At 52.7% G+C, this 104817-nt stretch overlaps 5 protein-coding genes across 14 annotated transcripts; 3 read left to right on the top strand and 2 right to left on the bottom strand.

Moving 5' to 3' along the window:
* Positions 1-20380: 20380 nt before the first annotated feature.
* Positions 20381-47705, bottom strand: MAPKAPK3 (MAPK activated protein kinase 3). 2 transcript variants are annotated; one of them, XM_042929495.1, is made up of 11 exons: positions 47596-47705; positions 47048-47324; positions 27895-28034; positions 26646-26710; positions 26098-26177; positions 24186-24309; positions 22937-23012; positions 22465-22589; positions 21954-22039; positions 21600-21680; positions 20381-20911 (listed from the first exon to the last, which is right to left on the bottom strand). In XM_042929495.1, the coding sequence occupies exons 2-11, from the start codon at positions 47270-47272 to the stop codon at positions 20759-20761; spliced, it is 1155 nt and encodes a 384-aa protein (XP_042785429.1). In that variant the 5' UTR covers positions 47273-47324; positions 47596-47705; the 3' UTR covers positions 20381-20758. The 2 variants fall into 2 exon arrangements, with proteins under 2 accessions (XP_042785429.1, XP_042785430.1); XM_042929496.1 differs by having other exon boundaries at positions 47626-47696.
* LOC122214395 (ubiquitin-conjugating enzyme E2 L3-like) lies at positions 34199-35501 on the top strand. The gene is given in 2 exon segments (XM_042929497.1): positions 34199-35165; positions 35168-35501. Coding segments are annotated over 2 exon segments (672 nt in total). The 5' UTR covers positions 34199-34771; the 3' UTR covers positions 35446-35501.
* Positions 47706-52063: 4358 nt separating the features above from the next.
* On the top strand, positions 52064-57425 carry CISH (cytokine inducible SH2 containing protein). Of its 3 annotated transcripts, none has more exons than XM_042929494.1 (4): positions 52064-52220; positions 53286-53387; positions 55297-55517; positions 55774-57425. In XM_042929494.1, exons 3-4 carry the CDS (start codon positions 55376-55378, stop codon positions 56304-56306), a joined length of 675 nt encoding a protein of 224 aa, XP_042785428.1. In that variant the 5' UTR covers positions 52064-52220; positions 53286-53387; positions 55297-55375; the 3' UTR covers positions 56307-57425. The 3 variants fall into 3 exon arrangements, with proteins under 3 accessions (XP_042785428.1, XP_042785427.1, XP_042785426.1); XM_042929493.1 differs by lacking the exon at positions 53286-53387 and adding an exon at positions 52684-52841; XM_042929492.1 differs by lacking the exon at positions 53286-53387.
* Positions 57426-79757: 22332 nt separating this feature from the next.
* HEMK1 (HemK methyltransferase family member 1) lies at positions 79758-90076 on the bottom strand. Of its 3 annotated transcripts, XM_042929489.1 has the most exons (11): positions 89998-90076; positions 88600-88979; positions 88210-88301; positions 87804-87897; positions 83645-83779; positions 83251-83315; positions 82927-82976; positions 81896-82004; positions 80956-81051; positions 80691-80804; positions 79758-80527 (listed from the first exon to the last, which is right to left on the bottom strand). In XM_042929489.1, exons 2-11 carry the CDS (start codon positions 88825-88827, stop codon positions 80467-80469), a joined length of 1044 nt encoding a protein of 347 aa, XP_042785423.1. In that variant the 5' UTR covers positions 88828-88979; positions 89998-90076; the 3' UTR covers positions 79758-80466. The 3 variants fall into 3 exon arrangements, with proteins under 3 accessions (XP_042785423.1, XP_042785424.1, XP_042785425.1); XM_042929490.1 differs by lacking the exon at positions 80956-81051; XM_042929491.1 differs by lacking the exon at positions 89998-90076 and having other exon boundaries at positions 79759-80527; positions 87804-87935; positions 88638-88726.
* A 158-nt stretch (positions 90077-90234) lies between these two features.
* CA2H3orf18 (chromosome A2 C3orf18 homolog) lies at positions 90235-99925 on the top strand. 5 transcript variants are annotated; one of them, XM_042929485.1, is made up of 6 exons: positions 90235-90429; positions 92861-92977; positions 93333-93721; positions 96399-96424; positions 96954-97101; positions 98347-99925. In XM_042929485.1, exons 3-6 carry the CDS (start codon positions 93488-93490, stop codon positions 98425-98427), a joined length of 489 nt encoding a protein of 162 aa, XP_042785419.1. In that variant the 5' UTR covers positions 90235-90429; positions 92861-92977; positions 93333-93487; the 3' UTR covers positions 98428-99925. The 5 variants fall into 5 exon arrangements, 4 of the variants coding, with proteins under 4 accessions (XP_042785419.1, XP_042785421.1, XP_042785420.1 ...); XR_006199850.1 differs by lacking the exon at positions 90235-90429 and having other exon boundaries at positions 90642-92977; positions 98347-99325; positions 99550-99925; XM_042929486.1 differs by lacking the exon at positions 90235-90429 and adding an exon at positions 90642-91756.
* The last annotated feature ends 4892 nt before the right edge of the window (positions 99926-104817 follow it).

The raw sequence follows: 104817 nt of genomic DNA, 5'->3' as shown, positions 1-104817 counted from the left end.
GAGTAGGTTAACACAGAACTGGCTGACAAAGTTGGGGTCCTTTCAGGAAAGAGACCTAAGTGACTAAGACGATATTATTAGTATTTTGCTTTAAATTTTTCTACATCTGAATATGTTCACGGTGGGGAAGGGATAGGGAAGAGTGTGAAAAAGACAGATTAAGCAGTGCAATATTTCATTATTTTCCCTAAAATGACAAACTTTAACCATCTGTTCCTATTTTATCAACCCATTCAAAATATTATTAAAATGCAGTTTCCCTGTGATTAACCAAGATTTTCAAATGAAAAATGCCCAAAACCTCCCTGATTTCAACCACTGGGACTGATGTGGTGCTCGTGGATGGGCTGTGTCTATCAAGCTCTACCGTGAGAAGTACCCCCAGATATGTCACAGGCTCTTCAGGACTCCCTGCCCACTCAAGACTTCGAGCTACCCCAAGACAGTGCCATGCTATATTATTTTTGGTGTTCTTAATGCCTAGCACACAGGATTTGACACACAGTAGGTGCTCAGTAAATATTGCTTGAATGAATACATTAGCAAATGAGTGTTTTTATTTTCCCAGAAATGTATATCATTGTTCCAAAATGGGTTTTGTTTGTTTGTTGTTTGTTTCTGGCCAGGAAAAGGGGAGGAGAAGGCATGAAAAACAAATACCCCACAGGAAGGAAGGGCAAGTAGATAGAAACTTGGCATTACTTAGTTCTCCTTTCCCTTCGGGGGAAATAACTGTGCCCTTGAAGTTCTACACTCAGTCACCAAGGAGGAATTGAAATTAAAAACCTTGGAGAGTAATTAGCAACAAAACGTTCTAATGTCAAGAAGTGAATTTTATGGGACCATATTTGTAATATTAATTGGGCCTCTGCGTAGCCAAATGGTGAAATTATTGCTCCAATATAAATAGGCCCAAAAGAGAAAAACAGCCCAAAATAGCATAGATATTGCAAATCAGGACAGAGGTAATTTCTCTACACATAAAAAGCAACCAATTGCAATGTCTTCATTAATTCACTTGAGTTAAGTGCAAAACGAAGCCTGTTTGTTTGGTGTAGCACCACCTACTTTATCTCTGAATTGCTATGTGGCCAGAGCTAGAAAGGGAACCTTCATTCCCACCAGTTCCTTATACTTTTCACCTTGAGGTGTGGAAAATCTTAATCACTTACCAAATATTTATTGAATACCTGTTATGGACCAGGTCCAGAACAGAAGTTGTTGATAGTTTTTCCATTACAGAGTTTGCCATCTTGTTGGGGAGTAGAAGAAGTGAATCAATTATTCACACAAGTGAATCTCTAATTAGAGACATAAGTACTAGGACAGAAGAGTACAGTGTACAAAGGGAGCATCCGCCAAGGGGCCTAACCTAGTTTGGTAAATCAGGGAAGACTTCCTGGAGGAAGTGGTGTTTAAACTGGAAACTGACAATGCAGACAAATCAGCCAAGTAAAGAAGGAAAGTGTTCTAGGCAGAGAGAGCAGCATTTAGGGAGGGAGGTCTGGTGAAGAAGGAGCTTGATTTATCTGAGGAATGGAAAGGCAGATGTGACCAGGATGTGATAAGTGCAAGCAAGAGGAGAATGGGGAGAGATGTGGCTGGTGTGGGAAGCAGGCCAGATTCTGGGGCCTTGCTGGGTCCCATGATATTGGGAGTACCAACAATTACCAGGCCTTGGATCAGAAGCAGAGATGAGAGACATGAGTAAGACCAAGCCCTAAGATCAGGCTCCTCAAGGAGATCCTGGTCTTATTGGGAGAACAACCAAGGCAAAGGCCCATCCCCTTAAGTGCTGGGCTCAAAGGCACACTCCCCAATTCTTGGATCACCCAACAGAGGCTATGGAGAACTACTCTTCACCCAGGACCACGCTGGGCTTCCTTCTCTCCTGGTCAAGCCAATCCTTCCTTGATTCTCATGATGGCACAACCAAACCTAGCTTCAGCCCTCATTTCTAGGCTCAGAGAGGAAAAGCAACTTGCCTCCTGTCAGAGCCAACCCTCCAAAGTCCAGGAGGGTCTCTGCCCCCCTTCTTCAATTTTGATCTCAACACCTTGCTCGTCACCCCCAGCCCTGCCCATGCTAAAGTTTTTTAGAGAAAGAATATCACCAAGCATCCCAAGAAACAACTGGCCCTAAATCTAATCAGGGGCCATTGCTAATCTCTTCCTCCAGGAACATGTATATAGTAGAGGATGAAAAAAAAAAAAAATGCTTGAGGAACTGTCTCCAGAGAATACACCTTGGATGTGTACTTGGAACATGCAGGACCCTGACCTGTAGGACCAGCACTCTCTCTGTTGCCACTGAGGAAGAGCAACTCTAAGAAATGGAGACTATTTTCTTCTCCAGTTAGCAATGAGGTTGATGGATCAGAGTTTATAAAATGCAGTCATGAATTATGGAAAGATAAGGATAATGATCACAACCCAGAAACCTGCCATGCCAGGATCCATGGCAATGTTCCATGAGAACTCGTCACCATGTGGCCCTACTGAAACCACAACACACTCAGCCTGCCCCAACCCCAACCTGTCATTCTTGGGCTTTTTCAAGTTTAAATGACCTAGTAACAGCAAATAGAACTTGAAGTCTCTGCGTTCACATCCAGCTCCAGACATTTCCCAACTGGGTGATCCCAGGCAAGTAGCTTCATCTCTCTGACCCCAGTTTCTTCCTCTGTCAAATGGGAATAATAACAGCTTATGTGTCAGGATGATTAGGAGGATAATGCCTATGAAGCTCTCAATACAGAGTCTAGCACAGGGCAAGTGTTTGCTCAACATTGGAACCTCACTCCCCGCCCCATCAGCTCCAATTGCTGCCCAGAAACACTGGGTCTCCTTGCCTTTGTGGAATCTGCTTCTCCTTAGAGCCAGCCTGTGATTCAGTCACCCCCATCCAGCTGGGCTGGCCTCCCGCGTCCGCCTCTCACCAGCCAGCACTTAGCTCAGCACCACCTTCTCTCTATCTAACACCAAAAGGTATTGATTTCCCTGATCTATTTCCATGATGCAACACCTTTAAAAGCCACATATTCCCCTCACTTTTCCTCCATGATCATCCCATCCCCTGCTCATAGCCAGTTTCCCTAGAGCCACAGGGTCTTCAGCTGCCAAGGCTTAGATCGATTTCATTTTGTACTGGTTTAAAGGTCAAACATGAATTTTTCCCCATTATTGTACTGTGTCTTGTCACACAGACTCTCTCTGTTTCATGCATTAGTCACAGTCTTTCTATCAAATTAAATATTCCTCGGTGGTTATTTTTAGAGAAATCTTTTTCTAACTCTACGTGGTGCAATGATGTGTGTGCACCCACAGCTCTGGGATCCAGGCATTACCAGGTGGGCTCCAAATTGTGTGAGGGCTCAGATTCCTCTAGAAAGCAGCAGCCAGCAGAGCAGTGGAGTTTGTGACCTGGCTCTGTCCATGGATCCCCTGCCCAGCCGAAAATAATTAATCCCCTAGGCCTTGGATGATCCAATCATTCATCAGTCTGGTAAAGGCCCAAAGTAGGCTCTTAGCACAATTGTGGGTTGAGCAAAGCATGTATGTAGCACCCCAACTGCTTATTTATTTCTCTTCTCACTCCTAGTAAAGGGCACCGGGAGTAATTGTATCCCCACACCCTGCACCCTCATGGAAGCCTGCTCTGAGGAAAGGCAGCTTGAGTGAATGGCAGTGGTTACATCCCTGCCTACACGTATAGGACTTCCATCTACTCATGCCAGCATCAATGGAGAAATGAAGCCCTCAGAACAGAACTGCAGACCTCACAGGGGTGGGTGTGCATGAAGAAGGAGGGGCTTTCTGAGAGCCAGTTCTCTTTCCCCACTTGAAGGCACTGTGAGGATCAGAAGCTGTGCACACTTCGCCTTAAGGAGCTCACAGTGGAGTAGAAGCAACCAGACCCACAGAAAGTGACTAAATAATAATTCAAGACAGAATTTAGTACTTCTCCCTGAGGTATGGACTGTGGGGAAAGGGGTAGATTTCTCGTTCCTGATGCTCCTTTCCTGATGCTGGTCTCCACTGGCTGTGACCCCTGGGCCTCACTCGCCAGAGCAGTGATGCTAGAGGGATGGGAGGAGGGAGGAGGTTGGCTGAATCTTGGGCTCAGTTCACAGGTCCAACTGGTCTCACAGTAAGCTGCTTCCTGCCCCCTTCCACCAGCTTTCATCAATGAAGAAGGTGATGCTTTACCCTCCATCTTGGTTTTATTTCTCAACTCCTTCAGAAGTGGGATGGGGGAAAGGGGACTACTTATTGTAATCTACAGAGAGCCCATGTAGATTACAAGTGCTACAGATGTTCAAAGGCAGGGAGGCCAAGTAGACTGGAAAAATCCAGGAAGACTTGGCTGAGGAGGCAAGGTCTTCAAGGATGAGTCTAGTTGAACATGGCTCAGGAGTAAAGAGGCACTCTTGCTGGAGGTCTTATGAACTAAGGCAGAGAGAGAAGCAGTAGTAAAGATGTGGGGGAAGCAGCAACGAAGCCAGTGTGACCAGAGTCTGAGATTTCGTTGGGAGAGGTGGCAGGTGGATGGAGGCAGATGACAGAGAATTCCTAGCAGTCAGTAGAGACTAGATTGGTCAGTCGGTCAAGGCATGTTGCCCAAAGGCTCTGCCAGATCCAGGGGAAGTGGCTGGGGGCAGAGTTGAGGATGGCTTAGAGGAGAAAGTACAGGGCAGACTGAAAGGCTGCAGTGACTATTCCACGGTTCCCTGATATTAGGATGTGGGTCTAACCTGGAGAATTGGCACTGAAAACTGGGCAGCCAGGGCCTCATGAGGACTTCAGGAGAAAGAATGTGACCACAAAAACTGGCTGGTGAGTGAGGGGGAGACAGTCTGAACAGACAGACACAAAACTTTGTGTCTACAAAATTTTGACCTTAGATCACTACAGTGGGTGAGGAAAGCCCTGGCAGGGCCTGTTGAGCCACTGGGAAAGCCACACTGGGTCACTTTGATAGGATCTCCTCTCCAATGAGGGAAAATAGAACAAATGGAAATTGAGTAAATGAATAAATGGAAAAATGAGCATCCTCTCTAACCATCAAAGAAAGACAGATTGAAGCTACAAGGCCCCTTCTTTGGTCCATCAAATAACAAGAAAAAAAATTAAATGACAGTGTGCAGGCAGTCAGGTATGTGATAGCAGTCTGCCTCATGTAGTATTTCCCACTCGGGTGGCTCTAGTTGACCCCCCAATAAGGCAAGTGAGTATCACAAACCCACAAATATTAATTCTGTGAAAATGGATCAAGGAAAAGCTTCATCCACATAGATATTCACTGCAATACTGTCTGTATATTGGAAGCAACCCAAATGACCACAAGTAGGGCATGAATTTACTGAGCATGGGGCATTACCCCCTTGCAGTTTTATGCAACCATTAACAACAATGAAAGCCATATATCCACGTGGAGAATATCTATTACGTAACATTCAGTGAAAAATAATCAGGCCCCAAATTCTGTTCATAGCATAGTTATAATTATGCAAGAACAAGTGCATGTAGAAACAAACCAGAGTAAAATATACCCAGGAGTAAACCTTTCCCTCTTTTCTGCAATTTCCCAAAGAGTATATGTTGCTCTCAGGACAAACTTACCTGTACAAAGCAGTGCAGCTTTCTCAGAAAACAAAACACAGATGCGGCACATGGAACTGGGCCACACTGCTGCCCTGCACCCCAGGGTCCACTTTCCACCCTCCTTAGAGCTCATCCCTCCTGGTGATGAGCATGGAGGAGTTCTTGAAGCTGGGCTTTCAAGACAGAGAGCCAGGGACAGCACTGAGCATAGATTCCTATGCTTCATCCTCTCTTCCCTCCCCAGGGTGTCTTGTCTACTCATCTACACTGGCTGGCCCGGCCCCTGACTTCCAGAGCACAGAGCCCATTTTTCTTTTTCCCCCTGGCCAGTGAGGCTTTGGTCTCTTAGCAGACACCTAGAGCCCTGCAATCCTCCTTACTGACTGCTTGGACAAGGCTGCCACCCCCCTTCACTGCACTCACTGCCTCCTTTTCCCCTATCTACAGCCCCCACCTCTCCAGCTGGGCTTCAAGCTATATCACCCCACTGAGGTGCCCATGTGAAGGCCACCAAAGATGTCCGTGGTGGAAACTGTGATGTTCTCTCTCTGTCCTTGTCCCACTTTTCCTGCTTAGGAGCATTCAACACAGTAACCATTCCTTTCTTGGAACACTTGCTTCAAGAGAATTCCAAAAACCTTACTCTTGGTTTGCCTCCTACCTTACTGCTTTCCCAGCTCTTTCAAGTTTCCTGGGCCTCTGCCCCAGGATTAAGTCTCCTTTTCATCCTCCTCCACAATCTCCCCTTTCTTGTCTGGTCTTGTGGCTTTGGATCCAATCTAAGTCTAATGTCTCCCAAAATCTGTGCCCCCTAGCTCCATCACTTGGGCAGACCTCCTGACACCTTGGATGTCTTAATAGTACCTTGAAATGACAGTGGCCAAAGCTGCACACCCAATGTCTCCTCCTCTCAAGAGGCAGCAGATCCATCACCCCAACAGCTCACAATAATGCTAGCTGCCATCCTTGGTGCCCCTTTCCTTCCCCCACGTCCATTGAGTGGTCTCACGTCCAATGACTCTAACTCCAAATATATCTCAGATCTCCCATCGCAGACCAAACCACACCCTTTCTCACTCAGAATTCTACAGCCTTTTGTTGGTCTCCCTGCTTTCACTTTGCTCCTACAATTCTTCCCAGGCAGCCAGAGGATTTTTTTTTAAGTGTAAATCACAGCATGTCATTCCTCCAGTCTAAAGAATGGCCTCCAGAGAAACAAAGCCTCTACTCTGTTCTCGCTACTGCTATTCTACATTGTATTAGAAGTCCCAGACAGTGTACAGGCAAGAAATATAAAGGCATAAAGATTGGAAAGGAATAAGTAAAGCTGTCTTTATTCACAGATAACATTATTGTAAATGTAGAAACCTACTAGAGCTAATATGTAAATTTAGCAATGCCACAGAATATAACATTAATACATAAAAAATCAATTGTGTTTTCATAAACTAGTAACTAACTATTGGGAAATTTAAAAATTTCTTTAATTCTACTTATAATAACATCCAAAAACTGAAAATACTAGCAGTTAATGTAATGCAAGATGTGCAAGACTATAAAATATTGCTGAGAAAAAAAGTGTAAAATACCTAAATAGAAAGATACGCCATGTTCATGGATTGAATGTAATCAAGACAATATGGTATTGGCAGATATGTAGACAATCAGGTGATCGACAGAAGATATTTGAGTCCAGAACTACACCCACACATATATAGTCAAGTGGCTTTTGATGAGTGCCATAGCAATTTGACAGGGAAAGAAATGCTTATTTTTCTTCAAGAAAAATATAAACCTCAATTCTAAGCTCCTACCACATTCAAAAATCAATAACAGGTGGATCATGGCCCCAAATGTAAAAGCTAAAATTATACAGATTAAGGAGGGGAGAAAAACATAAAAGGATGTTCATGACCTTGGAGTAAGTGAAGATTTCTTAGAGAGGACATAAAAAGCACTAATCATAAAAGAAAAAAATGGTATCTTGAACTTCAAAAGAACTAAAAGTTCCCACTCATCAAAAGCACCCATTGGGGTGCCTGGGTGGCTCAGTCGGTTAAGTAACCAACTTCAGCTTAGGTCATGATCCCATGGTCTGCAAGTTCGAGCCTCACATCTGGCTCTGTGCTGACAGCTCAGAGTCTGGAGCCTACTTCGGATTCTGTGTCTCCCTTTCTCTCTGCCCCTCCCCCTCTCGCACTCTGTCTCTCTATATCTGAAAAAATATATAAATATTTTTTTAAAAAAAATTTTAAGCACCCATTAAGAAAATGAGTAGATAGGGGTGCCTGGGTGGCTCGGTCAGTTAAGCATCCAACTTTGACTCAGTTCATGATCTCATGGTACATGTGTTCGAGCCCTGCGTTGGGCTCTGTGCTGGCAGCTCAGAGACTGGAGCCTGCTCCCAATTCTGTGCCTCCCTCACTCTCTGCACCCCCCTCAAAAATAAATAAACATTTTTTTAAAAAAGGAAAATGAGTAGCTAAGCCAGGATTAGATAAGCCAAAACACTTCCAACATCTATATATGACAATGGATGTGTATCCAGAATATATAAAGAACTACTGTAACTCAATAATAAAAAAGCAAACAACCCAGTGTTTGAGAATAGGGTAAATACTTGAACAGATTTACAACTGGCCAATAATCACATGAAAACATCATTAATCATTAGAGAAATGCAAACAACAAAAAACCACAATGAAATACTATGCATCCATCAGAATAGCTACAATAAAAAGGACTGATACCACCAAATGTTGACGAGGTTGTGGAGCCATCAGAAGTCTCATAAATTGCTGGGGGAACATAAAAGGATACAACCACTTTTGAAATCTGGCATTTCTTAAAAAGTTAAATATATACTTAATGTATGTCGAGAAATTTCACTTCTAGTTATTTACTAGCCATTTCAGTCCTAAATATTTACCCAAAACTGAAGTGCCTGGGTGGCTCAGTTGGTTAAGTGCCTGACTTCGACTCAGGTTATGATCTCACGGTTCATGGTGTTTGAGCCCCGTGTACGGCTCTGTGCTGACAGCTCAGAGCCTGGAGCCTGCTTCAGATTTTGTGTCTCCCTCTCTCTCTGCCCCTCCCCTGCTCGCTCTCTGTCTCTCTCTCATAAATAAATAAACATTTAAATAAATAAATAAATAAATAAATAAATAAATAAATAAATATCTACCCAAAAGAAATGAAAGCAGATGTCCATATAAAGATGTATATGTGAATGTTCATAGCAGCTTTTTTTCATAATAACCAAAAACTGGAACAGCCCAATAACCATCAAATTGTGGTATATTCATAAAAGTGATATTACTCAACAATAAAAAGCAAAGAACTACTAATGCAACAACACAGATAAATCTTGAAAAGAAGCAGAAGATGCCAGACACGAAAAACTACATACTCGCATACTTGTGTAATCCCACTTAAATGAACTTCTAGAATAGGCAAAACTTACCTATGGTGATAGAAATCAGATCAGCATCTGTGATGGGGGACTGTTAGGCACTTTCTGAAGTGATGGAAATGTTCTACATTCTGACTAGAACCCTGGTTACATGAGTATATGCATTAGTTTAAAATAATCTAAGTTAGCAGGCTCAGACCCACAAATACAGAAAACAAACTGATGGTTGCCAGAAGGAAGAGGATACGGGGCAGGCAAAATGGGTGAAGGGGAGTGGGAGATACAGGCTTCCAGTTATGGAATGAGTAAGTCACGAGAATAAAAGTCACATCATAGAGAATATAGTCGATGGTACCATACTAGCATGTCTGGTGACATAGTGTAACTATGCTAGTGGTGAGCATAGCATAATGTATACCGAAGTTGAATAACTATGTTGTACATCTGAAACTAATGTGACATTGTACGTCACAAAACTATATTCAAATGTTTAAAAATTATTTTTAAAAAGTTAAACCTCTTGGGGGTGTGTGGGTGGCTCATCAGGTTAAGCATCCAACTCTTGATTTCAGCTCAGGTCATGATCTCACAGTTGGTGAGATCGAGCCCCACTTCAGGCTCCATGCCAACAGCAAAGAGCCAGCTGGAGATTCTCTCTTCCTCTCTCTCTACCCCTCCCTGCCCCCCTCCCCCTCAAAATAAACAAACACTTAAAAAAGTAAACCTCTTAAAAAAATAGAAAAAAAATGTGTATGTCTTCAAAATAGTATTAAAATATAATAAATATTTCAATAAATAAATATTTTAAAAATAAAATACGACTTAGATTTACACTTAAGATTTCACTTTATATAAACTATAATGCAGAAACACACTTTGGAAGCTACTTGCTTGACCAGAACAGTGGCCAAATGACAAACCTACAGACTGTTCTTAGAGCCCATCACAGACCCAGTGCTACTCCTTGTGTGGACGTTTCCATAGCTCCATCTCGGACATGCTCTGAAAGGTTAGATAAATCAGGCCTGGGAGCATATAGCATGTATTTGACCTGCTTCATTCATCAGATCAAGGCCAGGCCTTAACTTCTGGGCTCAGAAATCTGGCCTTAGAGAGCAGGAGTGGGTATGGATCTATGCTTGGGGAGCTGGACCAAGACTGCCAGGGAATGGACTGGAGCAGGGGGATGAATGCTTTCCCTCCTTGGGCCTAGAACCAGGTGGTAACCTCAGGGTTTGTCTTGTGCTTGGGAGGTAGTCCTTGGCCCTCACCAGTATGAAGCTCTCTCATCCCTGCCAACTGGTCCTGTGGGCAGGAGGTGGGAGAATGCAACACCCAGCACCTGAGGGAAGACTTAAGTTCATGTGTAGCCTTTGGAGAAGAGAAATCCATCTCCTGCTCCCTCCCTCTACTCTCTCCTTCTTTCAGGCTGGTTCCCAACACTATTTTCCCCTGGCTCCCTGAGCCCCAAGCTTTGACTCTTAGAAATCCTTGGGAGTAAATGGCACACCACCCTCAGTGTCAGAGGCCTTGGCAAAGCATGGGAGCCTCTGGATTCCTAACTTCCCTTCTCAGAGCAGATGCCTCAGAGCAGGTCCTCTTCTCAGAGCAGATGCCACCTTCCCTCCAGACCCTTCTCCTCTCCCCACACTAGAAATAGTCCAGAGCCCCCCACTCCCTCCAGTTGAGCTAGACTATCTCAACTCTTGGGGCAGCAGACTCCCTGGTTATGGTGTTTTCTCTTATGTTCTCACATTGAATCCTCTCAAGAACCTTGTGAGCATCCTTGTGGCTGCTTTATGGGCAAGGAAACTAAGATTCCAAATCAGGGAAGAGCCTTGTCCAAGATCACAGGCAGCAGCCAGCCCCAGAGTTCCAGGTGTTTCCTGACACTAAAACCCCTTCTCTATACCAGGAAAGAGCAGTGACCAGTCTTCCAGGGGCTGGCCTTGAACCTACTGTAGAACCTGGAATAGGCAGTGCTGGACCAAGCACTGTGACATCCATGGGGAGAAGACTGGAGGCTGTGGAAGATACTCTGGGGGAGAGGGCAGGAGGGGGGGCTTTCCCCTCTCCCACCTCCATCCAGGTCAAGGATGTGGCCCACATCTTGTCTAGATGCAGAGAGAACCCCAAGAAGGGAGAATGATAGTGGCCCTTGGCATTGGCAACCATTGGCCAGTGAGAGAGCACTAGGCGTGGCCAGCTGAGGCTAAGATCCCCAAACCAAGCTGAGTAGTGGTATCACTCAAGGAGCTGGTAGTAAATGTAGGTGCCAGCCAGGCTGAGGCAGCTTCTCTTCTCTGGAGCTCCCACCTTGAAGGAGGCTACAGGGAGCAGTCATGCCTTCAGCTGGAGAGCAAGGACTCCAGATCAAATAGGCGTGTCTTCCAAAATTTCCACAGCTGCAGCCCTCTCTGTCCTCAAGGCACAACCAGGAAATCCCTTATATGTCCAGCCTTCCGGCAGTCCTAGTCCTGGTTGTGGCAGAGAGAGGGACATCAGCAGCCAGCCCAGGAGCTGGAAGTCTCAGACTCAAAGAAGCCCCCTGCATAGGGAAGCCCCACCCTTCAGGCCTCCAGGCTTAGGCCGCTGCCTCCCAGCGTGCCTAGGACCAGCCTTCCTGCACACCTGCCCTTCTCTGCATGCCCCCGGCAGAGCCCCTTACCTCTTGCTCCCAGTGCTGAGCACTGATACTCCTCTCACGTGAAGGCCTATGGAAATGAAGACTAAATGAGAGTCATGGCAACTTGCTGACAAGGTCCCATTTAAGAGCAAGCAAAAAGAGAAAACAGCTTTGCAGAGGAAGGTGGGCACTAGGAGGACCTGAGAGAGAACTCTGAGGCCAGAGAAGGGAAGCTGGCAAACCAGAGGACAGGGAGGCTGCACATGTGGGAGCAGGCAGTCTAAGTTAAGAGGCTGGCTTGTGAGCCTCAACTTTCTCATTTATAAAATGGGAATGAAATACAATAAGGCACTTTCCAGCCCTGACCTTCTCAGATCCTATCTAGAACTGCTCCCAATGCTGTGTCTGAACGACACGTGTATGGACTTTCACTGTTCCTGGATCCACTCCCATCCTTGGAGGGTGGCTAGGTTTGGCCAATCCAGGAGGGCACACATGGAGATGAGAAAGTACAGGGCCCCAAGAGACACCACTTGCCCTCCAGGTAATAGGACTCTGAGGAGAAAACATCAGAAGCCCTGAACCCACAAGCTCTTCTAGGTCCCCCCCATCCTGATGCCCTCCTCCCCACTCCCAACTTTATGGCCATCTCCAGGGAGCCTTCCTTTGTCCACAGCTCTACTACTAACCTTCTGTGTGGCATTGCATGAGTCAGCTGACCTCTGACCTCCTTCCTCCCAGAGGACAGAACCTGGCCTCCTGTCTTTCTCCTAAACCTCCTCCCACCCACTGCATCTTTGCCTGCTCCAGGCAGCCCTCCCTGCTTCATTTGGGCAGGATTTATTCCACAGAATTAGCTGAGAAAACCCACCTGACTTCAAGAGCCACAGAAAGAAGAAAATCTTCCAGGGTTAGGCATAGGAGATGGGGTACCTGTCCTGAGAAGAATACCTTGGGGTCCCCTCATCCCTTGGCAGTGTTCCCAGCCCAGGCTGGAGGCCTGCATTGACTCAGGAGCTGGAGAGAGGAGGGCCTTCTCTTCTCCTGGTTGAGATTATGGTGTGTGACTGTTGCTGAGAATCTCTGCAAACCCCTCACCCCAGGATCTGACACCTGAGCAGTCACATAACTCTAATAAGAGTGAACCCCGGTTACAGGAGCTCACTGATTGGAAGCGAGCTCCTCTCTCCTGGGCCCAGAGGGCAGCACCCTATCTCTACAGAATCTGCCTCCAGAGTTAAGTGCTGTCTTACTGCTTCTTATCTTTAAAGAAACAGACACGGGCACTGACTTTGCTGATGTTAACAACACCAGAAAGCTTTATGTCCACAGTTTAGTGGATCCAAATGATTGCCAACAGTTAGATATTACCTCTGTCTCAGGAGCTCATATTCTATTTGTAGAGTCAAAGGCAAGGTGAGGGCTGATTCACATCTTTCTGAGCTGTCTTGAGCCAGATCCTATTCTTGATGGTCAGTGGGCAGAGCCTAGAGAAAGACACCTCCAAAATTCCAATTTCCTGGTGTTCCATAAGGCTGCCCACACACTCACTTCTGTACAAGGGAAGCTGACCTAGAATAGTACTCTCCAGGCACATTATGCTAATTTTTCCTCCTCAGATACTTGAAGATCTTTTCAGCCCCAGGGCCTTTGCACTTGCTAGTCTCCCTTTTTGGGATGCCTTTCCTCCTGCTCTTTTTTTTTTAATTTTTTTTGTTTATTTTTGAGAGAGACAGAGCACAAGAGGGGGAGGGGCAGAGAGAGAGGGAGACACAGAATCTGAAGCAGGCTCCAGGCTCTCAGCTGTCAGCACAGAGCCCAACACAGGGCTTGAACTCACAAACTATGAGATCGTGACCTGAGCCAAAGTTGGTTGTTTAACCAACCGAGTCATCCAGGTGCCCCTCCTCCTGCTCTTCTCATAGCCAACTTCTTGTATTCCTCCTTAGCTGAGTGTGCCCTTCTCAAAGACCTTCCCTGACTCCCCTATCCCTGTCACCCCACTTTGGCTGTGAGCTCTGTCATTAAAGAAGGAGTTCCATCTGCTTAGCTTGCTCCTGCCAATAGTCCAGAGAGGCTTGCCCACATTAGGCACTCTCGGTTAGCTCATCCCCTCATCTGGCTGGTGCGGAGACCAGACTTGTGCCGAGACCAGACTTGTGCCCCCACAGGACTCCTTAATGACCCTGTGAGAAGGCGTTCTCTGGACCTGCCTGGTTGCCATTGCACAAAGCCTCCTCTACCTCATGTGTCTCCCCCCCTCCCTCCCCAGCCCTGGCCAGCCCCTCTGCACAACCCATTAGGCTCTGGCCTGGCAGGAATGTTCAGAGACAGAAAGATGTCCCGAGGATAGGTGGGCAGCTCAATCAGACAGGAGCTCTGACTGCAGCGTTTCCCAGGAAGACAGCCTCCTTTCTAAAGGCTTTTAGCTTGAGACTCAATACTTTCCTGTACACCATCATACCCCACAGTCTCTTGTGTGAGGTGACATTTTTCAGGACCTATAGCATGCTGAGAGCTCTACAGGGCTCTGTGCCTTCCCTTTTGCAGTCTCATAGGCTAGGGGACAAGTGTCACTTGTCCACATGGGTTCAGGGAAGTTAAGACAGTTGTCCAAGGTCACAGAGCAGAGCTGGGAGGATACCCCAGGCTGCACAACCTGGCCCAACTTCAATCTCATCCTCAGGAAAGTGCCCTGACCTTAAGCCACCCTGAGAGGGGATTGGCACTCCCTTCCCAGGTTCAGAGGTTAGAGGGCATGGGAAGTGATCCTCAAGAGCCCTTCCTCTGGCAGCCAGGGCACAGAAGACCAGCAGAAGGAAAGGGCAGGCTTGTGACACCTCAGCCAGGCCAGGTCAGGGAAGGAATCAGCCAGGGTTGGGACTCTTTGGGCAAGGACAGATTTCCTCTTAGGGAGGGGATTATAGAGCCCCATATTTCCAGGTTCTGACCTGGCCCTGCCACATACCACATATGGGAAGCTGGTACTCCTCAAACTTCAGTGACTTTGCCTGCAAGATGAGCATAACCTCTGCCTAAGAGGGCTAATGGAGAGACAGAAATTAAAGGAGATCTTATATGAGACATTCCGGGCACATTCTAGGTGCTCAAAACATGGGCTGAAAGTGGGATTGGAAAGCTAGGCCCAGAGCTGGGAAGCCCAGCCCCCTCACTCACTTGGCCTTTCCATGGCAGGCTCTGAGACCTTCCATGCACCCCCAACAGCCCAGGTTGGGAGACATGGCCCATGAACCAAGATCTCATCAGCTGGAAGTGAAGGTGTACTGGGGAGTGTCTTGACACTGGGGAGCCGTTCCAGGGGGTGGCTGAAGGATTCACCAGGTTCCTGCACAGAGAATCACGGCCAGGTCTGAGGGCTGATCAGTTTGCTGTAAACACAGATGAAGCCTGGGGGTGGGGATGGGGGTGTAATCTGCTTTATCCACACTGTCCCTGCAGCAGAAGCAGGTTTTTTGGGATAAGGAAGGCTCCCCAATGCCACCTCATCCCCATTACCTCTTCTTTGTCCTAACTTTCTCTGAACTTCCCACAAGAAAGAGGAAAGTAAGCCTGCCTATAAGAGCCGTGATCACAAGTCACCACTGCTTCCCCCTTAGCACTTGGCTGGAGCCCACCAGACAGTGCAGGTAGCTGCTTCCTGCTTGTCCTCACGGAGTCTGGCCTCTATGAGGACAGGGATAGTGGAGCAAGGACCATCTTGAAGATAGTTTGCCATTTCAGAGCCCAGTCGTGGACTTTGGCAAGCCACTTAGCCACTCTGAGCCTTGGTTTCCCATCTGTAAAATGGGATTGCAATGCCTATCTGCAGGATTTGAGATACATTTTATTTGTCTCTGGTTCAGTGGTCAATAAAAATGTTTTAACCATGTAAACTCTTGTTCAAATTACATCTCAGGAGAAACTCCAGTACACAAATCAGCTCTGTTGGAAGCAGGGGTGGAGGGCCCTAGGACCCCTCTACCACATCCTGAAGACCCAGAGAGCCAGGTGTCAAAAGATCTGGCCCCTGACAAGCAACACAGGAGCCACCTGAAAATGCCACAGCAGAAAGAGGAGGTGGACAGGTTGTTTGATAAACTAGCATCAAAAGCTGTGCGTATCTCTAGGGGAAGCACATGCGGATGTGGGGAGGGGAGAATACATGAGATTGCTCTGGGCGTGCTAAGAGGGGGAAGCTGCTACCAGGTGCCCACTGCCTCATCCCTGAGGCCCCCACTCTGCCTTCCTGTAGGAGATGGGGTTTAAAAAAATGAAAGATCTCCTTGCCACGGTTGCCTCTCACCCACTAAACCTACTTGTTCTCCATCCTTCACACAAGCACATCCCATTCCTGCCTCCTCACCTTGCCTCCCCCTCTACCTGCCAGCTGGAATGCCCTTTTCCAAAATCTTTGTCTCTCCAAATTCACATGTCACCACATCTGGGAATCCTTCCATGTTTGTCCCCAGCCAAAAGTAGTATTCCTTCCTCTGACCTTCTCCAGTATGAAGAGCAGTGACTAAGAGCTTGGGGCTCAGTTTTTCCATCTGTAAGATGGGAATGTGAGGACTTAGATGGTCCATGTAAAGTCCCAGCACTGTGTGCCTGGCACACAATAGGCACTCAATAAACAGCAGCTGTTCACTGTGATGTTGTAGCCTCCCCCTCCACCAGGGCAGGACCACAGCTCCTTCAGGCTCTGGCACACAGTAGGCATCTACTGAATGCTCACTCAGGTGACCAGCAGGTGGCTCCACACCCCAATTAACCTGCCCTGATCAACTACTCTGAGCCTCAGCAAACTGGTTCCCTGAGTTTCCAACTTTCTGACTCTCTAGCTGCTTTCTCCTGGTGATGGGAAACAGAAAAAGGGCAGAACTGGCAGAATCCTGGCACCTTGACATGTCACCTAGCAGACACTTGGGCAACATTGGTGACCAAGGCCTTTGGACTTGGCTGTCCCTCTCCCCTTTTCCACCACACAATGCCCACCCTTGTGAGGATTACTCCCATTTAAAAGATAAGAAAACTGAGACCCAGCAAAGTGTGTGATCTGCCATCAACTGGTGGCAGCATGTGTGCCAAGGGTACAGAAAGGATCTGGCCCTGCTTAATCAATGTCTCATTTTACTGATGAGGTTGAGGAACCTCAAAAAGTGGAACAGCCTTGCCCAAGGCCTCATGTAAACCAAAACTCAGGTGTCCTGGCTCTAAACTAAATAACCCAACCCCACCCTAACCCACTCGAAGGGAAGGAAGTGAACTTCCCAGACCCTTCCCTGGCTGCCGGCCTCAATTCCAAGGGGTGAACATGCTGAGTGCCCAGTGGGACAAAGGGAAGAATTTTACCCTGCTGGGTTTGAGGGCAGCTGTGAGGACCCACTAGAGATGCAAAGGCTCAGCCCAAGGCAGTCAGGTCTGGAGACAGCTACCCAGGGCCTATGCTTCCTTCTCATGCCTGCCAGAGAGAGTTTCAAGCAGGCCTGGGAGCATTGAGCCCCCTGCAGAGGTTGCGGCTGGCTGCATTTGAGGCTCAATTCTGACGCTGCACTGGAGGGGCTGAATCGAGGGTGGAGAGGGGCTGGTGTGGAATAGCAATGAACCAGCCTCCTGGAAGCCAGCCAGCACCAGGTTTGCAAGACAGAGAACTCTGCTGTCAGCTGGGTCAGGGGAAGCATCACTGGGAAGCAATCTCTCTCTCTCTCTCAACCTCTCTCTCTCTCTCTCTCTCTCTCTCTCTCACACACACACACACATGCATTCATTCATGCACACATGTGAGTACACCTCTATGGATTCTTTATTGAAAGCTCCCAGGAAAACCACCACGCAGGCCAAGCAAATGCCTGTATCTGAACAGGCTGATGAGAACATGTGGCCACTTGGCTTTTTAGTTCACCTAATTCTACCTGATTGTTAGACATTTGCTCCCATTTCACAGATAGCCACACTGAGGCCCAAAGAGTATGACTTAGCCAGGCATCCAGCCTCCTAGCCCTGGCTTTTGAGAGCTATACCTAATACCAGAGATCAAGGAACCATGCTTCTCTTGGGCTCTTGAAAGTGGCCAAGTAGACATGGACAATCATTCCACCCTCTCCTTTGCTAACTACCTCTGCTGCACCCCCCTGACCTAGTCACCCCCCGCCACTTCCCCACAACAGTGATGGGTGACATATGGCCAATAAAAATCCTTCCCTGGGTCTGGAGTGTAGGCACCTGGCAGATGCCTCCCCTCTGGGACTGCTAAAACCACGGTCTTAGCTGCCAAGAAGGCTATGCAGGCAGAAGATCAAGGCCAGCCCCAGGGAGAAGCACAGACAAGCAGAGCTGAGGGACACAGAGTCCCTCTGTCCCCAAGACCCTGGTCCCTGCAATTCTGACTTCAATCCTATAAATTAATCAGGCACCCTCCTTAGCCACTGGTGTGCATTAATCTCTTTGGCTTAAAAGGCCCTATGACACCTCCTTCTCAAGCCACATCCTTTCTTCACAGATCATACTGAGCCTGTGATTCGGCACATATGTGTGATAGCTTATCCTTCTTCCTGATGAGTATAAATCTCCTGAGAGCCCTGTGTGCAGCTTTCACTGCTGCTTTCCTTGCACCCAGCATGGGGGCTCAGGCACAGTGCATACTCAGCAACCGAGCAAAGGAGTCCGTCTGCAGCTCTTAAGCTTTGTGACTAGAAAGACTATCTGCCTTTGCATCTGGCCAGCATTTCACTGGGCAGAGTACACAAGGAGGGTTGGTCTGAACCACAGGTTCCGTGAGGCCCCTAGAATTCATCTGGGGAGCCCAGGAGCCCTTCAAAAGGGTGGGCCACCCTTCTTGAAGCCCAGGACTGGAACTGTGATTCAGAAAGCCCATATGATCCTGCTCTGGAGAGCAGGCTCTTGGAAATGAAACCCCATGGGTAGCAAAAGCCTGATTTTCTGGGCGGGAAGTCCCAGAGGTAGATTTGGGGCTGGGTTCCTTATCCCTCTGGCAACTTCAAGTATTTCTCTCCTTCCTGATGGCTAAGTATGCTAGGGTAGCACATGAGTGCTGGGCACTAGCCATGCACCAGGCAGCTCACTAAGCACTTCACACACAGCATCGGCCCGGAGCCCCCAGATGACTCCCCAGGGTGGGCACTACCTCCTCACTGCAGTTGAGGAAATGAGGCAGGAGAGCTTGGGGACTTGTCCAAGGTCGCCAAGCTAGGAAGGAGTCTATATCTCAGGAGTGCTGGCTTCTCCCTGCCTTCTACCATCTTCCCCCCCCTCCATACCCTGAGGGGACGGGAGGTGGAGGAGGGAGAGCTGCAGGTGCCAGATGAGCTCTTGGAAAACTGGGAGGTTTCAAGATAGGAGCTGAGGGAATATGCCAGAGTCAGGGCCCCCCCGCCCAGGCTGCCCGCAAGGGCTCCCGAGGGCAGAGGGTGCTCTGCTGCCGGAATAGTCAAAAGACAGTCTCCAGCGTCCCGCCCCCTTCCCTCCCCGACATTCTCGCTGCCAAATGAAATCTGGCAGCTTCTGAAAATAGCTCAGTGCTGCAGCAGGCTCTCTGCCCGCCCTTCAGCAGGCTGGCATGCAGCTGGGGGTGGCCACTGTGGGCAGACACTGGTGCACGCGGGGCCTGGGGGTGGGTGTCACACACACAGTGCACTGGGCACCCCAGAGCTGGTGGCATGAGACAGCTGCCATTCCTCCACTCCTCTGACCTTTCCACGCCTGGCAAGGCCACAGTGGCCCTGGAGTCAGCCTGGCATGTTTACCAAGCCTGAAGGGGGTGCAGTCACTAGTAGGTGTGAGCAACTGCCCTTGGGCCACTTTTGTCCACTCATGTAGACAGAGAAACCTAGGAACCAGGAGAAAATGCCAAAATGGTGTTTATTAATATCTAGATGTAAACCCCAGTGGTGTTTTCCTATCTGATGTGGTCTAGGGCTTCCCAGCCAGAGAGAGGGGTCAGGAACCAGGATGTGTATCAGGCACTTGTCAGGTCCATATCTGGCACTGAGAACCCTGAGGCTACTCTGGGCAGTGTGGGCCTGGGTAAACCTGGACCAGCAAGGAAGGTCCTCTCTTGTCCCACTCAGGCTGAAGCCAGGACCCAGAACCAGACCTTCTAAGCATTGCTCAGCAACCCTCTACTGCCTCAGGTCTGACCTGGAGTGTAGAAAGAGACCCCTGATTAACGGGAAGCCTCTTGGTCCTGTCCTCAGCCATCCACCCTCAAAAAAGTACACCAAGAGACAGTCCCTGCCATCAACCAGGACAAGGTGGAGGATGAACTGTTACAGGAGAAGCTTTCCTGCCTGGGATCCGGTGAGTGGGTGGGGGCAGGAGAACTGTGCTGGCTTTTGTCACAGTGACAGTTTCCAAAGTAGAAAAGGGTTAAAAATACCTCCCACCCTCCCCTGAGATGAGAAGCCACTCTTTGGGTAAGGGGTAGTAACAGGATCACTAGGCCCAGGGACTCTGCAGAGAGAGAGCTCCAAGGGGCCTGTGGGATGGGGTTGCAGCAAGATAGGGCTGGACCCCCCAGCGAGGCAGGCAGACTGACCCTGGTGCCTCGAGGAGACCAAAGGGAGGAATCCTGAGAGGGGCAAGTAGTGTGAGGGAGACAAACCTCTCCAAGGAGACAGAGGTGGACCCTCCATTGGCCCTTCTCCCTCCCTTACTCTCTTACTCAGCATTCAGAGACAGCAACTCGGTCCCTGGTCACCATAGCAACCAATGGCCAGATGCCTTTCCCAAGGCCAGGCCCATCTGCCTACCCTACAGAGGGGGTATCTCCATGGGAGGAGGGAAGTCTGCCACAACCCCTAGTGGCCTAGAAGTCTAAGGCCATGTCCCAGCGCAGAACAGACCTATGTCTCACTGGGGCCACTCTGGCCAAAGTCTCTGCAGCTGAGGCAGGTGGCTCCCTAACTCCCAGGCTCTGGGCCCTTTCTAATGAGGTTTGGAGTCAAGGTCTCCCATCCTGATGTTCCAAGTGACAAATTAAAACACAACAAAAAACGATCCTTTTGTTACAAATAATGACCTCAGGCCCTCTGGGTCAGGGCCACAGCATACTCGGATCTATACGCCACACCAAGAGGCCCAGCTCATCCAAGGCCCCATGAGCTACTGGTTGTTGCAGCCCTGTGAGGCTGAGGAGCTGCCTGCCTGCTTCTTTCTCCGCTTGTTGAGCAGTCGATTGTTAGAGGTCTTCAGGTCCTTGATCTGCACCTGGTCATAGTCCACACGCATGGTTGCCAGGGCACTGGTCATCTCCTCCTGCGAACAGATACCCACGGAGGTCAGGACACACTGGCCTCAAGAACCATCACCCTCCTGCCTCTAGCCCCTTACTAATGTCAATGAGGGCAGTGACAGCCTTTATTGCCCAAGCGCCCAGCACTGGGCCATCCCCTTGTGTCACATAATCCTCACTACAGTCCTTTCTGGTGGACCCTGAGCTTATCCACTAAGGCACAGAAAGTATAGTGACTCCCTGGGACCACACTAGTGTAAGTAGGAGAGGGACCTTGGCTAATGTCACCTGCTAAGAACCATAGGCCTGCAGGGGACATCATCTTGAAAGGCACCCAGGACATGAAGCTTGAAGATTGTGTCCAGGGTATCCTGGGGCTCTGAGCTGCTGTCCCATGTGCTCAAACCTGGCTTCCGCTAAGTCTAAAACCAGGCTGACCACTCTCCAAAATAGAAACTGTAGGGGGGTTATGGCCAAAGCCCCTTCACTAAGCCCCTGGCCCAAAGTCCCTGTGAGCCAGGAGCACCATCCTGAATGCAATAGCACAGCCCAGTGCTCTGAGTGCCACAGTTGGACACCAGTGCAGTCAGGTGTCCTGTGTCTAGGCATGGGGGAGGGGCTGATGATGCAGGATCTTGGTAGCCACCACCCTGGAGTCCCTTTTTCCAAACCTCAGGAAGCTGTAAGGAGACTGAGGCAGCATCCACCTACCTTGACCTCATCCCAGTGGTCTCTATCCTCCTGAAGCACTCGGGCCGTGTGGAGTGGGGTCTGTGGCACCACCATCGATTGCTGGAATGAGCCCCAAGCCCATGGATTAGAACCTGCAGGCACCTGGGACAGCACTGGCTCCCCACCCCACCCCCTTTCTTCCTGTCTTAGATGGGACATCCAAGGCTCAGGGAGGCAAAGGAGCCTGACTGAAGCAGTGGCAAAGTCAGGCTGTCGGTGGGGTCCTATCACACATCTGTGGCCTGCCCCAGGACCTCCAGAGACATCACCCTCCTGCCTACGGCCCCACTCCAGCTTGCCATTCTGCCCACCAAAGGGCACAGAGGCACTCACATTGATCCAGGGATGGTTCATGAACTGTGTGATGGTCAGCCTCTCTGTGGGGTCTGTCTTCAGCAGGAGGCGGATCAGCTGCTTGGCTAGAGGAAGAATGGGGAGTGGGGAAGTTACAGAGTCCCTCAGAGTCAGTCCCCCACCCCGCTCTACATGTGCCCCTAGATTCCTAACCCATAGAAACAGTGAGCTAATAACTGTTTCTTGTTTTAAGCTACTAAGTGCTGGGAAGAGCTCATTAAATAGCCATAGAGAATGGATATAGGGTCCTCAAAGGGAAAATCTTAATAAGGGACAGGAGTTAGAGGAAACTTTGAGGAGGTGAGTTTTGAACCCATTTGGTAGATATAGAAACTGAGGTTCAGAAAGTTTGGGTAACCTTCCTAGGGCCACACAGCTGGGATATGGGATATGAGATGTCACACACACAAGATCTGAACGTAGGTTGCTTTGACACCAAAGTGGTATCTCCCAGAATGAAGGCTGATGGGGTCCAGTGGAGCAAGCTCACCATCCTCAGAAACCTCCGACCACTCAGGATTGGGGAAGCCATACTGTCCCAGGCGGATCCTCCTCTTCATCCCTGGGGAGATGGCCTGACCCGTGTTGGAGTAGAAGGGTGGGAAGCCACACAGGCTGCAGGAGAGTGGAGGTCATTCAGCACAGGTGTGAGGGCAGCACCAGGGTGGACCCATTCCCCTCCCCAAATCCCTGACTGAGAAGACAGGCAGCCACTATGGCAGCCACCTTGGCAAGAATACCAGCCCTCTGGACTCTGGGGTCATGCTAGGAATGCCATCTGCCCTTGGCAAGGAGAGACCTTCAGGCAGCCTGAAGGAGGGGTGTCCCCTGACCAGAAGGGAAGGGCAGCCTGCATGAAGAATGACCCACTCAAGGTTCACCAAAGGTTTGAGGGGGGGCAGAGCAGAAGTGGTTCTGAGGATATGAGGAGGTAGTATAGGGGTGAAGGTGGTGGTACTCACAGGATGTACATGATGACGCCCAGGGACCACATGTCACACGACTTGTCATACTTCTCTGGACCCAAGACTTCAGGAGCTAGCAGGGCAGAGGGCACAGGAGGGCTCTCAGACCAAAGGTCTTGGAGCCCAGATAGGAGCCTGAAGCCTGAGAAAGGTGGGGAGCAGGTGCCTGGGCTGGGGGGTGGGGCAGAGCAGACTGGTGTCTGGCACCTTCTGGGAAGGCAGCATGTGTGTGAAGTTGGGGGAGGAAAAACGGCTCCCAGAAAAAATAAACCCGCTTTTAGGCTGGGCTGTAAAGAATGATAGCTTCCTAGCTTCTTCGGGCCAATATCAGCCTTGGTGAGGGAGGAGAGGGAGAGAAGGTCAGTCTGGGATTTGGTGGAGTCCAGCCACAGGTGAAGGGCCTCAGCCCACCAGCTGCTCTGTGTCCCTTGTCTCCCTAAATGTACAGCCTAGATCACGGGCAAGGAGGGGCCAAGGGTAGGGCTCTGGTTTCCACTTTCAGCTTGGCTACCATCCCATGGGGCCTTGTTCTTCCCACCTGTGCAATGATGGGCAAGCCAGAAGATTTCCAAGCCAAAATACTGCAAAACACATCCTGGTAAACAGGATACCGTTTCAGCTGTCTCAAGGGTTCCCCACCCCTTCAGCAGCTCTCTTGGAAGGCCTCCCTGAGAGAAAAGAGCCCTCTGTAAATAGAGTCATCACCCCTCTCTCACAGTAGGGACACTTTCCAGATCTGGGCTTCCCACTCACAAGGGAGCAGGGAGCTTCTCTGGAAGCATGAGTATGTGACACCCCCAAATCCCGTCCATGCCCTGGTCTAAGGGACCCTCTCCCTCAAGACAAGTGGCTGGTGCCCTGTATCTTTCTAATGTAATAGGGGAGGACTGCCTACTTTGTGAATATGAATCCCAGGAAGATAAAAACTGGAGAAAAACAACCTCGGTTGGGCTCCGTCCCGAGCTGATGGCAGCCTTTTATCACGTATATATTTAGAGCTGCTGTGATGTCATTCAGCTCACAGGCCACAGCCAGAATTTTCCTGGATCTATTTTCAAAAGCAGAAGCTGAAGTTTGGGAGAATATTTTTGCAGCCTCCGGCCCCCCACGTCACCGCCTCCATAGAATCCTTTCCTCCCTCCTTACTGGGCTTTAACCCTTTGGCTTCTGCAACCCATAGGCTGCCCCACACCACAGCAGGGTCCAGTGGGAGTAGGGACATACAAACCATATCCCAAGGACTCACCCACATAATAGGGAGTGTAGCAGGGTGTCTGCAGGGCATTTTGGGTGGTCTCCTTGGCAAAGCCAAAGTCAGTGAGCTTGAGTACTGCATCTTTCTCCTTGGACGTGTAGAGCAGATTTTCAGGCTGGGCCAGGAAGATAAAACATTGGTCTGGAGTTAGGCACCAAGCAGGGGCAGAGTCCCAAAATGATCTTCAGGCAGACTTCCTTCACCCCAATCCATTCAGGAGGAACCAGCTCCATCTCACTAAAAAGACCGGGGCCCTGGTTACCAACAATGTGGGCCAAATATGGAGAAGACCAAGGTGGCTGGGAGGTAACGCCTCCTTTCGCAGAAGGGAAACAGAGGCAGGTGTTCAGCCAAAGCTGTGAAAAGCCAAGTGCCACACAGAGCCCAGGGGCAGGAACTTTGGAGCCTGTGTTGGTAATGCTGCCATGAAATACCAAAATGAAGGTTCTGGGGCAAGGTAGGTTGTCATGTTGCCAAGCCCATGTCCTGTGCCCAACCTGGAACAAGCGAGCAGGGCAGCCCTGCCCGAGGTTGCTCAGGAAGAAAGCCCCCACCACTTAGGCCCCAGGAGCTGCACAGAGGCTGTTCTTCCTGGTTGCAAAGCACAGAGAGCCTGAGGAAAAGAGAAGCGGGGAGGTCTGCATGGAGGAGGCAGTCCTGAAGCTGGTTTTTAATGAATAGGTAGGACCTAGGGCTCTGGAGGAAAGGAGAGACCCTCAAGCAGAGCTGGGGTAAAAGGACATGGTATTGGATGGAGTTCCAGTTTGGAGCCAGTGAAAGCTTTTTCTCCAGTTCTATTTGAGATGATCTGATCTTGGATTGGGATGAAAGCAGGAAAGCATGTTTAGTTTATTCAAGGGAGTCACCTCTAAAGAAGGTTTTTCTCTCCTTGGGAAAAAAAGGAAGCCAGGGCCAAAATAAAGCAAGGGTTCAGAAGGTGAGTCTGTCCTGGCTCCATGTGTATCCAGAATCAAAAGATAAATGGACTGGCAGTACTCAGCCAGAGGAGGAGCCTGATATTGTAGCTGGGCCCTCCACTCCTCTCTGCCCAGTCTCAGGAGGAAGTAAGCCTCAGGGTGATGCTCTAAGCCTGAGGTAGAGGGCTCAGGACTCACAGATTCTGCTCTGATGGTGGTTGGCACGTGTATACATATGTGTGTGGGACTGCCTCATGTGGTTTGCATTTTATGCATCCAATCCTGATGACCTATAGGACCCAGTCCTCCCTAGATAGGACATTTGGAGAGCTGAGCCTCTAGAAAGTGTCTGAATCCCATCCACTGAAAGGGAAAACAGACCCAGGAGCTGGGACTACTTCAACTGGTTCCTCCTTGCCTCCCAGCAAATGGCTTCTTTCCCTTAAAATGCTGGCGTTAGAGGACCTAATCTACGAAAACTATGGCTGTTACTTCACAGAAGCCACAACAGTGTCAGGCAGTCCCTGTCTGAGACCTGGTACATTGCATGTTCATAAAAGTCCTTGCTGAAAGAAAGAATGAATGAATCCCAGTGTGGCATCTGTGCAGGCTTAGGCAAGGTACAATCTCTCTCTGAGACCTGTCTTCCTCATCTGTAAAATGGGTAATGGCTCCTATCTCACAGGGTTATATGAGAATTAAACAAGATGCTTGTCAGTGTCTACTGGCTTGAGGCAAGCACTCATTTCTGCTTAAGCCTACTGGGATTACACAGTGTTTAAAAGAAACAAGGAGACCCATCTAGCTAGAGCAGAAGGAATATGCTGAAACCATGGGAGAAGTGGCTGAGAAGAGCAGTCTGGGCCAGGGGGCAGAGGCTTTGAATGCTGATCAAGGAAACTTGCCTCCATCTAGTGGGTACTGGGAGCCATTGAGGCTTGTGTACTCCCTTCCCTGGTCCCCCAACCTGGGTCCTAGAGCCTCACCTTGACGTCTCGGTGGGCGATGTTCCGGCTGTGCAGGAACTGGATGGCAGTGCCAATATCCCGCATGATTCCTGCAGCTTCTGCAGACATAGAGGAGGGGGCAGTGATGCCAGTCAAAAGTCGAGCAGCCTGGGGCCCCCACCCTATCACCCCCCTGGAATAGCACAAGATGGTGATAGCAGTCCTGCCACCCAGGACACCCATCCTATACCCTCACCCCCATTCTCTTAATTTCCTCTGGAGGTAGAAAGCACAGTCCCCCTCTACCTCCTTCCTCAGGCCTGGGCTACCTCTTCCCAGCTGAGATGCTCATTGGCACCAAGAGGCTTTGAGGCCTCCATCCCAAAGCCATGAAGAGTCCATCTCTGACAAGGTATTTTGAACTCATGGAAGTCCTTGGGAGGATGAACACTCTATCCCACCATCTCTTATTCAGCTGCATAGACTGAGGCACAGAGAGGAGCAGGGCCTTGCCCAGCATCACACAGCAACTTTTTGTGACTCATCTCAGTTGGAACACCCCCTCTGGTCCAGCTGCATGCACATACCTCTCTCAGTGAAAGCCTGGTCGCCACGCTCCTGAATCCGGCTGAATAGCTCACCACCTTCCATGCTAGAAGAGAAAAGTGACTGTAAGCAGGGAGCGGGCTAATCAAGTGTCAGCCTGCCCCTGCTCTGAATCACAGGCCCAGACCTCAGGCCCTGCCGCTCTGCCCCTGGAAACAGTCAGCATCAGCCTCCTCGTGCCTTGAAGAACTTGGTGCGTAGTGGGCCATCAGCTTGGGTGGGTTTAACTGGACTCTTAGAAATAGGGTGGGCTCCCCAGGGATCCTCACCAGGATCACTGCCCCCATCTGGTTGAGGCTTGGGCAGCCCAACCCTCCATCCAAGCCTCAGCTTCTTCATATAAGGGAGGAGATGTCAATTGTCATCATCATGACAACAGCTTTCTGAACACCTACAGGGTGTTGTACCCTGGGCAAACCCTTCACGTGCACTGCTATGTGACCCAGGGCTGGTCCCTTTACCTCTCTGTGCCTCAGCTTCCTCTTTTGTAAAATGGGATTTATAGCACCAGTGTCACAGAGTTGCACAGATTGAATAAGCAATATACATGGAGCATTTAGAATGGAGTCAGGTACAGGGTGAATACTACATTTAGATCTTCCTCCACATTTTACATGGCAGTTACAAAAATTCAGAGAGGTTAAGGGCTATCTAAAATCACACAGCCAGTGGGTGGTAGAGCCAGGATCTGAACCCCAAATCTGACTCAAGAGCTGCTAACCTATAGGATAAGGGAGGACTTAAAGGTAGGTGGGGAGGAGCTTGAGGTGTAGACACGAGGCCCAGGGTCTGAGGAAGGCTAGGGTTGAGCCACAGTGCTATTGGGAGAAGCTCAAGGTAGAAGAGGCCACTGGCTCCCAGTATCTGGAGGGACCACAGGAGTACAAATCGAGGAGGTGACTGTGTGTGTCCTGCTTCCCCCACAAATCTCCCCTGACCCACAATCAGGACTTGGCAGCTTTCTCTGACAACTCTTCCAGCCCCTCTTCCCAAAGTGAAATCACACTCAGGGAAGCCAAATTGGAGCCCCCATGGTTCCCTTCCCATCCTTGTGGGAACGGCCTTGTGGCTAGCAGCTGCACAGCTCTATGGGCAATGCCTGAAGCTGCCCCTCCATTACTCCTCAAGGGCTGGAGTGCCTCCCATAGCTGCTATCTGAAGAGCAGAGAGGGCCCCTAGAAGAATGGTGGGAGCCTGGGGGCCACAGGACTACCAATGAGGCCAGCATACCATTCCATGATGATGAGCAGACAGCGCTTGCTGTGATGCATGTTCTCATACACGTCCAGGATGCGCACGATGTGGGGGCCTCCTGAGGCCTGCCAGTGGTGGTCCACCTCCTGCCGGGCCTTGGGGCTGTCATACAGGAGCTGAGGGCAGGTAGGCACAGAAAGTGTCAGGCTCACAGCCCACTTCTCCAGCAGCCACCCAGATAGTGCCACTGCCCTCACTTTGCAGACAAGAATACATAAGCTCAGAGAGGCCTGTGACCTGCCCAAAGTCACCCATCTTATAAAGGGCAGAATGAGGATTTGAATCTAGGTTTCTCTGATTTGTGGTCCCATGGCCACAGGAAGCCCATGGGGGTAGCTGACAGCTTAGAAAGACTCAGAGGCTAGAGAAGCCCTGCATGCCTTCTCCAGGGCAGCCAGGGAAGTGGGAGTTGAGTGGGCTTTGTAAGCAAATCACACATCAGGTATGAGACCCCAGGTCAGGGGCCACACATCCCTCGAGCTGCACTTTTGCAATGTTATGGCATAAGAGTTGTAGACCCATAGGTAGTGTCTGGGGGCAGGGGGCACCCTAGTTGAGGGAGGTAACATCCTGGTCAGGTGAGGCCTGAGTTTGGGGCTGAATTCTCCCAGTGACTCAGTGTGACCTCAGGCAAACATTCACAGCTCCAAGCCAAAGCCCACAACTCAGTAAAATGGAGTAATAACAGAGTCATCCCTACAGGATGCATCACAGCAAGGCAGGTGGCGGGTGGGCGGGCATCAGGATCCTCATTCAGGTTAACTCAGCCCTAGGCTATGGCTGCCAACCATAATGCCAGTTGCTGGAAATGAGCAAGGCCCCCCGGAGTGGTCCTGCTCAGAGGAGGTATAGGGGAGGAGGAGAAGTCAGCCTGCGGGGTGAGGTGGTCCAGAATGTGGAGAACAGGGACAAACCATCTCCCCACAGGGCTGCTCACCTGAGACCCAGCCCCATTTGTTTCCTAGTTGATCAGGGTTGAGGACCAGGGTCAGAATTCAAGCCTACAGCTCAGAGCAGTTTCATCTTGCTCAGTACCTGCAGGACACTGTACCATCCCTGGCCTTGCCTTCTCCTCTGCAGGGCACTGTGAAGAACAGCTCTGGGACCTAGCTCTCTAGGCTAAGGTAGACAGGAGCACAGAGGAAGGCAGTAGGCTCTCATGCCTGCTGCCCCATAGCTGTTCCCCCATTTCTGCAGCAGCTAACCACGACCTAGCCTGGGGGTGCAGGGAGCTGGGCAAGCCCCTCCACCAGTTTTGGGGTCCTTGCTCCATTAACCAGTCCAGGGTGGGGGTGTGCATGGAGGCTGCTGTAGGCAGACTCCCAGCCTGGAAACCATGGGTCCTTTGCTCACGCTGCCTTTGCCTCCCAGAACATCCCTCAGTTCTCTGCCCACACAGCTCCTGAGTACCAGACTCTTGCTTGCAGTGCTGAAGGCAGGGGCTCAGTCACTCCCACTCACCACACTAGCTGAGGTGGCTGTAGCCAGGGGTACCCCAGTTTTAGCCACAGGACCCAAGATGTACCATCCTCCATCCCTGCTCTGTTCCCTCTACACCTCTTTTCTGTGTGGCCTCCTTACACTTCTCCCTGCCCCTTGCTATCTCTTGCCCAGTCTGGTCTGACTTGATTGTGTCCTGGAGGGGTCTTCAGACTGGCTCCAGGACCCCCTCTTCACACTGCCCTGCTACTAGCATCTCACTCCTACACCAGAGTCCTCTCTCTTCTCTCATAAAATCTCAAGTGCACAGCTGGAACACTCCTAGTGAGGTCCTCGGCCCTACCTATCCTTGCCCCCACCCCTTAAATCCCCTCCCCCATGGCTCCAAATAATAGCCACCACCTCCCCTGCCATTCAGGGCTTGTCTTCCTCTCATTGCCTGCTACCTTTGGCTCCCAACCCTTCCTGTTCTGGTCAGAATAATGTACTTACCAGGCCCAAACAGCCTTACTCTATGCCTATGCCACATGCACCATTGCCCCTCTCCTTCCCCATTGGGCCAACTCCCTCTTTTTGAGGAAACTTCTGGGCTCAGCTCAAATGTCTCCTTGTCTGCAAAGACCTCCCAGCACCTCCCCCTGTGGTTTTTGCCTCTGTACCTCCAATCAGGCTGAAAGCAGTTTTAGAGAAGAGGCAGGGCAGGTCCAGCTGCAGGTCCCTGGCTGGGGCCAACAGAAAACACTGAGCTCCTGAACAAACAAAAGACGGGCAGGTGCGCACAGTGCTAGAAGGGAGGTGTGGGAGAGAGGGGGGGGAAGGGAGTGGATGGCCAAGGAGGGCCAGAGGGCCTGATGGCCTAAGACTGTACCCTGTGCTTTGCTGAGGTGGAGGAGCAGGTGGAGCTGCCCTGAGTTGGAGCCTCTGAATGGCTCCCACCCTACTCAGTCCATATTTAGGAACCCATTTCCCACACGGATTAAAATAGTCCTTTTCTGAGTGCCAAGGCCCTGAGAACAGGCACAGGGGTGGAGATATGGCTGCCCCCAGAAGACACAATAAATGCCTCCACTGACTTCTCTGCAGGGAAGATCACAGGGGCCAGAGCCGTGGACCTGGTCCCACCCAGGCCCAGCTACCAAGAAATCTCCTGGGCTGTCACTCTTAATCCCTTGGGTTGGCTTTGAGTGTGGCCCCAAACCTCTTAGAGCCTCAGTTTCCTCATCTTTCTTCTCCATAGCCAGAGCCTTCTCCTCTTCCAGGAGTCCCCCCAATGTCACCTCTTCTCAGAAGCCCTCCCTGACCACCCCGACTAAAGAGGACCTCAAGAGTTCCGCATTCTCCCTTCACCCTTTTTCTTTTTTTATACATGTGTTTTGCTCATTAAGGTATACTTCACATACAGTAAAATGCACAGGCCTCAAGAGCCCAGCTCAATGAGTTTTGACAGCTGCACACCCCCGTGACCCACACCCCCATCAAGATAGAAACACTTCCAGCTCCCCAGCAAGCTCCCACGTCATCACCCTTTTTACCTCCCTCCTGTGCAGCACTGGCTCACAACCTACAATTAGCTTGTTCCTTTGATAACTCTTTAAACAAACACACACATATAGATATTGCACTTTCAATGTGGCTGGCTCTGTTCTGAGCACTTTATAAATGTTAGGAGCAAGGGGTTTTGTTATCACCATTCTTTAGCTGAGAAATGGAGGCACAGAGAGGGAAAGTAACTGGTCCCAGGCCACACGGCTGATTCCCCAGCCAGGCTGCACCATGCTGCCTCCCTCATGAGACTGTGGGCCCACAAGAGCATGGCCAATCTGCCTGGTCACCTGTGGGTCCCTGTTTCTGGGCCTGGCACAGAGCACTGGCTCAGATAATACTTGTATATTTATTGAACAAGTAAACCTAGAAAGTAGAGCTAAGAGGATGAAACCCTCACAACTCACCATGAGGACAGAATAAGATTAAATTGAGGAGGACCCAGGAAAGCTCAACAAATGGTGAACCAGATTTTACCACCTCTTCCAAGGAGCCCATCCTGACTGCTCCAGCCCACAGGCTATTGCTATAAACTGGCTTCAGTCATGCAGGTACATGAGTCCATACAATCCTTCATAAAAGATGTCTCCAAGCAAGAGCCCCTTTTTCCCAGGCATAGAAATGAGCACAGGGGTAAGATATAGGAGGCTCAGGTTCTACTCTTACTCTCAGTGTGACCTTGGGTGGTTCCTTTGCGTCTCTGGGCCTCAGTTTCTCACAGAGGGAAACTATGGGGTTTGGGCTAGATTGGGAGAAGGGAACCTCTCAGAGGTTCAGAGATGCAAAGGTCAGAAGCTCCTTGCAAAGTAACTACCATAGCCCCACTCCTACATCACTGCCTTCATGGAGCGGCCCCTGAGTCTCCACGGACACCTATCCAAATACCTGAACCTCATGGGGGCCACCTGGTCCCTAGTCACAACCAGGAAGAAAAGAAGGGGGGTAGTCACCTCAGCAGATCCCCCACCCTTGCCTCACTCCCATCCCATGTCCCCTGGACCTCCCAGCGGTCCACCAAAACTAAGTGTCAGTGATGGTTCCTGGGCAGCTCCAGCTATGCCCAGCAGGCACCCACATACCTGTGAGACGGAACCCTGGCTTTCTCCTAAGGGTGGGCTCCTGGCTGTACTTGAGGTGAGGGCCCCCACCACAGGTAGATGAGCATCAAATCTGAGATGACATATCCTTGAACAAATGACACCGCTCTAGACTCAGGCTTTGATGAAGCTGTTTCCACCTCTCCCTTCTCCCTCACTCTCCATTGCCAAATTGTCCCCAGACCCTACAGCCAAATGGCCAAGATCCCTGCCAACCCCAGCAGACAGTAGACCCTGACAAAGGTTGAGGCAGCGGGGCCCATGCCCCTCCAGCGGCACCAGGTGGAATGGGGGCCTTGGGACTGGCCAGGCTCCCTCTCTCCCTCCCTGCTGTGTTCCGTCCCAGCCAAGGACAGGCTTCACGTGTAGATGGAGGAGGTCCTGAGTTCAGGAGCTGGGAAAGCAATAGCAACATTTGACTGTTTGGAAAACAATTTGTAGTTGACAAAACGCTCTCTTTTCCCTTATCTCATGGGAATGCTGGTGCCGCCCTATGAGGCAAGCAGGGCGGGACCAGCAACCCCAATTTATAGACTGAGGAAAGAGAGGTTCAGGAAGATGAAGTCACTGCCCTGGGGCCACCAAGCTGGAGTGTGGCAAGGCTGAACAGGGAGGAGAAGGGACTTTTGAGAGAGTGTCCAGACAACCCCTCCCCTAGGGGAAATGGGAGGAGGGGGTGACACCAAGTTGAAGAGGCACTAGCCAAAACTACTGCTTACAAGACTCGGGAAACTTGTTCTGAAATAAACGTGTGCATAGGTGTGTGCGAGAGCAGGGGTGTGTGTAGGGATGTGCACGGGAACATGGGTACATGCATGTATAGGGGTGTGTCCCTGAGGGTGTATGGGTATAGGGAGCATGGGGGGTGGGGGAAGTGTGCAAGTGAGGGGCTGTGGGTATGCATGTGTCTCCATTCCCTGCAATAGTGACTCTGAACCCCCAGAGATGGGAACCACCCATCTGTCCATCTATTCATCCAACATTTTCTATCTCTCTGAAGTGCCTCTACCAGAGTACTGGACACAGAGAGGTGCCCAAGAAAAACTGGAGGTCTTGCTACCACAACTCAACCTGTGACAGCCTTGCCCAAGCAGGTGACCAAGCCCAGACCCCTCTGCTCAGACCTCCTCTCTCACTGAGGCCCCATCTTCTGCATCAGCTCACGTTGCCCAGAGCTGTAAAAGCACTCTGTCTGCTTTCCTAGGGCATCAAACAGAGCTGGGATGTCTGCAGTGGCTCTGTGAAGACGCAGTTTTGTTTTGGGACAAGCCCCAACACCCTACTACCGCCACCTCCCAGCCCCAGAAAGTCCATCCACCCAGGCCCACATGCTCATCCACATATCTAGTGTCCACATCCAGCTAACCCCAGGGCTGGGCTCTTCTCAGGTAAAAGTGTTCACACTATCTCCATCTGTCTCACACACAGGAAGTCCCAAGGCCACCAGCCTGGACAGGCAGCCTCCCCCACCCCACCCCACCCCAACCCCCACACTCCCAGCCAGTTAACCTGAAGCCTGGGCCAACCTGCTGTGTGGCCTCTAGGGGAACACCCACTCCTTCCGGGGAAAGAGAGCTGGCTTGCAATCTCTCCCATCAGTGAGGCACTAACAAATTAAGAAATATTAACTCTGGAGTTCTTGACAACCCACGGCTTGAGAGACATCATTCTTACAGCAAAGGGAATCTCCTGGAAGCCAGGTATCCAGTTGTTCTCACTGTCCAGTGAGCCACTAGAAGTCTATTATTTCCACTCCTCTATTCATTGACAACATGATTTCAGGCATTTTATAATCCTAAAGCATGACAAATAAAACAAAAAACATCAGATTCTCTTTAGAATGAAGAGAAAAATTAAATATACCAGACACCCATGTAACTAACTCATAACTACAACTGAACATACAATTTAATTCTGAGCTTCCTGGGAGTTTTGGCAAAGAAGAAAACCAGATAGGTTCTGCTGCTTTTATCACCCCATGAAGAGAAGCACAGACATTCTTTGAACTTTTTTCAAGACGAAATTCTTTTTCTTTTTTAAGATCTTTATTTTTTATTTTTTCAATGTTTATTTTTTTGAGAGAGACAGAGACAGAGCAAGAGCGGTGGAGGGGCAAAGAGAGAGGGAGACACAGAATCCAAAGCAAGCTCCAGGCTCTGAGCTGTCAGCACAGAGCCCAATGTGGGGCTTGAACTCACAAATAGTGAGATCATGACCTGAGCCAAAGTCAGATGCATAACCAACTGAGTCACCCAGGCACCCCTCCAAGACCAAATTCTTAAAGGGATTCTGCATCAGACCTTACATGAGGGAAAAGTGTGACATTCTGAAAACGCCTTTGACAATAATTTTCCAAGATACAGAAAGATTCGCATGAAACTATCTGATAATAAACTCCCTGCTAAAGACTAAGGCCAGCACATGGCATTGTAGCCTGGCACATCCACCAGGAGGCTGAGATAACATCACCAGACCCTTTATTTTCTGGGGAATCTCAGCTTTGTTCTGTGCCAGAGTATGGAAAAGAGAGAGGTAGAAGGACTGGTATGTCCCTAACCCCTATCACATCTTCTCCCACTTGGGGGTCTAGTCCCAGCCTCAGGCAAGGGCAGACCAGAATGCTGAAGAGCTGCATTCCTGGGCTATTGATTACATCATGTTCAACACCCAACACTCGGGCAGCAGAACTGGACAGAATGTTATAGGAAAATACAGGTTTTAAAATCACATTTTGTTCACTGTGGGGAAACCTCTATTCTCTACAGAGAGAGGCTATGGATAAGAAAAAGCACTTTGAAGCAGCACCAGAATCCAAGATGGCGGCCAGCAGGAGGCTGATGAAAGAGCTTGAAGAAATCCGCAAATGTGGAATGAAAAGCTTCCGGAACATCCAGGTTGATGAAGCTAATTTATTGACTTGGCAAGGGCTTATTGTTCCTGACAACCCTCCATATGATGAGGGGGTCTTTGGAATCGAAATAAACTTTCCAGCAGAGTACCCATTCAAACCGCCGAAGATCATATTTAAAACAAAGATCTATCACCCAGACATCAATGAAAAGGGACAGGTCTGTCTGCTGGTAATTAGTGCTGAAAACTGGAAGCCAGCAACCAAAACCGACCAAGTAATCCAGTCCCTCAGAGCACTGGTGAATGACCCCCAGCCCATGTACCACTTCGGGCTGATCTAGCTGAAGAATACTCTAAGGACCGTAAAAAATTCTGTAAGAACACTGAAGAGTTTACAAATAAATACGGGGAGAAGCGACCTGTGGACTTAACTCTGCCGCAACTGACTCCAGCGAATGTGAGTGGAGACCCTGAGCAGCACATTCAGACACCCCGCAAAGCAGGACTCTGTGGAAAATTGACACGTGCCACCGCCTGGCATTTGCTGTGGTACTTACTAACTTTCTACAGTTTTCTTAATCAAAAATGGTCTAGGTAACCTGTAAAGAAAGGATTAAAAATTTAAGACATTCATAAATAAATAAATAAATAAATAAATAAATAAATAAATAAATAAAAACACTTTGAACTTACCACATTCCCTTTGACAAGAATGTTCAACTCAGCCATATCTAAGATCCCTTCTGGCTCCCAGTCTGATTATTTGGTATTATTTTTTTCCCATGGTGACAGATCTCTAATTTTATGAGAAACACATGCCACTGGAATGGCAAGATTCATTTTATAGCCAGCTGTTGAGACCACTCCTGCCTTGTGCTGCTAATACCAATGAGGGCCACCCCTGGCTAGCCCCTGACCCTTGCAAGCTGCTCTGTCCACTCAGAATGGTAGCCATAGCCTCAGAGATGGGATGGTATGGATTGACCTCAAGTTCAGGATTCAGAAGCAGGAATTTCCTTCTTAAGGCCTCAGTATCTTCTTATAAAGCCAGAGCCATGCCCCTCTTCCCCTCACTCACTGCCTCCACTCCCCCACTCCCATCCCCATCCAAGGATACTAGTGCTGTTTGGAGAGGTGCCGGCAGTGTCAAATCTAACTTTTTAGCCACAGCTTCAAATTAGAGCATCAGACGTGTGCCATTATTCTCTCACACACTAATTTCCCCAGCTTTTGTAGCTCATTAAAGGAGCTAATGGAACCAATTCTGCAGCTATGCATTAGTTGGCTTCATGTCAGATCAGACCTCGCTTCATTAAGTTCTGACCATATCTTGTCCTCCACTTGCCCTGTCCATTTACCTCTCCTCCTCAGAGGCTAAGTTCCGGGGAGGTCAGCTTGCACGACACCACAGACCCCAAATGCCCAGGCCCCAGCTGGATGCTCGGGGACTGATAGAATCAGATCAGTTTTAGCAACCCCTTCATGACAACTGTCTCCCTGGTGCTCGGCCAGCAGTGTGTTGGCCACAGCATTTGGTCATAGACATCACCTCATTCAGTGCTCACCATATCATGAGAAGAACCAGTATCATCCTTTTAACTGTGGGGAAATGGTGATTCTGAGAGGTTAGGTGACTTGCCCAAAGTCACACAGCTGGGCAGTGACAGTCAGAACTTGAACCTGCCTGTTGGTATCTAGGCAGTGGGGACCATGCAGATAGCTGTTTTGCTCCTTTCATATGTGGGGTTTGGCCCCATACCCTGGGGTCTAGACTAGGCTCTGCCACTTGGTGGTTATTGTAACAGCAGCTGAGGAGACTCAGGCTCAGGGAGGTTTTGGGGCTTCTCGGGGTCTCATGGCTTACATATGTAAGCCACCTCTGGCATCCAGGAGTCTTTTGGGAACCAAGATTCAACCCTCATGCTCAGGGAGGCCTGCCTATTTTACAAATCCCTTCCCTACTTCTGCAAATATTTACTGGCCCTGCCTGAGGGCTAGGCCCAGAGCTAGGGCTGAGAATGCATCCACAGGCAGTCTGTCCTCAAGGATTTTGGGGTTTATTGATGAGTTTGCAAATTAGGGTACTTGGTGAGGATATAAGCCCTAGGGAACTAGTCCTGGCTCCTTCTCTCCCGTTTCTTTTCTTTCTAGATCCAGAACCTGGCAGAGCAGGCAAGGTGGGGAAGTCTAGCCAAGGGAGCCTAGGAATAAGGGGAGACCCCAAATAACCCCCTTCTAGGCCAAGGCCAGAGCACCTGATCACAGGGAGTGAAGTGAGGGGACGAGGGTAGGACAGCTGATAAGCTGGGAGCTTCCCTGACCATCTCCCTAGGATGGGAGAGGGTGGCTGAGGCTCCAATCTGGATGTCTTCCCAGGAACCTCTGTGGACAGGAGATCCGACACACATTTGGAAATTGTCGAGTTAGGAACGCAAGACTCCTTCAATTTGCTAAATTTTGATGGCCTCAGTTTATCTGTTTCCCACCAGCTACAGACAACCTGGAAACAAAGGCAGAAGTGCCAGGTCTGGGGAGAGGTGGAGATGGGTGGGAGAGGGGAAGAATGCTTCCAGAAAGAGAGAACTGAGCTGGGCTCCACGGCAGGGAGGAACAGAGACAGCAGTAACATAAGTGTGGGCTGGGCAAGCCCAGAGATCCCAGTACCCTAGGCTGGGAGCCATGTAGTATGAAAGACTAGCTATGGGCATGGGACTCCAGGTCAGACAGACCCGGATGCCAGAAGCAGAGGTCGCTTCCATCCTCCACTTGCCTATAAGCTTTGGGCAGGCCATTCAACCTCTCTGAACCTCACTGGTCCAATCTGGAAAATGGGAACAGTGACAGTATGCAAGTTCCCAGATGGCCATGAAGATGGAATGAGAATACACAGAGGGCTTAGATTAGCACAGTACCAAGTGCATACTGAGTGGATATGGGCTTCAAGGTTTGCTTGGCTTCAGGATTCCCCTGGGTCTGCCCTCAGGTGGCCCCACACTCTTCATGTCCCTGTTCTTCAAAACTTGGGGAAATCCAGATACAGCCTCTGGCACCCAGAGGGATCCCAGCCTCTGGAATCCAGCAGGTCACAGAAAATGGTCTCAAATCCTGAGAGGGGCAGGATTAGACCTGGCTTTGCAAAAATTAATGAAAAATCAAGAGTCTATGGATTCTGTTTTGCTGTGAAAAGCTCAGTGAGGAGGGGAAAGACCCTTCCTGGTGGTGAGAGGATGAGAAGGCTAATCTCAGGGGAGAGACCCTGGGGGCAGGTGGGGAAGCAAGGTGGAGAGCTGGGGACCCAAGTCAGGGAACTCACCCAGCTCTCAGCTTGGCAGACTAGAGGAGAGGCATATCTTCACTCCCTCAAGTGGAATCCACCTTTATACCCTCAAGTCCTCCATGCATCCTTTTTAGCAAAGTCCCCTTCTGCAAAATGTGCAGTGACCTTGGGGCTTATTCCTTAATTTCTCTGAGCCCCAGTTCCCCATCTGTGGTGTGCAGGCTCCTCACACGTGGCAATGGGGACAGGAGGACAGGCTGGTCTGGGACTACCAACATCTACTTCACAGGTGGAAATAGGGGCCCAGAGAGAGCTACAACCTTCACACAAACACACCCCGCTCAGAGATCACACATGAAGTGGCAGGACAAGAACTCCCTTTGCCCCAGGCAGGTATCAGATCCCAGCATTCTGCCCACAGCCTTCTGACAGTGGGGGGTTTGGGGGGAGGAGCTGAGGTGCCTTGTGAGGTCCCTGAGTACATACTCAGAGGGTACAGGTTCTATTATCCTCCTTTAACTTCTTAGAGGAAAAAAGCATTTTTCTGTCAAAATCAGCTACATAATTAGTGAAACATTACCCTGGTTCTATTTCTCCTATGACAGTGTAAAAATGAGACATTTTCACCCTAAGACTGGAAGATTTCAGCAAATACAAATGTTTTATTCTAACCTCAGAAGCAATGTTCCTTCAATGGTCCCTCCTCACGAAGACTCCCACCTCAGCCAGTGTGTGTCCCACATTGTGCCACAGTGATGCCTACATAGCTGCTGGGGCTACAGAGGGCAGTGGCCACCTTCCCTAAGCAAAGGTGACCAAGGCAAGTGAGGATATGACCAGGGCACCCAGCAGGCCATGCCCCTGGCCAGCCCTAGAGATAGGAGATTCAGCACCCCTGAGATTCTGTCCCCCTGGAGATGTCACAAAGATAACAAAGGAATAAATGTGTGTGGGAGACAGGAGGGGGGACATATTGGACTACTCCAAGAGGCACAGTGCAAAGACCCTAGGGAAACTTCTAACTCCATCCCCCAGACCTGCTCTTCCTGAAGCCAACAGCCAACACTGTATCTGCTGGCATTGCTCTCAATTCACTTGGCTTCATCCATGTCCCTGCAGCTCCCCACACAGGCTTGGGTGAGCACAGGCATCCATTACCTTACTCAGTCTTCTCCCAGGAGAGGCAGAGGCAAGTGGCTTCCAATCTCCATTGGTGCCCCCCAGCACCACCACCCCCCACCCCCGGCCCCTCTCTCTCTTCTGCTCCTGTTCAGCTAGAGGGCTCTGAGGGTTCCCACACCCAGCCAGCTTCTGGGAAATTTTCCTGGTCTCTGATCATGCCATGGAGCCATAGCCATGAGGAAGGGGAAGTCCTCTGAGAGACCAGGGTAGTAACCTGGCAGCACTGAGGGACACTCCTGTCATAGGAATGGGCAAACAGTGACTCATCCCCATTCTCTCAGGCCTCCCTAGGGTAAAGATGCACCCTGGTACAGGCTCAGCCTGACTAAAGGCTTGAACTGGGCAATGGAGTACAGTGGAAAAAGGTCTTCAAAGCTGAGTCATAACCCCAGAGCTCCTGTCCCTGTCACACAGCTGACTGTTCCCCTGGCAAACTTACTAGCTAGCTCAGGAGTGGCATCTTGGGGCCCCCTCTAGCCAGTCTCCATGCTGCCTGTCTACTTGTGCCACTACCTGCCTGTCTGCTTCCCCAGCACTGCCCACGATCACTGCCCACCAAAAAAGTCTTCACTGCTAGAAGCGGGGGACCTTGTCAAGCAGAGCAGCCAGCTCCTCATCTTATAGATGGATAGACTGTGACCTAGGAGAGAGGTCTGGCTCCTGATCCCCAGGGATAGCTGCGAGCCACAACTTGGCTGCCCACAGGCCAGGGTTCCAGCCCAGCCAGGGCATGCCCCTGCTCTGTGACTCTGAGTGAGTTACTTTGCCTTTCTGAGTCTCGGTCTCTGCATCCATGACACTGGAGTGATACAACCCATTCTTAGATTCTTCTGTTTGTGGTTAGTGTGTAGGAAGCACTCAAGGGATAAGTGGGTGTTCTTATCCCATCCCCCACCCCCAACTCCTACTCTGTGTGCCACTGCCTGCCAGAGAGCATGGAGAGTACTTGCCAGCCCCTCTGTCACAGCCTGAGAAGGGGGATTAAACTTTATGTTGGGGGAACACCTACAGAACAAGTTGTGAGCCCCTTGTTGGAGGCTGAACCCTTAGGAATGGGGTGATGAGTGTGGCAGCTCCAGGCCCTGGCCCATTACACCCCTGAAAATAGCCTCTGAGGGTCAGTGAGATGAGGGGGTCAGGTTCAGGGTGCAGGCTAGAGAGTCAGATGTTCTGGGGTCCTCATCCCAGCTAGTATGGGGCAGCCCATAGACAGTATTGGCTTCTAGAGTAGAGGTAGGTTGCATCTAACATTCAAGCCCTCCCAGCCTCTCCACAAGTTCCTCCCACTGGCTCTGAGGCCCTGGCTCAGACCCCAGCTCCTCTCCTCAGTCTTAGCCAGAGAATCTTTGGGAGTCACAGTGCTCCTGGTCTCACACTGTTGTCCTGAGCAAAAGTCTCAAACCATTGAGCCATAAAAGAAGACCCAAAGGTGGAGGCCACAGTTGAAACTAACTTCCCACACTCCACAGGAGACACCTCGGGTTACAAGCTTGGCCTAAATGTTCCTGACTCCACTGTTCTGGCTGCCAAGGCCACCAGCAACTGGTCAAGGCCAGCAGCAGGAGGGGACATTGTGAGTGGCATGGGCACAGCCAGATGCTCCTCTTTCCTGCCCTACACCTACCCTACCCTGTTGGGGGGAGACTTTCAGAGTGACTAGGATGAATTCCCAGCACCTGGCCAGCCCCATCTGTCCTATGCCTGCCGTCAGCCTGCGGGCTGCAGAGAAGAGGCCCAGCTAAGCCTGAAACTCCTCAGACAGAAAGTGGCAAGGTGAGAGAGGGGAAGGACTAAGTGATAGCAGGAGAAACAGAGAGGGGAAAGAAGAAATGGACGAGACAGAACAGAAAGTGCCATAAAGAGAAAGCAGCAAGGACAAAGCCCTAGCCTTAAAAAAAAAAAAAAAAAAAGGCAACCCTAATACCAAACCCACAAAAAAACCCAAAATCAATATTCTCAGCATCTCTGGCCTGTCCAGTGCTAAAAAGGCCTCCTGAGGCTCCTTATTCCCCCAAGCAGCAGCCTCCTCTCATACTCCTGCTCTAAGCAAAACCTCCATGGTTCCCAGCAGCAGGACTTTATTCACAATCACACAGGGCCTAATCCACTTAATTCCAAAAGGGTGGGAGGGTAGGGGGTGGGGGAGTCCAGGATACAAAGTTCCTTTCACACTATTCTTTCTCACCCCACAAAGGGCTGGCTTCCCCAGGTGCAAGATGAGCCCAAGGGAGTCCTCATAAAGACTGATAACACGCCACCAAAAAATGCACTCAAGCAGCCCCAAATGAGAGCTCTGCCCTCTAAGAGTGTCTACTGGCCTGTGCTGTATCATAGCAGGAACACAGGGATAGGTACAGCCACCAAGACTGAATCTTCCTTCCGGCCACATGTTCAAACCCAGGGTTCAAGTACACCACAGAGATGATGATTTTGCAAAAGATTCCAAAAGTGCCTTTTTGTCCAGGGTCACTCAGGGAGAAGGTGGCAGGAAGGATTTCAAGCCCAGAGCCTTGCTCTCTCTCAACCCCAGGCAGCCTCTCATGTGGGAACACATAAGATCTTGAACAGACAGGAGCAGGCCAGCAGAACCAAAATTCTCCTAGAGAATCACGGGAGCCAGTGAAAGCCATGTTCTTATTGTCCTAAGAGCAGGAGACCTACCCATGCAGGAGGGCTTGGTGCACACTCTTACCACACCTACGGCTGACTGCAGTCTTCAGCTCTTGCCTGGTGACCATCACCTTTGGACACATGGCAGCCAGTCACGAGGCTGGAACCAAAGGAGGTGGGGGGACTGCAAAGCCAGATGCTCCACCTGCTGCCCACTCACAGGGGTATCCCATGATGATATCCCAAGGAGGCCCTTGGAGAGAAAGATGAGGGATCCATGCAGGGAAATCACTTCCCCAAGTACAAACCTCAGCAGAGACATGACAGACCTCTGTCGTTACAGAGACCGGGCGCTTCCCACACAGCCTGAACTGAATGACAGCCCAGGTGACCCAGAAGCTCCTCGAGCACCCTGAGCAACAGTGCTCTACAATGGTTCTCATGATGTCACGAAAGAAAGCTCTGGGGGAATGAGGGAGGATTTTTGCCCACTTTGTGAGGAAGGATACCAAAGATAGACAGAGGCCCCTAGGGGTGAGGTATGAATCTGAGTTGTGGGCAAATGGAGAGGGAAAGTGGCTGCCCTTTCTCAAGGCCCTTCTTCCACAGAGCCCTCATAGTCCCTCTATGGCTCCCCAGGGTTTATTGGGGTCTGGACACCTGCCCTGCTGAGATCAGCCATGTCCTGCCAGGACACACGACTGTGAGTAGTGTGTTGAGCTGGTAGGTGTTGAGCTGTCCAAACCAGCATGCTGTCACACACACCCGATGCCCTCCTCTGTCATCCACATCCTTCTCAGATCAGAGGCCTGGATTAAAGCTGGCGGTCTCTTCCAGGAAGTCTACCCTGGCTGGCCCAGCCCTGACACAGTTTCCTCTCGCCCACTCACCAACCTGACTTCCTGCCTGTGGCAGCCTGGACTCTGCTGGGCTGGGCTTGTCTGAGACTCAAAAGGCTTGAAACAAACCACACAACCTTTCTGAGGCAGTCCCACAGCCGTCATGGCCCTTGTGTGCTGGCCTGCAGGACTACTTGTCTGCTCACAAGCAGACAGTCTTACACAGTGAGGAGAGCTGGGCAGATAGAAACAAATACCAGCAGCATCACTTGGGGCCCAGCTGGGGCTATCAGGGCTCCCAGTGGAACCACAGAAGATGATGACAGCACCCTTCCAGGGGCCAAGTCTTAGAAACCATCCCCTGTCCCCATAAACTAGCATGAGGCACAGGGTGACTTAAATGCTAAGACTCTGGCATCAAACTGCCTGGGCTCACGTCACAGTCCTGCCACTCGTCAGCTGTGCATCTTGGGCAAGTCATTTGCCTTGCTGAATAGCAACAACTTTGTCCATAAAATGGGAATGACAAGAATTAGGTAACATAACACATCTCATGAATTGGGGATAGGACCCATCAGAACAGTCTGGGAAATTGTTGGCCATTTTTGAGAATATTAGAATCTGCAGCACCAAGGCCTGAAGACTGTGTCAGCTCCTGGATAGGGTGGGAAGACCCTGGCAGTCCCAGCAGCAGTTTAGGCTTTGAGCACAGCTTGCAAATGCATGAGCAGGTACGAAGCAGCTCAAACAATCTCTGCCAAAAACTCCACTATTTGCAGGTTTTAGGGTTTGATGCCTTTTCTAGAATCTTTGTTTAAATAGCAAATTGCCCACCCCTGGCAGTTCAGAACTTTCTACCAGCATGGTAGCACATGAGCTCCTCAAATTCTTTCCTTCCAGGAGAGGGACGGCATGGGGTGGGGGTGGGGGAGGTGGTTGGGTACAGTGAAAGCCCTACTGGGGACTCCTTTGCACAGGACTGCCGGCCCCTCCACATGCTTCCTGACTTGTTGACTCGGTAACAAATGGCCCTGCCAAGGCTGATCTGATCGGTATGGAGTTGGTAGGTAAGGGGGTGGCTGCTGCCAAATGAGAAAGTACCGGCCTGCCTGGTAGCCCCACCCAGCCTCAAATCCAGCTCCACAGCACCAGCTTCAACAGGCCAGCCCCACCCATGGAGCAATGTGGGGAACTCCCCGGCATGGGGACCCAGCACCCCACCACTACATTCTATTTGAAGAAGAAGGGAAGAGGAGGGCACTGGGAGCCCTGGGGCCTCCAACATACTCAGTGGTCAAAGAGGAGGGCCCCTAGCCCCAGAGCCCAGAGAGCAGTGGTAGGAAAGAAGAATCCACTTCTTCCGCATGTAGAACCCCTCTGTCTTCTCAAAGCTTTTTAGGTTTTTATTTATCTAAGTGCCATGGCTACTTCTGCCTGCCCTGAGGCAGAGGACCACAAGTGGGCTGGGCAGGAAATCAGGAGGGGAAGAGATTCTGGCCTCTGCTATAATCTTAATCAAGCTACATGATTTCTGACCACAGGGTCTAGGTCACAATTTTCACATATGTGATGAGGATTGAGGGGTTGTGTCTCAAATGTGGTGGGGTGACTAATGGGGGACAGATATGCAGGGCTGTGCCCAGTTAGGAGTGAAACTGAGGCATACTGTTTCATTAGGTAGGCCTAGAAGGAGGCATAGGCAGGAGGTCAGTAGGAGGCAGTCCCCTGCCCCCCATGCTTGGCGGACAGTCCTCTAGGTCCTGCCAACGGGACTGCAGCAAGTGCTTAGGGGGGACTGAAGAGTGGAAGGACCTGCCAGCAGCAGAAACTGGCCTCAAGAGGGAACCGCTGAGTGTGAGTGAAGCCAAGATAAACCACAGCAGTGTCAGGAGCTGAGGGAAAGGGGAAGAGGCCCAGCTCCCCGGGGAGGAGCCTGCTCCTCCAGGGCCCCCAGAGAATAGCAACGGCTACAGGACATTGACCACAACTCTTCCTGTTTGATGAGGGCCTGCTACATTCCAGGCTTCAGGGTAAGCACTATCTGCCATCTTGGACAACAGGGCCAAGAGCACAGGCATGGAGAGAGGCCAGGGCACTTGGCCTGGACCACCAAGAAGGGCAGAGATGGCAGGGGGTAGAGGCTAAGCAGAAAAATGCCACCCTCTTCCTCAAAGTTAGAGCCACCACTCACAGTACACGTACGATGTGCCAGAGGTTGTACTAGTGCCATCTTGGAAGATGGTAAAGACCTGCCAGATGGTAGAAACTTCCAGACTTGGTCACTGGAAGGGGGCTGGGGGCAAGAAAAGCAAAGTGTTGGAGTGGGGCCCACATCTAATCCATGTACCCCTTGAGGGCCAACTTAGGGCCAGGTCCTGAAGGTTCCAAGGCAGTAGCCCTGGCCATATTCACCCATAAAGCCTAAAGGGGTACAGCAGGAGAATTTATTCTAGGCCTGTCCTAGTTCGCAGTCCAGAACAGAGAAAGCATTGAAGCCCTAGATTCAAGAGGAAGTGCTTTGGAAACTGTTGTAGTCAGAAGTTCCCCCCCAAGTCACTTGTCAAACACAGCATCTATGGGGAAGGGCCTAGACCCAGCTCTGCTTAAAGCTGGTGCTGCCTGGGCCCACAATCTCTGGCCTCCCCCTCTATCCCTGCCTCGCTCACAGCATCTGGAACACCATAGGGGCTGGTCAGAACTCAGCCTTGGCACACAGGGCCAAAGGCTTGGTATTAAGAAGAGGTTCTCTGGCCTCATTTGGCCCCTTGCCTACCCAAACTGCCCCTGACCTCCTAAGAGGTGAGAGAGCTATGATGGTGCTGAGGGAAGAGGTGGAAACTCCCCACTGAGAACAGCCACTTCCCCCTCGAAGGACTCAGAGGAGGACCCCAAACCCCACTTCACTACTGGGTTAGTAGGTGAAGAAGCTGTGCCTGAGACTCAGCCTTGCCAGCCCAGACCAGCCACCTCCAGACCCATCCTATCAGCCCCAGTGCCCCTAAGAAAGACACAGGAGCTGGGCCCAGGTCCCTGCTCAGTTACTTGCAGACACTGTACCCTAAATAAGTCCCGTAGCCTCTCCAGACCTGCACCAGACCCAGTACCAATTACTCTACAGGCACCATCACATTCCAAGCTCACATAAACCCCTTATCTTTCCCCCTGAACAGAGGCAGAAACCTGGTTTCCAGAGTCCAGTACCTAGTCCAAGGTCACAGAGCTGGCAAATGCAGGCCAGAGATTAGAGCCACGTCTGCAGAACCCTGCACTCAAGCTCATAATTGCAATGTCTGTAAAATGAGAAGATCCTTTGCTGTATTCTAACCTCCAAAGCTGCTCTCCATGCCATGATCTACCCATCCAGGTGGCCACTGGCACAAACCACAATGGAGTGAACTTCCCAGTGATGACAGATTCAAGGCATTCTGGGTATGAGGCAGGGTCCTGGGCCAAGAACTAAGTGACTTAAGCCAGAACTATGTGGCTAGATCAGCCACCTCCAGAACTCCCTGGATTCCATCTGTATCAGTGAGTTCTTAGCCAGGCCTCCAGGGGAGGCTGTGGTGTGACATGAATAGATGGCTGGCCCACCCTCTGCCCAGGAACCAGGGTGGGTCAGGCTTGAAGCAGGGCCTGCCCCTTTCAACATGGGGCCGGTGACTCAGCTGGAGCCCATCAGCAGCTTCCTGCTCACAGACGTGATGGGCACCATCCTTACCCACCAGCCAGCCCTGGGAGTTTCCCACCCCTCCAGCCCAGGCAGGCAGGGGCCATAGGAGAAAGCAGCCCCACCCCAAGCCTTGGTGGGGACTCAGCCTCAGGCAGAAGGAAACTCAGATTCATTCCAGTCAGAAGAGTTTCTCATGAAAAATAAGAAGAGGAGAGGGGAGTAGGAAGGGTGGGGGGAGAAGAAAGAGAAGAAGAGTTTCTCATGGAAGGAACAACCAAGCTGAGTAAGCCCCCACCCCCCACCCCCACTCCCTGCTGGAACACAGAAGCCCAGCCAGCCATAACCCCAGAGTCAGGAACCGCTCCTTCCCTGCTTCCGGGTAGAGCAGACTCTACTCACACTGACTCCACCCCTTGCTCTCAGGGACATCCTGAGTTTAGCTAAGCTGAGCCTCGACTTCCCCACCTGTAAAGCAAGGAGGACCAGGAGCCTGACCTTACAGGGTAGTGTAAGGATGAAAGGAGATACTGATCATAAGAAGCTTAGCAGGGGTCCTGGGCATATGTGCACCCACAAGCCTCTGCTGTTGGGCCCTCCGGGTCACCCAGGAGGGGTCACTGACCTTCAGGGCACACTTCTGCCCAGTACGCCTGTGGAAGCACTCCAGCACCTTGCCGTTCACACCCAGGCCCAGCACCTGCTTGGACAACTGGTAGTCATCGGTCACTGCGTACTTCTTGGGCTCCCTCCGCCCCCCGAGGGCAGGAGCGCCAGTTGAGCCGGGTCCGCAGGGTGCACCCTGCGGTGGCGCGGGGCCCCCCTGCTCCTCTGCTGTCTCGTCATCCATGGCCCCCGCGGGGCGCTCAGAGGCGCCCCCAGCCTGGCGCGTCCAGGGCCACCTGAGGGAGAAGGGAAGAATGAGTTCCTCTCAGACTCCTCCAATACACCCCAGTATTGGAGCCCTAGAGCCTGTCTGGGCTGCGGGTCGTGGACGGGGCCGGGAGTTCGGGACGAACTGCGGGAGAGTACAGAGCCGAGGCAGGAGGGGCGGTCGCACAACCAAGCACTAGGGAGTCCGGCCTGACACCTGTCTAGAGGGTAAAGGGTCGGGCGCCAAGTGACCGTGAGGTTCTGGGAGAGGGAGGTGGAGGGGGCCCTATGAGGGCGTACCTGGCAAGGGCGTATCTGACAGCAGAGTACCTGGCTGCGGCGCCGGCGAGGGGCAGGGACCGCGGTCCCGGGAGCCAGCGGCCGCGAGCGCCTAGAGCCGAGTCGCGCCGCCGGCGGCCCACGTGACCGCCCCCCTCCTTTCCTCCACCCCCCCCCCCCCCCGCCCCGCGCGTCCCCGACTTGAGGCCGGGCTTGGTCAGCCTTAAAGGGCCAGGCGGGCCCTGGCAGGACCGGGCGTGGAGGGAGCCTCCGGCGGGCCCCGCCCCGGAGCCCCGACGGAAATAGGGGGCGTGGCTTCCCGAAGGAGAGCGGAAACCTCCTAGGCTCCCGGGCCCCGGGACCGCGAGGGCAGTGAGAGTCCCGGAGCTTACCAGCGACCTACGAAGTGACAGCGCAGTTTCTCTTGGAGCCACAGGAAGCCACTTGAGTCGGGCGTTTTCTCTACACGCTGCCAGACGGCCCTCTAGCAAGGCTTGTAAGGCTTGCGACTTCCTTAGTGGTGGCCCACCGCCAGCGTACCTAGTCTTAATTTTTGCCATCGAGCCACGTGAAATGGCATTTCGTTGTGATTCGCGTTTTTCCCATCCCTGCGGGCTCTGGGTGTCTCTCGCCTTCTGTGCATCTCCTGCTCATATCCGTGGCTTTTTTTTTTTTTTTTTTTTTTTCCCTTTGGGATGAAGCGTCCTTAGACCAGATATCCTAAATTCCCATTTGTCAGATCCATCAACTTTTCACCTTCTGGTTTGAGCTTTTGGTATCATGTTTACAAAATCGCCTCCTCCCACCCCAGATACTCTTTGGCTATGTGGCGCTCCCTTCCACATTTAGGTCTCTATTCTGAGCCCATTTTATACCTTAGGTATTTTGATCCAGTTTTACCATCACAGGCTGTTAAACACCTCATTTCACAGATGAGGAAACTGAGGACCCCTGAGAGGAAACAACTTGTCTAGAGTCGCAGTGGGTGTTGTTCTCTCCTGGGACAAATCTGCACTACACCAGCACACCCCTCTCACTCCCCAACCCTCAGACTGAGGGACTGGAACAAGGTGGTTCACTTGGTACTGGGAAAGGGAGACTTGGGTCATGATCTCTGCGCGGGCCTCTGCTGCCATCTACAGGCCACTGGTATAACTGCAGGCACAGCCTAGGTCCCACCCGTAGGTGTCTCTTGAGTCCTTCTGGCTTTGGGATTGGGCCGGACTAGCGCTCTCACCCACCTCCCATGCATGCCCCAGCACAAATACGCACGTAGGTGCACGTGGATTCCTGGGGTCCTGTAGGTCCAAGGCTCTTCAGAGCAGTTCCTGGAGAGCTGGAACCTGCTGTGCTGGAGGAAAGTGCCCAGGGCTCTGCCCTGTCTCCTTGAAACACTCTTCAAGCTAGCAGAGTTCAGTGAAGCAGAGGCCCTGATGATGACCTCAACTGACCGTACTGAACCCTTCTTTTGGACTAGACACTGTGTGGGTGTTCTACCTGGGCACTCCATGACCTCACTGGAACCAGAGTAGGCAGGGCTAAACACATCCCACACAGCCTACAAGACAGACAAGCACTAGAGATCAAGCAACCTGCCTAACATCAGTAGCTGTCATGGCAGAGTCTCCATCCCAACCCCTGAAGAACAACTCCAGGGCCCAGCTCTTACCCTCAAATGATGCTCTCCTCCCCTGTGCCTCCCTGCCCCATTCCTACATCCACATGTACAAATATGCTCTCACATATGTTCAGATATGCACACAAATGCACAAATATGTACACATGTGTACAGACACATGGGCATTCACATGCACATGCACACCACACACATACACACATTTATGCCTAGCTGGACCCAGAATCTCTCTCCCTGAGTCCCACTTAAGAATCTGATCCAAGATCTCAGAGCCTTGGAGGAAGCCCTGTGATCTGGAAACTTCTGCAGCTTGGAGACTGGAGAAGGATCCTCCCTCTGGAGGTAATTGGTTTGGGCCAGGTGAGCCCAAAGCTGAGCAAGATCTCATTCTGGACAAGCAGGGTCCCACTCAAAAGCAGAGTGCTGGGCAGCTGAGGGTGGCTCCTTGTCCCAGCCAAAGTTATCTCAGTGTATGCTGTAGTTGCTGAGATATCTTATTTTCTAAAAATGGAATTAGATTACAATTATTCTAAACATTTTATAATTGTATTTTTTAACTTATCTCTTTTTAATTAAAATTTAATTGCATAAGTAAAACTTGGTTGTTATAATAAATTCAAACCATAGGGAAATGTAAAAAGTAAGCACTGGTGATGCCTGTCCTCTTGCAGTCTCCATAACCAATGCCAGTGCTTACAAAAGCACACACATTTCCCATGTAGGTCCATCATAGACAAATGTTTTGCAACTGCTCATTTAATCCAAGAGAGTCAGAAGGTGTGGTTTCCCTTAGCTGCTCATTTTCCAGCAACCACCTGCACACTGATGGGAGAATTCAGCATTTGGGATGGCTGGGCAGGGGTGGGTTCATGGTGGCAGACTTTGCCATACAGTCCTCCATGATAGCTGTATGTCCAAGAAGTCTAGGGCTGAGGCCTTTGGAATAGCTTACAGTGGCAAAGAGGTCCAGTGAGTGTGGGGAGAGGGGGAGAGGGCTAAATATATCCCCTACACACATACACATGTGAACTGTCCTTCAGGGGGAGGAGAGGCTGCAAATGATGAGAGTAGAGAGACCAAATAAGCCAGACTTTGAGGAAGGCACTGCTGTGTATTATTGTGACTGACCCATCTTGTGACTGTTTTGGGTAGGAAGAAGCAGGGAGATCCTGTGACAAAGCCAATCCCTGGAGTGGGAGGAGGGGTTATCCTGGAATATGGAAATTTGTTGAGTGAAACCATGAGAGGACTCGCCACTGGGTGGCGATGTGGGCCTAGCAGTTAGAGCAAGAGTGTGTAGGGAGCAGACAGCAGGAAAGGTGATAAAGAGTTGGCCAAGGGGACCCACAACACCTGGGGCAAAACGGGGGCAGGCCACATACTGTGCACACAGGTGAGGTGCGTAACTGTCAAATTCACGAAAGGTGGCTGGAGGGCAAAACCCTTGGGGCCCTCTAATTTAACATACAGAACTGCATAATCACTGACATCTGTAAGGGAGCTTTCAAGGGGACACCATTGGGGTACTCTGACATGGACTGGCCTGGAGGCAGGAAGCTTCACTGAGGACCTTAAAGCTGGATCTTGAAGGATGCCCAGGAGTTGTTAGGTCAAGGCACTTAGAGACGATGGGGCGTTGGGGGGAACTGGTCTACAAGCCCCAACTAACCACTTGTCAGCTGTGAGATCTAGGGTGCATTTTAACTTCTCTGTGCATCAATCTCCTCACCTGTAAAGAGGACACAATATATAATGGTTAGACAATGAAATGAGGCTGGAAATCGCTGAGAGAACCTGGCACATACTAAGTGTTCTGTAAAATACTCACAGTTAGAGGGAAGACAGAGTCTTGAGGTAGAGAACTTGGGATTTGACCCCATAGAGACTCAGGTACCCAGGTTCAAATCCTAGTTGTTGCTTGGCAGCTTGAAGCCCCTTTGTCTTCATAATAATGGAGCGGTAGACAGTTTCTACTGAAGAGACTGCACCCTACATAGGTGCCCCATGCTGTAGTCTCCCAGTGCCCAAGCCATCAAGTGAGTAATGAAGTCTCCACACTTGCCCCCATCCCAAGATTGGGATGTGCCTTCTCCCCCAAGTCTTTCAGAGAAAACATTCTCGCCTGGATCCTTTTGGCTGTGACCCCTGCGGACCTGCTCGGATCTGAGGCCCCCCTCTGTGCCCCTCCCCTCCTCCCATGTCCTTCTCCAAACCCCACCCCATGCCACCAGTTTCCCCACCACCGCACACAGAGTCCGGAGATCCAAGTGCGGCCCACAGGGGGCGCTTGCACACCAGACAGACCGCCTTGAGGGAGCCGCTAGCTGGGAGAACAGACCCAAGACCCTGCCTCGTGCTGCCACCAGTTCTACAGAGAGATACAGGGGCCTGTCCCCAGTGAAGCGGAATGCCCGAAAGAAGTCTGCGCTCGGGTGGGGAGAACCCCTGTCCCGGAGAACCCCTGCCCCGCCCTGGCCTTCTTCAACCCGGTTTTTCCCTGGTGGTCCCTAGGTCACGCTCAACCCGACTAGTTTGTCTGCCTCGCATCTCAAAACTGCAATTGGCCCGCCCCCCCCCCCCCGAGCTGCGATTGGTCGGCGCGTGGGGCCCCGCCCCATTTTCCTGGAAAGTTCTTGGAAATCTGTCAAAGGTGTTTCCTTTAGCTGCCCTGAGCCTACTCTGGGAGCCGGCGCCCCCGCCAGCGCCCCTCCCCGGCCCGGCAGCACTGCCGGCGGTTCTAGGAAGACGTCGCTTCCGGGAAGGGCTGGGACACAGAGGACAAAAGATTAGGCGGCTCGCCCCGCCCCACCCTCCCGGCCCGCCCCCCGCGCCCTCCCGGCCCGCCAGCGCCTTGGCCTCTCAGTCCCATCCCGTCGCCGGTGCGCCCTGGGAGCCTGCCTTACGAGCGAGACCTGCGCTCACGGGCTCCCTCCAGCCTCCACCGTCCGGCTGAGCCTCAGCTCCGGAGCTGCCGCTGCCGCTGCCGGGACATGGTCCTCTGCGTTCAGGGGTAAGCGCGGCTCGCCGTCCCAGCCGGGCGACGGCGCCCGGCGTTCGGGAGAGTACCGCCTCGTGCTAGCTGCCGGCTATTGAGAGGGCTTGACGGGTCGGAAATGACCGAGTGCGGAAGGACCTCGGGGTGACAACAGGGAATGGTGACAACACCGTCACCACCCTATTCGCACTGTGGGTAGTGAAACTGGGGGTCGGCTGGCGACGGGAGGAACACCGGGTAGCCTAAGCCTGGGTTCTGGCTGGAGCAGCTGAACGCCAGCGGAGTTTATCCTCCAAGACGTGGCTCACCTGCCCAGACCCCCTTCTGGGCCCAGAGCGCTCTACCCTAGCCTGCAGGCCGCAGGGCCTACTGCTGACATTAGGTTAGCCCCTGCCCCTCTCCGATTTCACTGTTCTGCCATGGGCTAGCAATTAGGCTTTTCTTGGGAAGCCAGTCTGAGATCCTCGCCTCCCCCCAGGTTGGCTGAGCAGCAGGTCTTGGAAGAGCCTGAATTTTGCCCGTGGCACCCCCACAACTGCCTTGCCCCTCCTCAGTCCAGTCTGGGATCCCAGTGAGGACTTGACTGCTGCCTCCCTTCTCCAACTTTCCTCAAAGACTAGGATGGTGTGGAGGCTGGTAAGACAGAGTCCTGGCCTCAACTGAGCATTCTTCTTCAGCATTCCTTCCACCTCAGCATCCCCTTCAACAATGGGTCTGATACTCTCCAGACTGATCTGACAGGAGCTCAGAAAGCTCCAGGGAGTGAGAAAGAAGATATGAGTGAGCACTCCACACCCAGGAAGAGCTGGGTGGCCCAGTGGCTGTTGTTATCAAAACTGGCATAGTACCAAGTGAAGAAGGTTGGAAGGTGGGGCAAGGCTGAAGTGCCCCTTGCTCTGAGCAGGTCTGCTTCCAGGGAGGAAACCCAGAGGTGCCAGGAAAACTATACTACTATACTTCTCCCTGGCCGTCTCCAGCATACCCCTCCTCTGAATTTTGGGACTCCTGAATACCCCCACACCCTGTCCTCCAGATCCCCCCAGTTCTGAAGTCCCACATTCTCTTTTTACTTTGTTCCAGCTAAAAGTCCCTTGGAACCTCGGGACCAGTGTTGGGTGTCAGGGAGCAAGATTTTTAAGACCTCCACACACACAGCCACAAACCAGCTGGTTCCCTCCCAAGGTAGGGGGCAGAGATTCCCAAATATAAGTTTGGGCTCCCAGCTTTGCTTGAGGGGGTCCACCCTCAGGGTTGAGTTTGCCCTACTGGCATGCATCCCCAGGCAGGACTCACAGGCTGGGTTCCACAACAGGCACACACAGGTACAGGCCACCCACACCTGGAACACACAAGCCATCGCCCCCGTCATGACGACAGCTGTGGACACACCCCTCCTAAGATACACAGTCACTCACCAGGAACTGTGGGGACCAATACAGCTCCTTACACACCCAGATACCTTGTTGACCCTAGAGGTGCCCATGCCCACAAGTGCCCTGCTAAGCTATCTGGACATGGCCACCCCCAGGCGCTCTGGCCTGACTGGCTAGCCTGAGCTGAGCTTTGGGCCCCAGCAGGCAGGCCACCAGCTAGTTCCTTGGAACATGGCTCCCCCACTAGGATTCCAGAGCTCCCACAGTGCACCCAGAGTGGGTATGGAAAAGTATTAAACAAACTGTGGTGTGCCAGGGTCTTGTGGCCTCTTCTCCCAATTTGTTAACATCTTCTAATGCTCACCTATAACCTACACTGTCACATCTGGCTCCTCTGCCTGCGTCCTGCCAAGGCTTCTGCCTACCTCATCCTGCCTCATAAGCAATCTCTGGCATAGTTTACCCATGCTCTCATCTCTGCCTGGAGTGCCTTTCCCCTACACCTTCCTTTGGCCTGGCAGACTCAGCTCAGGAACAGGCAGACCTTGACTCCCCCATGACACCCTTTGTGTTTGTGACTTTGGGTTATAAGTTCTCCTTGAAGGCAAGGCCCATGGTTTTATTATCTTGGTGTCCTGTGGCCCAGTAGGGGACCAGACCCAGAACTGAGGCCTGAGGATGTGTTTTCTGAGGAGTGAGGAAGGATCAGCAGTCTCTTCCTGGGAGCCAATCCTTGCCCCTCACTCCCTGGAAGTCCCAGGATCACCATGCTGGGTGGCCTTCCCCTAGAGAAAAGCTACTGCTCAGATTGGGGCTGGCTCAGCAACCCAACTCTAGTCACCTGACAAGATGGTGTTGCCAACCCCCTCAGGATCTGGGCTGGTAGCATCCCTTATGAGGGGGTAGAGAAGCTGAACAGTCCTAGTGAACAGCAAGGTTTACATAAGATCATAGAGCCTCGTAGGACTGGCTTGCCAGAGTGGGCCTGGAATGTAGAATGAGTACCCTGTTCTTTGGTGGGAGGTCCTGTTTATGGGAAGTGGGATTTGCCAGTGCCTTTAAAGCCACTGTCCACCCCAGACCCTCAGCTGGGAGGAGCAGAAAACAGGATGGGAGTCTGACCTGTTTAGGGAGATTGTTCCAGCCTCTAAGCCCTGGCCAGTGTGGACCGCGGTCCCTCCTACAGATACTCCTATCCATGGGGAAGTAGCATATGACCTTAGGCATCCTATCATAATTTTGGGACCTCTCTGGAGCACCCCATGAAGGCCCAGGCCATGGCTCAAGCAGAACCAGAGCCATTTAATCTAATCAGCCCACCTCAACCAACAGGGCACCCATGTGAGTCTTCTTTGCACTGGATCCTACCATTGTCAGGGACATCAGTTGTCCATTGTGAGCTAGAAATCCTATAGGGCATGATCTGTGTTGTCAGCTGGTGCAAAATAGACTAATTAATGTTCAATAAATGCAGGAGGGTGGAGAAGTCTCTTTCAAAAGAGAATCAACATGTAGGGGAAGCTATCAAGGAGTCTTTTGTGACGACAGCTGGGAGGCGGGGTACGGATCTCATTGAGCCCATGAGTGGGCAAAGGGGAAACTGAGGCTCATAGTGAGATGGACTGGCCAGAGGTCATATAGCCGGTCTGGGGTATAGAGGGTCTCTGGTAACAGGAGGGCATAGGGCCTCCACTCACTGCCCATCCACCCCCTTCTAGACCCTGTTCTTTGCTGGCTGTGGAGCAGATCGGGCAGCGGCCCCTGTGGACCCAGTCCCTGGAGCTGCCCGAACCAGCTATGCAGCCTTTGCCTGCCGGGTCCTTCCTGGAGGAGGTGGCAGAGGAGACCCCAGCCCAACCAGAGAGTGAACCCAAGGTGCTGGACCCTGAGGAGGATCTGCTATGCATAGCCAAGACTTTCTCTTACCTCCGGGAATCTGGTGAGTTTGAGGAGGGAAGCAGGCCTTGTCCTGGGAAGTCCAATGGGGAAAGCTTAGCTCTGTCTGTTGAGTCTGGTTTGAGAGACATGGCCCTGCCCAGGAGAGTCTGATGGTGGCGGGGGGGGGGGGGGGGGGGGGGTACAGTCCTCCCCATGGAAGTGTAAAGGGGGAGGCAGAGTCCTGCCCTGCCCTGTGTTGGTTCCCCCAACTAAATTCCACTGTGACTAGTCTCTTGGCCCCATCTCCACTTGCCTAGGCTGGTACTGGGGTTCCATTACGGCCAGCGAGGCCCGACAACACCTGCAGAAGATGCCAGAGGGCACGTTCCTGGTACGTGACAGCACCCACCCCAGCTATCTATTCACTCTGTCTGTCAAAACCACTCGAGGCCCCACCAACGTACGCATTGAGTACGCTGACTCCAGCTTCCGCCTGGACTCCAACTGCCTGTCCAGGCCACGCATCCTGGCCTTCCCAGACGTGGTCAGCCTCGTGCAGCACTATGTGGCCTCCTGTACTGCTGACACCCGAAGTGACAGCCCTGAACCTGCACCCACCCCAGCCCTGCCTACCCCTAAGGAAGATGCGCCTGGTGACCCAGGACTGCCTGCCCCTGCAGTCACCGCCGTGCACCTAAAACTGGTGCAGCCCTTTGTGCGCAGAAGCAGTGCCCGCAGCCTGCAGCACCTGTGCCGCCTTGTCATCAACCGTCTGGTGGCTGATGTTGACTGCCTGCCACTGCCCCGGCGCATGGCTGACTACCTCCGACAGTACCCCTTCCAGCTCTGACCCACCTGAGCATCCGCCTAGCCTCACCCAAACATACCCTGGAAGGGACACAGGCCCCAGCTGGACTTGGGCTCCCATCGTCCCTCCTCCAGTTATCCTAGTGACTGCAAGCACCTGACAGCTGGACCAGGAAGAGTTAGCAGGAGCAAGGCTGGGGGTGAGGGGTAGAGAAAAGTGTCACACAACTTGAAGGTCAACACCCCCAGCTCCCATGTGGCTCCGTTGTGGTGAGCCATGTGTCAGAAGAGAGGGAGACAGGCGGGACCTTGTCTCACCTTGTGGGTGAGGCCCAAGCCCCCACTTGCCTGTTGTGGGCTCCTGAACTGTATAGACTTTGCCAGCCCTGGTGTCTCAGTCCACAGGGTGGGGCAGGCCCCCTCCTTCTAGCCAGCCTGTCTCAGGAAGGATGGCTGCCAGAGGAACTGAGGTTGACAGTGACAGTCCCTTGATGGGGGAACAGGCCAGGCTGAGGGACTACAAAGTTATACAATATTTATTTATTTATTCTCCTTGGGTTTGTCTCAAGGTGAGGCAATCCCACCTCTCTGCCCTGAGTCCTGAGTGCTCTGGAGACCCCAGCTCTGCCCCAACTTCTCTGGTTCCTCCTGGTGGAGAGCCCCATCCTGAGACATGTTGCTGGATCCAAGGCAGTTCTGGATATCCTGGCACTGACCCACCCACCTGTGAATGTGTGCACCCTCTTCTGCCCCCAGCCCTGTTTTGGGAGGGTGGGAAAGTGGACAAGAAAATGAAGCCAAAGTGTCAGTGCCCAGCAGAGCCTGCCACTCACCCCCTCGCAGGACAGAGCCCTGTCTGCACAGAGCTGGTCTCGGTGGGGCACCAGCCTGCGGGAGCGTGTGTGCGGTGTCAGGAAGCAGCATGTTGGCTCCACAGCTGCTGCTCCAGCTCTGCTGGGTCGGCTTCCTGCCCAGGAAGGTGCCTGCACACGAGAGGGAAAGAAATACCTATCTGATAAGACTTTATAAAATAAGTATTATAACAAGCAAAACCCAGTTTGGTAGTCTTTTTTCTTCCACTGATTTTTCTGTATTGACAATAAAATTGTACTTTTCATTTAAGGAGACCTCAGTGAGACCTCTTTTGAGTTCTTACACAATTTGTCCCCTTTTATATTATTTTCCCCCACTTTACATCTGGGTCAGCTGGGGCCCAGTGACCTGTGGCTGAGCAGGTCCTGCTAGGGGACCCTTTGAAGAGTCAGGGAGGTACAGGGAGCAGCCTTCCTCTCTCATTACCTCTTGCTCCCCTTGGAGGATGGGAGGCAGGAGGTGAAGGCCAGCTGGACTGCCTGCAGGGTCATTGACCAGGTGACTGCCAGGGCGGGGGATGGTGGCAGAGGAGCACCAACTGGAGAGATGTGTAAACAGGAGATATCAATTAAAGACTGGAAGTAGATAATGCTGGGGGATGGGTGCTGTGGGGGCACCCACTCCTGGAGGCAGTGTCTTTTGAGAGGAGGAAGCCAACAGAGAAGTCAGGGCCAGTCATTCCAGTGAGAAAGTACAGGGAGTACAAAAGCACCAGGGCATGACTGGGAAGCTCATATTCCCTACCAACCACAAGGAGGCCTGGGGAAGTAGTCATGCTGTGCAGTGGGACAGAACAATGGAGTTGGGGATGGCAGCCAGTAAGCTGGCAGGGTCTGGCCTGAGGTGGGACCTGGTGAGGTTCTGGCACAGGCCAGTTGGGGTTGGGGACCCTCTCCTTTCAGGGCCCTACACACCAGAAGTAGATGGAAGAGCAATTAAAATGAAAACTCTCCATTATCTGATGGTCTGACTTTGTAATGTAAATTCCACTGTGTCCTGAAATTTTCTGCACCTTCACTTGAATAACTCATAGGAAAGATCCTCTGAAGCTCATTCATAACCTTCTAACCCTTATTTTAGAAATAGTCCTAACCTTCCTGTTTTCTTGGGACTTAGATGATTAGAAGAGACAAATGCTGGAAGATTGAGAGCAGGAAGGTGTAAGGACTGGTATGTTGATGACACGGAGGAGGCAGGAAGGGATGGATAAAAAGCCAAACGTTATGGGCATGCAGATAGTTATGGCAAAGAATAGAGCTGATACTGGATGTGAGTGAATAAGAGGTGAGCGAAGGCTGACTTTACTGGGACTAGTGCCCAGGCCCAGGTGCCCAGCCTGGCACCTTCTCTGTTGCTGGCTGCAGGGCCCGACGGCACACCTCCTCCAGGTCACCATGACCTGCCAGGGATGTCTGCTGTTCCTCATTGCTTCAGCCTGGATCTCAGCCCCTTTGTGACTCCCAAAGTGCCTGAGGTGACCCCGCTGTCTGCTCCACCTACAAATCTGAGTCACCCAATGGGTGAGTAGTAGACACAGAGGGGCTGAAGGCAGGGTGTTCCCCACTTGGTGCCATGACCTGGACAGAAAACTGCCATAGCAAGAGGAAACCCACAAACTCTTCGGAGGGGGAGGTGTCTCAGGGTGCCTGCCAGGTGCTGGCAATGGACAAGGGCTTTGCACCTCCTGTAGTGCTCACCACAACCATGGGAGTGGGCCTGAATATGACCCATACTCCACAGATGAGGAAACTGAGGCCCAGAGTGGGCAAGGCAGTGGCTGAGGAAGTAAGGTACAGAGCAGAGCTTACCTTGAGGCGTCCCGCCTGCCTGTCTGTCCCCGCGCTGCTATGTGAGATGGCAAGGACAGGCATCTGGGGTTGGCAGCTTGCAGGCAAGTTGATCTTAGATGCTGGTTTTATACCCCTATGTCCTTGCCTGCTAAGGTCTCTGGACCAGACATTGGTCTGATCAACAGGATCCTGTCCCCCTCACCTTTGCCTCAGCTCAAGCCAGGGTCCAGGTCTTGCCTGGGACTGAGATACTTCCTCACCTTGCCTGGAGCTGCCAGATACTTCCAACACCTGATATTTTTCTGCTTCAATCTTGTCTCCCTGTCAGGGGAGTGAGTGGTGCCTGCCCAGAACAGGGACAGTAGAGGGCAGGTCATCAGGCCCAAACCCAAGTCAGAGACCCAGCCTAACAGATGCTGAAAACCCTCTGGTCAGTACATTCACTGCCGGGTGGTTCCGGGCTAGTAATGGGAGCCCTGACAGCACTGGCCAGGGAGAAATAGAGGAGCCATCTGGTTGGGTGTGGAGGACCCTGCACAATATACAAACAATAACTGATGGTAACCCCCATTGGTTAAGTCCTTTACTAGCACACATGCTCCTCAGGCACCAGCTGGGCCAGAATCCATCTGGGCCTTGGGGACACAGGAGGGACACAGCCCCCCTCCTCATGGGACTCCTGGGCTGGTGAGCAGGAAACAATAAACAAATGAGCAAATAGATACTCAGGACAAGTTTTAAGAGTGTAAAGAAAGCAAAGCAGGGACAGGGCAGAGAGTGGCTTTGGGTGTGGGGACACTGCTGCAGATGAGAGGGTCAGGGAAAGCTCTGGAGCCACTGAGCTGGGACACCTGAGCAAAGAGCAGCAGCTTGCTATGCAGACAACATAGGAAAAAGACATCCAGGGAGAAGGAACCACCAATACCAAGGCCCTGAGGCAACAACAAACTTGGTATGATCAGGAGAAAGAAGTCCAGAATGGCTGTCCAGGGGAGCTGAGGAGACAGGAAGGGTGGAGAGAGCAGAGGGGGCACATGAATTTTATTCTACTGTGGTGGAGGGCCTCCTCAGAGTTTAACAGGGAAATGCTATATTCTAATGTTCATTTCTCAGGGGCAAACCTGTCAGCTGGGTGGGGGATGGCCTCCAACAGGGCCTGGGGACAGGAAGCTGGAAAGGAGGCTGAGAGGTACAGGCTGTGGCAGGGGTGGTTGTGGTGGGGAGCAGGAGGCGAGGACTGCAGCCTGGGGATCCTGGGTGGAGTTTGTGCCCCAGGACTTCGTGCTGCAGCCTTGAATACTGGCAGAGGTTGTCCCCCTTTACAGCAGAAGAAGTAAGGCTCAGAAAGAGGTGGTGTTTTTTTCTCAGGGTCACACAGTTTGTGAGTGGCAGAGCCAGGGTTCAAACCTTTATTTGAGAGCTTGTTGGGATGACCTCTGTTCTGCTCTGCCACCCAGGGGCTGACATACTAAAGCCTTGGCAACTGCAGGGTGCTGAGGGTACACAGAAAGGAAGTAAGGGGTCAGAAACACTTTCTGAAGGAGGTGTCAGAGGCAGGGCGTGGAGGCTGCACCCCCAGAGGATTCTACCAGGTCATGAGGAGGTGGGTTTGGAGATGATTCTGTATGGTGCCCCTCGCTAGACTCAGCCTTCTGGAATGACTTTGGAACAGAGTTACCACTAGGTTATCCAGGTTCCTCTTGTCAGTGAGGTCTTGCTGGGATGTTTCTCTCATGATCACCAAGTATCCTAACACCACCTGGGTCATCAGTGCCCCTGTACCTGGGCTCAGCTTTTAATCTGCAACTGAGCAAATCTCGCTGGGCCAAAGCTGAATGCCAGTCTGAAGAGGGCTGAGGGCAGGGCCGGGCTGCTTGCTATCTCAGAGGGGCTGCTTGCTCTCTCCCACCCCGCAGAGCTGCCCACGGTCAAGTGGGGGACAGGTGCTTGAAAGAGGTCCCAACCAAGAAAGCAGGAGAGGATTCTGGGGACCTCGCCGAGGCTCTCTTACTCCAGGATAAGTAGAGCCTGTGCAGGCCTGGGCAGTCCCCTCATACCAACCTGTTAGACCAGTTTTAATATAAAGCAGGCTCAAGCTTTGCCAGAAACTCTACAACCTCTCATGGTGAGTTCTCACCATCCCGACTACACGGTGTAGGCCTTCCTCCCCAGCTTAGGCCACGCAGCCAGCTGCCCGAGGGGTCATTGCAATGGTCACCGTTGGGTGGCAGGCTGAGCCTCCCACATCTGAGACCCAAGAAGAAGAGACCCCTGGAGGCTTAATCCTGGCTAACACAACCCCTACATCCTGGTTTTACCCCAAACTCCCCTCCAGTCTGGATTGTGCTGTCCACTTGGTTCTTGGGAATTTCCCTCAACCTCACAGAACCTGAGAGGGTTCCTGGCTGTGAAGTGAGGAGAGTGACAGCACTTCCCTCAGAGGGGACATGAGGAGCCCAGGAGGATTAATGAGGCAATGCTGAGGAGAGTCTGATAGGGTTCAATCTGGCACCTGCTTCAGCTGTCATTGTAACTGTTTCTGTCCATTGTTTTCATCTTTTTTGAGAGGTGGTCTGGGCAGGTGTTGATGTCTGCTGAGGTCCCCATCTGGGCTGCAGGGGAGCTGGGCTGGAACCACCTGGAGCTGTAAGTGGCCCCTCTCCCCATCAGCTCTGTCCTCCAAGCCCAGCCCTCCACTCTCATGCATCATTTGCCAATGATCTTGGGTTCTGGTCCTAGTGAACAGACCTTTGGCCTGGTCTCTGCATAGGCTAGGATGGAGGTGAAGCCAGCCCAACCTTCTAGCAACTTCTCTCGCAGTGACAATAAAGATTAGGCCATCTGCCACCCTTGCCCCACACCTAGGGGGTGGTCTCCCTCAGGCCTGTTCCTCTCCCAGCCCTCAGTGGTCTGTGACCTCATAGGTGAGCTACAGGTGATGGAAGTGAGTGGGGCAGGTGCCTCTGGGTCTACCTCATTTCAAAGATGCAAGCCTGAAACCTAGAGAGGCAAAGTAGCTTGTCCATAGTCACCAAGAGAGGAAGTGGACATATGGGGTTAGAGCCCAGGACTTTGAGTCCCAGGCCAGGGCTTGTCCCTCTCCCCCTAGAACTCTTGAACTGGAATCAGCTGCCTGCTAGCTGGCAACTCAAAGAGCCGGGTTCATGGCCTTTCAGACTCCCCATGTCCAGACCTGGACTCTTCACTAGCCCCTAGACACATCTCCACTGTCCCCCCATCTTGGAGACAACCCCCACATTCACATCCCCATGTCCATCCATCTTGCCCCTTGTCCCTCTCAAGCTGCCCTCCTGCTGCTCCCCATGGCTGCTTTGCCCAGATATAGCCTCATTCACTCACCCAGCTGGACCATCCTGATGGCCTCCTCAGCCCTACCACCATCTTGAGTGAGGTGCTCACAAACCAGACCTTGCCCTGCCTTCCCCACTTAGTGATATTCACAGGCTCCCCCTCCCCCACCATATCTTGCCTGTGCCTTACCCCAGGTTCCAGGATATGGCTTCCAAAACTGGCAATCCATTCCATTCTCTTCCCTCTTAATAGCCCATCACACTGTATCATTCATACGGGAATGTCCAGGGCAAACTCTTACTCACCCTTCAAAGCCCAACTCAAATGCCCCTTTTCTGAGAAGTCTTCCCTAACTTCCCCAGCATTTATTCCTGTCTACTTTAGATACCTACTGCATCCTGGGGAATCTCCCTGGAGCCTGAGTTTTCCCAACTGTCTCCAGCCTGGAGAGGAGAAAACACTTTCAATAATAGATTCAAAACAGCCATTCTTTGTCTTCTTATGAAATATCTCACACGCACATACACACACACACACACACACACACACACACACACACACACCATACTTCCCATGAAAGTCCCCTAGGGATATCTTTGAAATGGCAAACCAGCCAAATTGAAAACAATAGATAGGCAGGGTTCAAATCTCAGTTCCAAAATCACTCTGGGACTCCAAGCAAGTAGTTTAACTTCTAGGAACCTCAGTTTCTCCCTCTAATAGAAATACTGGTAGTGCCCGTGCCCCAGGGGGTTGGAGAGTGACTGGATCTGACTTTGGGGTAACAAGGAGTAAGTGGGATGATGCTCACCTATGAGCGGGAGATGAGGCAGGCCTGGAGCAGGAGGAGCATTTTTGGTGTGGCCAAAGCTTTATGCTTAATGGAAAGATAGTTTCTTCCATGACCCTGGCCTGGCTGAAGCAGGCAGGGCTCAGAGCACTAGAAGTGGTCTCTGAGGCCTGAGGGAACTCAGGACTGCCATGACTCCTCCAGGCAGTCCGCTAGGACAGTTCCACGTATAGTCCCCACTAGCAAGACCCACACTGGGATGGTATTGCTGGAAGGGGAATGATGCCCAGCAAATGCTCCCCAGGCGGAGCCCTGTTCCAAGGATTCTCCCTTCATCCAACATCAGATGAGCCAGATGGGGCTTTTCATGTCACCAGAGCTGGGGTCTTCCTCCATCAGAGGTGAAAATTTTACTTGTAGTCTGGGTTGGGCCAAAGCTTTGTTCTCGAAAGTGCCTCTAGGCCCTCAGCCTCTTTCCAAAGAGTACTTCACTGCTCCCTACCCCCACCAGTCCCACTTCTGAGCAACATCATTATGAGTGTGTGTGTGTGTGTGTGTGTGTGTGTGTGTGTGCATGTGCGTGCGCATGCGCGTGTGTTGACCTTTCCACTTGGCCAACATTCCTTTATTTTCCTCAGCTCTTTTGGGTAGATGGCCGTGGCAGGAGGTGCTGTTAGAAGAGCAGGTTCTCAAAAAACTTTTTTCCAAAGCGCCAGAGACATGGAGCTCAAGGAGACACTGGAAGACGAAGGCCTATCGAGAAGAAAATGGGTTCCCAGGTCAGTTAGAGGAGTGTGGGTGAGAGACAACGGTCTCCTCTCAGAGAGCACTCTAACCCCAATGTAGGTGCTTGTGGGGCCTGCCCCTAGGCATTATTGCCATTGCCTGGTCAGTGTTGTCAGCCTGGCCAGTAAAGCTGGGTGACCCTGTGCAGGTTGCTTTATCTCTCTGATCCATATACGTCTCAAAGAAGCAAAAGTCCTGAGTTCACTGCCAGCGTGCATGATCTCCTTACCCCAGAGGTGCCCAGACTGTGTCTCTATAGCCCTTTACCTCTTTGCTGAGAGCTAGCACAGCGTGTCCCTGATTGGGGGCTGTGGGCTCTGGGGACAGTAGCACCCTATCAGCACCTTGACAATCACCCCCTTTCTCCTCTGGGTCTCAGTGGGCAAACTGGGGCATGCTAGACTCCAGGAGGATCCCTGGGTCTTTCAGAGTGCAGAGAAGGCGTGGTGTGGGCACTCCCCCACCCCCACCCTGAGTGAGGTGTTTTCACTAGAATCGCAGCATAGCTGCGGCTGGAGGCCTCTTCCCAGGAAGAAAGAGCAGAGCGCCTCTTCCAAGAACTCAGAGGAGGCCCACAGGCAGGGGAGGGAGGAGCGGGGGAGTTAATTTTAAACCAAACAGCCTTCAACGCTTCTCAGGAACTGGTTGCTCAACGTGATCTGGCAGGTCCCAGGCGGGCAGGCAGGCCTGCTGCCAGCTCAGAGGTGGTGGGGGTGGAGGACTCGCCCCAGAGGAGAGGCCCAGTGACCTTGAGGGAAGTTGGGCCCTGTCCTTGTCCATGAATCCGGGGCTGTCACCCCAGATCCCCACCTACCTGACTTGATTTGCCGGGGTATGGGGTGGGGTGACTTCCTCTGTCCTAACCACGCTAGGTGAAATTATAACAGGATTAATAATATAGATGTCATGTCCTTCCAAGGGCCCTAAGACTGTCCCATCCCTCACTCTTTGCTTAGAACCTGATGCTTCTGTCCCCTGGCCTGTCCCTCTGGAGGTTATCTGATGAAGGCCTGCTATGGGGCCAGAGTAAGGCCTGTGCCATTCGCTCATGGAATGGAACCCTAGAATGCCAGGCTGGTGGCAGAAAATCGGATATGGAGGGTGAAGTTGCAGCAGCCAGCAGAATTTCTGGATCCAAGGAGCAAGGCTCCTGTGTGCGCAGGGAGGCTCTGAGCTGAATTCACTGGGCTCGCCCACCCCCTCAGCCCGCCCCCCGCAGCCAACAAATGAAAGCGGGGGAGAGTCAGAGCGTCTTCACACTCATTGACCTCCTGGCCCCCTCTGGGCTGACAGTCTGGGCCCCCCTCCCAGTGTCTGGTTCCTACAGAGGCTCCTCCCAGGGCACCCCCTCCTCCATTATCTCCACCAGCTGTCCAATGAGACTCCAGCAGCCGGGCGGGGCGAGGCCTGTGTTCTAGGAAAGGATCCTGAGCTAGCGCTGCCAGGAGCTGCAGTTCTTGGAATCAGCACTGCAGGGTGAGGGGACGCTTCCTGGAACCTGCTGGCCACTCCAGGGAGAGAGGCTCAGAGGGCAGGCAGTGACCTCGTTGAGGGGGAGAGAGTGCTGAGGCCTCAGCTCTGGTCCTTGCCTCCAGGAAGCCCTACGTGACTGCAGGGGTCTCCTGGGACTCCCCCCATTTCAGCATTAAGTCTGCTGGGCCTCAGGAGATGCCCAAGTCTGGCACAGCCTCTGCAGTACTCAACATCTAGCCCAGGAATAGGCACAGAGTGGACAACCAGAAACAGTAGGGAAGTGGGGGGCATTGTGCAGGTGTGGGCACACAGGTGAAGGTGGGTTATTGGGCACGAGTATATTGCCCAGACCAGTGAGCAGCCAGGGTGTGAAGGGCTCAGGAGATTAGGAGGGAGAGCAAGGTGGGGTCAGCAATGCCAGGCCTGACTCACAGAGTCCCCCTTCCTGATGGACAGACAGCTTCTGGCCAGATCTCCTATCACTCCTATAGGCCAGTCTTTTCCTACATGGCCTTTCCCTCAGATCCTTGTCCCACGGTTGGGGTACAGGCCCCGGCTTCAGAGTCAGGCCATGTAGAGTAGTCCCAGCCCAATGCCCAGCTGTGCAGCCTGAAGCACACATCTGGCCAGTTGGAGTTTCAGCTTCCCTGCCTGGATAATGGGGGGGGGGGGGGAGGGAGATGCTACAGGGCCCCCAGGAAGGCTGTGGGGGCTATGACCTGGGTCTGGGACAGGGTTAGGGTCCAGCTACACTGCGAGGGTGTAGCTCAGTGTCCCCATTACAGGGTTGCGGGGTCAGCATCATCAGAGCAGGAGCCTGGAAGTTTGGCTGAGGGGGCTGGAGGGCAGGTCAGGATGGGCACAGAGGGCAAGTAAGGACCTCCCTCTCTGGCTAGGTGGCCTTGGGGCAGCCTTCTAACCACTCAGGGCATGTTTGCCTTCAGAAAAACGGAGAACCCTCCCTAACCAAGCCTGGATAGCAGTGTGGGCAGAGATTTGCCTCTCCCCTCATGCCCTCAGGTCACTCTTTGCCTCTCACTGAGCACAGCCCCAAGCCTGCTACCACCCAACCCTAACACGTCCCAGAGAACGGGGCCCCCAACCCATCCTGCAGGGCCAGTCCTGAGATTGAGAAGGGCTGAGGTTCAGTGCCCTGATGGAGCCGTGAGGCAGGCCTGTGACAGAGGTCCTTTGACCCCTGTAGGAGGATGGTGGGGCAGCCTAGGGACACGGTTCATCACTGTGCCTGTGCTTGGGAGTGCCGGTTCTCAGAAGTGCCGGTTCTCAGAGGCTACTTGAGGCAGCTGGCAGTGCGTGGGCAGGCTGAGTTTTCCACCACCTAGAGGCCTGGGCACCTGCACCCAGGTCAAGCTGGCTGGAAAGAACCCACCATGGGAGAACTGGACCCGGAGCCCACCCAACCGGAATGGGAAGAGCTGCCGGTGTCATCTACTGGGTTTTCAGGGGATACTGGAGCCCTGCTGCAGATGGTTTCAGAGCCAGGCCACCTGCGTGACTTGAGCTAGTCACAAATCGTCTGTGAGCCATCATCTGTAAAACAGAGACAATGTTATCACTTACCTTTATCGTGGCAAGGAGTATATGTGTAGCTTTCTTTCTCTTTGGGGTTTTTCCTCCCTAATCCCACCTCACCCCTCCGCTTCCCCGTAACATGAGCCCATGTAGACATGAGCCCCAGCAGTGCTCTTTCTCTGGCCCTTGTTGCAGCAAGAGGGACCCGAGGACACATTTGCTTTTCCCACTGGAGCACAGGCCCTGATGCTTGCCGTGCTCTAGGCAAAAGGACAAATGGAAGCCCATGTTACAGAATCTAAATACTTAAAAATCCTAAATCAAGCTATAAACTGCTAATAAAATGTGTTCTATCCTCCTACTCAACAAAGAAACTTTCATAACAGTACAAAATCTGAAAACCTGTAGTTTTTCTATGTCTGGAAGTCACATAAAAATATCAGAAAGTCAGAGGCACCTGGGTGGCTCAGTCGGTTGAGCGTCCGACTTCGGCTCAGGTCACATAATTTCACGGTTCATGAGTTTGAGCACTGCATTGAGCTCTGTGCTGACAGCTCAGAGCCTGGAAACTGCTTCAGACTTTGTGTCTCCCTCTCTCTCTGCCCCTCCCCCACTCACGCTCTCTCTCTTTCTCAAAAATAAACATTATAAAAAGATTTTTTTTAATATCAGAAAGATATCAAAGATGATTGAGTTTCACAATTATCGCTCACGTCCAGGTGTTCAGTGGTATTAGACGAAATAAATAAAGACATGCTTAATTCATAGAGTATTACATATTTATTGTGTAACATTCACTGTTCTTGTTTTATTCCATTAAAACTATTGGTTGTGTTATTATAATCAAGATTTTTCATATAATTTCTATCCAAGAGGATATGTAATGATTTAAAAGACTAAAGTGATATATTCAAAGAGCACAAAAATATAAATTAAACTAAATATATTAAAAAATTGAAAATTATTTAAAATATGTTCCAAAAAGCTATTTTAAAAATAATCAGAATTAGAAAAATGAAAAGGCAAAATATACATTATAAGTTATAACGAACTGATGTCAACATTTAAATAAAAAAAGATTTGAAACTAAAACTTTAGCTTTTTGAAACTTTTATTCACTGTTAAATATTTCTATATTTCTATAGAGATAAACCTTCCCAATTCACATTCAAATCCTCTGTGAACTCTGAGGCAGGGTCGCAACCTCCCTGCATTTCCCTGGGGCATGAGTGGGTGTTTGGGTCTGTCTCACACTATGGCAGCACTGAGTGTCAAATCCCCAGTGATGGTGATGCCCACGTGTTTTTTAATCCATTTATTGTGAATCGATTGTTTTCGTTTTTGTGATATGTTCTAAATAGCAGGCCCCAGGCAGATGAGAGGAGAGTGGTTACAGATCAGGCACAACTTCCAATAGATGGTATTGGAAAGCTTTGGGGGAAAAAAAGGAAGTCCAACGTCTCCCTCACACAGGCAGCCAACCACCATAAGTGTTAAATATTTAAACATGAAAGAGAAAACCCTATAAGCCCTTTAGAGCATCTCCCTAGGAGTTACAACAATATCGATTCTGGGTGAGGAAACTTCTTCTTCTTTCATGTGCTCCCCTGCATCATTTTCAGGACAGGTTAGTCTGGGGCAAGTAGAGTCACGTCAGAAATTCATTAATGCCCGTTTAGTGTCACCTCCCTGTCTCAGGCACAGGGGGTGGGGGTGGGGGTGGGGGGGCGCTTCCCCTAGAAATAGGCCCTAAGACAAGGATCCAAATACAAATAGCTTATTTGGGAGGTGATGCCAAGAATCACCAGTAGGGTGTTGGGAGACAATTCTCCATGGTTCTCTGAAAGTATATTTCTGTATACTTGCCCATAGGCTCAATGACTCCCTTGTTCCAAGCAATCCTTTCAAGGGTGATTATTATACCAAGCAGCCTTAGAAGACAGAGATAGTATCTCCCTCTAGGGGAAAAAGGAGGATTTGTTTATTGTCCAGTATAACAAAGATAGTATCTCCCTCTGAGGCAACATTGGTAGGTTTGCTTGCAGCCTATTATAAAAGATTTGGGTCCCCTGACCCCAGGGTTCCTCTCCTGTAATGCAAACCACTGCATGTGCAGGCACCATCTGGTACTTACTGGGTCATCCTGTGGAAACTGGGCTTCACGGGAGTGGTGCAAGAAAAGGCTGATCCTGGGTCTACCACTGTTACTGTAACAAACTGATCTTTATTTCTGAACCAGGAGTCTTGTGCCTTCTGCCAGCATCCTTGGGAATATAAGGGGCTAACTTGTTAGCTTGCAAGTGGGGCAAAATCACAGAGCCTTCCCAGTTTCTGACATAGAGGAGAGGGGAAGCAAGACAGGGAAAGAAAGGAAACTTAGGCAGGTGTGTTAATGAGCAGTTTCCCTCTGCAGGCAACCGAAGCTCAGTCCTCAGCTGAGAGATGAAATAGAACACACCTCATGGTTGTTCCACCCAAGGAGTGGGAAAGCTGGGATGCATATCCACCAACTCCTACCTTCACTGGTTTAGGGCTGCTCCGGGGGATGACCTTTCAGGCACTTACCAAGCTGGCCTGTGCATCAGAGAAAGCCTTAGGCTGAGCATTGCAACTGCCATGTGGGAACTTCAGTGGGAGAGGATGTGACCCCACCAGGGGTTCTGTGTGAGCAGGGTCTTATCCGAATACTGCCCATCCCCAGTGCCCTGCACAGTGCTGAGCAGACCGCCATCAAGTGCATGCCATGTGGTCCAAGGATAAAGGCCTGTTTATGTCCCTCTATCCTCCATTAGGCCATGAACTCCTTATGGGCAGCATCTGTGTCCATTTTTCCTTCATACTCTGGTACCAAGGGTAGGCCTGACAATCAGCAAACACTCACTGAAGGTTTATTACATGAATAATGCAAATAAATAAGCTTCTAAAATAAATGAACAAAACAGAGTCAGCCAGGATGAGACTGAGCCATCCTTAACTAGAGAAAGGCTGTCTATCCAAAATCAAAGCAAGTACACTTGATAGGGAGGCACCAGAGGTATCATTCCATGTGTGGGAAACAAGATACAAGTACTCTAGCCATCACCATTTTTCAATATTATATTGAAGGCCTTAGCCAAGCTATGAGACAAGGAAAAAAAATAAGAGCTATAAATATTAGAAAGGAAAAAAACAAATTTATCATTATTTTCAGTGGTAAAATATCGGCATAGAAAATCCAAGGGAAGCAACGACCAACAGATCTAAGAGAAACCAAGAAGTGGCCAGTTATAGGATAAACCACATACATTAACAGCTTTCCAGTACACCAGCAAGAACCAGTTAGGCCATCTCCCTGTATAATAAACAACAACAAACACTGTATAGCTGTATAGTAGATAAGCAGCAAAGCTGACTTTTCATTAGGGGCATGGGTCTGGGATAGCCAGGGGAGGAAATGAGGCATGCGCAACTGAAAACCACCTTCCCCTTGGCTGTGAGTTTTCCCCTCTTACCCCGCCCCCCATAACCCACAAAACTTTCTCCAGGGCCCTGAGCCAGGGGCACAGGTGAAATCCCGATGGCCTTCCCCAAGCTGGGCCCTCTGCACTAGAGGCTGGACACAAGCTGGCCATTCCAGAGGGCAGGTCAGTTGTGTCCATTCCCTGAGACACAGCAAGGCCAGCAGCTAAAGCCCTGGACAGAGTTCTTAGTTGTTAGGGGTGAGGGCATGGCCATGTAGCGACGGGGCTTAGAGCCTCGTGGGGAAAAGGCAGCCCCCAAGCCCCCTTCCCGAGACCAGGTGGAAGGGAAGAGCTCTGTGAAGGAGCAGAGAACTCAGTCTGGGGCCATTTTATGAAACAGCAGCACCCAACAAACCTGAGGGTTCTCTACACTTTGTCCAGCCCTCACCCTTCACCTGCCAAACACAGGCACAGACCTGGCACATAGTTGAGGGGTGCTCAGGGGTGTGGAGGAATAAACACAATCCAGAATGACAAACTCTGAGGGGCCAATCTTGCCTCGAGCACAGTGCTCCAGGCCTTCTCTGTCAGCTGCAGTCTCCTCCGCCCTCAGAGGACACAGCAGGACTTTGCTGCCGCTTCAGAGAAGGGGCAGGACTGGGGGCAGGTGGTGGCACCCGGTAGTGCTGTCTCCTGTCTTAGCTCCAGGCCCACCCCAGTGACTGACAAAGTCTGAAAGGCTGAGCTGGCCTGGATGTGGCTCCCACCGTCTCTAACTCAAGGACCCTCCACTGTCAGCCTTGGCCTCTAAAGATCAATTTTATGTTTAGTAGGTGGGTGAGCAGTGGGTGGAAGGGGAAGAGATGCTCAGGGGAGGCCAGAGACAGGAAAAGTTCCACGGGGTCAGAAAAGATGGAGTAAGCATTTAAGTCGAATATGGAAGCTGGATTTCATTTGACTAATAGAGAGGGAGAGAGAGAGGAAGATTGAGAGCGAGAGCAAGAGACAGCATTCCAAGCATCTAGGATGGCCCAACCAAAGACGGCATGTGGGAAATCCCTGGGAATGGTCCATAAAGCTTGGGAAGACCCTGTGGTAGGTCCTCAGGTGAGTTTGCTGGGAGAATCACCAATCTTATCTCGCAGAGTTTAATGCAGTGTGGTCATCAGGGGGGTGTCAAGCCCCAAATGCCAGATCAAAGAGGTCAGGAATGTGGGCAAGGCACCCAGGTCAGGCTCACTCCCCTCTCAGATCTCCCCTAACTTGCTGTGTGAGCCTGGCTGAGATGGGGGGCCTCTCCGGACTTCAGCTTTTTTCCCCATGAAATGGGAGCACAGTACTCAAGTTCCCAGGGGCTCCCATGACTCAGAGACAGTGGTTGGGCCTCAGATGGGGTGATACCCCCCTAACACACACAAAGTCCTGACCTGGCTCCCGAAGCATAGAGCTTCTCCAACCATGGGAGCCCTGCACAGACACCTGTGATCATGGACATGGACCCAAGTGCTTAAGTCCCACACCTGTGCACATGCCTGTATACAGGGGCACCTGCGTAGGGGTGTGCAAGTCTCTATCAGGTGCGTGTGTGATGTGGCCTGGTTTCCCCAGAGCCTAGGGCCTCCTGTGGCTCCCCATTGCTGACTAGAGCAAACCTAAGGACACAGCCACTCACTGGGGGTCTGTCAGGAGAAGTCCCTGTCCAAGTCCACAAGTTCCTCAGTGACAGGACCTCCTGCCTGAACCACCCCAACGCTGGCTTGATTCACAGCTGGTGCTCAGTGCTTGTGGGTGAACAATGGGCCTGACAATGGGAGGAGAGACAGGACAGATAAGGACCTCAGCCACCCCTTCCCCAAGCTTGGGAAGTAGCCTCAGCCCTCAGTAACTTCACAGAGGATGTTGGCAGGAAAAGAAGACTTGTCCCAGATGCTGCATCCTCACATGACCCTGAATTCCACCCCACCCAAGTGGCCCCAAGAGGAGGCTGAGGTACTGAGCTCTTGGCTGTGACTCAGCGGAAGGAAGGCAGGAAGGCGGGGGGGGGGGGGGGGGGGGGGGGGGGGGGGGGGGGGGGGGGGGGGGGGGGGGGGGGGGGGGGGGGGGGGGTGGGCGGTGCTGGGCCCTAGGGTTTTGCTTCTCATTTCTTTCTTTCCAAAGCAAGTTCTCAGAAATGAAGGTACCCAGAATTACAGAAACCCCAGGCTTTCAGGGGCACTGGGTTCTCCAGTCCTCCCACCGGTGCAGGCACCACCATACACCCTGGGGGGAAGGCCCTAGTCCCTGTTCCTTGCTTGGTACCTTCTTCCCTACCCCAGAACCAGGGATTGAATCGGTCCACATTGGAGCCGAGAGGGGATTGTGGACTCCTGAGACTTTTCAGGAGCATGTGGCCCAGATTCACCTGCTGAGACAGACACTAAATGAAAGGAGGCACTGGGAATCTCCAGGTTGTGGGGGTAAAGCAGCCCAGGGCGGGCTTCCCAGGAGAGGCGGAGGCAGAGGCTGCCGACACCAAGAACCCAAAGGAGCCACACATGAGTTTCCTCCCCCTTCCCTTCCCTTTCCTCATTCCCTTCTCTTCCCTTCCTCCTTTCCTTTCCTTCCTCTCGCTTTCCCTCTCTGTTCTTTTCATATTTTTAGCTATTGTAAGGAGCCCAATTTTAAAAACCACGCACAGACTCAAATGGGCACACCATCAAATTATGACACATTAGATTCCTCCCTATGTGTCCAGAGAACCGGATTTGTACTGAGCTTGAAATAAAGCTTCTCTTGCTGTCCCTGTGAATGAAAGAGACTGCAAGGTGGCCTTCAGAAACACTGCCACCACTTGTAACCACCTCTTTGTGGGAGTCAGGGGTCACTTGGTCCTGTGCCACTGAAATCAAACCCTGAAAGAAGCCAGACACCAAAGCTGACCTGAGACTGCAACTCCTATCCCAACCCCAGTTCAAATGTGTGTTCACTGCTGTCCTCCTGATGGACTTAACGCTGAGAAAATGTTGAGAATTTGAACTTTAAAAATACATTCATGTTTAAGGTATTGCTTTTATCTTTGTAAAACTACATGGTGGAGTTGCACCTGAAGCTTGCTTTGAAAGAACAAAATCCACGGCTCTAAAGGGCTGGGCAGAGTGAGGAAGAGATGGCGCACTTCTGTGCAGGCAGAGAGAGGGAGATGTAGTTAGTTCTTGAGCTGTGGAATGCCTTCAAGGAGGGCTTTAGGCACATCCACCCAGCGCCTCTTCCCAGGATCTCCCGGGCCTAGGGACCTAAAACGCCTCCGCCACCAGGCAGGCTTCATACCCCTTATGCTGAGATAGGACTCACCTTCCCACCCACTTGTCAGCTGAGAAGCAGAGTCTGATGTCTGTCAGTCCCACCCCACGTCCAGGGTACATCAGTCTCCTTTCGGTAGCAGCCACTCTCACTGCCCTCCCCTCCCCCGCACGCAGGGGCTCTGCATCTGGTTCCTCTGCTGCGGAGTGTGAAAGCTGGGCACCTGGGAAGGAAGGAAGCTTGCTCCACGTCTGGTGCTTCTGTTTGATTTGCCACTTTCCCCTTTGTCTGGAAACTCAGGTCAGCCCTGCCGCTCCCCCCACCCCCAGGCATCTGAGCCTCTCTGGGAACTGAGGCCCTGGGATGCAGTCAGCCTCCAGAGGGGGCCTGCTCAAAGTCCCCGCCCACTAGCTGGGACATCAGAGGACTGGTTCAAACCCCAGCATGGCCACTTCCTGGTTGTGTGATGTTGGGCAACTTAAGTCTTAGTCTCTTCACCTGTCTAGTGGCCAAAAAAGCCATTCCTGATGTGCAGACAGGATTTATGCCAGCATGTGCAGCACCTGGCACCTGGCATGTGGAGATGCCTGGTTACTGGGCCTGGGAGGGTGGTCTTCCCAATTTTACCTCAAGGGCTGTCTCTGACCTATGCCACCACTGGTCGCATCTGGATCTCCTGACGCCCTTGTCCATTGTCCAACACTGCTTCTGGCATGTCTGATGGCATCCCACACTCTCGAGCTGACTATCCTTAACATCCCACTCTCCAATTTAGGGTGGCCCCAGGCTCTAGTCAGAGTCATGGGCCCCATTGTTGTCCCGGATATGTCCTCCACCCAACCCCTCAGCAATGGTTGAAGTCAGTTCTGTTTAGGAGCTACCTGAAGAGCCATATGAAAGAGCCACACCATCCAAGTAAATGACCACAGGCCCTTGGCAGCAATGGAGGTGGAGAGCACTGCACAACAAGTCAGGAGGTAAGTGCTATGCGACCCCTAGTGAGCCCCTTCCTTGGAACTGTTTGGAAAGAGGGAGATCAAGGAGTAGACGTTAGTCTTGCTAAAATCCACCCCTCCCAATATGATCAGGCCCTCTTGGCTTCATCGAAAGCATATTAGGAGAATCCAGATTCCCAGACCTGCCGTGAGGCACATCAGCCCATGCCTGGACTCCCAGTAGCTCTTCTTGTGGCTCTTCAGGTGGGACCATGGCTTCAAGAGCCCCAGGACTTGGCCAGCCTGAACAGGGACAGGATCAAGGACTCTAGCTGGCCATTTCAGGTTTGGTTATCATAGGCTGAGAATCCCAGGAATGACTCAATTTTATCTGAGCCACAAAGCCCAGTCCAGACCTGAAGCAGGAGCTGGGCACTGGCTGATGACTGGAAGGAGACGAACCCTTCACAACTCACACAGAGGGTTCAGATCCATCAGCTTGAAGTCAGGCACTCTTGTGCCCATTTCACAGATGTGGTACTGGCAACCCAGAGTGCAAGGCCCCTGCTCATCTTCATATACTCAAGAGGTGCTGGATCCAGTCCCTGACATCCTCTCTGAAGGCCTGGGTGGCCCCCATGCCACAGAGATGGGCCATGGAAGCCAGCCTTGCCTCCTTTCCCCTGATCGCAGTCCTATTCCATAGCTGCACCTGGTGCCAGGCCAGCCTCTCCAGGGCCCACCCCGAGCAGTCTTCCAGTCTTCTCTACCACGTTAGACCTGTGGATAGGGAGCCTGGGCAGCTCAGGTCTCCAGATGGAGGGGTGTTCCCCATCCCCACCTCAGCCACCCCCCTTCTCAGAGCAGAGGTATTCAAGGCAATCTATCATGCACCTCAAATTTCCTCCAGCTCCTGTCCATTTCCAAAGCCACTTCCATTTTTAGGTATTTGTGACAGCAACACTTCAAGTACCAAAATCTGTACTAGTTTCCTACTGCTGCTGTAACATATTACTACAAATCTGGTGGCTTAAAACCACACAAGTTTATCATTTTATAGCTCTGGAGGTCAGAAGTCCAAAATTAGTTTCACCAGGCGAAAATCAAGGCGCTGGCAGGATTCTATTCTTTCTTGAGGCTCTAGGGGAGAATCTATTTCCTCGCCCTTGCCAGTGTCTAGAGGCTGTCTGCATTCCTTGGCTCATGGCCCTTTTCTCCAGCACACTGCCTCCCTGTGACCTCTGCTTCCCTCGAATCTCCTTCCCCACCCCCATCTTATAAGGACGCTTGTTGATTACACTGAACTCATCTGAATAATCCAGGATAATCCTTCCATTTCAAGATCCTTAACTTAATCACACCTGCAGTTCCTTTTGCCATGTGAGGTAACACATTCACAGGTTTGGGGGATTAGGACACAGACATCTTAGGGGCCATTTTTCTGTCTGCCACAGGAGGGGTAGGGTTGCTTTGCCAATCCCAAGCCCCATCCAGAAGCCTCGTCCAGGACTGAGGAGTCCTGACAGGGGATCAGGCCGCTGTTCTGGCCAAGACTCTGGGTGGGGGCTGGCCAGGGCCCAGAGCTCCAGGAAACCTGGCACCTGCCCCCGTTGCCGCCAAGAACAGCCTGTACTCCTGGCGCAGCCACTGTGCACAGATCAGGTGCACTTGAGCCCATTAGTAGCCATGGCTTAACTCGGACAGCTGCCTAGCTTGGGTGGGAGGCTGGGCCCTCATAGTTCTTCTCTCCCTATTGACCAGAATATGCAAAAGCTGCTGTCAGATCAGACAAGAGCCACACAGGAAGTTCAAGCTCCATTCTAGAAAATACACACATCGTTGGTTTATGAGTGGACATTACTGACCTTAGGGTATGCCAGACCCACATGGGGCCCTAGAGAGATGAGGGAGACAGGAAGGTTTCCAAATGCATGGGGCAGAATGTCATCGGTGCTGGCAGAAGTTTGGGCTAGGAGCATGGTATGTAGGAGGGAGGGAGGACAGAGGGATCAGGGCGGGTGTTCTGGAGGAGGCAGCATCTATGTTGGAGCTTGAAGGGAGGGGAGGGATCATTTGGATGGCAGTGGTGGGCAAGGCATTCCTGATGGGAGACACTGCCTGGGCAAAGGGAAGGAGGTATGTTTAGGGAATAGAGAGTTCTGCGAGGAAGCTGCAGTCCAGGGCGGTGGACAAAAGAATCCGAAGGTGGACAGGGAAGGACATGCTGGCCTGAAAAGGTTAAAGCAGTTCTCAAAGCCTGTCAGCAGTGGAACACTTTGTTCTGATGGAAGCTTACTCAGAGCACTGATGGGGCTTTGAAAGGGGTCCACACAGGGCCTTTCCCACAGACATCACCAACCCCCTCCCACCTCTTCAGACCTGGACTCTGCAGGACACAGTGACCATACTTAAGTCATGAGGAGACAGCCAAGGGTTTAGGGCAGGGATTGGCAGCAGTCAATGGCCCAGGGTCCAGGTACAGGGTGGTGGCAGAAAAGGGTTTAGGGGCGAGGTACCTGGGTGTCTCAGTCAGTTGTGTCTGACTTCGACTCAGGTCATGATCTCACAGTCTGTGAGTTGAAGCCCCGTGTTGGGCTCTGTGCTGACAGCTCAGATCCTGGAGCCTGCTTCAGATTCTGTCTCCCTCTCTCTCTGCCCCTCCTCCTCTTGTGCTCGTGCGCGCTCTCTCTCTCTCTCAAAAATAAACAAACATTGGGACACCTGGGCGGTTCAGTCAGTTAAGCATCCGACTTTGGCTCAGGTCATGATCTCACAGTTCATGGGTTTGAGCCCCATGTCAGGGGGCTGTCATGTCAGCTATGCTGACAGCTCAGAGCCTGAAGCCTGCTTCGGATTCTGTGTCTCCCTATCCCTCTGCCCCTCCCTGATCATTCTGTCTCTCTCTGTCTCTCAAAAATAAATAAACATTAAGAAAAACATTTTTAAATAAACATTAAAAAAACTTTAAAAATTAAAAAGGCTTTACGAGTTTAGGGGTACATTTCAATAGGGCAGCTAGATGGGCCCCCATGGAGAAACCTAAGGGCAGTTAGGACAAGCACCCAACTGTGAGACAAAGCCTGTTTCCTCAACTGTCAGCAAACAGGATGGAATTGCTTTCCGAGTACATCAGTCAAGGACTCCTACACCCCCTGTCCATGCTTAGGGTTGGCTGAAGGAGGCTGGATGGAAGGGCAGTAGGCACATCCCTCAAGATCTCAGGGGTCTGAAGAGCCTGGACTCTACCATCAGCTCCATAACACATGCTGGGGCGGGGGTGGGGGGTACTCATCTCTTGCTTTGGCCCCAGGAAGGAGGGAGGAGATAGGGCAGGTGAGCCTGGCTTTCCGGGGCAGAGCCACTGATTGTTGTGGCCTGGACCTCAGGGCATTCAAGTCCTAGTGCAGAGAGGAGGTGCTGAGGGAAATCTAGGCGGCCAGACTACCAGCCTCTTGGGGGCTCCATCTCCAGAGAGCAGGTAGACGTCAAGAGCCCAAGAGTGAAATCCCTGCCTTCCCTCCTTTCCAAACTGCCATGTCTCTGCCTGCTTTGTCTTGGTGTCAAGCACCAGACAGACGCATAAGGGTACAGGCCCTCCCTGTGTCTCCCCACATGTCTGCTCTCTGGAGCAAGCGGTGAAAACACAATGCCCCGTCAAAGGTGCATCCCGCGGACTCCTCAGAACCATCCTATGAGATAAAGCACAGGGTCCCATTTATCAGGTATGAAAGCCAAGGCTGAGGGAGGTGAAGTCATCTGGCCAAGGTCACATCCTGATGAGGGGCAGATGCCAAGATGTGAACTCAGGGTGGTGTGGCTCCAACATCAGAGCTCAATGTCCAAGGCCCAATCAAGCCAGTGCTGTATGTGGTCTCCACAGGGGCCTCTGGCCACCCCTCTAGCTGCAGGCTTGAGGCCCGGCCCGCCAGTCCACTTGGCCTGCATCTCTTTATCAGAGGAGTCAAGCCTCATGGTTTTCTAGGAAGGTTGTCTCCAAAGGTTGCTCCTGCTTCTGTGACCCCAGCTGCCGACACTGTAATTCCCATCATTATGGTCTCTTGGGGTGACATATCCACATGCTTGCCAAGACCTTTCCTCGGTGATAGGTCCAAGGCCAGGAGAGTGAAACCATCAGGGAAGCCAGTACTGGCTGAGGTGTGGCCCAGGCTGTGGAACAATGGGGCAGGTTGCCTTGAGATGCTGCTGAAGACAGCAGGAGCTGAAGGGCACAGGCAGAAGAGATGGGCGATACTGGTAAGGACCTATGTGGGCAAAGGTTGGAGAGCACAAGGGGGCTCAGAAAGCCAGGAACCTCTCTCTGGCTGTGCCCTACAGCACCCTCCCAGGTTCCTTCCAGGCAGCCATGATGGGGAGTCCCTGATCCTCCTCAAACGAAGTCAGGAGGAGCTTGGAGTCCATGTGGCTGGCATTGGGCAAGGAGCAGGTCACAGGAGCCTTAGGAGCTGCAGTGTGGCCCCTGCTAAGGCAGATGTGACCCTCAGCACAGTAGGGGAAGGAGTGGGTCACTCAAGCCAGGTATGAGCCCAGCAATACAGACTCCCCAAAGGCAGGGACCTAACTTCCCATCTCCACTTGGCTACTTCCCACCACGGGATGTCAGGCAGGCCACATCTTCTCTTGGGGAGTCCCTGCTGAAGGAGTGAGGATTCAGATGCCAGCTCACACCCCACCTGGCTGACTGAGGCTAAAATGAGGCTGCCACCTTACACTGGCCTTGGAGCCAGAAGAGCCAGCTTCTTGCAGGGAAAGGAGGTGCCCGAGGTCCCAGTGCAAGACACAGCCCTGGAGCCCAGCATCCTGGCTTTAGCAGAGAATACTGACCACCAGACCATACTGCCTCTGGCCACCATACCACCAGGTCAGGCCCTTGAAAGTGCCAGTGGGATGAGCCAGTCTGGTCTGGCATGTTCCTCAGGACCCACTCTGATGCAGATTCACACCAGCACCTGCCAACTGGGAGGCTTCCTGTCGATGTGGACAGAAGGGCTGGGCTTTCGGGCCTCCTGGTGGCCACAAGTCTGCACAGACCAGAGCTCGGGTGGAGGTCACAACCAGCTACCTGCGCTGTCTGGGTTTCTCACTCTCCCCAGCTCCAACCAGGGACAGATGGGTTACCTGAAACTGCAAGGTCAACTTGGAAGGAATGTTTTAGCCAAAAGCTATGAGAATAAAAAGTAAACATAAACGCTGCTTACTCCTTACTGGCTCAAGCCTTCAGTGAAATAAATGAGGATAGGTGACCCCAGAACTGTGCACCAAAGACCCTCAGCCCAATCCCCTCCAGGAAGCAGGCAGTCAGCTCTGAGCTGAAGTTCAGATGATACTCCTGTGCTCAGAGCCTAGACCCAGTCAGGGTGTGTGGGAGTGTACCTAGGGCAGTTGAGGGCTAGGTCGAACCCTAGGAGTGAGTTGATTAGTCCCAAGCCCCTGGCATCCAAGGCCAAAAGGAGCACCCATGTGCCTTTCTCCACACTGCACTCTCACACTCCCACCAGATGGGAGACTGATGGCTAGTCCTGCTGGAGCAGGAGGAAGCTCTTACTCCCAGCACTGCCTGGGGACAAGGGGACAGGGGACCCACAAATCACAGTAACAAAACATTAGACGACTATTTGTTGGTCTCTTGACACTTTATTGGCCATATCTCCCAACATCCCCAAGGCAATTCCACTCACAGAGACACTGAGCAACCTACCCTTGGCCACACTGGTGTGATGGGAAGCCAGAATGGGAACCTAGGTCTGCTCAGCTCTGAGCCAAACTATGGATGTCCTTGTTCTTTGCCACCCCAAGAAGGACATCCCCACCCTTGCTTCTATCCCCAAGTCTCCCAGAAATGTGGAGCTTGGGGAATCACAGAGCCATGGGAAATGTCATAAGCATCTGGGTTCTAGAAAGTGCCATCACCTCCCTCCAAGTAGCATTCCAGGAAGAAGGATCAGCCAGGCACTCTGGTAGGCTGGGGCCCTGGTCAGGCTTCCATAAGGCAGCCACACTGTGGCCCAGACCTCCGGATATGCAGGAACCTGGGCCTAAGGAGACAGGGACAAGAGGCCAATTATTGCCTGAATCCCAGGGGATGAGCAGAGTGTGGGAACAGCATACTCTCCCCACAGCCAGAGCTGTGGATGGCCTGAGTGGAAGAACCAGTGTGGCTATGACTATGGAGGTAGGGGTGGGGTAGGTAGAGCTCACCTCCCACAGAAATCCTTGCGCACAGCCACGAGATCAAGGGACAGGTCAGGCCGGCTCTGAAGCCAGCTGCCAACAAGCTCTGGATGTCTTGGATCCACTTCTAAGAAGATGCTCCTACATGGAGGAGAAATGGGTCAGCTCAACCAGGCAGGACTAGGACCTGCACTTCTGGGTTACCTGGACTGGGAGGCGTGGGGGCAGAATGACTGTCAGGGCAGGCCTAGTACACACTGGGACAGATCCAGGAGACCTGCCCTATCCATACCCAGAGTCCTTCAGAAGCCAAGGTGCCAGGGCCAAGATGTGGGTAATGATGTCCATGCCCTCCTCCCCACCATCCAGGGCTACTGGGTCTTCATAGCTGAAGGGAAAACAGTGGAAGGTGAGAGTCTGGGACAGGAGGTATCTTAAACTGAGCAGGGCCCTCCACAAAGGGGCCCCATGGAACTTACACTCTGGGCTGACAGGAAAATCTGAGGACACAGAGGGAGGAGACCCCAACAGCAGCTCTGATGCCCCTACCTCCTATAGGCAGCAGCCCACCAGGCAGTGCTGGGAGTCCTTAGCGAATCCCACTGACTGATAGCGAGGCAAGGCTGTTCCTATGCTTAGTCTGCAGGGGGGGGAGAGGGGGGGCGGGGCTTGGAACTAGCTAGACCATTCCTGAGAGCCTGGAAAGGGGGAGCCAGCACCTTGACCCACATTACCGCTGCCTCGTCCAAGGGATCCTGGGCTACCCCTAGTTCTCAGCCCTTGTTTGAGAACAGGATGACTCACAGTAAAGCCTGGAGTAGGGTCTTAGTCCCAGCCTTCTTGCTAAGCCCCTACATGACCTTGGACCAGGCACCTTCCCTCTCCGGGCCTCATTCTTCTGTAAAATGATGTACCCATTTGAGCACCTTCTATGTATTCTATACAATGTCTAATGTCATTCATTGTTAAGTCCTCCTCATGGCCCTACAAAGGTCTATCACTCCCCTTTCAAAGGCAGGAAATGAGGCTCAGAGAAGTTCAGTGGTCTTAAGTGGGAAGGCAGAAGCTAAACCGAGTAGGTCTGTGGGCTCTTAAGTGAACCTCTCTTTCAACATCACTGTCCCTTTCAGTCCCCTCTCCCTCCCTGGCCCTCCCAATGGTGTAGTTCCCCCAGGGCAGACACATCCCCCAAGGCCTTCTCAGGCCTGGCTCTCTCCTATCATACCCTGTACCTGCGGATCTCAGGGGCCAGCTGCTCCATGTCTTGGTGGAAGATGTAGGGAGGGTTGCTGACGACCAGGTCCATGGGGCCCCAGGGCAGGAGGTGTGACCAGCTCCCCTCTATGGTCAAAGGGAACACACAGCAGAGACTAGGTGGCAGCTCTACCTGCCACCATGTCCCTTGGGTAGTCTCCCTCCCCAAGCCACACCATGGGCCTATCTCTGGATCTGATAACCCAGACCTGCAAATTAGTGCCCAGGGTCCCCGGCCAGCAGCCTGGCCAGGAGCATGTATACTCTGAGATGGCAACTTTTCACATGGAATATCCTTGCCCTCTCTCCCTCCTCTCAAATCTCAGCTCAAGTGCCACCTTTAGGAAGACCTCTCTGCTTGGTCAATGCAAGAGCCTCTGTTCTCTGTAACCCTACTGGCCCTGCCATATGCTGCCCCATAGCCAACATGGACTCAGTGTGTGGAGGGCATGCCTGGCTTTAGTCAGTCAATTCCTGGCAACTCTGCTTGTCCATTCCATCCAGGTGCCAGGTGCCACACCAGGTGTATCACTCTATGGAGGGTGCATATGAGGCTCAAAGATCTTATGGATATGTAATGAAGCCAGAACTGCAGCCAGAACCCAAGAACACTCTGCAAAGGTGTGGCTGAGCTGTGCTGTGCCTGGGCCAGGCAGGAGCAGCGTGGGTAGGCACTAAAGTATTAAAGTATTCTGGTCCTAAAGCTTTTCTCCTGAGCTTCTGCTCATCTCTTGACAACAAGCAAGCAAGCCCTAGTTAATCTCACTAGTTACAGGGGTTCAGAAAATAACAAAGACCCTGTGGCTGGTCCCTGCATGGGTCAAATCAGCCCAGGAGGCAGCAGGGATTTGCAGGATTGGTCTAAGATACTGTGTGTGTGTGTGTGTGTGTGTGTGTGTGTGTGTGTGTGTGTGTGTGTGTATGTTGGGGAAGCCCTCCATCCATCTCTCCACCATTCAGCACCTGTGCTGAGGATCCCCACCCCAAGGAAGATGGGTAGGGAAGATACCTAAAGTCACATCCAGGGGAACGATCTGAATTCTGTCCAGCAACCGAAGCCTGAAGAGATGGGAAGTGAGGGTGAGCACAGGGGAGGCTCCTACTTGTGGCTACCAGGACTGTGAGAATAAACTCTTCTTGGACTGGCAGTTATCTGGTGCCCACTGTCCTTCATAACCCTGTGGGACCCATGCCAGGCAACACCCCCCCCACCTCCCCTTTCTTAGGAGTAGAAAACAGACATCAGTGAGTTTAATACCTGAACAGGGATTGAGACCAGGTCCCAAAGTCAGACTTCCCCAACCCTGACCTTCTGTCTCCCCAGCCCGCCTACCTCTGAGCATTCTCCTGGGTCAGGCAGATGGCAGCTTCTCCTTTATCCACAGCAATGACTCGGCTCTGCCCCAAGAATAAATGATGGGTATGTAGGGGGCAGGGTGCCTGGAGAGGCCAGGGCTGGGGACCAGAGCTCTCCTCCAACCCCTACCAGAGAGGAGGGAAATACCCAACAGCCATTCCCCTCTCTGTAGCCAGGGTCTGGCCAGAGAAAAGGGGAAAAGAGTTAGAGGCTATGACCATGATAGGCTGAGGGCAGCCCTGTCTTCCCATATCTGGCCACCTCCTCTCAAGTGCTTCTAGCAGAAATGGGTGGGGAAAGGATCTGTGGGACAGTGAGTGGTAATCCCAGTCTACTCAGCGTGGGGCACAGGGACGCAGAGGGGGCTCACCTGGGGAAGCTGAGTCAGCAGGCTGAGGGAGATGGCTCCCGATCCGCAGCCCACTTCCAGGATGAGGGGGCCACCTTGGGCTCCCATTGGACAGGAACTCTGGGTCACTTCTTTCAGCACCCATTCAACCAGCTCCTGTGAGGCAAAGGGGTCTGGATCAGAGTTAGTGACAACCCAGCCCTCCAGGGGGTACTGGCACAGAGGCCCAAGCATGGTTAGAGGGGTCAATGTAGGGGGGTGTCTAAAGCTAGACTGAACTTTATGTCAGGCCATGGGCAGGTCACTCTGCCTCTCTAGGCCTCAGATTCCCCACCTGTGAAACTGAGTGGATGATAACCCACCTCATCAGGATGCTGGGGACATTAAACAGAAACACATTCGTGAGACATGGGTCCCATTCCTGGTACATGTTAAGTGTTCAATAAACCTCAGCTAGGCCTTTTATAGACAGCCTCTGTTTTGTGCACATGGCAATGCTAGAACCATGCCTGATGTTCCTCGACCACTTCCTCTTTGACTGGCCCTGATTCCAGAACTTTCCCTCCATTAATCTGTTGGATCCTCACAAATGGTCCATGAGGAAGCTAAGGCCCAGGGGTCAAGGCCCCTCCTGGAGCCTAGTTCACAGCTCATGATGGCCAATTATCAGGGGCCAGAGTGGCCCCAGCTTCTTCATAGAGCTGAACTTAGAAGTCTCCCAGGGAGGGACAGGGAATTGCCTCCATGGAGGTGGGGCATAGTAGGGAGAACACAGTCCCACCTAAGCCCCATATCTGAAGAGGGCTGTGGCATGCATACACAAGGCATGGGAATAAGTGGGCATAGTGTGGTGGGAGGTGCCTGATCGCACCTGCCTTGGGGGCCTGGGGACACTTATAGACACTGTCACTTTGGAAACAACAGGCTTTCAAGTCTTGTCCACCCATCTGCTACCTGCAGGGACTGTGCATGAAAACCAATACAGGGTGGAGGTGAGAGTGGAGGGCTGCTGCTGCCCAGTAGCCAACTGTTTCTAATGAGCAGTGGAGTGAGGGCCCAAGCAGCCAGGCATGGAACTGGGAAAGGGCAGTGTGCTTCCTTCTCAAAGACAACCCTTAGGAGAATTTCCCTACTTGGGACTCCTGGAATCCTAGGCAGGGCTGGCTCAGGAATGGGCAAAGGGGTCTGCAAGTGGGTGCTCCCTTCATCTACAAACAGGTCCACCTCTCCAGAAAGGCTTCCTCACCCCCACCGCCCCACCAGGCTCTCTCTACCATGGCTCCTCACCATGAGTCTAAAGTCCAGGATGCAGTTTGCCTTTCCTACCAGACTGAAGGCTCCATGATGGGAAGACCAGGAATCTAACCCATCACAGTGTGTCCCACAGGCAAAGCCTGACCCTCAGAGGGGCCTCCTGGCCACTTTCCAAGTGCTGGGCAAGCTCTCAGTGGTCGTGGGAAGCTACCCTCTAAGTCTCAGACTCCCCTAGGTCCTCCCAAACTCCCAATATCAACAGTCAAGCTCAACAGCTCCAGATCACTCAGACCCATTTGCCATATAAGCTCCTCAGTCCTGAGTCCCAAAAGGCATTTTATCCTTCCAGGCCCCCCAATCCCAGGAGCAAAGCTCACCTGTGCCCAGGGTAGCAAGTTCAAGGCAGGTAGGGCTTGGCCTATGGGTTCAACCCTTCCTGTTTCCCTCACTTGCTCCCACTAGTCCTGTACCAGGCACTACTGGAGATTGCAGGGGTGCTTGCAGCAACCTGGGCCCATAGCACTGGGACTACCATAGCGCGAGAAGTCTAGAGCTGTGGTGGAGAGATTGCGGGCTCAGCACTGAAGCCACATACTGAGCATCTGGTAGGACAGCTGAGGCTTGTCAGGGGTGTGAACTTCTCTTGGTTTCCCGGCCACAGACAGACCTACTCTGGTTGGAGAATGACCCCTTGGACAGCCACACTGGCCAGCCACCTCAGAGAGACACCCCTGACCTCAGAGAGACATACAACATATATGAACGGCCATCCCAGGGAGTGCATGAAGCTGAGTGTCCCCTGGACCCTCTATTACACTCCAGACCACTTGAGGATCAACTTGGCTATGGGACAATTATAGGGGTAGAGACCACCTGCAAGAAGTCCACAAACTTTCCTCCTCACCAAGTGAAGAGCCTCCAGCCTCCATCAGCCTGAAATTGGTGGCTCGTTAGAGGAGGCTGAAAGCTGAGCTGGCCTCAGACTCAGGGCACCTCTTCTAGGTGAGTAAGGGAAGAATCCAAAACCATGATGGGGTGGGGATAGAAGGGAATGTGGGGAACAGACAGCTTCCATCAAGAAGTCAGCCCAAGGCCTCAGCAGGACCTGACTGCTGTGAGTACCCTCCATTCGGATGTTCTGAGACAGCAGCCCCATGAAGGTGGCACTGCCTCTTTCAAGCTAATCACAGATAAGGCACTGAGCCTCCCATACCCCGCAGAGCCTCATCTTGCCCAATTGGATACGAATGGCTCACACTCTCAGCCTTGGGTTTCCCACTGTACACACCGCCAGCCTGGGGACTGAGCCACCTTCCCACCCACAGGGAAAGCCCAACTCATCGAGCCACATGCCACCTACAGCTTCACATTTCTGACTTCTGCCCCCATCATCAGAAACTGTCCTCCAGTGATAGAAAGATCACAGGCACCATGAACTGTTCCCTGCACCCATTCTCCCTACTCCCTGCCACAGGCCACGTCCTCTCAAGTTCTTGGTAAAGCACCCCCAATGTGGCTTCACATTGGGGCAAACCTGGCAAGTTCTCAGAAATGTCTGCACAGTGAGGTGAGGACCTGACCTCCCAACCACAGCCTCCCCCTCCGTTCTCCCCTCCCCCTGCTCCTTGCAACAGAGCTGCTCTCTGGCCCAGACCCACACAGGAATGGGGGGCCCACATGTGAGCCAGAAGTCCACATTCCACATTCAGAACCCTGGAGCACATGGCTGGTGTCAGATCAGCTCTGAGGGGACTGAAAGGTCATCATGGTAGCTTCCCTCCCATGTCCTGACCCTTGGCAGCCTCAGGAGACAGTAAGTGAGCTCCCAGCCAGAGGTCACATGCTTGGGAAAGACACAGGGTAGCCTCCCAAAAACCTACAGGTGGCAGACCACCACTTCCTGCTCTGGATCTCCGCATTCCATCCCAGCTCATCCAATCCCAGATGGGACAGCCCTATGGGAGATGTGGGGCCCTGACCCAGAGTCAGAAAGTCCGAGTGCTGCCCCCACGCTCCTTCCCCTGGCAGCCCTGTGACTTTAGGTGGTTCTCAGATCCCCTACTGTCCCTCCCAGTGCTGGGCTGTAAAGTGAGGACCTGGCCTCTGAACCACATGATGTGGAAGTGAATGGGGTCAGAAGGTTTCTTGGCCAGGGGAGAGAGTCTAGGAAAATGAGGTGGGACTCTGGGTACCTGTCTGGGCAGGTGAATGAGGTATGATCTTTCCTAGGAATGTTTGTATGCCTGGGTACCTTTTGAGAAACACTCCTTCTCAGAGCCTGGTGCCCTCTAGCTTGCCCATCAGCCCCCACACAGCCCCATCCACCTGCTCTGTTCTCTCTGGCTCCCTATAAGGTCAAGGGGAAGCCCAAGAAGGGCTACAGAAAGCATCTCTCCCACAGTAAGGGTGCCTTACCAACAGACAGTATCTAGGGCCACCCAATCCCTAGTCCTAGTAATATGAGGGACACGGGTGATTACCTGACCAGACAGTGGATCTAAGAGAACCACCAAGTCACAGATTCCCTGGCCCAATCCTTTCATCATCTGGGCCCAGAGGGGTCAATGACTTTCCTGAGGTCACATAGCTGTACCAGGCCTCCAGGTGTCCAGCTGGAGCCCTATCCACTCCACCCACACCTCCTGAGATAGGAGGAAGGCACTTTCCCCCCATGGATTGGATAGGCCATGTCTGGGAGCTAGGACATTGGTCTGGGATGTGAGGACACTCAAGGAGGCCAGAAGGAGACCTCTACACTCTTGGCCCCACCTACCAAGCCTTCCAGGAGACACCAGTATGGAAAAGGAAGGCTTCTGAGGACAATAATCACAGGGCCCCAGCGCCCCCTGGAGGAAATCTGGAGCAAGACAGGTACCCTAAACCCCACCCTCATCCCCATCCTGCCCTGTCCTGGTGCCACACCTACCTCAGTTTCCGGGCGAGGGATGAACACTGGGGGGGCCATCTTCAGACTGAGCCCTTGAAAGTCCCACTCCCCGAGGATGTACTGCAAAGGCATCCTGCAGAGGAGGCAGCTGGGTGACATCAGTGCTAGAGCCTGGACCAATAGGACCATGACTGATTTGAGAGAACTTGTGGGATACCAAAAGCGTCAGGGTCGTCCTCCTTGCCCCAGGACTCTGAGCCAAGGCCTTCCCTCCCTCCCTTCTCCCTTTCTACTTGCCTGACTCCCCTCTCATCAATCCTTCAGACCAACACCTTCCTAGTCCTTGGATACTTTCCTCCTCCCTGACCACAAACTAGTTGGGCTGGAGGAAATCAGACATCTGTTCCCCACACAGAGCCCTCAGGTCTGGCGCATGGATGCTCACCTTTGCAATCGGCAGCTACTCAGCTTCTGCACGTGCTGTAGCTGCCAAGGACTCAGGGGCTGGGTCCGAAGTACTGGTCTCAGGCTCTGAAACTGCCCCACAGAGAATGTGAGTGGCTGCCTCCCCTGATCCAAGGGCCTGACCCAGGTTTAGATGGACAATGTTTGTGGGCCCAACACTGACCACCTTGGTCATCCCTGGATCCCTACTGCCTGGCACACACTGTAAACGTTAGCTGGATGAATGAATAAGTATCCATCTAAGACATGCCTTCAGAAAAACCCCATCACTCTTAGCTTAGCATTCTCAGTGGGGCAGAAAAGCCTGGATGTTCTTCCCTAAGGTTCTCCCTCCCCCATTTTCTGCCCTCTTAACAACACTGCACTTAACTGTTTTGGCTCCAAGGACATGAGCCACGATGTACTCACTGGATGCCTGGGCCTCAGGGATGCCCCTCTTCTCAAAGACTGCAGTCCAGTGGCTGACCACCTCTGTGGCACTCAACAACCCAGCCAGGGGCAGATAGGGTTGCCATGAGCTGAAGGCCCAGCCCCTGGTGCCTCCCTTCCTTCCCAAGCCAGACAGGAGGGCCCGGAGCATTCGGTCCCCAAGCTCCATGTCTCAGGGAAAGGCTCTCCTGAGTGCTCCCAGGTCCCTAAGTCTTCCAAGTGATGTCAGCTGCTGAAGATGGGTCACTGGCTCCAACCAGGTAGAGATGGTCACAGGCTCTGGCTCCTCAAGGTGGCTCTGCTCCAGATGTGACTGCCAACCTGCAAGAGAGAAGAACCAGGAGAGCAGCTGAGTCTTGTGTGACCCACTCTTCCCTGACCTGCTGCCTGAGAGAGGGCACGCTCTTGCTCTGCTACCTCCTTAACTCCATTTTAGACCCTCACCCACTTATTTGATTCTTCTTGTCTTGGCCAATTATGTTTTCATCATGTTTTTAGCTGAAGTGGGCTGAACCCAGAGCTCAGTCCCTGGTGATGGGTCGGGGCTCAGGCTTGAGGGCTGAACAGATCTGTATCATCTAGTGTGTGCGACTTGGGAAAGTCATTATTTCTGAGTTCCAGTGTCCTCCATAAAACGAGGAGAATAATATCAACTCCACGTGAGCAGTGCAGCAGACAATGAAAGTTGGCCTGAGAGCCAGCTCAACACATGGGAGGGACTCAATGTTACATGCTCTTAACTAATATTGCAAGAAGAGAGGAGATTGCCTTTGCTTGGGAGCTTTGCTTTTGACATTTTGCACGTACTGACTGATTTGTATGCTAAAATTCTCCCCCTGCCCCGTTTAACCCATAATCCTAAACATCAGCATAAATCCCCAGCCAAAAAGAAATTGACGATTATTTGTTAACTTTATACGTAAGTTATCACAAACAAGATTTAACAGAAGATTTAAAATTAGTGGTCCCCTTTCCCGTCGCACGGACTAAGGTCCAAACTCGCATACTGAGCACCTGCTAAGTGTCACACCTTCAGAGACCAGCTGGGAGGGAACGCGACTTGCCTAAAATCACCTCGCTAGCACTGTCCCAGGCAGGACACAAACCCACGTCCTCCGGTCTCCAGAGCAGCTCGGTCCACCTGAGCGTTGCCCCAGGAGGAGCCAAGGCCTGAAGTCCGGGACGCAGCTTCCCTCTCAGCTCTGCAAAGCATCGTTAATGACCCAGGCAAGGTCGCCTCTCCCCAAGCCTGTTTCCTCATCTATATAACGCGGAGTGGGGGTCTCGAGAGTGCTGCAGTCCAGGGGCACCCGTCCCGGTTCCCATTTCTAGCACATACCGGCCTGAAGAATTACCGCGCCCGCCCGCCCGGATGCAGAAACTGCCGGGGCATGGCCCCCGGATATGCAAGATCCAACGTGAGCACCCTCGGACGCCCTGCTTCCGGGGTCGGTGCTTCTGAGAAAGGACTCGGGCGGACCCAGTTGCCCAGCTCCAGAGTTCCTAGTGCTACTGGGTTCCACCCGGGAAGCCGCTGCGGGCTGTTGAGGAGGCTGTGAAAGCCACGCGGGGTGCACCGGTAGTCCACCCGCGCCAGGGTGCGTGGATGTGTGGGAGGTTGCGCCCTAGGAGCCAGGTCTCCCCATTCTTCCTGAAGGTCACGGAGGGGACATGGCCCCAGCCCGCGGGGACTACTACGAGCTGGCATTTGGGTACCCAGCCGCGGTGGTGCGTGGTCAGCCCCAACGGGGCTGTAAGCAGCCAGCCCAAGGTTTGAGAATTGGAGTGCGATGTCCAGGGGCGTGGTCTAGCGTAGCCTCTGCACAGGCCTAGCAGCACTTGGATGGATTCCAGTGTTGGGGACGGTAGCAATCTAAGGGCGGGACCCAGTGTTCAAGACCTGGCCGAGAGTGGTCCGAGCCGCGCTGGGGGCCAGGGGTCACCAGACCCCAGGGCCGCTTCTGACCCTCTTGTTCCCAGGTTTTAGGGTTTGGATGCTGGAGACCTGGGTTCGAACTCTGGCTGTTGCCAGCTCACTCGGCCTCAGTTGCTCCTTCTATAAAACTCACGGCAGTGTCCCACAAAAGTGTGACCTGCTGACACCCTCCTACCACCAGGATCTATTGTTAACTAGATCACTGTTAACTACTATTAAACATGCAGTTTCCTGGGCTCGGTCCAAGACCCTTAATCCTCGTAAACTCCCTTGAAAACCCGAAGATTAGAAGGTATCCGAGGGTCCCTCCCCTGAGATGATCGCGCTGTGGATGGAGGCTATTGTGAGGAATATATGTAGGATTGTGTCAGGCTGCCCAATAATAATACCAATCCAATAATAATAATACGATCCTGCTCCCAACTTCTCTGAACTAAGCACCCCATTTCTAGCCTGGGGTGGGCGTTTACCCAAGAGGCCTCTCAGTAGAGCCCATCTGAGCAGGAAGCGAGCCCCAGGGAGGGGAAGCATCTTGCTCTAGGTCACAAAGCCATAGAGGGGCGAGCCAGAGTTCAATGGAGGTCCAAGGACTCCCAGTCCAGTGCTCTCCCCGAGCCTTCGGCGTCCGCCTGCGTTTCGGACGCACGCGTCTATCTCGGCGGAGGTAGAGCTCCGCCCGAGTTCTAGTGCAAGAAGGGCTTAGCCATCCAAGGTCCTCTACCCTACTTCAGCAAAGGCCACGGGGAGCGAGGGGTGATCTGCAAGAACCGACACCCAGTGTCCGGCTCCTGCTGGGGGCGGAGCCAGATCAGAGCGACAGGCAATCGGGCCAGTGCCGGGCAGGCTCTGGGCCTGACAGCCAATCGGGAGCCAAGAGCGCGGAGCGGGCAGAGAGGCTAGGCACTGGAGCATGGGGGACCCTTGGGGCTACTCGCCTCGGCCCCACCCCCGCGGTGGGTCCAGGCCCCGCTTGTCCCGGCCCAAGCCGACTGAGCCGGCACTCACGGCTGCCGGCGGTGCGCTGTAGCTGGCCCCGCCCCGGCTCGGAGCGCACTGGGAGGGCGGACCTGGGGTCGGACCCGCAGTCCCCGGCTCTGGCCTCCTGCCGATCACCACCACCCCTAGCCTCTCCGGCTGAGCTCGGCGTCCCAGAGAGGATTAAGTAAGTGCTGAGGTCGCAGCTTCTGTGCAAGAATGGAGGAATCACAGAGTCGCAGAGCGGGGATGGGGATTGGAGCAGGGAGGACTGAGGAACCTGGTAGAGAACGGTATGCGGGTTCTCGGAGGTCGCGGTGCCAACCCATTTCACCCGTTTCATTCTCTTGCCCTTTGGACCCTCAGGCAGTCCCAGACAGTGATGGGCAGGGCCTTTTCTCTGCTTTGGATCGAGGAATAAAGAGAGCCCAGAGCAAGAGTTAAGGGTCTGGCCCAAGGTCATGTCTGGGGTCAGAGGCAGAGCCAAGAAAGAACCTGGGGCTGCTGACGCGTTCAGCCTAGCTGGAGGGAGAGGGCAGAGAGGGATGAGCCCCCATATCCCTCTGCCAACCTTACCCCTTCCTAAGGAGCCATCATTGGTGTGTACACTCCTCACACACACACACCCATGCACCTGCACAGGGAGGCACCCCACATACACCCATGAACTAGGACAGGGAGGTATGTGTGCAGCCATGAGCTGTGTATCTCCCCCTTCTCCCTAGACCTGCCCTTAGGCAGCTTGAATGGGTCCCCTTCCCACCTTGCCTTACCCTGCGCCCTCTGGCCTGGGAAGACCTAAGCCACACCCTCTTGCCACATCTCCCACCCTCTCATCCCAAGGGAGGAGGGAGGGGAGAAGAATCATCTCAGAGTGGGTGCTCCATCCCTGCATATGAAGACACACTCCCTGCTCACCTGGTTTTTCCTTGTCTCTGGCAGCCCCTAGCTCCCCTATGGAGGTCCAGTGACCCTAAGAGCCTGCAGAGAAGTCGTGCCAGAGGAGCTGACCTTAGCCTCTCTCCCCTTCCTGCCTCCTGGGCTCTCCACACCTGCCCTGCCCCACTGCAAACACAGCCTGGATCACAAAATTGGCTGGGTCCAGGGGCTTCTGTGGCTCCCCTTTCCCAAGTGGGCTGCCCAGTGGGGAAGGTCTATACATTGGGTGCTTACTGTGGGCAAGGGTTGCGCTGAGCTAAGTCTTTTCTAGGAACCAGTTCATTCTGCCATTTTAACGATCCTGTGAGGGAGGTGGGGTTTTGTTTTTGTTTTTGTTTTTGTTTTATCTCAGACTCAGGAGAACTGAGACACAGAAGTGGAGTGACATGCCTAAGGTCATCTGACTCTTGGGCAAGTGTTTCCCTCCAGGAAAGGAAAAAGCTGCAGTATTTTTTTCTCCAAGCAGGAGGTGAGGCATATGGGGGGCAGGGAGTGAGGAGATGGGAAATGCAGGGAGTAGGGGTGGGAGGGTGGCTATTACACAGGGGAGAGACTTTTTCTTTCAAACCTCCCCGCCACCTTTCACATCTTCCAAGTATAATCACTATGGTTATCATACCCTCAGAGAAGGGGAAGGGCTTCATTTTCACCTTCCTAAATCCACATGGGAACTGTACATAAGTAAAGCACATGTCCTGATGTCCCTTGAACTTGCCTTTGCCCTCAAACTTTTATTTCCCCAGTGCCTTCAGAACTTAGGGGTACTTGATGTTACCACTGAGTCCTGTTCTAAGCCTCATGGTTTTTTATTCTTTCTTTTCCAGCACCCAAGGAGCCAGGGAGCTCCCTTTATCCAAGGAGTTGGCAACCTGCAAGTATAGTGGGGGGCCACAGTCTGGGACACTACTGATGTCAGAATCAAGTTGGCAGGTTGGCTGACCACAGGCAGTCTCTCAGCCAGGGCCCTCCCAGCATCAGCATGAACTCCAGGATCCCATCTGCCAGGGGCTGGTTCAGCAGCCGCCCACCCACCTCTGAGCCTGACCTGGAGCCTGCCACAGATGGGCCAGCTTCCGAGACCACTACCCTCAGCACAGAAGCTACCAGCTTTAATGACACCAGAATCCCTGACGTGGCTGGTGGCACAGCTGGTGTGGGCACAATGCTTCTGTCCTTTGGGATCATCACAGTGATTGGCCTGGCTGTGGCCATGGTAAGAGCTGGCAGGCTGGGGCTGACCCAGATGGCCGTCAGTTGGAGGAGGGTGGTCAGTGTTTAGATCTTAGAAACTCTAATCAGAAGATAATTGTCTGTTAATGATAGCACGATCTTCCCCTTCTCCAGGTATTTTTCCACTAGGGACCCAGAGACCAGAGAGGCTGCCTCCAACTGGAAGAACCAGAGAAGGTTCTCAGGATACATGGTGTCTTGAGCTGGGCCATGGGGGCCATGGGGGCCATGTAGGAGTTGGAGAGGGGGTTGTTCCAGGTGGAGGGTCCTGATGGGCAAAAGTTGGGAGGCAGGCAGGGGTTTCTGTGAGCAGCAAGCAGGACAGTGAGGCAAGTGGGGGGAGGGGTGCCATAGGAGTAGAGGCCAGAAGGCGATGGGAATAGAACCTGGGCTGCAGAGTAGGGGTGGGATGCTCTGGGCATGGCAGCCTGCTGGCAATGTTCATTCACTTGGCAGTTATTTACTGGGCATCTGCCCTGGACCAAGCCTTCAGGTCCCCAGGGACTAGGGAGACAAGGTCCTGCCCTGTGTTTCTTTGGGGAAATAGGAGACAGATAAACCAAGGATGCCAAGGGCAGCCTAGAGGGACTGAGTTGGGGTGCACCTGTGGTCCCCTGGGTGGGCTGACAATGGTGGCATCCTGGCCACTGCCCCTCGCAGACTCTGATGGCTAGCCCTAGGCTCAGGACCAGGTTGCTCTGGCAAATAAGGCTGTGGATGGTCCATCCATGACCTGGCTGGAGCTACTGTTAAACCAAGGTTGCCATATGGGCCCTGTAGGCTCCGGATCACTGCCAGGGAACAACTCCTGGCCAGCAAGCAGGGCCAGGATGCAACACACAGAGTGAGCGGGCTCCCTGGGCAGGAGCAAGGCAGAGCGCCAATGTTTCCCCATGGCACCAATGTGGCAGTTAAGTAAACTGAAACAATCTTACCTCAGGGAAAATGTGGGGTCTGGAATCTGCCCTTATGACTCTAGGCAAAAGATTTTCTCCCAGGAATTTGGGAGCACTCCCTTACGTTTCATTCTGGAGGAACATTCAGAGGGCCAGGATAGAGGAACTTCTTGCCCAAACCAGAGAGGTAGGAAGATTGTGGGACAAAGGCAATGGAGGGCAGAAAATAGCTCTTGAGCACTAGGGAACAGGTTCAGAGATGCTCCCTGAATGCTGCTTCCTCTCCTCTCATGCCAGCCCCCAGCAGGGCCATGTTGGGTATGAGGAGAGGCAAATCAGTGCCAGGTTGTGTGCCTCACACAGATGGAGTCGTATGGGAGGGCTTCCTGGAGAAGGCAGCACTGCAGCTGGATGGTGAGGGGTGGGAAGATTTGGAAGGAAGGTATGTGGGAGGGTGGTGTCAGTAGGTGGCGCAGAGGGAACAGCAGGACCATGGCATGGAGATTGGTTAAAGGTTTTGGACTCTCGTGAAGACCCGTCTGTAGGACAGGACCACAGGGCAGTAAGGAGGGTTTGGAGAAGGGCCAGAGTAGAGGGAGTAGAGGGAGTCCAGGTGCTTGGGCTGAAGCTGCTGGTTCAGGGCAGATAGGGGGCTGGGTCTGAGACCTGGAGCTCCCCCAGCATCCTTTCCACAGGACAGCAAGGGTATCATCCATATGTGACCCCTGGAGGGGATGGAAAGCAAGGGGCAAGTCAGTTTCTTTTCAGGCCTTTGGGGTTTCCGAGGAAACAAGCAGCAAGAGGAACTCTGGGCCAGGCTGGAAACCAAACCAGATTCAAGCTGTGAATGAGGCACAAAGGATATGAGAGCCACAGAGGACAGACTCTAGGGACATGGCTTTTCCCCAGGCAGAAGTGGTCATTCTCCTGGCAGCCAGAAACCACCAGTTTAGGGAACAGCCAGGTGGTGGCAGAGGTCCCTGGAGTCCCTGCCCTGGTGGCCAGCCCTTCTTCCCTTCTCAGTGCTTTGTATCAGGATGTTCTGCTCCCACCTGGAGCTCTTAGGTCTTGCACGTTTCCTCAAGCTGCCTAGGCCTTTATCTTCCAGTCTGTACCATGGGGATTAGGACCCAAGTCCTTTCTACGTTCCTCCAGCATCCGAGCTCCGGTGTTCAGTCTGGGCTGCTATTCAGGGGCTCATGCTCTCCTTCCCAGGCCCCGTCCACTGAAGCCCATCAGCCTCCCATGGAAACCTCAGAAGCCCAGCCCAGAGCCTTGCCTAGAGCCACTGCCCTGCAGAGTTTGGCCACTACCTCTCCCCTGTTCTTTTTGCCCATCCATGGCTCTGGGGAAGCCATGTACTCCCTGGGGAGAGTTGAGAGGAGAGGGCGTGCTGAAATCTTCCCTCCCCCCTCAGCCCTAAGGAGTCTGAGGCAGGTGCTGAGTGGCTGAAACCACAGTCTATATTGGCAGAGATAGGGTCCTCCTGTCTGCAGGCCAGGCCTGACTGCATGGTCTTCCCAGGCTGGGCTCCTCAAGCACGGGCCTGCTCCCCACCTCGAAGCCCAGGCACTGTCAGCAGCTGATAAATGTCAAAAGGAGGCACAAATGCAGATGTGTGTGTCCCTGGGAGGGAATCCCCTGAGGACATGGGGACCCACACTTCTCCCCATCGTCAGCTTCAGGATGTCCCCTGTCCCAAGGGACTGCTGACTAGTCAGGGACTTCATTCCCAGCCATTTGACACTGCTCCTTCTCTTGCAGGTTTTATACATCAGGAAGAAGAAGAGGTAACTCCCCAGTTGCCACCCAAAACTCCAGCCTGTTGGCAGTGTTGGGCTGGACTCCAGGAGACATGGGTGGGAAAAGAGAGTCCCACCAACATTGGGGCCCCTCTCCCTGGTCAGGGAGTCAGGTCCTCTTCTGCCCACTCATGGCTGGGGATGAATACTTTCCCTCCAGGAGTGCTGAGCCACCCTTACCCCAATACCCTGAGTTCCAGGTTACTGACTCCCCTACACTGCCTGGCCTGCAGAGGCTGTGGATCACACACGGCCCTGGCCTACGCAGTCTTCATGGACCCCACAGATGATGCCTTCATGGGCCATGGCCCCATCTGGTCCCAGGAGTGGGTAACTAACAGAGGGGTGGAGGTGGTACTGCAGGTACAAAAATAGCTTTCATTTAATCCCAGAGGAAACCTCAGGCCCCCTAAGCATAGCTGTGTGCTATGGCTCAGCTGGGCATCAGGCAGGGCCCGGAAGGCTGGAGGGAGGGCAAGGACCTGCCATGCCCCCAGCAGCCTCCCCCCACCCCCAGGCTGGAGAAGCTCCGCCACCAGCTCATGCCCATGTACAACTTCGACCCTACGGAGGAACAAGATGAACTGGAGCAGGAGCTGCTGGAGCACGGGCGGGATGCTGCCTCCATGCAGGCTGCTGCCTCTATGCAGGCCATGCAGGGCAAGGTGGGCACTAACCAGGCTCCCCACCCAGGCTGCAGGCTGCTCATGAGTCCTCTGCCCCCACCCCTCCCTCCTTTCTCATGCAGCTTTCCAGCACCTGCCATACGGTCAAGTGGGTATATGGGTTTTGTCAGGTTTGTTTAGAAACAGGTAGAGTTTCCCTGTGGCCACCTATAAACTGACTACATGAGGCCAGGGCAGCCCTGGAATCCAGCCCAGCTCTACCCCTGCTAACGTAGTGATCTTGGCAGCCCCTTGGCCTCTCTGAGCCTCTGCTTGTCTGCAAATGAAAGTCCTAATTCTTGCCCTCTGTGCCCCCACGCCTTGGCTAGGAAAGCAGGAGAGGACTGATGGGAGAGATTGTTGGAACTGGGAGGCTAGTGCCTCTGCCCCCTGAGGGCCCTGGTCCTGAGCACATCATGATTGGGGTCAGATTCTGGAACAGGGGCACCCCTGACTACACTAGGGGGTTCCTAGCAACTGACAAACCCTGGGTGTGTGGATACCCCAGCCAAATTCACCTCCTACATCCAAAGGGTTAGGTACCTGTGTGGTCACCCTGTCAGAGCCACTGGGCTGCATGGCTATTTGCCACCAGTCCCTAAAATTCCCAAGGGCCAGAGCAACATGAGGAGGCCTGGTCTCCCCCTGACCCATGAAACCCCTTTGCATTTCTCCTTGCCTTGACCCCACAGGTTGTGGGGGGAGGGGGGGGGGAGGCGCTGGCCCTGCCAGGGCAGAATTAGGAGACTGGATTCAGGAAGAGTCCAGACTGGGAGTCCAGAGACCTCCTGATTTTGCCACCAGTTCTGTGGCAACTGATCAGGACACATTCCCCACTTGTGATATTTGGGAAATCAGGCTGAGAACCTTGGTCCACCCAGCCCATGGGACTACTGACAATTTGACAGTTGTTTCCTGTGTGCCTCCCTGCCTCCTCTGGTCCAGCCCCTGTGCTAGAGCTAGGGGATACAGAGGTGAGCCCCCTTCTGCTGGGAGAGAGTGGTGCATGCGTAATTAATCCAGCCTCTAGGCCCGCAGGGCAAGTGCATGCTGGCAAACTGGTGGTGGCTGGGGGGGGGGGGGGGGGTGTCATCAGAGCCAGTTGGTATATCCAGGCTGAACTTGCAAGGAGAGCATTCCAAATGGAAGGCATAGCTGGTGCCAAGTGAAAACAGACAAACCCGGAAGCAAGGGTGGAGGTGAATGGCCTTGGTCAAGGTCCCTGATGCCCCTGTCTCTCTGCAGACCACTCTCCCCTCTCAGGGCCCACTGCAGAGGCCCAGCCGGCTGGTGTTCACCGACGTAGCCAATGCCATCCATGCATGAGTGCCCCGGGGACAGGCCTGGACTTCTGATGAAGACACCTGCCAGAGTGCCCATTGAGCTGCTCACTCCGTGATTGTTAAGACCTACTCTCAGGACCTGCCCTGCCAAGGCCCAGCTATTCCCAGGACCCACCTGCTGACTCTCCAGGCTCTAAGAGAGGCCCTGGCCAGGCTGGACATCTGGCTGCTGATGTCCCCTGATCTGAGGGCCCTGGCATGGAGGGCATCCCTCATGTCAGGAAGTTGAGAGCTATGCTAGCTTCCTTGTGTCCTCCCCAGACTCCTTACATCATGGTCTGCTCCTCTAATGTGGAGGAAATGGGGGGGAGACATGGGATGGGAGGGGAAAGGAGAGAGGAGTAGGGAGGGTTTCCCCTTTGTCAGGGAGAGACCTGTCTTCAGAATCTGGAGCCTCCTCTACAGTGTGGAGAGGCAACCAACCGGGTCGCCCCAGGAGAAGCCCAGGGATGAAGCAAGAACTGCCAAGTGGGCAAGGATGCCAGGAAGAGGGCTGCTCCTACCCAAGGCCCATCTGTATTTTGGAGGGTCCACGAGGCCTCCCAGCCACCCTCCCTGGCAGCCAGCTGTTGGCTGGGAAAGAGCAAAGGAAGTAGGGGACCGGGTGTAGAGGGACACAATGCCTGGACCTGCTGAAAGGCCTCAGACATGTGTGTGAATGTGCCCATGTGCAGGGTAGGATGTGCGTATCCCAGCACAGGGTAGGATGAAGACCTTCTGCATGGGCCCCAGCCTCCAAGTCCACCCCACCCCTTGATGTGTGTGGGAGCACCAGGATAGGCCACCTTCTCTGCCTTCAGTGTTTGGGACTGAAGGGAAAGGAAAGCCAAGGTGAAGGTCCTGCTGCCCATCTCATCTCTTCACTGGGCTCTACAAGCCAGGTAATCTGCTTCTGAAAATGGTTCCCTGTCCTGGTGTATATTGGGGATCTAGGGTTGTGGGAGAGGCTACTGGTCTGAGGGCAGTGGTCACAGGCTGTGGGCTATCTGGGGACTTCTGACTGCCTGAAACGGGGCGGGGGTAGCCCCATGGGAAGCAGACCTATTTGATAGCATTTGATAGCATAGCCCACCCACCCATTGTCTACCCACCCCACATCCCTCAGGAATTCTTCTACCAGTCTGGGGCATGTGAGCAAGGCATGGGGCTAAGCCAGACCCCAGGAGCTGAGCAATTTTCTACTCTGAGCATGCATGCGCACGTGAGCATGCACAGAAGCATGCCCCCATGCCCAGCCTCGCCACCATTGCTGTCCTCCGCTTTCTGGAGGGGATGCGGGGGCAGCAGCAGAGACCTTCTGTTGGGCAAATACCACGTGTCAGGATGTGAGGGCCAAGGAGGCCCGTGTAGGGAAGATTTGGGATGTATTCCCTCCTCTAGATGCTATAAATACATTAGCACTTGAACCAACTGGAGGGCTGTGGGTAATTTAGGATGCACAGACGCTGTAATTTAACTCACAGCATCTCCATGTGAGAGCATTAAAGATGTAATTAAGATGTTTACACAAAAAGAGTGTGAGTCTGTGACACTTGGGGTGTGAAACACCAGGAGGGACAAGATGGGTGAAGGGCTGTGTGGGGGCCTGGCATAGTCACTTGGAGCCCAGCTATGAGCTGGCAGCTCCATTGGCTTTCCTTGAACTATCTGATGAAATGCCTCTGGCCCTGAGTTCAGGCTGCTGTGGGGCCTCGTGTCTCAACTGTGGGATGGAGTCACAATGCCTACCATCCCCTTGGGTGGAGAGGCAAAGTGCACCTTGTGGGACCTGAGGAAGGAGAGGGCTTGAGCCCCAAGGACTAGGGGGAGGTGTGGTGCCTGAGGATCCATAGGAACTGGGTCTGAAACACAAAAGGGAACACAATAATGTGGTCTTTCCCAGATCACAGGGTGCAGGGAGTGGGTAGAGTTGGGAAGCCTTGAGGTCATCGGTGTGGAAACCACCTACAGGGTTCAGAAGGGTTTGGGGAGAATGACACCAGGGTGACCAACTCTCCTGGTTTTCTCAGGACTGCCCAATTTTAGCATTGAAAATCCCACAAACCAGGACTCTAAGTGATATTCAGATCCTCCCCTAAAGACCTGAGCCTTCAGGCCAGCATAGGAAACAAGGACAGGGTGAGCAGCAGTTCCATGGCGGAGGGCTAGGCTGGGAGCCGGGGTTGCAGGCCAGGGCCCTGGGTAAAGGTGATTCCCCAAGAATTCCATAGGCCACCCTCATTGGGGTCACACAGATGGGCCTGTCAGTGATGACCCTGGTCTCGCAGACTAGCAGAAGGATTCTTAAGGGTCATGGGGTGAGAGGAGAGGGATGGATGGGCTGTGTGCCCCCCATCCTGCTGGATAACCCCTCAATCCAAAAATGTGGGAGCTACAGAAGACTCAGTGTCTAAGGGACCCTAAAAGAGTGAGGCCTATGGAGTAAGGCTAGCACCTAGGGACTAGGGCCAGGATGGAGGCTCCAGGAGGACCCTGTCGCCATTCTCTCCTGCTGCCTGCTCCATGCCCTTTCCGAAGGGTGGGCCCAGGTAGGTGGACAGTACAACTTTTTGTGAGTGACAGGGCCACTGCCTCATCCCTATCCCTTTGCAGATACCTCCTACCCACCTTCTATTTGCTAGCTCTCTCTCCCAATTGTGGAGGAGACCCAAACTCCCTGCACATTCCTAGGTCTTCCACAGAGCATGGGATCAATAAATATCATGGTGGAAGGATTCAGTTGATGTGTCCTTGTGACCATGGGCCTGGCGGGCTGACCAGAACTCTCTTCACCAGAGAAGGAGACCAATGGGGGGAGAAAGTCACCTGCCTGCCCTGTCGCTCCTGAACTTGTCTGTTAAAGGAGGCCCTTGTGAAATGCCCCTGCCACACACACACATACATCGCTAAGCGAATCCTCTATAAATGAATAGCAACCAGGGCTTCAGGGTAAAAGCTGCAGCACTTTGCAGTGGGCGCTATCAGCGTGGACGTGGATGGGCACCTTCAGCGGAAGCCACCTTGTTTAGTGAAGTAAAGTGTCAACTTCCAGCCAAAGTGTATACAGTAACCCCACTGCCTGGCTGCAGGCAGACATCAGGGACACCTTCAGAATGTAAAGGTCGTTCTTGTGGAGGTGAGCTCAGAAACCAGTAGCAGTTTAACCTTGCTATTGATTCCTTCCAGAAACATTACCGAGCCCAGCACTGTGATCCTGTCAGTGAACCAGCTCCATTGGCTGGTGTCTGCACCTCCATTTGAGATGGGAGGAAGCAGGTGTCAAATAGGAAAAAAGGATGACTGTGTGTGTGTATGATGTGTATACATATATACCCTATGTCTATATATCTTTATATCTACATCTATATGCAAAAGAACGCAGGGATAAGGGCCAGGTGTGCCTGGGGGGGCATTCAGAGGCTGAGGGCAGATAACCCACCCTATCCTGTCCAACTGCACCCCTCAGCAGTCCTCAGTGTGGAGCATCTTGGCTGAGGGTATCCGAGGGAACCCCAGGAGCTGCTGGTCTGGCACCCCATCCAGCCTGGCCTCTGTGGGCTCAGGACAAGGGGAACTGCAGGCAGAGGTATCTATGGTTGTACGGAGGCCTCTTTTGAAAGGCCAGTGAAGCTGAGAAATGAACAAGAACTGTGTAAGCAGAAAGTACAGGGAGAGGAGGAGGGGGAGGAGGAGGAGGTGGGGGAGGAAGAGGAGAGTGTGGAGAACTTCAGGTACAGTGGAGAGGGGTGAGGCTGGGATGCTGTCCCATCTGCGCCTGGGTCTGCCCTCTCTCACCCCTACCTCAGAGCCCCTTGGCAGTGGTGCTCACCCCCACTCATCACTCTGGCCTCTTGGATTCTGCAAGTAGAAGATCAGGGTAGGTGTCTGTTCTCCCCAGGGGGAGACCACCTCCACACACCTGTGGGACCTAGAGGAAAGTCAGCAGGCATAGGGGGCTGGGGAGGAGCAAAAAATAGGGATGGTCTCCTCCACCACAGAGGAAACCCTGGGTCTAGAGGCTCAGCCCAGGAGGGCATTTGTGTGGGGAGCAGAGGGCTAGGTGGGGCTGAGACCTGTCTGGGGAGGGGGTTCCTTTTCCCAGCCTCTGGCTGGAGGTACGCAATCTGGGTCAGAGACCTCCCTGCCACCCTAAGCAGGATTTCCCCTCAGCTTTGGAGGGTCCCTTTCTTTCTCACAGCTCAGCTTGGAAGGTAACTCTCTGGGTGCCTGGATGGACTATGAATTCCTGTGTGGGCTGGAGGTCTGGGGAGGGGGGGAGGACCAGAGTATCTCTCACTGGGGACCAACATCCATCATGTCTGATGCCCACAAATGGCTGGAGAAGGAGGGTTTTCTCACTCCCATTTCATATGTGAGGACCTTGCAACTGAGCAGTCAGAGGCAAGCATCCCAGGGCCCTGTGTACAGCCAGTGGGCACATCAGAGCCTAGATTCGAACTTGGTACAGCCTGGGCCCAGGGCCCACAACCCATGTGGCCCAGCAGGCCTTTGCATGGAGTCTCTCAGGGCACAAATCTGCCTGCACCCACCAGGATGGCCCAAAATGCTCTAAGCCCCCACCTTCCTGGTCTCTTTAGCCTGGCAGATCCGGTCTCCAGACCTCTTACACATAGGTAGCTCAGGAGAAATGGCCACAGATTCAGCCCAGCTTTCATAGGTGAGGGCTAGGACTAGGTCACTTCTGAGGCTTCATGGCAGCCTGGATTCTAGCCCCATATCATCCAGGAGTACATGTGTGGTATTGCATGGGAGGATCCATGGCCTTGTCTGCTAGCCCTCTGTTCTGAAACATTGTCGCTAGGTGCCAGCTCTCCTACCTGGGGCTGCCCAGCCCCACAGGTGACTGTCAAGAAGCGCCCAGTCTCCCAGTCTCACACTTGTCCAGCTCCTGCCTTCCTGGATGTCAGCTTCCTGGATGAAAGTGCCCACTTGCTGGGGCTTCCCAGGGTCTTCTGGCTGAGGTCCAGCCAGTCCCCTCAGCTTCTCCTATACCTGACTGCAACCTGCGGTCTGGCCTGGGAGAATGTAGGGAGGGGAAAATGGCAGACGTACCAGCCATTGGGGCTGGTGGGCCCCCTGTCCTCTACCCACTGGTTGAACAGGAGAGAAAGGTGTTCACCCTGGCCATTCCCATTCGCCCAGCTCTTAGTACACTTCCTTTGGAGGTCTGGAGGCCTGGAGGCCTGGGTTAGGAGGGGCAGTCAGCTCTACTTCCTGGGGTGTGACAAGAGATAAAAGACTTCAGGGTAATAACAATGCCAATAATAGTAATAGCAATAATAACTCATAATGATGCATGATTTATTGAGCTCATGCCATGTGCCAGACCCAGTGGATCACTCACGGAGGGAGGAGGGTCAGGTCAGTCTTCCCCACTGCCAGCAGGAGTGCCATTCAGCTCAAAGGTATGCATGGCTGAACAATGGCCAGAATCTGGTCCTAGTAACAATTACCCTTGATTAGTACATCCTGCACAATCTCACTTTATTCCCAGTGTCCATTGTGAGGGCCTACCGTCATTCATCTTACAGGGGAAGACATCAGCACCCAGAGACTGAGGTCATCAGGCTCAGAGCCAGGCACTTGGCTTTTCTTCTACACCATTCCAGAAAGGAGTCTCAGACAAACCCTAGAAACAGTAATGGGGCCTGAGAGGGCACCCAGAAGGCACTGCCTCCTTGGGTTCCCAATCTGCCTCTCAGACTCCAACGCCAGCCTGTGCTGCTACCTGCTGGTAGCTTCAGGCACTGCAAGGGGCCTTCCTGCCCCCAGCCTCAGCCAGGTCACTTGTCTGGAGCTCCCCGCACCCTGCACCCCCACCCCCACCCCGCACTGCCAGTTCTCCTCAGGCCCCATCCTTGAATCCCTCCCTGCACTCAGCCTCTCCCTCATTTGGTGTGGAGAGCAGCCCTCACGCTGCAAGCCCCACGTCAAGGGTTCATCTGGCGACGCCAAGACTAGAGTGAAGTGAATAGGGGCCTAGGGTTCCAAATGTAAGGAACCACTCACTCAGATGGCACGTGCACCAACCTGAGCATGAGTGCCTCCTTAAATTTGTGCCCTGGGTGCCTCATGTGCCTCATCCTAGTCCTGGCCCTGCTGCTGAGGTCCCTCTTGGTCAGCGCCCAGCAGGCAGACACTAACCCCCCATCTCACCCCCACTCCCATGCCAGCAGGTTGGAGGCCCCAGGAGTCCATGCAGTGAGAGGGAGGGCCCCTGCCCTGGCTGGAGCTCGTGGAGATGCTCTTCACCGGCAGAAGGCTGAGAACACCAGATTATGAGAGACTTAAGGGACTTAGCAGGAGCTCAATAACGGGTCAGTAAGGTGACACTCAATAAGATGAAGTTTGAAGCGAAGGAGGAGGGCAGGGC

This window comes from Panthera leo, chromosome A2, assembly GCF_018350215.1.
Source record: "Panthera leo isolate Ple1 chromosome A2, P.leo_Ple1_pat1.1, whole genome shotgun sequence".
NCBI classification, from domain to species: domain Eukaryota; kingdom Metazoa; phylum Chordata; class Mammalia; order Carnivora; family Felidae; genus Panthera; species Panthera leo.
This window is presented reverse-complemented; position numbering and strand designations above follow the sequence as displayed.

Coding starts and splice junctions, on each gene's coding strand:
- MAPKAPK3 (XM_042929495.1), bottom strand. CDS start 47,272: ATGGATGACGAGACAGCAGAGGAGCAGGGGGGCCCCGCGCCACCGCAG. Junction 22,590..22,936: donor GGCGTCATCATGTACATCCT/GTGAGTACCACC, acceptor ACTCTCCTGCAG/CCTGTGTGGCTTCCCACCCT. Junction 20,912..21,599: donor ACCACTGGGATGAGGTCAAG/GTAGGTGGATGC, acceptor ATCTGTTCGCAG/GAGGAGATGACCAGTGCCCT.
- CISH (XM_042929492.1), top strand. CDS start 52,201: ATGGTCCTCTGCGTTCAGGG. Junction 52,221..55,296: donor ATGGTCCTCTGCGTTCAGGG/GTAAGCGCGGCT, acceptor ACCCCCTTCTAG/ACCCTGTTCTTTGCTGGCTG. Junction 55,518..55,773: donor CTCTTACCTCCGGGAATCTG/GTGAGTTTGAGG, acceptor CCACTTGCCTAG/GCTGGTACTGGGGTTCCATT.
- HEMK1 (XM_042929489.1), bottom strand. CDS start 88,827: ATGGAGCTTGGGGACCGAATGCTCCGGGCCCTCCTGTCTGGCTTGGGA. Junction 87,898..88,209: donor AGTAGCTGCCGATTGCAAAG/GTGAGCATCCAT, acceptor CCTCCTCTGCAG/GATGCCTTTGCAGTACATCC. Junction 82,005..82,926: donor TCCCCTGGATGTGACTTTAG/GTATCTTCCCTA, acceptor CTTTGACCATAG/AGGGGAGCTGGTCACACCTC.
- CA2H3orf18 (XM_042929487.1), top strand. CDS start 93,488: ATGAACTCCAGGATCCCATCTGCCAGGGGCTGGTTCAGCAGCCGCCCA. Junction 93,722..96,398: donor TTGGCCTGGCTGTGGCCATG/GTAAGAGCTGGC, acceptor CTTCTCTTGCAG/GTTTTATACATCAGGAAGAA. Junction 97,102..98,346: donor TGCAGGCCATGCAGGGCAAG/GTGGGCACTAAC, acceptor GTCTCTCTGCAG/ACCACTCTCCCCTCTCAGGG.